Source organism: Pan troglodytes, chromosome 20, assembly GCF_028858775.2.
Source record: "Pan troglodytes isolate AG18354 chromosome 20, NHGRI_mPanTro3-v2.0_pri, whole genome shotgun sequence".
Taxonomy (NCBI): domain Eukaryota; kingdom Metazoa; phylum Chordata; class Mammalia; order Primates; family Hominidae; genus Pan; species Pan troglodytes.
The window spans coordinates 10,749,550-10,890,013 of record NC_072418.2 but is presented as its reverse complement, the minus strand read 5'-3'; the positions used below and the strand labels follow the sequence as shown (position 1 = coordinate 10,890,013).

General features: G+C 50.5%; 4 protein-coding genes across 25 annotated transcripts in view; all 4 read right to left on the bottom strand.

The window, feature by feature from the left end:
- Window positions 1-40,497, bottom strand: part of HNRNPM (heterogeneous nuclear ribonucleoprotein M) — a 44,146-nt gene extending 3,649 nt beyond the window's left edge. Inside the window, exons 1-14 of one of the 14 annotated variants that reach the window (XM_009434557.5) lie at window positions 40,265-40,421; window positions 30,133-30,302; window positions 23,120-23,172; window positions 22,200-22,207; window positions 22,020-22,113; window positions 20,340-20,378; window positions 20,187-20,222; window positions 19,321-19,474; window positions 18,140-18,189; window positions 16,885-16,945; window positions 14,276-14,377; window positions 11,637-11,681; window positions 11,102-11,179; window positions 2,292-2,345 (exon numbers count right to left, since the gene is read on the bottom strand). In XM_009434557.5, the coding sequence (XP_009432832.1) occupies window positions 2,292-2,345; window positions 11,102-11,179; window positions 11,637-11,681; window positions 14,276-14,377; window positions 16,885-16,945; window positions 18,140-18,189; window positions 19,321-19,474; window positions 20,187-20,222; window positions 20,340-20,378; window positions 22,020-22,113; window positions 22,200-22,207; window positions 23,120-23,172; window positions 30,133-30,302; window positions 40,265-40,377 (1,057 nt within the window). In that variant the 5' untranslated portion in view covers window positions 40,378-40,421. Of the gene's footprint in view, window positions 1-2,291; window positions 2,346-11,101; window positions 11,180-11,636; window positions 11,682-14,275; window positions 14,378-16,884; window positions 16,946-18,139; window positions 18,190-19,320; window positions 19,475-20,186; window positions 20,379-22,019; window positions 22,169-22,199; window positions 23,173-30,132; window positions 30,303-40,264 lie in introns of those variants that run through there. The other 13 variants (XM_063800496.1, XM_063800490.1, XM_063800498.1 and 10 more) reach the window with 13 other exon arrangements.
- Window positions 40,498-46,335: 5,838 nt separating this feature from the next.
- MARCHF2 (membrane associated ring-CH-type finger 2) lies at window positions 46,336-72,534 on the bottom strand. Of its 8 annotated transcripts, none has more exons than XM_024351761.3 (6): window positions 72,402-72,517; window positions 67,058-67,328; window positions 64,218-64,445; window positions 58,493-58,688; window positions 54,471-54,680; window positions 46,336-46,949 (listed from the first exon to the last, which is right to left on the bottom strand). In XM_024351761.3, the coding sequence occupies exons 3-6, from the start codon at window positions 64,391-64,393 to the stop codon at window positions 46,791-46,793; spliced, it is 741 nt and encodes a 246-aa protein (XP_024207529.1). In that variant the 5' UTR covers window positions 64,394-64,445; window positions 67,058-67,328; window positions 72,402-72,517; the 3' UTR covers window positions 46,336-46,790. The 8 variants fall into 8 exon arrangements, with proteins under 8 accessions (XP_024207529.1, XP_054529051.1, XP_024207524.1 ...); XM_054673076.2 differs by having other exon boundaries at window positions 67,058-67,123; XM_054673075.2 differs by having other exon boundaries at window positions 46,649-46,979; window positions 67,058-67,123; window positions 72,402-72,518.
- Window positions 72,535-81,365: 8,831 nt separating this feature from the next.
- RAB11B (RAB11B, member RAS oncogene family) lies at window positions 81,366-95,631 on the bottom strand. Its single transcript, XM_001147785.8, has 5 exons — window positions 95,330-95,631; window positions 85,754-85,949; window positions 83,538-83,731; window positions 83,252-83,332; window positions 81,366-82,384 (listed from the first exon to the last, which is right to left on the bottom strand). The coding sequence occupies exons 1-5, from the start codon at window positions 95,367-95,369 to the stop codon at window positions 82,239-82,241; spliced, it is 657 nt and encodes a 218-aa protein (XP_001147785.2). The 5' UTR covers window positions 95,370-95,631; the 3' UTR covers window positions 81,366-82,238.
- A 15,768-nt stretch (window positions 95,632-111,399) lies between these two features.
- On the bottom strand, window positions 111,400-121,831 carry ANGPTL4 (angiopoietin like 4). 2 transcript variants are annotated; one of them, XM_016934929.4, is made up of 7 exons: window positions 121,202-121,831; window positions 119,761-119,871; window positions 119,505-119,622; window positions 116,481-116,594; window positions 114,632-114,727; window positions 114,261-114,542; window positions 111,400-112,068 (listed from the first exon to the last, which is right to left on the bottom strand). In XM_016934929.4, exons 1-7 carry the CDS (start codon window positions 121,517-121,519, stop codon window positions 111,887-111,889), a joined length of 1,221 nt encoding a protein of 406 aa, XP_016790418.1. In that variant the 5' UTR covers window positions 121,520-121,831; the 3' UTR covers window positions 111,400-111,886. The 2 variants fall into 2 exon arrangements, with proteins under 2 accessions (XP_016790418.1, XP_016790419.1); XM_016934930.4 differs by lacking the exon at window positions 116,481-116,594 and having other exon boundaries at window positions 121,202-121,686.
- Between the last annotated feature and the right edge of the window lie 18,633 nt (window positions 121,832-140,464).

Genomic DNA, 140,464 nt, shown 5'->3' with positions numbered 1-140,464 from the left:
CTCAAATGTTGACGACAGCTACAGCTAGGTGGTGGGCACATGGGGGCCTCCCAGCATTCTCTCTGCTCTATGCCACAGCTGAGATTTCCATAACACAACTTCTAAAGAACACCCCTGTATGTGTGTCTGTGAGGTGCTAGTGTCTGTGACAAGCTTTGTGAACCATGGATGTCAATTCCTGAGACATCTGAGGTTTCTCCATCAGCAGACACTGAGAAATGCTCCAGGGGGAGGCATGGACACCCCCCACTCAGGGGGCCACCCAGGGTAATGAACAGAAGTTACGTGGAGACAAGTTGGAGTCACTCCCACCTTCCCCTCCCAGCCTGTCCCTCTAGGATGCTCTGCTGGGGGCCACTCTGGCTGCATTTCCTTAGTGCTCCCAGGGCACAGAGAAAGGATTTTCGGCCACACCATCAAGCAGAGGTCAAAAAAACACACACCGAGAGATCCTCTGTGTACAAATGCACACAGTTGGCCACTTTTGGGGACCCTATTGTCAGGGAAACCAAATGACTTGCTGGCTTTGGAAAGAAGATGTTGATGGCACTGCAGAGTGGGCTCTGGTAGCGGCTGGGGGTCAGTCAGCAGAATGAAGGGACGCCCCCACCTGTGGTGCTTGCAACTCTGGAAAGCAGGGTCTGGCTCCGTCAGCAAGGCCACCCCTTTGCACATGCCGAGTTTGGGGCTCCTCCCAGAAACCCTGTCGCTTGCCTCTGAGAGTGGCCATCAGCCCAGAGCCAGCCTGTGACCGACCCAAACAGCCTAGTCAAAGATACCAATTCAAGAGGAAACTGGGCAGTTTCTCTAACTGGCTCTGTAACTGGCCACACCGCGCCTGCTTCTCTAGCTGCACAGCACACAGTGAGCGGCCAAAGCAGGCCCGACTCTAAGAATGTGTGACTTTCAGAGGGGAGACGTCTCAGAACTTCCCCACAGTATAAGGAACCTAGCGAGAATGGGCACTTTGCCCAAAGGCATCAGAAATGAGGTGGGACGGCTGGGTGTGGTGGCTCATGCCTGTAATCCCAGTACTTTGGGAGGCCAAGGCGGGCGGAACAAGGTCAGGAGTTCTCGACCAGCCTTGGCCAACATGGTGAAACCCCATCTCTACTAAAATTGCAAAAATTAGCTGGGTGTGGTGGCATGCGCCCGTAGTCCCAGCTACTTGGGAGGCTGAGGCAGGAGAATCGCTTGAACCCAGGAGACGGAGGTCACAGTGAGCCGAGATCGTGCCACTGCACTCTAGCCTGGGCGACAGAGTGAGACTCCGTCTCTCAAAAAAAAAAAAAAAAGAAAAAAAAGAAAAAAAAGAAAAAAAGAAAAAAAGAAATGGGAGGAAATGGTGCCAGCATGGAGCTCCAGAGCCAGCCCAACACAGAAGTCAGGAGGTGAGATGCCAAGATACTCAGAGGGAAAATCAGGCTGAAAAAGTACATTTGGGCCAGGTGTAGTGGCTCACATCTGTCATCCCAGCACTCTGGAGGTATGCAGGTCACTTGAGGCCAGGAGTTTGAGATAAGCCTGGGTAACATGTCAAAATGCCATCTCTACAAAAAAAATCAAAAAATTAGCCAAACCAGGTGGCACACGCCTGTAGTCCCAGCTACTTGGAAGGCTAAAGTGGGAGAATCACTTAGGCCTGGGAAGTCGAGGCCGCAGTGAGCAGAGACTGCACCACGGCACTCCAGCCTGGGAGACAGAGCGAGACTGTCTCCAAAAATGCTCAAAAAGTACATTTTGTTCTCAGTATCCATAAAGCTGTGTATGAATGAAAGATTCAGAACAAAATGTTTCCGGCAGTCATCACTGGGTGATGGGGCTTCAGACCATACTTTCTTCATATTTTCCTAATGAGTACATTTATCTATTTTACAAGCATTTATTACATGTTGGGTGGTGTGCTTTCAGTCTTATCATCAAGTCTAAGGAAAATATATTTACTTTTAGGAATTTATAACGTGGAAAACAAAACCCCCAAATGAGAGGTACTCTAACAATGAGGATGGCCGGCCTGTGCACAGCACGTGCGGAAGCACTCTTTCACATGCATTCACTCTCCACAGAATCCCTGAGGCAGGTACTATTACACCCCCATTTTACAAATGAGTGCTATGAGAAACAGAGAGGTTCAGTGACTTGCCAAATGTCACACAGCTAGAAAAAGGCAGAGCTGCTCCCACCCCAGGCAGTCTGTGTCAGAACCCGCACTTCTCACCACTAAGCTCTACAGTCCCCAGCGATAACAGCCTGTTCTAAAAAAATAAAACATCAAACTAAGCGGTTCCTACCTCCTCCCTGCTTTGCAATGATCTCTCCTCTCTTCAGTGCATTACTTAGGATTTCTAAGGAAATCAGGAAGAAAAAAAAATTAGCCAAATTTCTCTATGGCAATAGAAATGTGCTCATTACAGATTCCAGAGTAGAAATACTACTAATAAAAATGACAAGATAAAGGGAAAGGGGTTTGAGAAACACACGCACAGACAAGATCATTTTACAGAGAACTAGGAGAGTCCTTGATGCTGGGTCACGACGCCAAGACCCCACGTAGCTCCAGAGTCTGAGGCCCAGCGTGCGGGGTCACCTGCGAATGCGCCCAGCAGAGATAGGAGTCATATGCATTCATGAACTGAGAGCCAGAGCAAGAAGGGGGCCATCGGGTCTCACTCAGCGGCAGTTTTCTAAAGCTGGTCCAGGCTCTCAGGACTGAGGCTTCCTTGCCTCACCTGAGCTGAAAAGTAAGCCCCCACCCCCACCCCAGCCAACTTCTTGTTCAGAAGACCGCCCAGCATCACCCACTTGGAGCCCACATTTATCCACCCAGAGGCACCTCTCATTATCATAGAGCAAATTAAAGCTGCAGCTCCACGGACAACCTCAACGCTAACAAATGAGCTCTGCGCGGAAATCCTTGAGCATGCCAGCCCTGCCTGAAATGAGCTGGGTGTGCTGTGACTAGGCAACAGATAAGGTTTCAGGAAAATACCTAAATGCACCCCCCACCAAGTATCCCAAACACAATGCTGCTGCTCACTTGCCCACGGTGCACCCACACCTCTTTAAGGTTTGCCTGATGCTATCATAGCATTACCTTTCCAAGCTTCTGGTCCGTCTTTTGCTATGTAGAAGACACTTGTACCCACCCGCTCTGGTCTCAAAGTATATGCTCAGCAACTTGGACATTAGCCATGAGGCACATTTCGCTTTATGACCATGGCCACAAAGTCATTAAAACCTGTCCCCTGGCCGTGCAGTGGCTCATGCCTGTAATCCCAGCACTTTGGGAGGCCAAGGCGGGTGGATCACCTGAGGTCAGGATCAGCCTGGCCAACATGGTGAGACCCTGTCTCTACTAAAAATACAAAAATTAGCCAGGTATGATGGCAGGTGCCTGTAATCCCAGTTACTCAGGAGGCTGAGGCGGGAGAATCGCTTGAACCCCGGAGGCAGAGGTTGCAGTGAGCCGAGATTGTGCCACTGCACCCCAGCCTGGGCAACAGAGTGAGACTCTGTCTCTAAGAAAAAAAAAAACCACCAAACAACAACAACAAAAGCACCTGCACCCCACACAGCTGCTTCTTATATCCCAACTAACTGCTGTGGGACAAGGTGGGAAAGTTCACCAAGAGACACAGACTTCAGACTACCAGCAGGTACAGCTCATTCTCCCGGGACGCCTGCGATCCTGCCCGGCATGCCTGAGCCGAGGCTGGCTTTCCAGCACCTAGACCAAGCTTGTCCAACACGTCTTACTTTGCTTTGTTCTGTTTTAGGCTTTTTGGCAGCCTGAAACCATGGTTTTTAAGTTTCTGTCTCTAGTAATAAGTGGAAAAGAGGGATAAGGGGCTTTACTGACCCAAACAGAAACCAACTGAGAACCCATGACTATATTCTCCCGTGCACACCCCTGAACTAGATCAAGCTTCCAACTAACACACCTGCAAGACAGCTGCAAAAGCTTTCAACCAACATGCCACTGATTTGCAGAGAATGGCGGAATTCTCCCATCGGCATTCACAGGCCTCCCCACAGACCACAGCTGGAGCCTGTTCTGCCCATGCTCCTCCCCTGCCTCACAGAGACCTGCACCCGCCGCCGCCAGCCGCTCTATCTGCGCACACCTGCTGCCTGTGCCAAGCCCGCTGAGCCCCCTAGCAGAGCCGATGCCCTGAGCAGCGTCTGGCAACCCACGTCTCCACCAGCGTCCTCACTAGGCCACTTGGATGCACAGACCTCTGGCGATGTCCCAAGCCACCCTTAGTATCGCCTCAGCTACACCTCATCCTTGAAGGTCAAAGACCACAGGCCTATCCAAATTTTTGAAGCAGCAAGTACAGCTGTTTGCACAAAGGAGTGCAAAGATCTACTGCCTAGGCACAGGAAGGGGCACCGAGTAGGAAAGCACTATGGAAAGGAGCACCACAATGGTTCACCACTCATGGCAAAGGACACGGGAAAGAGGTCAAGAATTGAATCTTGAAAAACCAACCCAACCACTCTGAGAACCTGATGAGATCACCTTACTCATGTAGGTCTGATCACAGCGGCAGCAGGGAATTCTGGGACAGAGATCGCACAGTCCCAATCAGAAAGAAGGTGTAACCGCAGCGGGAGAGGTGGCGCCCTGCCGGTCAGGACAGGAACAGTTTCCTGTGGCCACATGAAGTGACCTCAAAGGCAAGAAGCCCACATCCACCTCTCTGTGCCACTCATGGGCCACTCCAGAAAGTGGAATTAGGCGAGAGGTGCCGCAAAGTGGCAAGAAGCTGAAGGCTCTTAGCAAGAAAAAGTTCCTACAGAAGTAAAGATGCCTATTTTTTTTTTAAATTTTGAGACAGAGTCTCACTCTGTCGCCCAGGCTAGAGTGCAGTGGTGTCATCTCGGCTCACTGCAACCTCTACCTCCCAGGTTCAAGCAATTCTGCCTCAGCCTCCTGAATAGCTGGGATTGCAGCATGCACCACCATGCCCGGCTAAATTTTTTGTGTTTGTAGTAGAGACGGGGTTTCACCATGTTGGCCAGGCTGGTCTCAAACTCCTAACCTTGTGATCTACCTGCCCAGCCACATGCCATCTATTCTTGCCATAGCTATCCACAAATTAGTATTTGCAGGCCAATGACAGTAAGTTTTATTTTTATTTTATTTTATTTTTTGAGATGGAGTCTCACTCTGTCACCCAGGCTGGAGTGCAGTGGTGTGACCTCGGCTCACTGCAACCTCCGCCTCCCAGGTTCAAGCAATTCTCTGCCTCAGCCTCCCAAGTAGCTGGGATTACAGGCACCCGCCACCATGCCCGGCTAATTTTTGTATTTTTAGTAGAGACGGGGTTTCACCACATTGGCCAGGCTGGTCTTGAACTCCTAACCTCGTGATTCACCAGCCTTGGCCTCCCAAAGTGCTGGGAATACAGGCATGAGCCACCGCGCCCGGCCAGTAAGTTTTAAAATATTTCTTTGGCCGGGTGCGGTGGCTCATGCCTGTAATCCCAGCACTTTGGGAGGCCGAGGCGTGTGAATCACGAGGTCCCGAGTTCAAGACCAGCCTGGCCAAGATGGTGAAACCCCATCTCTACAAAAATACAAAAAATTAGCCGGACATGGTGGCACGCGCCTGTAATCCCAGCTACTCTGGAGGCTGAGGCAGAGAACAGCTTAAACCTGGAGGGGCAGAGCTTGCAGTGAGCCAAGATTGCGCCACTGCGCTCCAGCCTGGGCAATAGAGCGAGACTCTGTTGCAAAAAAAAAAAAATTTTTTTTTTTAAAAATACACCGCTGGCCAGGCATAGTGGCTGTTGCCTATAACCCCAGCACCTTGGGAGGCCAAGGCGGGAGGATCACTTGAGCCCAGGAATTTGTGATAAGCCTGGGCAACATACAGAGACTCTGTCTCTACAAAAAAATTAATTAGCTGGGCATGGTGGCATGTGCCTGTGTTCCTAGCCACTCAGAGGCAAAGGTAGGAGGATTGCTTCAGCCTGCTACAGTGAGATCATACCCACTGCACTCCAGCCCAGATGACAGAGCGAGACTGTCTTAAAAAAGAATCTTGCCCCTCTGATGAGCTGAAGGATGAATCTGATGACCACCTTTCTAGGGCCTTCATAAATTTGAAGAATACAGCTAATATAAAATGGACACCAACAGACCTGGCGTGATGGCTCACACCTGTAATCCTAGCACTTTGGGAGGCAGAGGCAGGTGGATCACTTGAGGTCAGGACTCAAGACCAGCCTGGCCAACACAGTGAAACCCTATCTCATTAAAAATACAAGAAAATTAGCTGGGTGTGGTGGCGCGCCCCTGCAGTGCCAGCTACTCAAGAGGCTGAAGCAGGAGAACCACTTGAAACCGGGAGGTGGAGGCCGCAGTGAGCTGAGATCGCACCACTGCACTCCAGCCTGGGCAACAAAGCGAGACTCTGTCTTGAAAAAAAAAAAAAAAGAAAGAAAGAAAAAAGAGGAGGAAATTGCTCTGCCGCCTAACCAAAACTGAAAAAATAATCTCTGCATACAGATAGGCCTAAATACTCAAGACCTTCCAACTTTAGAAAACCTCTCTAGTCGGTCTAGATGCCTCTTTCAAAGGCATCAGCAAGTGCACAACTCACTCCATCCTGATAACTGGACTGGACACCACAGCACCCTGGGGTAAGGAACTCCTGCCCCAATTAGCAGGGCTTTGAAACACGCTCCAGGCCTAGGGAGTCAGAGGGCCATCAAACACTCTCCAGGCCTAGGGGGCCAGAAAGTCAAGTGCACGCAGCAGTTTCCATTCCCACAGCCTGCACAACCTTATGCCAATTTTTTAAAAAGCCATCTGAAAAGACTTAAAGACAAATAATGCTACTGATATAGCAATAAAACACTAAAAGACCCAAATTTTTTACCTAGGTCTAAAACAACATCTTTTTTAAAAGCTTAAAAAAACCCAGCTGACTCTAAGAGAGCAGGGACATCAGGTAAACCCTGGCAGCCTGCACCCCAGAGGGCAGACCCCAGCCACTGAGGCCCACAGGGCCTTCTTACTCATTCCTCTGCCAAGAGGCTCTCCAAAGCTTCGAGATATCCCCATCTCCTTCCTGGCAAAGTCTCTTTCAAGTCCTCCACCCATGCCACGCTCCATCTCTGTGGAAAAATCACCCTAGGCCTTTCCAGGAATACCACGGTGTCTGAGACATCAAAAACAAAACAAAATGTATACACACGACAGCCACCACCAAGTCAGCATGTTTAACTCTTCTGCAGGAAACCATTATTCATTCTTTATTCCCTAAAAAACAAAGTCACTGCAACTGAATCCCTGAACAACCTACCTAACATTAGTCCATCAAGGACCAACGAACAACTTCCATTACAGCCACACAAACCACACATACTGGGTACACCAAGCATTCGCTACCACAGTAACCAAGAGGTCCCCTGCAGTGCAGCTAAATCAAACGTAGGCTGCAGAAGGTACCACCTACTGGGCACTCAACACATGCCCTACCCCAAAGGCTTTGTGTATAATTCCATCAACTCTTCACAACCATGCCACGCACGCCTGTTACCCTCCACCACCACTACCACTTTACAAAGAAATTGAGGCTCACACAATTTAGTAACTTGACCAAGGTCACATGCTGGTGAGAGGTGAGGCAAAGGCTGGGACTCAAATCCAGTGCAAAAGCCCATCCTCTAATACAGAAGCCTGTGGCCTAACACAGAAATGCGTGTGCACGGCGAGACGTATGTCTGCACAGAAAGACCTCTCTGCTGACAACTGCAGTGGCTGCATCTACATAATGGGGTTTGGGTCACAACTTTCTCATATTTTGTAAGGTTCTTTTTTTTTTTTTTTTTTTTTTGAGACAGGGTTTCACTCTGTCCACCCAAGCTCCCAAGCTGGAATGCAGTGGCGTGATCATGCTTCACTGCAGCCTCCACCTCCTGGGCTCAAGTCATCCTCCCACCTGAGTTTCCCAGGCAGCTAGCACAGGTGTACGGCATCATGCCCGGCTAATTTTATTTTTTGTAGAGAGGAGGTCTCACTATGTTGCCCTGACTGGTCTTGAACTCCTGAGCTCAAGTGATCCTCCTGCCTCAGCCTCCCAAAGTGTTAGGATAACAGGTGTGAGCCACTACACCCAGCCTTACAATGTCTTTTAAAACAAAGGTCCTAGCTTCTGCCGGGAAAGGCCCACCACAGTGGTCACTTGCTTGAGAAGCCTTTCGTGATTCCTACTGCTGGCCACTTCTTTCCTTGTGCATCCATCTCATGCAGGCTGAAATGGGGATCACACTTTTCATGCTGTGAGGTCCTTGAAGAATCTCTCCCTCCCATGCTGAGAAGGCCTTGAAGAATCTAGTTATTAATCATCTCACTCCTTAGAAATGTCAGGTAAGACAGGTGCGATGTAATGAACACCTTGCATTATACAGCCAGAGACCCTATCTTTCAATAAAATAAGCAATTCCATTAAAGATGTGGCAGCAGCAGCACATTATGAATTAACAAGGACTGGCTGCCAATGGTGGGCTTAACATTCCTAGTTTGAATTAACCCAAGTGACCTCATGGTTCCGCTCCTCATGGGTGCTATCTGCTGGATAGCAGAGCCCAGGAGTCGGTGGCGGTGGGAGGGTGGGGGGGACGGCGGCAGGGACAGAACCCTGCAGCCCCGCAGCGGCATCCTCATGGAGTTCTGCTGCTCTCCTTCCATCCTGCCACCTGTCTGCAAGAAGGCAGCACCCCACTCCAGACAAGCATGCCACAGGCTGGCATCAGCATGTTGGAAAGGACCTCACAACTCATCTTACTGGCTGTCAACAGGGCCCCAGAGCTCAGGGAGCACCATGAACTCCAATTTACACCCACAAAGGGTAGCATTTTCACTGTCAAACACTGCCTCACTACAGTCAGTTTTTGACATTTAACAATCTCTTTTTTTTAACATTAATCTCAATGCGCTGGGATTACAGGTGTGAGCCACCGCGCCTGGCCGACATTTAACGATCTTTTGATTTACATTTTTATAGTCACTCTATCAAGATTTGACTCATGCTGAGTGTGGGTCCTGGGAACCTGCATGACCAGCAGTCTGATGGGAGCACCCATGACCATAATGGCTACACTCTAGTCATGAATTAACATTTCATTAAACCCAAACGTCTGCTTCAATTCTTCCTCCAGTGTGATGTACAGTTTCCTTGCAGTGCCCAAGGGCTCTAGAGCTCATCCCACCCAAACCAAAGAATGCTGGTCAAGTGGGAAGGAGTCCCTGTTCTCAGCTGTAGAGGGTGTGGGGAGCACTCCGAGTGCCGTATCTCAGAACATCTAAGAACAGTCTAGGAAAACACACTCCATTTGTGGTCCTCCAGAGAATCAGCACTTGGAATCCTTCGCCACCGCGTACCCCAGGCTCTGAATCCTGACTGCGAGATTACACCTGCCAGTTCACCACCGACTGTGTCACACAGCTCAGCACAGCTCCCAGGCCAACCCATCCTGATTTCCATCTACTTCTAAACTGCATCACTCTACTCCTCACAGCAACAACTCAAATTCCCTAATGACTAATCTGTTCTTTAAAAAAAAAAAAAAGAGAGAGATGGGGTTTCGCAGTGTTGCCTAGGCTGATCTTGAACTCCTGAGCTCAAGCAATCCTCTTACCCCAGCCTCCCAAAGCAGACCTTTGTTGCTTTATTACTAATGGTGACAACTTTCCTACATCCTTTTACCAGCTTCTAGAACAAGGCACCCATGAAGAAGGCAACACACATCATGCCCCACTGCTCCCTGTGCACCGGAAGAAGGGCCTGATCATCAGGGACAGCCGCCTTTCAAGCCTGACAATGATGTGTGTCCTTGTACCATTTTCACATCCTTTGTTATGGCAGACCCGCAAAGGAAGGTTTATACCTAAATCCCTAATGACTTCTCATTCCAAGAAAGTTTCTGTGTAAAAAAGCAGCAGCTTTCCTGCGGTGAAGGAGAAGGTCAAAGAGTCACCAACACATAGAGGATTTCAAAAAGGAAAATTTCCAATTTCTCATGCACACTCTACAGCCCTGCTGGTGCCCTGGGCCAAGTGCTGTGCTGGAGGCACTTCTAAAAGGCAGGATTCCCACATGATGAAGTGCCAGGCTCTGGAGCAAGACAGCCTGGGTTCACATGCAGGCACCACTGTTTACCAGTCACTTGACCTAGGCATGTCACTCTCTGTGCCTCAGTTTCAGATGAAACAAGGATAGCAGTATGTACATATCATGTGGTTCTCACAAAGACTAAATGAAATACTACATTGTTATTATATTATTATATTTCTGCTAAAAAGTTGGGGGCAGGTGCCGAGCACGGTGGCTCACGCCTGTAAACCCAGCACTTTGGGAGGCTGAGGCAGGCGGATCACATGAAGTCAGGAGTTCGAGGCCAGCCTGCCCAACATGGTGAAACTCCGACTCTACTAAACATATAAAAATTAGCCAGGCATGGTGGCGCACACCTGTAATCCCAGCTACTCAGGAGGCTGGAGCAGGAGAATCACTTGAACCTGGGAGGCGGAGGTTGCAGTGAGCCAAGATCGCACCATTGCACTCCAGCCTGGGTGACAGAGTGAGACCCTGTCTCAAAAAAAAAAAAAAAAAAAAAGTTGGTGGAGGATTTGAATTATACCAAACCAGAATTTGCATTATGTAAATGCTAAATTAAAAGAGCCTGTGATTTTTATTAACGCCTCTATAGACAACTTGTAGCTGGGGCAGATGACCAAGAACTACCCTTTGCAGCACTCCCAGAGACAAACTTGATTACAAACTTTAAAGAATCCCTCATACTCGGAGACCATAACCACGAACGTGTACATGCTTTTTAACACTGTACTCGAAAATTACTGCAAAGCTTGGGAACACAGGACATCTCAAAAGACTAGCGACCAAGTGAAGTAAGTCTACTATTATGTCTAGTTTTTGAAATATTTAAGGCAATTCAAAAGACATTTGATTCGGTTGAAAAGCAGAAGTGAGAAACCACTTATTCAGTGGATCTGCAGCCTAAAAGTCACCTGAGAGGCAACAGCCGGCAAAGGGTGAGTGAAAGCAGGAAGAAAACACGATGCTTACCATTTATCCTGCCCATGTTCATCCCAGATCCAAATCGACCCATGTTTTCCATACCACCACCAAAGGGCCCCTCCATTCCTGCAAGAGAGGTTCACATTTCAGCATCATCCAACAAGACTGCTTAGACTAAGCAGGGAAAGAAAAATTCTATCACATGTTTCAACTGGGGTATCTTCTGCCAAGAACTTACCAAGTTTAAAGGCTTTTGAAAAACAAAAAAATGCTAGCACCCTTGTTTAAAAATCACCCATCTTCAAAAAGCTGGTCTGATCCAACCCCCTCAATGAATAGACAAGCAAAAAGAGGCATAGAGATGGAGTGGTCTGCCCAAGGTCACAGAGCTAGTTAGTGAGACAGCCAGAACCAAAAGCCAAGACACCCGCTGGAAGGATGGACAGGCAGGAGGAAGTCATTTCTAGACTCAAACTGAAACCAAAGAGAATTTCATGCAGGGTTTAAACAAGAAAGAAAAGAGGAAAGAGAGAAATCTATGCCTAAAAGTGATTATGCTTGTACTTCATTTTAAATTTCTTACCTCCCATTTTATTTATTCCAAATCCTATGCCTTCCATTCCCATTCCTTAAAAAGAAAAAGTCAATGCAAACTAAAATTATGTCAAAGCAGTAAATAACGTTTGAACTTAAAAAGCATAATTCCAAACCAGCAAATGAACTCAAAAGAAAATCCCTGATGACAAGTATATTTTATATATTTTAATCAGCAAGAAAAAAAGCCCTTACCATTTCAACTGTCAAATATCATATAGCTTTTTTTTTTTTTTTTTTAAACACAGTATTGCTCTGTCACCCAGGCTGGAATGCAATGGCACAATCTTGGCTCACTGCAACCTCCACCTCCCGGGTTCAAGCAATTCTCCTGCCTCAGCCTCCCGACTAGCTGAGATTACAGGCGCCTGCTACCACGCCTGGCTAAACTTTTTCTGAGGGATCTACATACTTTAATGACCCAGTCGGGCAGGGTTTTTGTGTTTTTTTGTTTTTGAGATAGGGTCTCCTTCTGTCACTGGGGCTGGAATGCAGTGGCATGGTCACAGCTCCCTGCAGCCTCAACATCCCAGGCTCAAGTGATCCTCTTGCCTCAGCCTCCCAAGTAGCTGGGACTACAGGTGTACGCCACCACACCTGGCTAATTTTTTTTATATTTTGTAGAGATGGAGTCTCACTATGTCGCCTAGACTAGTCTCAAACCCTTGGCCTCCAAATTGCTGGGACTACAGGCATAAGCCACCACACCAGGCCTCAAGTTAGGCAGTATTAAACATGAAATAGAATTATAAGACACATTCTATGGAACATAAACTTTTTAGAAAATTTTAGGGAACAGAAGTAGATTTTTTTAAAAAATCCCTGTTAAGGGTGGGCGTGGTGACTCACACCTGTAATCCCAGCACTTCAGGAAGCCGAGGCGGGTGGATCACCTGAGGTCAGGAGTTCCAGCCCGGCCTGACCAACATGGTGAAACCCTGTCTCTACTAAATACAAAAAATTAGCTGGGTGTGGTGGCACATGCCTGTAATCCCAGCTACTTGGGAGGCTGAGGCAGGAGAATCGCTTGAACCCAGGAGGCAGAGATTGAGTGCAGTAAGCTGAGATTGAGCCATTGCACTCCAGCCTGGGCAACAAGAGCAAAATCCGTCTCAATCAATCAATCAATCAATCCCTGTTAAAGGTAAAATCTTCAAAACAAAAACCAGTTCCTAAAAACACCAAGACTTCCTCCCCAACCCCCAGTCTTTCTGTTTAGATGTCAGACATGGGGTGTGTGTGTTTTGGGTCGGGGGAAACGTTAACAGCCATTTGAAGTTGTGGCCCAGAATTTAAGTCAGCCCCAGGGTGACTCTGGAAGAGAGTCTAGGGATATGCAACACTGACAATGGTGGGATAGAGGGGCTTCCATATTCCAATTTCAAAGGATTCCAACAAAGACCAAAGTCTGAGGTCATAAAAATGACATATTCCTTAAAAGAATCAAAATACATCATTACACAGAAATGAAAATGCTAAACAGCAAAGCCTGAGTTTATTCTACACATCAAAGCTTTCATGCAGGTTTGTTTTTTTGTTTTTTGTTTTTTTTGTTTTTTTGGAGACGGACTCTCACTCTGTTGCCAGGCTGAAGTGCAGTCATGTGATCTCAGCTCACTGCAACCTCCACCTCCCGGGTTCAAGTGATCTCCTGCCTCAGCCTCCTGAGTAGCTGGGATTACAGGCACACGCCACCACGCCTGGCTAATTTTTGTATTTTTAGTAGAGATGGAGTTTTGCCACGTGGGCCAAGCTGGTCTCAAATTCCCGACCTCGGGTGATCTGCCTGCCTCGGCCTCCCAAAGTGCTGGGATCCCTGCCTTCTTAAAGACAACACTGTCCACCATGCTTCCTGTGACGGCCACGTTGTCACAGAGTGAGGCCCTCTCCATCTTTTTTTTCTGTCACCCAGGCTGGAGTGCAATGGCGCAATCTCGGCTCACTGCAACCTCCGCCTCCCGGGTTCAAGCAATTCTCCTGCCTCAGCCTCTTGAGTAACTGGGATTACAGGCGTGCGCCACCACGCCCGGCTAATTGTTGTATTTTTAGTAGAGATGGGGTTTCACCATGTTGGCCAGGATGGTCTCAAACTCCTGACCTTGCGATCCGCCTACCTCGGCCTCCCAAAGTGCTGGGATTACAGGCGTGAGCCACCGTGCCTGGCCTCTCCACCTTTTTTGCATCTATCAATGCCCCTAGCTCTCTAGCAGCAGCTGTGCAAACACCAGGAGGGCCCAAAGGGGTCTTGGTAAGACACTTTTCAGGGCACTGCGGCAATGCTATGGTCCCGTGGTCAGGAGACCTGCAGCCTGTCAGTAACTGACAGTGTGACCTTGAGCAAGATCAACTCTCTGGCTTGCCTCCTCTTACCAAATGGCACAACGATTTCAGCTTAGAAGGTTGTTGTGAGGTTACAATGAAAAAGCATAATGACTTTTTAAAAAATGACTCAACTTGATAAAAATACAAAATACTGCCTTTATTCAAAATGAGGCAGAGATGAATAAGGAGGGAATTTTGTCCCAGTTAAATATTTATTCCATTTAAACTACTCAAAGTCCAGTTGCCCCAATAATTAATAATTTTCACTTCCCCAAACCACCAAGCAAGGTGCACTGTCATTCTCACCTGCGGGACCTATGTTTCCCATTCCGATGCCTTTATTCAGGTGATTGGCATCAATGGGTTGCCCTCCTGGTCCTAACCCCATGCCAATACCACCAAGGCCATCTGGAAAGAAAAGAGAAAGAAGCTTAGTTTTCCCCTATTTAGCAAACCTTGACCCTCAAAGGAAAAGAGTGTTTAGTGAGTTGCAGCTATCCACTTCAGCCTACCCACCACCCCCACCCACCAGTGACCCCAGGGCCCAATGCAAAATTCAACATCGGCACACTTGGAAACAGAGCCTTGTTCTGGCGTTTGGGATATGTGTGTATACAACAAAGGCGGCTGAAAACCAACACGGGAAAGTTAACAACCCCCACACTAAGATTCTTGAGAGCCTATTTGTTTCACTAACCCATGGACTAAGAACTGTCTGATCAAAAAAGGTGACTCAAGACATCAGGTGGCAAGCAGCACAAATGTGCCCAATCCCTAGTAGCCCGAAGGATGTTTCTCATGAAAAAACACATTACAAACCAGCCAATCAACATCCTGGGTGTACACTACTCTCTGAATCTGGGTGGTTTTAGTAACAATGAAGCTAATGTATGTATTCAAAGAACCTATCTTCCTTCCCCCAAAGCTTCCTAACCCACAACTGGATACCCAGCCCACACTCAACTCCATGCCCTACCAACACAGACAGTGACACAGAAATACAGGCTGGTCTCTGGAAACAGCCAAAAGAGCTGACACTTGCAATATTTGGGGTAACCACCATCTGAGGCTTAAACTACAACCAGGTAAGGTTTTAAAAATCGTAACAAGGGCAGGTGCAGTGGCTCACGCCTGAAATCCCAGCACTTTGGGAGGCCAAGACGGGTGGATCACCTGAGGTCAGGAGTTCGAGACCATCCTGGCCAACATGGCAAAACCCCATCTCTACTAAAAAAAAAACAAAAATTAGCCTGGCATGGTGGCACATGCCTGTAATCGCTGCTACTTGGGAGGCTGACAGAAGAATCACTAGAACCCAGGAAATGGAGGTTGCAGCGAGCCGAGACCGCACCACTGCACTCCAGCCTGGGCGACAGAGCGAGACTCCATCAAAAAGAAAGAAGAAAGAAAAAGGAAGAAAGGAAGAAAGGAAGGAAAGAAAGCAAACAAAGTTCATTTAAAAAGTAAATAAAACCTGCCACCACTTCCCAGGCGTTTCATCTGATGAACATTCCATCTTTAATTGCATAGCAACAGCAGCAAGAGATCGCCACGGTGACTTACTCCCCCAAAGCACTGAAGGCTTTGAAGTCAAGCCTCCGAAATGGCCGGGAGACCAAGAGCCATGGATAACAGGCTCCCTGGAGCAGTGTGCTCCTCCTCCTGCTCCAGCACAAGAGTCAACAAGAGCCATCGCCATGGTCCAGGGTGACCACTGCTCAGGTGAGCACACTGACAATTTATTTGGGAAATGAGTATGTTATGTCCAGGAAATGCAATCCTTCTCTAACTAATGTTGCCTTTCAACAGATGAGCCTTCTCATGAAGCCACAGATTTCCCTTCAAGATACATCTGTCATGCTGCCATAATGCTACGCTGCAAAGGTGCTCTGGCCTGGGCTCCCATCCAACTCAGTGAGTAGGGCCCTGAGCTTGAGCTGCTGCTCCAGACCAGGCCCCCTCAACCCACCTGGTGGAGGTCACCTCAGCACAGCACACACAGGCCTCTCACCCTCACCCATCTTCCTTCTCCAGGAGAGCTTTACCTGCGCCAGTGATTCCCGAGTCGTCCCACCGCTGTATGCACTGAGGTTCTTGCTTCCAGCCTCTGGCTTATCTATGACTCTGCACTAATATTTGCCACTTCTACCTATGTGGTGGCCCATCAACTAGCCTTCCCTGTCACGAGACAGATTTTCACCTGGGTGTCAAATAGCTGATCCCTTTCCCCTCTGCATACAAATTATTTGTTGAAGACACTTCACATACCATAAAACTCAAAGTATTCGGTGGTTTTTAGTATATTCAGAGATATGCAACTATCACTACCATTTAATTCCAGAACATTTTCATCACCCAAAAAAGAAATCCAAGTTTATTAGCAGTCCCGTCCCTACTTACTCCTTCCCGGCCTCAGGCAACCACTAATCTACTTTCTGCCTTTATGCATTTATCTATGCGGAGCATTTCCTGTAGATGAAATCGAGGTTCATCCACACTGCAGCATGTGTCTTTCATCCTGCTGCAAACATCTGCGTGCGAATTTCTGTGCAGATGTCTAGTGTGCACTGCTAGCCCACATGGGACTAACCAGTATCTTCTGAATTAGAGTGCAGCCTGGTTTTCATTCCCTTCACAGGTTCTGATTCTTCCTTCCCCAGGACACTTTCAAAATGCCTAACCACATCCTCTACATCCTGGTATTACAATCCTAGGATTACCATGAGGTAATCCTAACCATATCCTCAAGTTGTGAATCTCTGCTCATTTCTCACCCTGAAAAATCTATAGAAAAGAACTGGCCAAGAGAACTGAGGGCTAACCTGGCACAGGTTCAAGTGAAACCATATGGTAATTTTCTGTTTATTAGTATAACTCCAATTCAAACTCTCAGCCCTAATCACTGAAACACTTACGGGGAAGTTGTTGTGGACGCTCAGGAGGGAAGAAATCTCCTTTTGGTAAGGCCCTCTCATCCTGAAAGAGAAAGAAAACGAATAAATCTCAGTATCCAGTGCAGCAGTGTTTGCAACAGCAAAAGACTGAAATGGCCCCCCATCAAGAGAGGACCAGCTAAACACATTATCCACGCCATGGAGTAATATGCAAGGGTAGAAAGGCATGCAGAGCGTGCTTCCTATTTTATGTCAAGGGGAAGGATCAAAAGACACATGGATATTATTGTGGGGGATGATGGGGACCTGGGCAAGAAGTCCAAGTAGGACTCACACTATCTTCACACTACCTTTTCATGCTTTTTGACTTTTGAGTCACGTGAATCTATCATCTATTCAAAAAACTTACCTACTCTATTTAGAGTAATGAAAAAATTGCTTTATAGTTTATCTTTTTCCTGAATTTGAGTCCCAACTAGACTGCCCTCAGCATGTTCCAGTCATGCCTGTAGTAATTATCATCTTTGGCACAGTTACGGCAGAGCAAATGTTTATTAAGATTGAAATGCTCCAACAGACCTTTAAAAGCTGTCTGAATCAATGATTTAATTATGTTCACAACAGATTTGATGCTAACCAAACATTATACTGTAATACTTTGAAAAACTGGAACCCCACATATATAACCATTCTTTGAAACGGATCACTTGCTCAACCAGGATACCCAGGTGACTTCCTGAATGCACCATGAACAGTCAACTGTGCAAAAGGAAAAATATCTAATGCAGTCAAGAGCTGCCATGAGCAAAATGTTTTTTTTTCTTTTTTTTTCTTGAGATGGAGTCTCACTCTGTTGCCCAGGCTGGAGTGCAGTGGCACGATCTCGGCTCACTGCAGCCTCTGCCTCCCACGTTCAAGTGATTCTCCTGCCTCAGCCTCCCGAGTAGCTGGACTACAGGCGCATGCCACCACGCCCGGCTAATTTTTGTATTTTTAGTAGAGACGGAGGAGTTCCACCACGTTGGTCAGGCTGGTGTCGAACTGCTGACCTCATGATCCGCCTGCCTCAGACTCCCAAAGTGCTGGGATTACAGGCGTGAACCACCATGCCCGACCAGCAAAATGTTATTTCTCTCACAATTTTGCTCAACATACTGCACCCTATTTAACTTAGACTAATCCACAAATATTTCATAGTGGCTATATGTACACTCTTATTAATTCCATGTTTTTGCTAGACTTGAGTATATCACAGAGAAAGATCCTACTGACTTACCATCTTGACGTGCATTGGTCTATCAAATAGCAGCTGGCCATTGAACATAGCTGGTATTACAATTAAGGCTATTTCTTGCAATTCTAAAAATGTGCACAAGAGAAATACAAAAAGAAAGAAAAATACTCCAACTGCTACCAGTCCCTCTAAGTGATGAATTTATGAGCAATTTCAATTCTTCATTATACTTTCAACAATAAACATAAAAGGAACAATAAATAAAGCTGGCGGGGAGGACAAGACAACTTCCGCTTATTCCTTAGGTGTGAAGCTTCATTCGTAACCTTACAATTTCACCAAACCATCCTCTTAAGCAGTGGCATCAAGGTTCTCTGAATGTGACCAATGGGCCAGGCATCTACCACTATCTAAACTGAAGGACCATGTTTTCCGGGTAAGACATGCAGTGACGGTCTTGTCTGAGTTGTATGAATGTGCTCCTGTGGGGTACTCTCCACGGGATTAAAAACTCTAGGCTAAGCCTAGGGTCAAGGAGAAGTGGCCTCTTCCAAAATGATGTCTACTCACTGGAAAGAGTGAGGTCCTATAAGGATGTATTACACATGAAACAACAACCCCACTTTCTCTCTAGTAGCACATTCTTTGGGCTTCCTCCTTCAAACCTAGACTCTTCTGAAAAGAAACCAGTAGAAAGACTCATGGGCACATGCCCATGTTGTAACCATCCCCTCTATCCACACTGTATTGAATCAATTCCACCCCCAGAGAACCTTTTTTTTTGAGACTGAGTCTCACTCTATCACCCAGGCTGGTGGTGTGCAGTGGCGCAATCTCGGCTCACTGCAACCTCCACCTCCCGGGTTCAAGCGATTCTTGTGCCTCAGCCTCCCGAGTAGCTGGGATTACAGGCACCCACCACTGCGCCCAGCTAATTTTTGTATTTTTTAGTAGAGCAGGGGTTTCACCATGTTGGCCAGGCTGGTCTCGAACTGACCTCAAGTGATCCGCCCGCCTTGGCCTCCCGAAGTGCTGGGATTACAGGCGTGAGCCACCGTGACCGGTCCGGCCCAGAGAACCTCTTAATTCCACAGTAATGCACTCCCCCTAGTCATATAAAAAACATGAATACACACAGTCACCTCTTCCTCACACAAACCTACATTACTAACACAGCAATTTAGGTCAAACTGTTCATAAGTTGAATTCCTGCAGAAGGATACATATAGCTTGCACAGCTTCAATGGACTGTTCAAAAGTAACAGTGCCTATTCCACGACTTTTTCCATCTTTATCTTCAAGAATGTCTGCTCGGACCACCACACCAGCCATACTAAATACTTCCTTCAGTTTCTTCCAGCCAACTTTATAATCCAGCTAATCGAGAGAGAACGGGGTAAAAACCTCAATGTAAACATCTTAAGAAACAACATTTTTACTACATGAATGATACATGCTTTGGTTGGAAAAAAGTATTAGGAAATAATGTCACAAAAACTAATCAACTGCAATGGAAATTTTAAGATAGGATTATAAAGCCTGGCCTTCACTGTAAATAAACTGTACCTATAGTAAATATATTGTCTCTTTTCTCAGAAACTTAAGTCACCTCATACTTCAAATTAATACTCATTTTCTGAACATTTTTAAAAAATTGTTTCCCTGATAAGCTTTACCACACCCCACCCCACCCAACCTATTCTAAAAATATTTCCCCTTGCAGATGGCGGAGGTATTATCATTCACCCCAGACACAACAAGAAGAAGGTGTCAGTGCACTTCTGCTCGTACAGTCTTACTCTGCACCAAAACTGCATAAAATAAACCAACGGAGAATGCAGACTCGGTTACTGCTTGTGGAAACACCTGCAAAACTCAGGAATCACAGCCCCAATGAGACCACGGTCAAGCCTGTGACTTAGGAATGCAGACAAAGCCCACCTATAAGGCTGATTTTTAAAGAAATCAAGAACAAAACCCTTCTTTACATTTTTCTTCTCAAATGTGAGAATTACTTTTATAACATATTGACAAGGTCATTTCATAAAGTTCTCATTTTCTACTTTAGACGATGGTTCTGTTTACTTACATTTGCTACAAATACTGTGCTTCCAAGTCTTCCAGCCTGTAATGCATGGATAATCTCATTTGGGATGTTGGGATTATTTAGGATACTGGGTGGGATAGTAATCATTCCTGGGCCACCTGGTCCCATACCCATCCCACCAGTCGTAGCCATCACCTTTTGCATTGCTCTCCTGGCATGTTCACCATCAGGATCCTAAAACAAGCACAAAAGCTGTTACGTTTAACTGACCCAGTGACAACGCAAACCATGCTTGCACAGTAAATGATATTCTCAAGACTTAGAAACTGAAAGGTTGTTTGGAAAGCATCTCTCAAATCTATTAACAAGAAAGTCAAATGAACTCAACTACCAGCTTAGAAGAGTCCAGCTAAAGGAATAGGAAAGGAAGAAAAGGCATGAAGTGTAGCACTAAAAACACAGCTCTCAATTGCACTAAGTAAAAAAGAAAAGCAGGGTAGGGAGGGAAACGTGATTAGCTGATATAATGTAGAACCGCCAGACTGAAATTAGAGCTTCATGGGCTTGGTATAGCTGAATCTTACTAATTCATCACTGGGGTTTTGTAATTTCTGCAAACCCCGTCAATGGCTTCCAGAAGTTTGAGAAACAGTTCTAGACCACACAAGCGCCCCCATCCTTCAAGTCCTTCAGGTGTTGGAGGCGTGTGTGTGAGGGCTGCACAGTGAAACAACATCTGGGAAGGTCTGTGAAGCTCTGTACTGACTCTCTTCTTCAACTCTCTGTCCTGTCAATTACCACCATCAGCACTAAAAAAGACATCATAACACATGAGAGACCTTAGACCCTACCACGCTTCACTCTGAATCTACTCATCTTCCTCCCCAAGAGAAGAGGTGAAAAGAAGTTAAGAGGGATGTTTTTTTGAGACAGAGCTTTGCTCTTATTGCCCAGGCTGGAGTTCAATGGCGCGATCTCGGCTCACTGCAACCTCCGCCTCCTGGGTTCCAGCGATTCTCCTGCCTCAGCCTCCCGAGTAGATGGATTACAGGCACCCCCCACTATGCCCAGCTAATTTTTTGTATTTTTAGTAGAGACAGGGTTTCACCATGTTGGTCAAGCTGGTCTTGAACTCATGACCTCAGATGATCCACCCACCTCAGCCTCCCAAAGTGCTGGGGATTTCAAGCGTGAGCCACTGCGCCCAGCCAAGAGGGATTTAATCAACAAAAAAACCTTCCTCAAGGAATATATTTGATTCAGATGAGATGTGAAAGCAGGTTTGAGGATTAACAAACTCACTTTATTTTTTATTTTTTAGACAGGGTCTCACTGTTGCCCGGGCTGGAGTGCAATGGTGCAATCTCAGCTCACTGCAACCTCCACATCCTGGGCTCAAATGATCCTCCTGCCTCAGCCTTCCAAGTAGCTAGGACTACAGGCATGCGCCACCATGCCTGACTAATTTTTGTACCTTTTGTAGAGAGGGGGTTTCACCATGTCGCTCAGACTGGAACAAACTCACTTTTAAAAAAAAGAAAAAAGATGGGCCAAGAAGAAGGTTCAGATGGAGTAAAACTTAATGGCACAAACCCACGGGCTCACGGTTTGAGAGTCCCTGAGACAACAAGGCCTCAGACAAATCACAGATATTAGAAGGTGGTCAGCAGCCACTCAGGATCTGCTTGGCCACCACCCCAAAGTCCTTGCAGGGAATGGCTGCTGTAGGCTATGACTGACACTCTTCATTAGAAACAACAGGCTGGCACTTGCTTTGTAAAATGCCGTCTGGGACCATGACCGTCTTTCCCTAATTCCAAAGTGGGATCACTCAACAATTACACACAGTATCCGCAGTGTTAAGCAAGAGCTTACTTCTTTGACTTTCAGTGGTCTTCCACTCAGACTATGCTTGTTTAGGACTTCTGCAGCTTTTTTCATGCTCTCTTCCATCTTGAATTCAACAACACTATAGTCAAAAGGAAACGAGTCGAGTGAAACCAGTCCTACAAGTTAGAAGGCTCAAATACCAATAAGTAACTAGACGATACTTACGCACATCCCTTTGGAGGAAGCCAGAGACCAGTCAGAAGAGCAAGGAAGGGGAAAAAGAAAAGAAAAAAATAGTAAATACCAATGACAGTTATAAACAAACTAAAAATATGATTTATGTCACAAAGTTAGTCTTTTAAAATGAACCCTTCTAAGGGGAAGCTGACAGAAGTGCCTCGCCTCGCCTTCCTTGTTAAAAGCTGGGCTCCTTAATATCTCCTCCTACGCGTTACCAGCATTGCACTAGAGCTGCTGACGTTTAATAAGCAGACCTAAATTCAGGGTCTCCAAGAAATCACACCAACTTTAGATCTGCTTCCCTCTGTACTCAATCGAGTCCTTACCATATTCCTCCTAAATCCATCCCTTCCGTAAGTTAAGCTCATCCTTTTGATTATTCTAAGCCATTCTATTGCACGACAGAAAATAGTTTATGTTCTCTTTAAACTAGGCCAATTTTGAACATTCAGGTTTTTAATATTTGGTTTACAATTTACTGGCACAAAGGCAACTTTTCGGAATCTTTGGTTCACACAACTTTCAAATTCAGCAAACAACCAAGAGTAACATTTTCTAGACAAGAACACACGTTTTACATTAATTATACCACCGCTAAAATTCCATGCATAATTCACACACAGCCAATTCCTCTGTTAACAAAGAGACAATGCTGCTATTGGTCCCCAGTTATCCAAATTGGGCATCCAAACAGAATACCAAAAAGCTCTTTGGCCAGCCATTTGGAAAAGCGGGACTCCCATTTGCAAATCCCCTCCCACCCCACTCAAATGTTTGGCAAAATCAAACATAGCTACTGTAACATGAGCACTCACTGCCTTCCTGATTTCATTCGATTCCACGCCACCATACAGTTACATTTTTCATGTAGTAAATCCACAGAAGAAATTCTCTCAGACACTTACCCTTGACTTTCCTTCAGCGTCCATTAAGAGCTCCACGTATGTTACCTCACCAACTACAAATCAGTTTCCAGACGACACATAAACCAAGGGAGAAAAGCCAAGAAAACAATGGGAATTTAGAACAATCATCAGCAACCTTGTATGGAGCCTCTGCCTTATAAGAAAGCCCAGAAACACTCCATATTCTCTAAACCACCGAACTAGGCATTACAGGTGTGCAGTAAAAGTAGGTGAAAACACGTTAACAATATGTCCTTGATTTTCCTCCCACCACAAACAAGCTATTCCACAGATTTCCGTATCAATTTCCCTGTCTGGAAGACTCATTCATGACTAGAGGCAATCCAAATCTATAGGAAAGAAGTCTGCGTGATTTACTTTTCTGGGGAAGGGAGGAAGTTTTACACATACGCTCTCATTGGTGGCAAGCAGGTGAAATGCATACAAATTGCGATGCCATCGGGCTGAGCTCACATGCTATAAATACAAGGACGCACGTATGCGAAGGTATAAGCTCACAGGCACACATGGCCGCAGGGCCAGCTTCACAGGTGAGCAACCCGTGCAATTGTACAGAGCCCCGCACTCAGGGGCCCTGAGCTTGGTTTAATGCTGTTATCGCTGCCATGGCATTCTTAAGTGTTTTTTTTTAACAAGAGGCCCCTTGTTTTCGTTTTGTGTTGGGCCCCACAAATTCTATAGCTGGTCCTGCACACAGCACTAGGCTCCACATCTGTAGAGGCAGAATGTTTGAATATAATAAGATCACAAAACCAGAGCAGCATCTGGATTCTCTTCAGTGAATTAGGCTTCATTCTTGCTGCTTTCTAAACCTCCCCATTTAAAGGACACAAATAAATTCAAATTTAGGGCTCAGATTTTGTATCTAAACAGTTAAACAGACTCACATGATTCTAATCTACACAAAAGGGAAAAAACCAAAGCATTTCAAAAGTTTCTGCAGATTTTCCTCAAGGTTTGGATTGCCAATTCATGACCACCATGACCAGATGTTAGAATCCATCAAGACAACCACCAAAATGGCTGCTGAACTTGAAGATGGCACACAGAAAACAAATGTAAAGTGTTACCCTGGAGAAAACTATCTCTAACCAGACTCTCCGAAGTCAAAACATGGGCTTTTGTTGTCCTCTGGATCGGTTTGGTTTAGCAGTACAAGGGTAAAAATAACCCGCTTAACGGCCTCAACAAGTCCTGCCTATTCCAACTCTTTTGTTTAAAGGACATTAAAATTATGAGGCTATAGGAAGAAAAATTTTTAATGAAAAACAAGGTAAAATTATTTTACAAAAAATTTGAAGATCTGAAGGACATATTTATTAATGGCTCTGCACACTGGTTGAAGGCAAGAAAGCCAAGTGTCCAAAGTTTACATCTAGAGCCTCACCCTCTTTGTCCTCTCCTGAAATGTTTCAGAACTAAACTGACACTTTGCACAAAACAGGAGAATCATCAGTGCAAAGAAATGAAGAACGGAAATATGAGGGATCAGCACAATTTACTTTTAGAGTATGTACTCCTGTGGGGCAAACTGAAAAATGATCACAGCCAAGGGACAGTTGTACAAAGCGGCTTTATTTAATCCTTAAAAAGTAAAGCTGTTCCAAAAATGCAGCCGCCCTGAGGCCATGTTAAAAAGCCATTTGTTTCAAGAGCAGCAGCCATTCAAGGACCACCAACCCTTGTCTCCACTTTGATGAAAATGCCACAGTGTCAAAATAGTGACTGAAGAGGCCCCAAGTTGATTTCCTACCAGCTATGACTACCACCTAATAACCTTTAAAAAATAAAAGACTCACAATAATTAATTCAAAACAGCTGCAACCATGTTGCCAAAATTCAAATCCCAGTTGCATGGGAAGTTTCTAGTCTGTGTCCATAAGACGCTTGGATCAAAAAGCTGTAATTGCAACCCAGAAACCAAGCAAATCCAAACCAAACTTTTTCCCATGGCCATAACCACTTTAACAAAAAGAGAGGTTTAGAAATTAGGACTTTTTCCACGTAACAGTCTAGTCTAGAAATAGCACACCTGACTCAATCCTTTGTATTAAAAATTTGCTTAAAACGTTCTCCCTCTTTTTACCTCAAATGGTATCATCATTTAGCAGTCACCCGGGGGTCCAGCATGAGTAGTGCTGTCCCTGAGATCATCAGTAATGCCCATCCTCCTCACAAACTCATAAAATTCCAACCTCTACCCTGAGAGACCATCCATTAAGTGTTAAGGGATCTGCAATAGCTGCTAATTCATACTTTCCTATAGGAAAATGGAGCCTTTAAAAGACCACCTCCCTTTTGGTTCTACAATAGCAAAGCAAAGATTTATTTCCTGTAGTCAGTACAACTATCGACAAGAATGTGAGGGCAAAATCTGTCAAGTAAACAGTCTGGTCACATTCCATGAAGTGAAGTTTAACGAGCAAACCATCCAGAGCAGATCACACAGTCAGGACTCAGGGGTAGAGGTGACAGCTTGGCAGTAGCAGCAGTCTTACAGAAACGGCACTCGCAGTTATTAATAAAAAATACGGTTGCTCCTCCCCCTGTGTAAACATGGATGGAATTCACGGAATCCCAAGAGTAGGCTGCTAAGACAAATTCTACTGCAGCTTAAAACATCAAAATATTGAAAAAACTAAGACATTAAAAAATCTAACACCAACTGTTATCTACCTCTATTTAAAATGCTCTAAGAAATCATTTTTGACCAACATTTAAGTGAATTATTAAAAAGACTGCCTTATTCTTAAAACACATCAGGAGGATAAGCAGATGAGCAACCCAAAAAGAACTCAGGCAGTCCCTTGGAGCTATTGTGACCTCACTCTCCTGCACAGACCTTTAGCAAAGTGAGTATTTGTTTTTGTGTTCCCATTTACCGCTCAAGTCTGAAAAAGAAAAAAAGAGGGAATACAGTGCCGAAGCTTCACTGAAGAGAATTCGCATGTGATAAGGCCTATATATTTTTTTTTTAACAGGAGTTGGGGGAACTTGAAAGTCAGGCATGTTGTCAAACATTCTTCATCTCATAACGGTCAATTCTCAGGCTGCCACTCTATTGGGGGAGGGGAGTGCACAGAACACATGCACACTCTTTAATATAAAGGCACCTTGAAACATGGCAAAATAATTATTCTACACACCTACTTGGCTTATGGACATGTTAGGAAATGACTGAGCCCACGCTCCTCAATTGCGTGGCAATAACAGAACGTTACTGCTTCCCTAACACCAGAGACCACACAGGGTAAGCCAGACAGGCTGCACTGCTGGGGCTCAACCTAAGTATTCATACATATGAACGCTTTAGCATAACAGGCCTTTCTAAAATGCAGGCTGCGGCCAGGCCTGTAATCCTAGCACTTTGGAAGGCCAAGGCAGGCAGATTACCTGAGGTCAGGAGTTCAAGACCAGCCTGGCCAACATGGTGAAAGCCCGTCTCTTACTAAAAATACAAAAATTAACTGGGCGTGGTGGTGGGTGCCTAATCCCGGCTACTTGGGAGGCTGGGGCAAGAGAATCACTTGAACCCAGGGGGCAGAGGTTGCAGATCACACCACTTCATTCCAGCCTGGGCAAAAGAGCAAGACTCCATCTCAAAAACAAAATAAATAAAATACAGGCTGCATTTCCAACAGAGGAAAATAGGAAGGAGCAAGTAGACTGGGTAGGAGTATTATTTAAATTGAAAATACAGTTCTGCCTAATAGACCCACAATGCAAATTATCTCCAGGAGCCAAGATGGAGGTTTTCTACTGGACTACACTTGCCCTCTGGGCCTTAGTTTTCTGTCAGCTGCAATTTGAAATTTACTTAAAGTGGTGTATTATACTAACAGAAGGATTAAATGCTTAAAAGAAATCTTTGCTTACACAAGTTGAACTGACTGCTGCTAAACTTGGGATCGACTGAGGGTAAACTACATCCCTGACCTTCCTTTCTTCCTCAACCTGGGCTCTATTTACTCACTGCAGGTGCAGCTCAGTCCTGCTCTGGTGGCACTGCCCCACCTGGGTGCTGCCGGCTGCCTGGTGAGGTCAAGAGAAGCAGCCCAGCAAGGAGCTTCCTCCACTCACACAGGACTTGGTCTCAAACAAATGTAGCACGACACTAAGTTTAAAAGCCTAAGATCGCCTTTTCTCACAGAAATCTTTATTTTTTCCACCCAGTCCTTATGGTCAATCACTTTTAAGATGTGTATCCCTTTACCTGTCAGGATACAACCTGGGGAGCTGTGGCCTGTTAAGTCACTTTCAAAGGCATAAATGACCAGTTTACTTCCTATGTGGATTTTTAATAGGAAATGCAAGAATGATGCTAAATGCTAAAATTAAAGCTGGAGAATATGCAGCTGGTATGAAAGATGGGGAAGAGGATCAAGAGTGAGGGAGGAGCATGTGAGACAATCTCCCCCAGGAGTATCCTTAGAAAAAAAGCTCCCCTCTTGGGCCTCTCAAAGCTAGCTACTTTAGTTCTGAGAGTCTGCAATTAGATAGTGCTACAATGACAGAAAATTTCAGTTGAGGACAACTAATTCCAGTTCTTGTTCTACTCATTTCCTGAAACAAGGCGAAGATTCATCAGACCTTAAAACACAGACTGATAAAGAGTGCTTAGGTTACAACAGCCCAGATCTCTGTGTTTTGGAATTGAGACTAATACTTTTAGGGTTGTAAGTGCCTCTATCTGCCAGTTCTTCCTGTGTATAAAGTCTTCAAAACACTTAAAACTTATGCGCAACAAATTTCAAGTAAATATTTCAGATTTAAACCACTTAAACATTTTTTGTATACCAAAACGGGAATAAAAACATCTTTTTGAAAGCACGTAATAAGAAGAGTATTTCTTAAGAAGTCATATGTATGTAAACACAGTAAATTTCTTTAGACCTCACATACTGAATATAAGCATTATCATAAAAAGATTACCTTTCTGAGTCACTTTACCCACAATCCTATACCGCTAATAATTTAATTAAACAGCAAAGTAATTAATTTAACCAGTACAGGGGAGCTCTAAACAAGAACATTTTAAGGCTCATTAAAAATAACTGATTTACTGCACACCTGTAATTCTAAATTACACCACCAAAAATACACTGAGAGGGCTGAGCCCAGGCATTCGTAGCAGTATGCCAGGGGAATATGAGAACCAGTTTGGAAGTATCCCAATCAACCACCAGGCTGGCTCCACACTTAAGAGTGCAAAATAGTGAATTGAGGTGAACTGCTTCTACATCCAGAAACACCATGGCTGCTGCTGCTACTACCAGCTTTAAGGTTTCCCAAACCGAATTACTGAATGGTAAAGCAGTAAAAATGTCACCTACTTTATCCAGCATGTCCCAAAACTGGTTCACACACTCCTAAAAATGAAAAAATAATTTGGCCTGCAATCTCTTACAAAATTCTAACAATTGCATTTTCAAAGCCACATTCCTGGTTCTTGGAACTACTATACCTTATTATCAATGGAAATAGCAATTCAGCGGTTCAACCAAATCACGAGAACACAAATTTGGAGGTTATTCCAAAAGCTAATTCGAATGAGGCCCAACTGTACTGTACAGAAATTCTAAGCTTCTATTGAAGCAGCAGTCCCAAAAACCAAGAACACTGCATCTGGGATGCAGCATGACACACCCTCAGACAAAAAGAAGAAACTGCACTCTTGCCCTAGGAGCATTGGCAGGAATGATTTGGCTGATCAAGGCAGGCACATCAATCTCACACCAAAACGTTTTTCCATCTGTGTTATCTGGAGAAATACCACGTGGGAGCAGCACGCGTGACTGTACGGAGAGGTTCACAGTGCCTAGTGCTTCTTGCATGTCATGGTCAAAATAAGGGATGGGACAATGATGGCAGTGCCATTCATAATTTCAAAATCCAATGCAGGGAGCACCAGTACACATACCAAAATGGCCTATCCACGGGGCATCTCTGTCACTGAAATGTTAAATCATTTGACAAATCAAGCTCACATCTCTTTTCATAATGAATGCTCCAGAAAACCAATACCTTTCAGTCATGCAAAGACTCCATGAAGGGTAGTTTGAGTCTAGGTCCGGGTGGGGGGAGGGCGCCTCAAGGCAATATACAAATTGTTCTCTACCACGGTGTTGTCTAACCCAGGGCTGAGCAGTCTCTTTAGTCCTAAGTGCCACCAGCAGGGCCAAGAATCAGGAAAGAAAGGAAGACGATAGCAGCACAGGAGGGAAGAAGGAGAGAGAGAGGACACCACAGTGTGCACGGGGGTGAGGATCACAGAGGCAGGCCTCCTCGGGCCTCCTGGTGGCAGCAGAGCTTGGCTGCTTCCCCTGCCCTCGGCCGGAAGGTGGACACCTAGGCTAAGACAATCCACATCCTAAGGCACCGCGTTACAAAGCAGATACCTTATTTTGAGCTCTCCAATGGCCAGTCTACTCTATTTTTTCCCAGAGGGGAAAAAGCCTAAAAGTTAAAATACAAGCTAATGTTTTATAGTTTGGAATCTGAGAAGCATAAGGTCCAGCTACCACATTTTGATCCCAGGAAGACATCCACAAAATTTTAAACAAGCTATCTTCCTGTGAAACTTAAAAAGCTTAAAAAAAAAAAAAAAAAAGAAAAAGAAAAAAAGGAAAGAAAGGAAAAATCTCTCCCACCTAATGTGCAAAATTCAAAAAATTTCAACACGAAAAGGCTCCCCGGAAGCCTAATCGAAGCCTTATTAACCATACTAAGCCAGTAAAATCAACTGTAGGCCAAAGGACCATACAAACCATCCTGTTTGACAAACAGGGGTATGACCACAAAACAAAACAAAACAAAAAAAAACACAAAACAAAAAAAAAAACTGAGGTGGGGTAAGGGGGCTTCACTCTTAAGCCTGGAAAGAACATGCTCTACCCAGAGCCGCTTCCACTGACCAAAAATAACCAAGGAATTAGCCACAGAAAAGATGACACACCAACCTTCTCACCCTACTCAATCACCAGTACCATTACCTTTTTCTTTAACCAGGTCTTTAAGTGACTGCCATTTCACATCAAAAGGTATGTTTGTAATGAAGGCTCTGTATCTTTTAGTTGGATTGGCATATGGCTCAAAGCGATTGCCTCCTCTTTTTATGTTTTTCTCCTTCCTCTTCTCATTCTGAGCAGGTCGTTCTCCTTCACTGAATTCGAGAGAGAGAAAAAAAGGTAAAGGGTTTATATGTCAGCACAATGTGAAAGACAATTATTTGATTTGCCAGGTTTACAATTCCACACAAAGTTACGTATGACACAAGACTAGTATTGGTCAGATGCGGTGGCTCACACCTGTAATCCTAGCACTTTGGGAAGCCAAGAAGGGGGGATCATTTGAGGCCAGGAGTTCAAGACTAGCCTGGGCAACATAGCAAGATCCTGTCACAACAACAAAAAAATATATATAAAACTTAGCCAGGTGTGGTGGTGCACTTGCAGTCCTAGCTAGTAGGGAGGGTGAGATGGGAGGATCACTTAAACTCAGGAGTTCGAGGCTCCAGCAAACTATGATCACCCTACTGCACTCCAGCCTAGGGTGACAGAGCGAGACCCTGTCTCAAAAAAAGCAAAGACAAGACTAATGTTGGTTTTGAATTAAGACATTCAAACTCAAGGCTCCACAGAGCAGAAAGCATTCCCAAGGAAAGGTACACCTTCCTGGGCTCACAAAATACTCCTACAGACAGTAACAGAGACAATGGTGAGGCCAACTCCCTGACCAAGGTGTGTTAATTCCAAGATAGAAACAGGAGAAGAGAAGGATGACTTCTAAGACTTCATGGAATGGAAATATGAGGTAGTACACATAGGCCCATCCAATTTTAGCTTCACAAATAAGTGTCTTTCATAGTGTTAAAAAAAAAAAGGGGGGGGGGGGCATAAAATGATGCAGCCGCCATGGAAAAGTTAGGTAGTCACTCAAAATTAAACACAGAATTACTATGACCCAGCAATTCCACTGCTAGGTATATACCCAAAAGACTTAAAAGCAGGGACTCATACACATATGCCAACGTTCATAGCAGCACTATTCACACAAGCCAAAAGGTAGAAACAACCAAGTGTCTACCAATAGATGAATGGAATAAACAAAACATGGACTATCCCTGCAATGGGATATTATTCAGCCACAAAAAGGAAGGAAATCCTGACAAAGGCTACAACATGCATGAACCTTGAGGGCATTATGCTCAGTGAAATAAGCCAGTCACTGAAGGCCAAATATTGTATGATTCCACTTATCAAATACCTATAATAAGCAAATCCATACACAGAAAGTAGAACAGAGGTTACCTGGGCCTAGGGGGAGGTAGAAATGGGAAGTTATTAAATACTGAGCATAGAATTTCATGTGGGATGAGAATAAAAGTTCCAGGAATGTGCAGATTGCTGCAAAACACCATACTTCACTGCACACTTAAGATGGTTAAAATGGTCTATTTTATGTATATTTTAACCACTTTTTAAAAATCCAGAAAGGTGGAAAAGAAACCACTCCCTACACAACCCTACTACTTTGAAGCTGGGAAACTTGAGTTTGAGCAACCCTGGGAGGTGGAAGACAGCATGCAGACAATCCCACCTTTGGCAAAGAAGGATGGCTGCTTTTCTGGCACGGCCTTCCCATTGCACTCTTTACCTTTGTGTGCTAGGTGCCACCACACTGTTAACACTAACCATCTCTAGGTAGCAGCCATCAGGCTTGGAAGCCCGGGCACTGGCTGACAGGGCGCTTTCCTCAGCTGCCAGCTCAAGCGCAACCCCTCTGACTACAGGGAGGCACAGATTAGAGCTGATCAGGAACAAGTGAGGAGCCAGAAGCCACCTCAAGTTTCTTAAGCAACTGAGCCTTGCACCTTCTGCTTCCCCAGCCCTGTGTGTCCCGCCAGTGAGAATCCAGTGACTCCCAGACCACGGGCTCTACTACAGAATTTGTGATCCATGACAAAACTGGAAGAAAAAAAAAAAAACAAAAAGCCAAGACTACAGTATTCATGATTTATAAAAGTATCTTTAACTGAAGAGCCGATCTTTATTCTGGGATGCAACTTTCTTCCGTGGAAGAAACACCAGATAGTAGCTGGAGAAGCTACTATTTTAAAATGTTATTTAGTTGAGGCCAGGTGTGGTGACTCCCATCTGTAATCCCAGCACTTTGGGAGGCTGAGGCAGGTGTATCACTTGAGGTCAGGAGTTCAAGACCAGCCTGGCCAACATGCTGAAACTCCATCTCTACTAAAAATACAAAAATTAGCTGGGCGTGGTGGCACATGCCTGTAATCCCACCTCTCAGGAGACTGAGGCAGGAGAATCGCTTGAACCCGGGGGGCGGAGGTTGCAGTGATCTGAGACCGCACCATTGCACTCCAGCCTGAGTGACATGAGACTCTGTCTCAAAACAAACAAACGAAAGTATTCACTTGAGACCAGGTATGGTGGCTCACACCTATAATCCCAGCACTTTGGGAGGTCAAGGCAGGAGAATCTTACTTAAACCCAAGAGTTCGACAAATAAGACCCTGTCTTTATTTTCAAAAATAATAATAATTATCTGAGTGTGGTGTCGTGCACCTGTAGTCCCAGCTACTCAGGAGGCTGAGCTGGGAGGATGGCTCCAGTCCAGGAGGTCAAGATTGCAGTGAACTATGATTGCACCACTGCACTCCAGCCTGGTTGACAAAGCAAGACCCTGTCTCAAAAATAGTAACATATTTACTTGGAAAAATTTTAAAGTCAGCAACTTTGTGTAGTCCCCAAACACAAGAGTGCCAAGTGGTATCCCAGCAGAGGTATCACTGGTGTGAGCTACACCCAAATCAACACAAGGTAAAACCAAGGAAAGCAGCTTCCTCTGTGATCTCAACTATACCAATACACAATCAACAGGCTTCCCTTCCCACGGGCTGGCAGATAAGGTGATGTTATGGCGGCTCCAATCCCTAGATGCCTAGAACGCAATCTACCTGAGTCCACAAGACTAGCTTCACACCACAAAGCAGGTCCCACAGGAGACCTACAACTGTTACCCAGGCCACTTGTCTACTCCAAAAGAAAGTCCTTCACCAAAGTCTGCCAAACAAAATCTATCTGCCAAATCATCTCCTACTCTTTCCTGGAAAATGACGACAACTGTGTTAGAAAAACTCATAAAACATAAGAGAATCTACACATCATGGTCCACCAGAGGATTCACAGATGGAAATGAATTTTAATATTGTTACTTTTGAAGTCCCAAATACTTTAAGATTTACAATAAAAAACATTCTGACACAGAGTCCATGATGAATTATTTCCAGTCTTTCACCAGACTGCTTAAGCTCACCTACAAACTACAAAATGTATAAATAAATAATTACAGCCAAAGCAGGTAACAAAGTGTCTAACCTATATTCCACAGGTGCATACCATGGCTACGAATAAAGTACCCAATCTAACCACAGAAGCTGAGCATTTGGTTTGGGGTTAATCCACATCACATGACTCACCATTGAGAAAGCGGCTCTCACCATGCTTAATGGGCACAGCACCTCTGCAAACAAATCCTTCCCTGGCTAATCATTCCCTCTGAGAGGTTTCCTCAGTAAAGAGATTAGAACTATCTCTTGTCATTTCCAACTTTTAAAAAATTGACCTTTTTGGAAATCTACCACCACCAACTAATTCTTGACAGACTTGTAGAGAATGACCCTCAAAGAAATATCATTCGAGACACATATTCAAGCAGACTGGCCATGGTGGCTCATGCCTGTAGTCCCAGCAGTTTGGGAGGCTGAGGTGAGCTGAGTGCTTGAATCCAGGAGTCTTGAGACCAGCCTGGGTAACATGGCAAAACCATGTCCCTACAAAAAAAATACAAAAAATTAGCCAGGTATGTTGGTGCACGACTGCGGTCCCAGCTATGCAGAAAGAAGACAGTCTGGCTCCAGGAGGTTAAGGGTACAGTGAGCCATGATTGCACCACTACACTCCAGCCGGGGTAACAGCGGGAGACCCTGTCTCGGCAAGGGAAGGGGAAGGGGAAGGGGAGGGACATATTCAAGTTTAGATGATGTGATAGTATAAAAGTGATGTCCTGAAAAGCTCTTTTTTTAACATGTCCTATCCTATTTTGTCACTATCTTCAGGACAAAATTAGGGGAAGATTCTTCTCTAGTCCATGTATATGTATACGTACATATAAAAACTTAACTCTGCAAGTCTTTTTAACTTTTGGCTGGGCGCGGTGGCTCACACCTGTAATCCCAACACCTTGGGAGGCCGAGACGGGCAGATCACCTGAGGTCAGGAGTTCAAGACCAGCCTGGCCAACATGGTGGAAACCTGTCTCTACTAAACATACAAAAATTAGGCCAGGCACGGTGGCTCACGTCTGTAATCCCAGCACTTTGGGAGGCTGAGGCAGGTGGATTATCTTAGGTCAGGAGTTTGAGACCAGCCTGGCCAACATGGCGAAACCCCGTCTCTACTAAAAATACAAAAATTAGCTAGGCGTGTTGGCAGGCGCCTGTAATCCCAGCTACTCGGGAGGCTGAGGCAGGAAAATTGCTTGAACACAGGAGGCGGGGGTTGCAGTGAGCCGAGATTATGCCATTGCACTCCAGCCTGGGCGACAAGAGTGAAACTCCGTCTCAAAAACAAAACAAAACAAAACCAAAAATTAGCCGGGCATGGTGGCGGGTGCCTGTAATCCCAGCTACTCGCTACTTGGGAGGCTGAGGCAGGAGAACCACTTGAACAGGAGGCGGAGGTTGCAGTGAAGTGAGATAGCGCCACTGCACTCCAGCCTGGGCAACAAGAGCAAAACTCCATCTCAAAAAATAATAATAATAATAATAATTAAATTGAATTAAAAATACGATTAATGCCTGTAATCCCAGCACTTTGGGAGGCCAAGGTGGGCGGATCACTTGAGCTCAGGAGTTCAAGAACAGCCTGGGCAACATGGTATAACCCCATCTCTACAAAATATTAGCTAGGCATGGTACCATGTGCCTGTGGTCCTATTTACTCAGAAGGCTGAGGTGGAAGGATAGCTTGAGCCCAGGAGCTGGAGTAGCAGTGAGTAGAGATCGTACACTGCACCCCAGCCTGAGGGACAAGAGTGAAACTCCATCTCAAAAAACAAAAAAAACAAAAAAACCCTAATAAAAAGATTGAGTGCCTAATCTGCAAAAGACCACCACCAAATAGTGACTGCCTACCCTCTCTTAAGGTCTCCATGCTGTTCCCATGCGTAAAACTCACTACTTTTGGAGTTTCTAATCAAGGAAAGGGTGCAGTTTGAAATGGCAATCCCAATACCCTGAAATTGTGATCACATCTCCTGAGGGACAAGGACCCCTCTGCCCGTGTGAGAACCATCCCTTATATAAAGTGATTCTTCACAGAAATCCCTTAAGTCCTGCGCTGCTCTAATGCATGTAAGGTGTGGAGAGCACTATTCACAGCACCATTCCAGCTCCAAGGTCACCACTGAACTACCCACATGACTCAAGCTCTTTCTGTCTCTAGCGCTTTACCAGCAAAACCAGGGCAACCTGTATGCATGGTAGCTCAGAGGGACACTGTGACAATCAACAAAGAATGGCAAAACAAAAAGCAGCTCATCTAGGGAAGCAGTACTGCATGTGGCTAAGAGCTGGGGTCACCATGTCGTCACTAGGCCTCGGTCCTATGGAGGCTACTACCTACATGCTTACAGCTTTAAAAGAGACTCTTAGCACACAGTGAGGCAATGATGTATTTTTCTACCAATAATTTTATTGAGAAGGGTAGAGAGGGGGACTGATTCACTCCTAGCCTTCTACTGTTCAGGCTTTAAAACTAGCAAACCAGAGCCAAGGCTGAGAAAACCTAGGCATTATAATCATTACAGACTAGCAAAGGGACAATTTAGCTTTCAACCCTATGACTGCAAAATATGGTAATGGGGAAGTCCATTGGAGAACCCCCCCTCCCAAAAAAACAAGCAAGCTAATCTTTGCAGGCTAGTAGCTCTTTCCCTAACCAGAATAAAATCAAAGAGCTGAGTGAAAGCAAAGGCCTGGCAGCATGCATTCAAATAATCCAAAACCCTGTCTTCTAATCTTGAGCTCACAATCTGACGTGTCTCCAAAATCCTTTTTACTGAATAAACAATCACTCTTTAAAGTACAGCAAACACTCGAATGCACTGTATAGAGAAAGTGATTTAAATAAAACAATTCAAACGGCTGTTTACTGAGTGGTTACCAAGGTAGTATCATGAAAGCAGCAAGCTGCCTGGGAGTCAGGAGGGCCTCCCCTGGAGTCTTTAGGTCAAGTTCCTGAACCTGGGTTTAAGTGTTTAAAACGAAAGTTTTCTTCATTGTCAAATGGAGTCAACTCTAACAGTACCTCCTCAGGAATCTACCCTAAATATATATTTTTATTTTTATAAATAACCAATCCATCTGTTTCTTATTCACCCACAAAATTACTCAGGAAGGGGCCGGGTGTGGTAGCTCACGCCTATAATCCCAGCACTTTGGGAGGCCAAGACGGGCGGATAACGACGTCAGGAGATCGAGACCATCCTGGCTAACAGAGTGAAACCCCATCTCTACTAAAAAAATATTAAAAAAATTAGCCAGGCATGGTGGCAGGCGCCTGTAGTCCCAGCTACTCGTGAGGCTGAGGCAGGAGAATGGCGTGAACCCGGGAAGCGGAGCTTGCAGTGAGCTGAGATCGCGCCACTGCACTCCAGCCTGGGCGACAGAGCGAGACTCCATCTCAAAAAAAAAAAAATTACTCAGGAAGGGGAGCAGGTTAAGTCATTTATTTTATATATGATACATTTAAAAAAATTTTAAAAACCTATACATTCCCCTAAAATGAACTTTTTTTCCCCTGACTATACCCTAACTCTGAATCTTGGCTGACTTTAATTGGAACAGACTTCTCATCAAAATTAAGCAAATCCTATTCTCACACCCAGGAGAGAAGTAACTGCAAAACAAGATTTCCAACCTGGGTTCCCAGATCAAGCTTGCTAGCTCACTGCATTTGTGGTCTACTGCACACTCCACTCCTGGTAGAGAAAGAATTCCAAAGAACCAAGTTTCTATTTTCCTCCTGTCTCTCAAAGGCTTTCAAGATAAAAATCCAAATTCACTGCCCATCAGCTGGCTGCCAGTGCTCCAACCTTAAAACTCTATAGCAACTTCAGTGTTCTTGTTTGTTTGTGTTTTAAGAAGGAGTATCGCTCTGTCGCCCAGGCTGGAGTGCAGTGGCCCAATCTCGGCTCATTGCAAGCTCTGCCTCCCAGGTTCACGCCATTCTCCTGCCTCAGCCTCCCCAGTGGCTGAGACTACAGGAGCCCGGCACCACGCCTGGCTAATTTTTTGTATTTTTAGTAGAGACGGGGTTTCACCGTGTTAGCCAGGATGGTCTCGATCTCCTGACCTCGTGATCCGCCCGCCTCGGCCTCCCAAAGTGCTGAGATTACAGGCGTGAGCCGCCGGGCCCAGCCTGTTTTGTTTTGTTTTGTTTTTTTGGTAGAGACAGGGTTTCACCATGTTGCCCAGGCTGGTCTTGAACTCCTGAGCTCAAATAGTCCTCTCACCTCAGCCTCCCAAAGTGCTGGGATTACAGGTGTGAGCCACTACACCCAGCACAACTTCAGTTCTCGATAAAGCATACACTGAAATCTCTGCTCTTTGGATACTCTCTTCTCTGCCTCTCCCCAACCATCTTCTTCTCCTCCACTTCCACACGTCTTCCTGTCATGGAGGAACAGGTCCCTGCCCCCAGCAGGTGGCGGAGGTCACCTCCTCCATTCTTTCTACCAAGCAACTCCACTAACTTCTATCACAGCATAATTACCTTACAACAAATATGTTAATGGCCTCTCCACTCTGCATGGAGTGCAGAAGTATAGGCTTCTAAAGAGATTTCCTTAAGACTTGTAATGAAAAAAAAAAAAAAGTTTTCCACAGGCCCTATCAAAAATATCCAAGTGTTGCCAGCTTCCTAAACTATCCTCTATGAAGCTAGTACTAGACTTTGAGACTTTGAGCCTCTTTCTCACAACGGCTATTTTATTCTACAATTTTCAGGTTCCAACAGTCCACATGTATTTGTAAAATGACTCAGTCACAAAATGACTATTTGAAAATGGACAGGGGAAAATGGAAAATTTGAGAAATGCACCCCAGATGCTATAATCTATTAATTTACCCTATCATCTAGCAAGGTTCTACCAGCACTCCTTCCTGCATACGGTAAATAAATTTATCTTAAAGCCCTCCAAATACCACCCTCAGAAATCCTACCAGCTTCCGTAGATGCTGAAAAAGTCAAAATTAACACATTCCTTCCCAGAGTTTTCAATAGTAAAATGCTGAGAATAGAGGAAGTTTTTCTCATTTCTAAGGGCCAGTAACCATGGTATTTTATTTCTCCCTACTTAAGGAGGGAAAGAATCTGGAATTTTCTCCGGATTTATTATCTACCAATATAGCTAGCACTTAGGGAACGTTCTTAACCTAAGCGCTCAACTAGGCAGGGCGCAGTAGCTCAAGCCTGTAATTTCAGCACTTTGGAAGGCCTAGGCAGGAGGATGGCTTGAACCCAGGAGTTTCAGACCAGCCTGGGCAACACCCGGAGACCTCCTCTCTTCAAAAAATTAGCTGGGCATGGTGGTGCCGCGCCTGTGATCCCAGATACTCAGGAGGCTGAGATGGAAGGATCGATTGAGCCCAGGAGTTCGAGGATGCAGTGATCTGTGATCGTGCCACTGCATCCCAGCTTGGGTAACAGAGCGAGACCCTGTCTCAAAGAAAAAAATTAAATATATAAGTGCTCAACCGCATTCACTTTTAATCTCCATAAACTAGGCTTCACACATTACAATATGAGGAAGGCAAAATCACAGACAGAAAGGAAACAAAACGGAGGGAGTTAGTATTTAATAGCTACACTTTCTGTTTCCGATGATGAAAAAGTTCTGGACATGAAGCAGTGACGGTTACAGCACACTGAGTCAGTGTACTCAATGCCACTGAATTATACGCTTAAAAAATGGTTAAAATGGCAAAGTCTACGTTATGTCTATTTTACCACAATGAAATAAATGTCTGGGAAATTCAATGTGTACCCAGGCTTCCCCTTCCTTCCCGGCCGCTGATCTTGGAGCCAAAACCTCTCTGTCTCTCTCAAGGGTCTGTAATCAGAATGAATGAGTTTCACCGGGGCACAAGTCGATGCTTCCTCCTTTAAAGAAACTTTTAAAAGCCAAGGAGTCAGAGAGCCCCGAGCAGGACTCGAAAAGCTGATGAAGTCTGGAAATAAATGAACCCGCCTCCTGACAGAACAGCTTCCCCGAAACACGGGAAAAAGGGGATTCCTCCCCCGACTTCGTATCTGCCTGCTTCCGAGGGTGAACGCTGAGCAGCAGATCCCATTTCTCCACTAATACCTGCGGCGCACCCGGGGAGGAGGAGCGGGAAGCGGCGAGGGACTTGAGCCAGGGCCAGAGCGTGGGGCGAGGGGCGGTTCCGAGGGAGGCACTTCCCGCGGAGCGCGGTCGGCGCGCGGGGACTAAGGGGCGGGGCAGGAGGGGAGCCCCCCGACCCGGCCTCGCGGCCCTTCCTGACGCTTCCCTCGCTCGGTTACCGTTGACTCGGGCTGACTGCGCGCGAGGCCCCGGGCGCGCACCCCCTCTCCTCCCCCCACGTTACGGATCGGAAAACAGACCCCGGGAGGAGAGGGGACGGGGGGTTGAAACCCGGCCCCCGAGGTCACCCTCCCAGGGAGCGGTCGGGTAGGCCTCGGAGGCTCTCCGGTCCGGGCCCGCGCCATCAACCCCCATGCGCAGCAGCTGGGCCTGAGGCCTCGACGACGGGGTTGGCCCCGGCCTGGAGGGACTGAGGGTGCCGAGGCTCGAGGCCCGGGGTAGGGGACGATTCTGGAGGCTCCCCCGGCTCCCCGCTCACGGCCCTGGACGCCGCTACCCTGGGCAGGCGGTACGGGAACAGCCGGGGCCGAGGCCGCGCCGGGGCTAGGCCGCCAACAGACCTAACGGAGCCGCCGCCCGCGTCGGCCGCGGAGAGGAACCCTTACCCGTGGCAAAGGACCGTGGGATACTCACCCCTTAGGGCCCGGAGCCCCGTTGCCGCTCGGCACGCCGGGCGCGCCGCTCTCTTCCTCCATTTTGATCTCCGTCGCCGCCACCTCCGCCGCCGCTTCGACCCCTGCCGCCATTTTCTCCGCGTCTGGGCTTTGTGTGAGCGAACGGGCTGCACCGCGCTGCGCCTGCGCGCCCACGTGACCCGACACAACCAGTAACACCTGCGCGCGCCGCTGCCGGCTGCCTCCTTTGCCCCACTCGCCCCGGGCCACGCCCCCGCCGCGCGCAGGCGCAGACCGGCAGCTGTTGATCGCTTCTCTCGAGATACACTCGCCTTAGGCACCTACTGGCTGTTCCCGCCGCGCGTCCTCTGAGTCCGATAGAGGAGGCATCTCCCCACCCCACCCCACACAAACACCTAGACCTAGTCACTCTCAGCTTTCTGTAACCAGAGCTGGAGCAGAGGGGAAGCAATGATCCTGTCTAGAGATTCCTGCAAGTTTTAGATCAAGCTTGTTCAACCCGCGGTCCGGCACACGATTCGTAAACTTTCTTAAAACATTGTGTCTTTTTGTGTGATTTTTTTCTTTTTGTAACGCAATTGCGCGGTTCTCCAGCGCGAACTTTGTAGGCAACAACGGAACGGCATGGAATAATATCAGAGTATTATCCGTAATTCGCATTATAATTGCAAACAGTTCGGCCAGAAGAAACGGAAAACTGTTAAAATTCACTAATAATGGGGCCAGGCGCGGTGGCTCACTCCTGTAATCCCAGCACTTTGGGTATGGGAGGCCGAGGAGGCGGATCACCTGAGGTCAGGAGTTCGAGACCAGACTGGCCAACATGGTGAAACCGCGTCTCTACTAAAAATAAAAAAATTGGCTGGACGTGGTGGCGGGCGCCTGTAATCCCAGCTACTCGGGAGGCTGAAGCAGGAGAATCGCTTGAACCCGGGAGCCGGAGGTTGCAGTGAGCCGAGATCACGCCACTGCACCGCAGCCTGGGAGATAGACTGAGACTCCATCTCAAAAAACAAAAAGATAACTATTGAGTACCGGGCTTAATACCTGGGTGATGAAATAATCTGTACAACAAACCTCCATGACAAGTGTTTACCTATTTAACAAACCTTCACATTTACCCCCAAACCTAAAAGTTAAAAACAAAATTTTAAAAAAAATTAATGGCTGGGCGCGGCAGCTCACGCCTGTAATCCTACCACTTTGAGAGGCCAAGGTGGGTGGATCACGAGGTCAAGAGAACAGACCATCCTGGCCAACATGATGAAACCCTGTCTCTACTAAAAATACAAAAATTAGCCGGGTGTGGTGGCAGGCGCCCATAATCCCAGCTACTGGGGAGCCTGAGGCAGGAGAATCGCTTCAACCCAGGAGGAGGAGGTTGCAGTGAGCCAAGATCGGGCCACTGCACTCCAGCCTGGTCACAGAGTGAGACCCCATCTCAAAAAAATTAAAAATAATAATAAAGAGCGAGAGGACTCTGTTGCAATGTTGCATAAAGTGAACTGTGACAGAATTCAGGGTGTATTCTGTACTAGGCATAATGCTGTATGGTCTTATTTTTGTGTGCATTCGTGGCTTCAGTTTTATGGTGCTGTGCAGCCTCCAATGTGCCATTTTCCAAGTGCAGACAGTCGAATTGGCACCATCAGATGTTACGTGTGCTTGTGGCAACTTGGGCAGTAAGATGCAGCGATTATCTTTTTGAGACGGAGTTTCGCTCTTGTTGCCCAGACTGGAGTGCAATGGCGCCATCTCGGCTCACTGCAACCTCCGCCTCCTGGGTTCAAGCGATTCTCCTGTCTCAGCCTCCCGAGTAGCTGGGATTACAGGTGCATGCCACCACGCCCGGCTAACTTTTGTATTTTTAGTAGAGACAAGGTTTCATCATATTGGTCAGGCTGGTCTCGAACTCCTGACCTCGTGATCCGCCTGCCTCAGCCTCCCAAAGTGCTGGGATTGTAGGCGTAAACCACTGCACCTGGCCTTCAATGCAGCGATTATCAATAATATATTTTTTTCTTTTTTTGGAGACAGTCTTGTTCTGTCACAGAGGCTGGAGTGCAGTGGCACCATCTCAGCTCACTGCAACCTCCGCCTCCTGGTTTCAAGCGATTCTTCTACATCAGCCTTCCAAGTATCTGGGATTACAGGCGCACGCCACGACGCCTGGCTAAGTTTTGTATTTTTTAGTAGAGATGGGGTTTTGCCATGCTGGCCAAACTAGTCTCAAACTCCTGACCTCAGGTGATCTGCCCACCTCAGCCTCCCAAAGTGCTGGGATTACAGTTGTGAGTCACCGTGCCCAGCCTATCAATAATATTTCAATCTACCTTTGTAAATGATAGCTCACTGCAACCTTGAACTCCTGAGCTCAAGCGATCCTCCCCTGCTTAGCCTGTCAAGTAGCTGGGACTGTAGGTGCACGCCACTGCACTTGGCTAATTTTTTATTTTTATTTTTTGGTACAGATAGGGTCTTGCCGTTTTTCCCAGAATGGTCTCGAACTCCTGAGCTCAAGGGATCCTACAGCCTTGGCCTCCCACAGTGCTGGGATTATAAGCGTGAGCCACTGTGCTGGTCCTTAGAGGATTATTAAAGACAGGTTAACACCAAACTAAAACTCTTCTCTATGAAAGTATTGGAATAGATTTGCAAAGAAAACACTTTTCCTTCTCTCTCTCTCTGTTTCTTTCTCTTTTTGTAGAGACAGGGTCTCGCTATGTTGGCCAGGCTGGTCTCTAACTCCCAGCCTTCAAGCAATCCTCCTGCCTTGGCCTCCTAAAGTGCTGGGATTTCAGGCATGACTCACCCCACCTCGTCTCTCTCTTCCTCATGGCATGTCCTGAGGCATCTGTACATCAACTCCTGGGGCACCACACGCCAAAGTTGGCCTGAGGAAAGATGGGTGTCAGGCTGTGTAGGGAGTTCAGCTGCAGGGGCAAGGAAGGCCCCCCCAAGGGGCAGGAGAGCTCATGCGCACAGGTGTGATGCTCCGTTTTTGCAGACCACTGGTGCGTCAGTCACCCCATGCCTAGGAGGCCCTGCCCATCTCTCCAGCCACCTGCCCCTCAATCACACTGCTCCAGCCCTGGGGTTCCTCCCTGCTGCTCTTCCTACAGGCTAAGCAGTTTCCAGCCTCTGGGCCTTTGTGCTTAGCTGTTTCCTCCACTCCCATGGCCACACAGGCTTCTCCTTGCCCTTCCAGTCCAGGCAGAAAGTTTTTCTTCCTTTGTGAGTGAGCTACATACCAGGCAGATATTCATATGGAAAACAGACCTTGAGCAATCAGCTCCTCCACTCTGAGGCTCAGTTTGCTTAACTGAAAATATGGATAATAAGAAATGCAATGCACCAGGCTGGGCGCGGTGGCTCACGCCTGTAATCCTAGCAGTTTGAGAGGCTGAGTCAGGTGGATCATTTGAGGTCAGGAGTTCAATACCAGCCTGGCCAATATGGCGAAACCCCATCTGTACTAAAAATACAGAAATTAGCCAGGCATGATGGTTAGCGCCTGTAGTCCCAGCTACTCAGGAGGCTGAGACAGGAGAATTGCTTGAACTTGGGAGGCGGAGGTTGCAGTGAGCAGAGATAGCGCCACTGCGCTCTAGCTTGGGCAACAGGGCGAGACTCCGTCTAAAAAAAAAAGAAAGAAAGAAAGAAAGAAAGGCACCAGAACTCACCTTTCAGGGTTGCCCTGAGCTTTAAAAGCAGACAGATGCCAAGAGCCTTTAAATATAAAAGAATTGGCAGGCAGAAAGCGCTCAAGAAGTAGGTGTTGTTATTAGATTAACTGCACTCTGGGCCAGGCTCGGTGGCTCACGCCTGTAATCCCAGCACTTTAGGGGGCCGAGGTAGGTGAATCACCTGAGGTCAGGAGTTCGAGACCAGCCTGGTCAACATGACAAGACTTCACCTCTACTAAAAATACAAAACTTAGCTGCCTGTGGTCCCAGCTACTTGGGAGGCTGAGGCAAGAGAGAATCGCTTGAACCCGGGAGGCAGAGGTTGCAGTAAGCCAAGATCACCAAGATCACACCACTGCACTCCAACCTGGGTGATGCAGTAAGACTCTGTTTCAAAAAAAAAACACGTATTCTGCATCTTTCCTGAGTCTTCCTCCAAAAGGAGTCCTGGTGTCACCCCGGCTCCACTTCCTACAGCTCTGAGACCTTAGATTAAGGCTTCCCTGCCCTGGGCCTCAGTCTTCTCACCTGTAAAATGTAGGTAATAACCATTTCTTCCCTAACAAGTGACAGTCAAAGGAGGGAAAGACTCAGAACTATGCCTAATCTATAGTCACCCTAAGTCAGTGTGGATATTGTCACCATTTTTAAAAAATTGTTTGTTTGCTTTAGAGACAGGGTCTTGCCCTGTTGCCCAGAATAGACAGCAGAAGTATAATTATAGCTCACTGCAGCCTGGAACTCCTGGATTCAAGGGATCCTCCCACCTCAGCCTCCTGAGTAACTGTGACCACAGGTGCATGCCACCATGCCCAGCTAATATATATATATATTTATATATTTATTTATTTATTTATTTAGTAAAGACAGGGTCTCACTATGTTGCCAAGGCTGGTCTCAAACTCCTAGGCTCAACTGATCCTCCTGCCGAAGCCTCCCAAAATGCTGGGATTACAGGCATCAGCCACCAGGCCTGGCCCATGCTGGACTCTCTACACTTAACTAAAAACTAACAGTGGCTAGGTGCAGTGGTGCATGCCTGTTGTCCCAGCTGCTGGGGAGGCTGAGACAGGATTGCCTGAGCCCAGGAGGTCGAGGCTGGAGTGAGCTGTGTGATTGTGCCTCTGCACTCCAATCTGGGTGACAGAGCAAGACCCCATCTCAAAAAAAGAAAAACAGAGGCCAGCATGGTCTGTGGACTGGCAGATGCAAAGTAAGAGGAAATTGTTCTTATGTCTATTTTATTTTTCTATTTTTTATTTTTTGAGACAGTTTCACGATGTCACCCAGTCTGAAATGCAGTGGTGCAACTGATCTCAGCTAACTGCAACCTCTGTCTCCCAGGTTCAAGCGATTCTCCAGTCTCAGCCTCCAGAGTAGCTGGGATTCCAGGCACCTGCCATCACACCCCACTAATTTTTTTTTTTTTTTTAGTAGAGATGGGGTTTCACCATGTTGGCCAGGCTGGTCTCGAACTCCTGAACTCAGGTGATCCACCCATCTTGGCCTCTCAAAGTGTGATTACAGGAATGAGTCACCATGCCCAGCCCTTATGTATATTTTAAAAATCATTTTTATAACCCTGCTACCTGATTTTTACTTGAAGACTGAGCCTTTGCTTCTTCCCATGAGCTTCAGAACAGATCCCTCAAAACAAGCCAGTGGTTTTTATCGTTTTTTATTTTATTTTATTTTTTTTGAGACAGAGTCTCGCTGTCTCACCCAGGCTAGAGTGCAATGGTGCGATCTTGGCTCACTGCAACCCCTGCCTCCCGGGTTCAAGCGATTCTCCTGCCTCAGCCTCCCGAGTAGCTGGGACTACAGGTATCTGCCACCACGCCTGGCTCATTTTGTATTTTTAGTAGAGACGAGATTTAACCATATTGGCTAGGCTGGTCTCGAACTCCTGACCTTGTGATCCGCCCACCTCAGCCTCCCAAAGTGCTGGAATTCCATGCGTGAGCCACTGTGCCTGGCCAACCAGTGTTTTTTGTTGTTGTTGTTTTGTTTTGTTTTGTTTTGGAGATGGAGTCTCTCTCTGTCGCCAGGTTGGAGTGCAGTGACGCCATCTCAGCTCACTGCAACCTCCACCTCCCAGGTGCAAGCGATTCTCCTGCATCAGCTTCCTGTGTAGCACCCGGGATTACCGGCGCGCACCACCATGCCCAAGTAATTTTTATATTTTTAGTAGAGACAGGGTTTCACCATGTTAGCCAGGATGGTCTCGATCTCTTGACCTTGTGATCCACCCACCTCAGCCTCCCAAAGTGCTGGGATTACAGGAGTGAGTCACTACACCTGGCTGGCCGCCAGTGTTATTTTTTTACCTCCATGTGGTCCCTCCCTGGGAGGCCTCCTTTGAGAAACATAACTGACAAGTCCATTTTGTCCAGCCAGGGCTCCTTTTATTCATTCAGGGGTGGGTTTTTGAAACGCAGTGCAACTTTTATATAAAGTCGAGGGTGCCAGGAAAGTGGGCCTGCCGGGTGCAGAGAAGCGCAAGAAGCTTGCTGGAATGTTCCAGCTTTAAGGGCGCCCTTGATACACCGGCCACAGCTGCTGGCCCAGAAGGTGCCATGTGGACCTCAGAATGAGATCAGGGTGCCTGCTCCGTCCAGAGCTCAGGACCATGTCCACCTGTCCTCCATATGCAAAAAAAAAAAAAAAAACCCTGAAAATATCTTCACACAGGATCACAGACTAGGCTCCGCGTGGTGTCTCTTGGCCTAAGAAGCGTTCAGGCCGTGCGGGAAGTGTTGAAGTGGAAGTCCTTCCACAGGACAGGGTATCGCCAGCTACCTCTGGCCTCTCTGCTGCAGGGACCGGAGAGCCCAGCATTCATACTGGTGTCTCCTCCGCCACCTTCTTCAGGAGTCCAGCCGCCAGTGGAGAATGCTGGGGGCCCTCGGGGCTGTCCGCCTCCCGGATCTTCAGGCGAACTTTCTGGTTGGTCTTTCTCCACTCGGAGTACAGCTGGCAGTGGTAGCGGAAGGAGACCTGTGGGGCAGCCCTGCAGTGAGCGGAGGCCTCCACCCACAAGGGAGGAAAACAAGTCGCCGTGGTGGCACCTGCGTTGGCCCAAACCATGGCTGGGGCTCATGCTTCCAGAAGCAGAGCTGGCTTATGAACATTCCTCCCACCAAGTGCACACACACAGACCCATTCACACTCCTGGTGACACCCACCAGCTTTCAGAGTCCTGCAAAGACAAGATACACCCCACACACACCAGCAGGAAGCAAACGGGAGCTCCTTTCCTGCCTCTCAGTGGGAAAGGAGTGAAACAGCCTCTTGGAAGGCATTAAATGTCAATCAATCAGGCCGGGCGCGGTGGCTCACACCTGTAATCCCAGTAGTTTGGGAGCCCGGGCACGGGGGAAGATCACTTGAGCTCAGGAGTTCAAGATCAACCTGGGCAACATGGAGAAACCCTGTCTCTACCAAAAACCCCGTCTCTACTAAAAATACAAAAATTAGCCTGGCGTGGTGGCACGGGCCTGTAGTCCCAGCTACTTGGGAGGCTGAGGCAGGAGAATCGCCTGAGCCTGGGAGATATGGGCTGCAGTGAGCCGATATCACGCCACTGCACTCCAGCCTGGGCGACAGAGTGAGACCCTGTCTCAAAAAAATTTTTTTTAATGTAAATCAGTCACATAATTGCCAAAACGTGCAACCAAAACGTGCAAACGAAAAAAAAGTTAAAAAAAAAAAAGTCACTCAATAGGTGAATGAGGCCAGGCGTGGTGGCTCACGCCTGTAATCCCAGCACTTTGGGAGGCCGAGGCAGGTGGATCATGAGGTCAGGAGATCGAGACCATCCTGGCTAACACGGTGAAATGCCGTCTCTACTAAAAATACAAAAAATTAGCCGGGCGTGGTGGTGGGCACCTGTAATCCCAGCTACTCGGGATGCTGAGGCAGGAGAATGGTGTGAACCTGGGAGGCAGAGCTTGCGGTGAGCCGAGATCGCACCACGGCACTCCAGCCTGGGCGACAGAGCGAGACTCCGTCTCAAAAAAAAAAAAAAAAAAAATAGGTGAATGAATAAATAAACAGTGGTGCTTCCAGATAATGAGATCTTATTCAGTGCTAAAATGAAATGAAGCTGGGTAAGGTGGCTCATGCCTGTAATCCCAGCACTTTAGGAGGTCGAGGCGGGGGGACCCCTTGAGCTCTGGAGTTGGAGGCCAGCCTAGGCAACATAGCAAGACCTTGTCTCTACCAAATATTTAAAAATTAGCCAGGTATGGTGGCCCAGGCCCGTGGTACCAGCTACTTAGGAGGCTGGGGTAGGAGAATCATTTGAGCCCTGGAGGTTGACGCTGCAGCAAGCTGTGCTCACGCCACTGCAATCCAACAGAGTGAGATCCTGTCTCAAAAAAAAAAAAAAATGCTGGGCACAGTGGCTCAAACCTGTAATCCCAGCACTTTGGGAGGCCAAGGTGGGTGGATCACCTGAGGTCCAGAGTTTGAGACCAGCCTGACCAACATGGAGAAATCCTGTCTCTATTAAAAATACAAAATTAGCCAGGCATGGTGGCAGGTGCCTGTAATTCCAGCTACTCAGGAGGCTGAGGCAAGAGAATCGCTTGAACCTGCGGGGGAGGGGTGCGGAGGCTGCAGTAAGCCGAGATCGCACCACTTCACTACAGCCTGGGTGAAAGAGCGAGACTCTGCCTCAAAAAAAAAAAAAAAAAAAAAAGCCTTTAAACCACGAAAATAACCTTAAATGCATATCACTAAATGAAATAAACCAACCTGAAGATGCTGCATACTGAATGACTCCAACTATAGGACATTCTGGAAAAGGCTAAACCATGGAGACAGTAAAAAGATCAGCAGTGGATAGGCGTTGGGGAAAAGGAGGGTGGCATGAATAGAGAGAGCACAGAGGACTTTTAGGGCAACGAAACTACTCTGTCTGATATTATAATGGTGAATATGGCCGGGTGCAGTGGCTCACGCCTGTAATCCTAGCCCTTTGGGAGGCCAAGGTGGGCAGATCACGAGGTCAAGAGATCGAGACCATCCTGGCCAACATGGTGAAACCCCATCTCCAATAAGAATACAAAAATTAGCTGGGCGTGGTGGCACAGGCCTGTAGTCCCAGCTACTCGGGAGGCTGAGGCAGGAGAATCGCTTGAACCCGGGAGGCGGAAGTTGCAGTGAGCCAAGATCGCACCACTGCACTCCAGCCTGGCACACAGTGAGACTCTGTCTCAAAAAAATAAAAAAAATAGTGAATACATGTCATTATACATTCATCAAAACTTATAAATGTCCAACAGCAAGAGTCAACTCCCAGCCTGGGCAACATGGCAAAACCCCGTCTCCACCAAAAAAATACAAAAATTAGCCAGGCGTGGTGCACACATCTGTAATACTAGCTACTCAGGAAGCTGAGGTGGGAGGATCAATTGAGCCTGGGAGGTTGAGGCTGCAGTGAGCCATGATCACGCCACACTGCACTGCAGCCTGGGTGACAAAGAACAATCCTATCCCCTCCCCGCCACACACACACACACACACACACACACACACACACACACACAAAAAGGCCAGGTGCAGTGGCTCACACCTGTAATCCCAGCACTTTGGGAAGCCAAGGTTTGAGCCCAGGAGTTTGAGCCCAGGAGTTTAAGACCAGCTACAACAACATAGCAAAACACTGTCTCTACAAAAAATACAAAAACTAGCCAGGTGTGGTAGTGGGCACCTGTGGTCCTAGTTACTTGGGAGGGCCGAGGTGGGAGGATCGCTTGAGCCCAGGAGGTAGAGGTTGCAGTGAGCGGAGATCGCACCACTGCACTCCAGTCTGAGAGACAGGGCGAGATACCATCTCAAAACAAACAAACAAAAGAAGTGAATCCTAATGTGAACTATGGCTTTAAAGGGATAATGAAGGTTCACTGATTGTAATAAATGCACTGCTTGGGTAAACAATGTTAATAGTGGGGGAGGCTGTGCAAGTTGTGCGCGTATGGAGCAGGGTGATATACAGGAACTCTTTGTACTTTCTGCTAAATTTTGCTGTGAACCTAAAATTGCTCTAAAAATTAGTCTATAAAAAATTTTTTAAATGGCCCAGCGCGGTGGCTCACACCTGTAATCCCAGCACTTTAGGAGGCAGATGCGGGCAGATCACGAGGTCAAGAAATCAAGACCATCCTGGCCAACATGGTGAAACCCTGTCTCTACTAAAAATTAAAAAAATTATCTGGGCATGGTGGCGCACACCTGTAGTCCCAGCTACTCGGGAGGCTGAGGCAGGAGAATTGCTTGAACCTGAGAGGCAGAGGTTGCAGTGAGCCAAGATCGCATCACTACACTCTAGCCTGGTGACAGAGCGAGACTCTGTCTCAAAAAAAAAAAAAAATTAAAAAATAAATGTTGCTTAGCGCAATGGCTCACGCCTATAATCCCAGCATTTTGGAAGGCCAAGGTGGGCAGATCACCTGAGTCCAGGAGTTCGAGACCAGCCTGGCCAACATGGTGAAAACTCGTCTCTACTAAAAATACAAAAATTAGCCAGACATGGTGGCAGATGCCTTAATCCCAGCTACTCGGGAGGCTGAGGCATGAGGACTGCTTGAACCCGGGAGGCGGAAGTTGCAGTAAACCGAGATCGCACCATTGCACTCCGGCCTGGGCGACACAGTGAGACTCCGGCTAAATAAATAAATAAATAAAGGTCAGTGGTTCACATCCTTTGACCAAGCAAGTTCCCAAGAAACATTTGCATGGACAGTGCCCAAAGCACTGTTCATAATGGAAAAAAAAAGAAGTAGAAATGAAACCACACACACATTGGAAAAAATCCCAGTGCCTGTCAAAAGTGATTTGTTAAATAAATATGGTCCACCCATACAATGAATGTCTGCCGGGTGGCTGCCTCCTTGTGTGTGTGGGTTTTTTTTTTAAAAGAACACCAGCAAAATGAAAACAAGCAGATGCTAAAACAGTAGCTATGATTTCATCCTATTTACATATTTTAAAATATGCTGGTAGGGGCAGGGCGCGATGGCTCATGCCTGTAATCTCAGCACTTTGGAAGGCCAAGGTGGGTGGATACCTGAGGTCAAGAGTTCGAGATCAGCCTGGCCAACATGGCGAAACCCCGTCTCTACTAAAAATATAAAAATTGGCTGGGTGTGGTGGCACATGCCTGTAATCCTAGCTACTCAGGAGGCTGAGACAGGAGAATCGCTTGAGCCCAGGAGGCGGAGATGGCAACATTGTGCCACTGCACTCTAGCCTGGGTGACAGAGCAAGACCCTGTCTCAAAAAAAAAAAAAAAAAAAAAAAAAGAAATGCTGGTAGGTTCATTGAAAAATACTTTGTGAGGCAGGGACTCCCCTACAGCTGGACAATAGTGGTTATGTGTGAGGGGTGAGATTTGGGGGAGCCTTTGCCTCTAAGCAAGGGTTCTGCTGCCTACCAGAGGCCTAGAACAATACCTCACACCCCCATCATTCTGTCTGTCTCTGTCTGTCTCTCATTCAGGCTTTTTTTCTTTTTTTTTTTTTTGTTGAGACAGAGTCTTATTCTGTCACTCAGGCACCCAGGCTGGAGTGCAGTGGCACGATCTTGGCTCACTGTAACTTCCACCTCCCGAATTCAAGTGATTCTTGTGCCTCAGCCTCCCGAGTAGCTAGGATTACTGGCATGTGCCACCACACCTGGCTAATTTTTCTTTTCTTTTCTTTTTTTTGAGACGGAGTCTTGCTCTGTTGCCCAGGTTGGAGTGCAATGGTGCAATCTCAGCTCACTGCAACATCTGCCTCCCAGGTTCAATCGATTCTCCTGCCTCAGCCTCTTGAGTAGCTGGGATTACAGGCATGTGCCACCACACACAGCTAATTTTGTATTTTTAGTAGAGACACTGTTTCACCATGTTAGTCAGGCTGGTCTTGAACTCCTGACCTCGTGATCCACCCGCCTCAGCCTCCCAAAGTGCTGGGATTACAGGCGTGAGCCACCATGCCTGGCCAATTTTTTGTATTTTTAGTAGAAACGGGGTTTCACCATGTTTCTCAGGCTGGTCTTGAACTCCTGACCTCAAGTGATATGCCCCCCTCAGCCTCCCAAAGTGCTGGGATTACAGGCATGAGCCACTGCACCCAGCCTTTTTTTTTCCTTTTTCTTTTATTAATATTATTATTTTCTTCGAGACAAGGTCAGGCTCTATCACCCAGGTAAAGTTCAGTGGTGCAATCTCGGCTCACTGCAACCTCTGCCTCCAGTGCTCAAGCGATCCTCCACCTCACCCTCCGGAGTAGCTGAGACTGCAGGCACACACCACCACGGCCGACAAACTTTTGTATTTTTTCTAGAGATGGGGTTTTGCCACTTTGCCCAGGCTGGTCTCAAACTCGTAAGCTCAAGCAATCTGCCTGCTTCAGCCTCCTAAAGTGCTGGGATTACAGGCATGAGTCACCATGCCCAGCCCCTATTATTATTTTTTGCGATGGGGTCTCACCATCTTGCCCAGGCTGATCTTGAACTCATGGGCTATGGTGATCCTCCTGCTGCAGCCTCCCAAAATACTGGGATTACAGGCAGAAGCACTGCACCCAGGCTTTTTATCTTTTTTTGATATTGGGTCTTGCTTTGTCACCCAGGGTGGAGTATAGTAGTGTGATCACAGCTCACTGCAGCCTCAAACTCTTGGGCTCAAGTGATCCTCCTGACTCAGCCTCCCAGGTAGCTGGGACTACAGGCATGTGCCACCATGCCCAGCTAATTTTTTTAAATTTTTTGTAGCCACGGGGTCTTTCTATGTTGCCCAGGCTGGTCTTGAACTCCTGGCCTCAAGGGATTTTCCCACCTCGGCCTCCTAAAGTATTGGGATTACAGGTGTGAGCCACCATGCCCAGCTAATTATTTTCCTTTTGTAGAGATGGGGTCTCCCTAAGTTGCCCTGCTAGTCTCAAACTCCTAATCTCAAGAGATCTTCCCACCTTGGCCTCCAGAGTAGCTGAGAGTGTAAGTGCACACCACCACTAATTTTTAAATTTTTTATAGAGATGGGCATCTTGCTTTGTTGCCCCGTCCTGGTCTTGAACCTTCTTGCTTCAAGCAATCTTCCTGCCTCAGCTTCCCAGTGTGCTAGGACTGCAGATGTTACAACCACTGGGCCTGGCCTCACTCAGTGTTTTCATCTCAGTTCCTCTCTCTCTTCCCCTTCAATTTCTTTTTCTTTTCTTTTCTTTCTTTCTTTTTCTTTTTTTAAAGACAGAATCTCACTCTGTCGCCCAGGCTGGAGTACAGTAGCAGGATCTCGGCTCATTGCAACCTCTGGCTTCTGGGTTTCAGCGATGCTCCTGCCTCAACTTCCCTAGCAGCTGGGATGACAGGCACATGCCACCATACCAGGTTAATTTTTTGTATTTTTAGTAGAGATGGGGTTTCACCATGTTGTCCAGGCTGGTCTCAAACGCCTGACCTCAAGGAATCCGCCTGCCTCAGCCTCCCAAAGTATGGGGATTACAGGCATGAGCCACCGCACCTGGCTTTCCTCTTTCAATTTATTTTTGTTTTTATTTTTATTGAGACAGAGTTTTGCTCTTGTCGCCCAGGCTGGAGTGCAGTGGCGCAATATCGGCTCTCTGCAACCTCTGCCTCCCAGGTTCACGTGATTCTCCTGCCTCAGCCTCCCGAGTAGCTGGGATTACAGGCACCCACCACCACGCACAGCTAAATTTTTGTATTTTTAGTAGAGACAAGGTTTCACCATGTTGGCCAGGCTGGTCTTGAACTCCTGGGCTCAGGTGATCCACCTGCCTTGGCCTCCCAAAGTGCTGGGATTAAAGGAGTAAGCCACTGTGCCTGGGTTTTCCCTTTCAATTTCTTTCTTTTTTCTTTTTTCCTTTTTTTTTTTTTTTTTTTGAGATGGAGTTTCGCTCTTCTTACACAGGCTAGAGTGCAATGGCATGATCTCGGCTTACTGCAACCTCCGCCTCCCGAGTTCAAGCAATTCTCCTGCCTCAGCCTCCCAAGTAGCTGGGATTAGAAGCATGTGCCACCACACCTGGTTAATTTGTATTTTTAGTAGAGATGGGGTTTCTTCATGCTGGTTAGGCTGGTCTTGAACTCCCCACCTCAGGTGATCCACCCACCTTGGACTCCCAAAGTGCTGGGATTACAGGCGTGAGCCACCATGCCCAGCCTCAATTTCTTAATCAATATATATTTCCCCACTATCTTGTTCTCCCCCGATCTCTCTCTCAGGCTTTTGCTCCTCTCTGCCCCACTCCTAATCTTGGGGGTTCATGGATGGGGGTTCCTGCACTCAGGTCAAGGTTCACACCTGGCTCAGGGATTCCCTAGACCTTTGTCACATTTGGAATCTCAAGCTCCTGGAGAGGCAGGGTGACCTCAGAAGCTCTCTTCCACCCACAGCCATAGACAGAGGCAGCCAGGGAGCCCCGTGCCCCACAAGCCAGGGGCCAAATCCTTGGCCCTGCTGCTCCCAGCGGCAGAGCTCGAGACGCATGCTGCACAACCACAGCCACTCACCAGCGTCCAGAGGACATAGATGGTGAAGAGGGCGATGGTGAGGGCAATGAGACCCACGGCCTCCAGCTGGCTGTGGAGCCGGAGGTGGTCCTGGGCCCCGCGCAGGCACAACCAGCCTGAGATGGCGGCCAGCGGCGTGATGAACAGGAAACACACCATGTCGCAGCACAGTGTCCGCTTCTCCGTCCGCGGCCCCGGGTCCTTCAGCCACTGCAGGGGAGAGGATAGGGGGCAGAGGAGAGGGGGCAGAGAAGGGGCTACTGAGGGGGAGGGGTCAGGACCTCCAGGCCTAGGCCTCCCTCTGTCCTTTCCTTCTTTCTTTTTTTTTTTTTTTGAGACAGATTCTCACTCTGTTGCCCAGGATGGAGTGCAATGGTGTGATCTCGGCTCACTGCAACCTCGACCTTCTGGGTTTAAGCAATTCTCCTGTCTCAGCCGCCGGAGTAGCTGGGATTACAGGCAAGCGCCACCATGCACAGCTAATTTTGTATGTATATATATTTTTTGAGACAGTCTCGCTCTGTCAGCCAGGCTGGAGTGCCGTGGCACGATCTCGGCTCACTGCAACCTCAACATCCCAGGTTCAAGCGATTCTCCCACCTCAGCCTCCTGAGTAGCTGGGATTATAGGCAAGCGCCACCATGCCCTGCTAATTTTGTATTTTTAGTAGAGATGGGGTTTCACCATGTTTGTCAGGCTGGTCTCGAACTTGTGACCTTAAGTGATCTGCCCACCTCGGCCTTCCAAAGTTCTGGGATTACAGGTGTGAGCCACCACGCCTGGCCCTTTCCTTCTTTCAAACATTTATTGAGCCCGTGAGGAGCCAGGCCCTGCCAGGTGCTGGGCACATTTACCCCCATTTTGCAGATGGGGAAACTGAGGCACAGAGGAATTAACTCAAGTGAGCAAACTCACACAGCTACATAGTCCACAAAGCTGGGGTTCCAACCTGGGAAGTCTTGCTCCAGGGCTGAAGCGTCTTTGGCTACTAATCTACTACGCTTGGCCTTCCCCAGATGACAGGCCAAAAGAAATGGGCTTAAAAAAAAAAAAAAAAAAAAAAGCCCTGGTGCGGTGGTTCACGTCTGTAATCCTAGCACTTTGGCAGGCCAAAGTGGGTGGATCACTTGAGGCCAGGAGGTCGAGACCAGCCTGGCTAACATGGAGAAACCCTGCCTCTACTAAAAATACAAAATTAGCTGGGCGTGGTAGCACGCACCTATAATCCCAGCTACTTAGGAGGCTGAGGCAGGAGAATTGCTTGAACCCGGGAGGTGGAGGTTGCAGTGAGCCAAGATCGTGCCACTGCACTCCAGCCTGGGCGACAGAGTAAGACTCTGTCTCAGAATAATAATAATAATAATAATAATAATAATAATAATAATAATAATTTATTTTATTTCTTTGATTTTTTTGTAGAGACAGGGTCTTGCTATGTTGCCCAGGCTGGTCTTGAACTCCTGGCCTCAAGTGATCTTCCCACCTTGGCTTCCCAAAGTGCTGGGATTACAGGCATGAGCTACCACACCCAGCCAAGAAATGGGCTTAATTCATGAAATTCTGGTGGATGAGACAGAAAGGGCCCCTGCCCTCCCATGCTGGCAGTGGAGGTATGAAATGGGTGAACGGTCACATGGGGCAAGGCCTTGCCAAGGAGGTGACATTGAAGAGAACGGAATGAACAGAAGGAACCACGTGAAGAATGGGGGAGATGGGGCTCTAGGCTGCAGGGGCGGCAGATGCAAAGGCCCTGGGATAGGGGGAGGCAGCCTAGACAAGATGTGTGGGGAGGGGGCTGTGTGGCTGTAGCACGGAGACCAAAGTGGGTGTGGGAGGGTGTGTGAAGGGGCTGGACCTCCCTCCCACTTTTCTCCCTACACTCTGGCTCCCAGGTGGGCCAGGGGCTTTTCCAAGGTTTTTGTTTTTTGTTTTTTGAGACGGAGTTTTGCTCTTGTTGCCCAGGCTGGAGTGCTGTGGTGCAATCTTGGCTCACTGCAACCTCCGCCTCCCGGGTTCAAGCTGGGATTACAGGCCTCCGCCACCATGCCCAGCTAATTTTTGTATTTTTAGTAGAGATGGTGTTTTACCACATTGGCCAGGCTGGTCTCGAACTCCTGAACTCAGGTGATCCACCCACCTCTGCCTCCCAAAGTGCTGGGATTGTGAGCCACCACGTCCAGCCTTGGGTTTTTTTGTTTTTTTTTTTTTTTTTGAGATAGAGTCTCAAATCTGTTGCCCAGGCTGGAGTGCAGTGGCGCTATCTCAACTCACTGCAAACTCCGCCTCCCAGCTTTAAGTGATTCTCCTGCCTCAGCCTCCCAAGTAGCTGGGATTACAGGCATGCGCCACCACACCCAGCTTTTTTCTCATTGTTTGAGACAGAGTTTTGCTCTGTCACCCAGGCTGGAGTGCAGTGGCTTAGTCTCAGCTCACTGCAACCTCCGCCTCCCGGGTTCAAGCAATTCTCCTGCCTCAGCCTCCCTAGGGTTCAAGCCAGTCTCCTGCCCCAGCCTCCCTAGTGGATGGGATTATAGGCACCCACCACCATACCTGGCTAATTTTTTTTTTTGAGATGGAGTCTCACTCTGTCGCCCAGGCTGGAGTGCAGTGGCCTGATCTCAGCTCACTGCAAGCTCCGCCTCCTGGGTTCAGGCCATTCTCCTGCCTCAGCCTCCCGAGTAGCTGGGACTATAGGCACCTGCAACCACGCCCGGCTAATTGTTTGTATTTTTAGTAGAGATGGGGTTTCACCATGTTAGCCAGGAAGGTCTTGATCTCCTGACCTCGTGATCCGCCCGCCTCGGCCTCCCCAAGTGCTGGGATTACAGGCATGAGCCACCGTGCCCAGCCCACACCTGGCTAATTTTGTATAGCTAGTAGAGACAGGGTTTTGCCATGTTGGCCAGGCTGGTCTTTAACTCCTGACCTCAGGTGATCCATGCATCTTGGCCTCCCAAAGTGCTAGGATTACAGGCGTGAGCCACCGCGTCTGGACTTTTTTTTTTTTTTTTTTTTTTTTTGTATTTTTAGTAGAGACGGGGTTTCACCATGTTGGCCAGGCTGGTCTCGAACTCCTGACCTCAAGTGATCTGCCCGCCTCGGCCTCCCGAAGTGCTGGGATTACAGGCATGAGCCACTGCGCCCGGCAGCTTGTTCCTTTTCATCTCTCAGGCCTCAGCTGGGGGGTTCACCTCCTTTTGAGGCCTTGCCTGACACCCCAAGTTGCCCCACCCCCTGTGACATGTTTTTCCCTTACTGCACTATTGCTCCCAGAAACCAGCTGCTTTGTTGATTTTTTTTTTTTTTTCTGTAATCTCATATCAGAAGCGATGCTTCGAAGTCCAGATTAAAGTTACTGGACTTTAATCTCCATGAGTGCCCAGCCCTACGTGTCTTGTTGGTGGCTGGGTCCCCAGTGCCTAACAGAGTGCTGGGCATGCTGGAGGTGCCCAGGAAATCTCTGCTAATGAAAGACACAGGCTGGGAGCGGTGGCTTATGCCTGTAATCCCAGCACTTTGGGAGGCTGAGGTGGGCAGATCACTTGAGGTCAGGAGTTCGAGACCAGCCTGGCCAACATGGTGAAACCCCATCTCTACTAAAAATACAGAAAATTAGCTGGGCATGGTGGCGCACGCCTGTCATCCCAGCTACTTGGGAGGCTGAAGCAGAAGAATCGCTTGAACCTGGGAGGCAGAGGTTGCAGTGAGCCGAGATCGCACCACTGCACTCCAGCCTGGAAAAGAGTTAGACTCTGTCTCAAAAAGAAGAAGAAGGAGAAGGAAGAAGAAGAGAGAAGAAGAAGAAAGACTGAATGAAAACAGGGAGAGGTTAATGGGTCTGGGAGCTCTTAAACCCTAGGCCTGGTTTCTGACACACCATCAGCAGACCCACCTGGTGGACAGGGGCGGTAGGGAGTTCAGCCCTAGGAGGACCACCAGATTGCCCGGGGCAGCTCCTGCCTTTGGCCCCCATGTCTGCCCTCTCCCCACTGCCCACCGCAGTCTCAGACTCTTAAGGGTACCTCTGTGAGGGGTCGAGGCCGTTTCTCCACTGCAAACTCCGTGTGGCACAGCTCGCAGTAGCTGGTGTTAGATGAGGAAAGCCACTTCTCCAGACAGCTCTTGTGCACGGCACCCAGCGTGCCGGTGCAGCCACACGGGGACAGCAAGCACTCCCCGTTCGCTCCCTCATGGCAGATCCGGCAGAAGGGACCGTCACTGGACACAGAGATAGGACCCATGAGCAATGATTGGGCTTTCTGTCTATACCTGCTTCACTACCCACTGGATCACAAGCTCACCCTTACCCCATGCTGCCACTTGGTGAACTCCTACTCATCCTTCAATGCCCAGCTCTAAATGTCCTTCCCTTTGGGAAGGAGATGCAGGGAAGGTAACCTTGCGAAGCCTTCCCAGACTCCCACAGGTGGAGCGATGTGTTTCCTTCCCAGGGACCCTGCAGCACCCTCTCAGACCCAAGATGGGCATCTGTTATGCCCGCCCCCCATGTCCTCTCCAAATTTCCCTAAAATACCCACCCTGATTGTCCTGCACAACTTCCCCATCCTCAACTCTTTTTTTTTTTTTTTTTGAGACAGAGTCTCGCTCTGTCACCCAGGCTGGAGTGCAGTGGTGCGATCTCGGCTCACTGCAAGCTCTGCCTCCCAGGTTCACGCCATTCTCCCACCTCAGCCTCCTGAGTAGCTGGAACTACAGGCACCTGCCACCACGCCCGGCTAATTGTGTTTTCGTATTTTTAGTAGAGACAGGGTTTCACCATGTTAGCCAGGATGGTCTCGATCTCCTGATATTGTGATCCGCCTGCCTCAGGCTCCCAAAGTGCTGGGATTACAGGCGTGAGCCACCGCACCCGGCCCCCAACCCTCGACTCTTAATCCTCAAAGACCAGCTGGGTGAGGTGGCTCATTCCTGTAATCCCAGTACTTTGGGAGGCCGAGGCAGGAGGATCATGAGGTCAGGATTTCAAGACCAGCCTGGCCAACATGGTGAAACCCCGTCTCTACTAAAAATACAAAAATTAGCTGGGCGTGGTGGTAGGTGCCTGTAATCCCAGCTACTGGGGAGGCTGAGGCAGGAGTATCACTTCAGCCTGGAAGGCAGAGGTTACAGTGAGCCGAGATTACACCACTGCACTCCAGCCTGGGTGACAGAGTGAGGCTCCTTCTCAAAAACAAAAAAAAATCCTCAAGGACTAGGGCAGAGCAGACAACACTCCTCATGACCTCAGGCCTCATACTGGACCAGTCAGAACACCAGGCCGGGAGCAGTAGCTCATGCTTGTAATTCTAGCACTTTGGAAGGCTGAAGCGGGAGGATCACTTGAGCCGAGGAGTTCAAGGCCAGTGTGGGCAACCTAGTGAGATCTCATCTCTATAAAAAAAAAATTTTATTTTATTTTTTTGAGATGGAGTCTCGCTCTGTCATCAGGCTGGAGTGCAGTGGTGTGATATCAGCTCACTGCAACCTCCGCCTCCCAGGTTCAAGCGATTCTCCTGCCTCAGCCTCCCGAGTAGCTGAGACAACAGGCACACGCCACCATGACCAGCTAATTTTTTTTTTTTCTGTATTTTAGTAGAGACGGGGTTTCACCGTGTTAGCCAGGATGGTCTCAATCTCCTGACCTCGTGATCTGCCCGCCTCAGCCTCCCAAAGTGCTGGGATTACAGGCGTGAGCCACCACGCCCGGTCCCAAAATTTTTTTTAAAGACTTAATCTTGGCGTGGTGGTACATGTTGTGGTCCCAGCTACTTAGGAGGCTGAGGCAGGAGGATCACATGTGCCCAGGAGTTCAAAGCTCCAATGACCCATAATTGTACCACTGTACTCCAGCTTGGACAACAGAGTGAGACCATTTGAAAAAAAGAAAAAGAAAATAGAACAGCACGCACCCCTGCTCATGCAACCAACTCAGGCTTGTATGATACCATCAGTGTCACCGATAATCTATTCCTAAAATTCTTTGTTTCCCCGTAAACTCCAGAACTGTCGGCCACAAGGCTGACAGAAGCCTGGAGCTCCTGCAGCTGCCTAGTCTCTGTGTGGAGCCTGTGAATGATGCCAGCACAGAGGAGAGCAGAGCCAAGAGACAGGGAAAGGTAGATTCTTTTTTTTTCTTTTTTTTGAGACAGTCTTGCTCTGTCACCCAGGCTGGAGTGCAGTGGCGCGATCTCGGCTCACTGCAAGCTCGACCTCCCAGGTTCATGCCATTCTCCTGCCTCAGCCTCCAGAGTAGCTAGGACTACAGGCGCCGGCCACCACGCCCGGCTAATTTTTTGTATTTTTTGTAGAGACGGGGTTTCACCGTGTTAGCCAGGATGGTCTCGATCTCCTGACCTCGTGATCCACCCGCCTCGGCCTCCCAAAGTGCTGGGATTACAGGCATGAGCCACTGCGCAAGGCCTGGGAAAGGTAGATTCTTAAGGACATCTTTGCGGGCCCCTGGATCTAATCACACCTGAAGCCCGTGCTACCTGAGAAACCTGTGCGTCCAGAGAGAAGTGCTCACCTGCTCCTCTGCCCTTGTGAGGGGGAAATAGAAATAAAAAGCATCTGCAGAAAGCTGCCTCGGAAAAGTCTCCAGCCCTGGCCCAGTCTCTGGGGATGCCGGGTCCTTCCCAGGGCAGCTCAGGAGGCAGGGGGCGTGGCCCAGAGGCCAAACAGCCATGAGTCACTGTTTCCCAAACATTTCTGGCCAGAAGGCAGACTGTGAGGTCGCACAAAGAAGAGCTATTTTCCAGACAACGCCAATTTCCTCTCAGAGAGACTGTATTTTTTTTTCTTTCTTTCTTTTTTTTTTTTTGAGTCACCCAGGCTGGAGTGCAGTGGTGCAATCACAGCTCACTGCAGCCTCGGACTCCCTAGCTCGAGCAATCCTCCTGCCTCAGTCTCCCGAGTAGCTGGGACTACAGGTGGCACCACGCCACACAGCTAATATTTTTTAACTTTTTCTAGAGAGGGGGGGTCTCACTATGTTGACCAGGCTGGTCTTGAGCTTCTGGGCTCAAGCCATCCTTCAGCCTTGGACTTCCAAAGTGCTGGGACTACAGGCATGAGCGACCACGCCGGCCTGGAAATGACTGTTTTCTATCCTTTTCTCAGATTCTCATGCTGCGGGGTGGAGTTGCGTGGCTTTAAAAAGAGCCCAACAGGCTGCTCATGGCTGCTTTCTCAACAGTCCTGTCCCTGGACTGCTATTTCCTCCTGCAATGGCAAAAGGGCATGCCTGCCTGCCTCCTTTCTGAACCCATACCCCGATCCCACCCTCCCGCAAGTACACACACAAACAAAGTTAACAAAAAAGGAACCCCTTGTCCGGAAACCAACCCAGGGAAACAGAAGTGACGAGAATCTTGAGGAAGAATCACGTCAGTTTGGAGCTTGTTCTGGGAAACTCTGAAAAAGTTTGGGAGAGCAAATTCAGAGAAGAGGCCAGGCACAGTGGTTCATGCCTGTAATCCCAACACTTTGGGAGGCCGAGGTGGGTGGGTCATCTGAGGTCAGGAGACCAGCCTGACTAACATGGTGAAACCCCGTCTCTACTAAAAAAATACAAAACTTAGTCGGGCATGGTCGGGGCGGGGGGGCTGTAATCCTAGCTACTTGGGAGGCTGAGGCAGGAGAATCGCTTGAACCCAAGAGGCAGAGGTTGCAGTGAGCTGAGATCATGCCACTGCACTCCAGCATGGGTGACAAAATGAGACTCTGTCTCCAAAACAACAAAACAAAACAAAAAAACAAATTCAGAGAAGAGAGGAAAAAAAAAGCCTTAATATTTGTTGAGCACGGCCGGGCGCGGTGGCTCACGCCTGTAATCCCAGCACTTTGGGAGGCAGAGGCGGGCGGATCATGAGGTCAGGAGATCCAGACCATCCTGGCTAACACAGTGAAACCCCGCCTCTACTAAAAATACAAAAAATTAGCCGGGCGTGGTGGCGGGCGCCTGTAGTCTCAGCTACTCGGGAGGCTGAGGCAGGAGAATGGCGTGAACCCGGGAGGCGGAGCTTGCAGTGAGCCGAGATCGCGCCACTGCACTCCAGCCTGGGCAACAGAGCGAGACTCCGTCTCAAAAAAAAAAAAAAAAAAAAAAATTTGTTGAGCACTTACTATGTACCAGGCACTATTCTTTTTTTTTTTTTTTTTGGTAGAGACAGGTTCTCCCTGTGTTGCCTAGGCTGGTCTCAAACTCCTGAGCTCAAGCGATCCACCCGCCTCGGCCTCCCAGAATGCTGGGATTACAGGCGGGAGCCACCGTGCCTGGCCATCAGGTGCTATTTTTGCTTCCATCTTACATATGAGAAAACGGAGGCCAGGAGGAGTGAACTCATTTCTGCAAACTTGCAGTCAGGAGTCCATGCAGCTGGGACTGGGACCCAGGAAGTCTGACTCCAGGGCAGAGTACCCTAGGCTGCTGTGCTGTGTGCACTGCCCGCCTCAGATGCTGCGCTAGGGAAATGGGCTTTACTCATGAAATTTTGGCAGGGAAATAATGCAAAAGATACAGATTAGAAGGAAATGGGGGCCAGGTGCAGTGGCTCACCATGTCTACTAAAAATACAAAAAGTAGCCAGGTGCAGTGGCTCACTCCTGTAATCCCAGCTACACAGGAGACTGAGGCAGGAGAATCCCTTGAGCCCAGGAGGCGGAGGTTGCAGTGATCCGAGACTGTGCCACTGCACTCCAGCTGGGCGACACAGCGAGACTCTGCCTGCCTCAAAAAAAAAAAAAAAAAAAAAAGGGGCCAGGCACGGTGGCTCACGCCTGTAATCCCAACACTTTGGGAGGCTGAGGTAGGTGGATTATGAGGTCAAGACATCAAGATCAGCCTGGCCAACATGGTGAAACCCCATCTCTACCAAAAATACAAAAATTAGCTGGGTGTGGTGGCGCGTGCCTGTAGAACCAGGTACTAAGGAGGCTGAGGCAGGAGAATCGCTTGAATCCGGGAAGCAGAGGTTGCAGTGAGCCGAGATCACGCCACTGTACTCCAGCCTGAGTGACAAAACAAGACTCTCTAAAATAAAAAAAAATAAAAAATAAAAAATTTAAAAAGAGGCTGGGCACGGTGGCTCCCACTTGTAATCCCAGCACTTTGGGAGGCCAAGACGGGCAGATCACCTGAGGTCAGGAGTTTGAGACCAGCCTGGCCAACATGGCGAAACCCCGTCTCTGCTAGAAGTACAAAAACTAGCCAGGTGTGGTGACAGGTGCCTGTAATCCCAGCTACTCGGGTGGCTAAGGCAGGAAAATCACTTAAACCTGGGAGGCGGAGGTTTCAGTGAGCTGAGACTGCGCCACTGCACTCCAGCCTGGGCAACAAAATGAGACTCTGTTTCCAAAAAAAGAGAGAGATACAGTGGTGAAGTAATTTGTCCCAGGTCACTCTGGGAGAGACAGAGGTGTCCACTCAGGGTCAGGGCCCAGGCACTGAGCCCACAGCCTGCACTCCTGACCGCCCCCTATACTGCCTCCCAAAAGTGTGTTACTTGACAACATTTGACCTTCAGATTTCACATAATAATCTGGAATTTCAGCTTTTCCTAAAGAATCAGACCCGGCCAAAGCTAGGCCTCTGTTTCCACAAGGCGATAACTGTTTTTGTCTCTTTCTCTATTTACCCACTTGGCCCTCTGTCAACGGTTGGACTTCTAACCCCAGGCTGGGAGAAACTCACTGCGCCCAGAGAGAAGAGGCAACAAAGGCCAGGATATCCACGCAGTCACCACTCACCTCGGTGTGTCCAAGGCACGGATGACGGTGGAGAGGAGCCGGCCATCCCTTGAAGTCACCTGTGCCACATACTGGGGCGGTCCAAGGCCCGTAGCCTCCACGACCTTGGAGAAGGCAGGGCTGCCGGAGCAGTCACACAGGGAGCCGGGGAGGTGGCAGCAGTCACCCGTCGTCATGGCCACCGGGAGCCCTGTATCCTCAGGGCCTGAGGCCCATGGTTCCAGGAGCCTGGGAACAGGCCAGTGCAGAGGTTAGGGGCAAGGTTAATGCGCCTGACGGACTAAGATTTGAGTCCCCTCTTGTCAAGGCTGTAGGGACCACTAAACCATTTACATCTCTGAGCCTCAGTTTGCACGATCTGTAAAATGGGCCTCTGTAGGGGCAGTGAGGATTCAAGGAGATGATGCATGTAACTCAGCACAAGGCTGGTATACAGCAGGAGCTTGGGTTGTATTATTTCTCACTCTCCTAAGAAAAGCTATGCTTCCCTGGCCAGGTGCGGTGGCTGACGCCTGTAATCCCAGTACTTTGGGAGGCTGAGGCGGGTGGATCACGAGGTCAAGAGATCGAGACCATCCTGGCCAACATGGTGGAACACTGTCTCTACTAAAAATACAAAAAAAAAAGAAAGAAAAAAGTAAAAAAAAAAAAAAGAAAAGCTAGGTTTCCCATTCTGGCTAACACAGTGAAACCCCGTCTCTACTAAAAATACAAAAAACTAGCCAGGCATGGTGGCACGCGCCTGTAGTCCCAGCTACTTGGGAGGCTGAGGCGGGACAATCGCTTGAACCCAGGAGGGGGAAGTTACAGTGAGCCGAGATCACGCCACTGCACTCCAGCCTGGGCAACAGAGCAAGACTCTGTCTCAAAAAAAAAAAAAAAAAACAGGAAAGCTAGGCCTGGTCAGGTGTGGTGGCTCATGTCTATAATCCTAGTGCTTTGGAAGCCAAGGTAGGAGGAGTGTTTGAGCCCCAGGAGTTTGAGACCAGCCTAGGCAACACATCAAGACTCTATCTTTACAAAAAATGAGAAAATTAGGCCAGGAGCAGTGGCTCACACCTGTAATCCCAGCACTTTGGATTCAAGACAATCCGCCTGCCTCCGATTGCCTCAGCTCAGGAGTTTGAGACCAGCCTGGGCAACATGGTGAAACCCTGGCTCTACTAAAGAAAACCAAAAATATTAGCCAGGCGTGGTAGCACAAGCCTATAGTCCCAGCCACTTGTGAGGCTGAGGTGGGAGGATGACTTGAGCCCAGGAGTTTGAGGCTGCAGTGAGCTATGACGGTGCCCACAGCACTCCTGCCTGTGCCACAGAGTGAGAACCTGTCTCTAAAAAAGAGAAGACAAGAAAAGCTAGGCCTGCTCTTACCCTCAAAGCCTCCAGGGCCAGGACCACCTTTCAACTAATATCACCTTTCCAGATAAGGTATCAGAACCAGTTCTTTTTTTTTTTTTTTTTTTGAGACAGAGTTTCGCTGTGTTGCCCAGGCTGGAGTGCAGTGGCACGATCTCAGCTCACTGCAACCTCCACCTCCTGGGTTCAAGCGATTCTCCTGCCTCAGCCCCCCAAGTAGCCGGGACTACAGGCGTGCACCACCATGCCTGGCTAATTTTTGTATTTTTATTTATATTTATTTATTTATTTTTTGAGATGGAGTTTCACTCTTGTCGCCCAGGCTGGAGTGCAATGGCATGATCTCGGCTCACTGCAACCTCCACCTTACAGGTTCAAGCGATTCTCCTGCCTCAGCCTCCCGAGTAGCTGGGATTACAGGGGCCCACCACCACACTCAGCTAATTATTTATTTATTTATTTATTTATTTATTTTTTGAGACGGAGTCTCGCTCTGTCACCCAGGCTGGAGTGCAGTGGCGCGATCTCAGCTCACTGCAAGCTCCACCTCCTGGGTTCACACCATTCTCCTACCTCAGCCTCCCGAGTAGCTGGGACTACAGGTGCCCGCCAACACACCTGGCTAATTTTTTGAATTTTTAGTACAGACGGGGTTTCATCATGTTAGCCAGGATGGTCTCCATCTCCTGACCTTGTGATCCACCTGCCTCAGCCTCCCAAAGTGCTAGGATTACAGGCGTGAGCCACTGCGCCCGGCAATTATTTTTATTTTTATTGTATTTTATTTATTTATTTTTTGAGATGGAGTCTGGCTCTGTTGCCCAGGCTGGAGTGCAATGGCGCGATCTTGGCTCACTGCAACCTCCGCCTCCCGGGCTCAAATGATTCTCCTACCTCAGCCTGCTGAGTAGCTGAGACTACAGGCACGCGCCACCATGCCCAGCTAATTTTTGTATTTTTAGTAGAGATGGGGTTTCACCATTTTGGCCAGGATGGTTTTGATCTCTTGACCTTGTGATCCTCCTGCCTTGGCCTCCCAGAGTGCTGGGATTACAGGCATGAGCCACCACGCCCGGCTGATTTTTGTATTTTTAGTAGAGATGGGGTTTCACCATGTTGGCCAGGATGGTCTCAAACTCCTGACCTCAGGTGATCCATCTGCCTCGGACTCCCAAAGTGCTGGGATTACAGGTGTGAGCCACTGCACCCGGCCTGGCAGAGAATTTCATTGAAGAAACAAGGGCCCTTTCTGGAGACCTCCTTGAAGCCAATACAGGTGCCCTGGAGCCAAGGATCTCTGTTCCCAGCTTGTCCAACCCCCAAGAGCTACAATGTCCAGAGCCCCTGCAGCCCCTAAAGTGTTCAGAAAGTCCAAGCAAGAGAGGCAATCAAGTACTCAGCGAAGTATTCCCACCCCCGCCCCAAGTCAGCTTGTAAACTGCCAATCAAAATCCGAGCCCCGGGCCAGGGGAAGTTGTTCATACCTGTAATCCCAGCGCTTTGGGAGGTCCAAGCAGGAGGATCACTTGAGGCCAGGAGTTTGAGACGAGCTAGGGCAACATAGAGAGACCCTATCTCTCTGAAGGTTTTTTTGAATTAGCCAGGCATGGTGCTGAAAGCCTGTAGTCCCAGCTACTTGGGAGGCTGAGGAGGGAGCCTCAACCTCTTGAGCCCAGGAGTTCAAGGCTGTAGTGAGCTATGATCACACTACTGCACTCCAGCCTGGGTAACAGAGCAAGACCCAGTCTCCAGTCTCTAAAACAAAACAAAGCAAGCAAGCAAACAAACAAACAAAAAAACAAATCTGAGCTCCAAAGCGGGGAGGTGAAGGAACAGGGGAGCAATTACTAACTCTTGCGCTAGGACAGTTCACTGCTGGATAAATGCCCTCTAAACAGCTCAGCCAGCAGCCTTCCTGGCCTCACATGTTCTTCTGAGCACATAGTCAGGCCTCTGCAGGCCAGATAAGCAAGTATTGCCCAAAGGCAGGGACCCAAGAGGAAGACTGCAGGCCTGAGATAACACCCACAGGGCAGTGGCCGGGCCTGACACAGGGTGCCTGCTGCTCTCCCTCCCAAGTCCCTGCAACCAGAACCTTAAGCTCAGAGGCCAAAGGGGAAGCGGCTGGGCTCTTTACGGGAAGGCAGGCAGAGGTGAGTCCTTTCCTCCAGCCCAGCCCTTCTGAGGATAGGTCTTTACATTTCTTTTTTTTTAAGACAGGGTCTTGGCCGGGCGTGGTGACTCACGCATGTAATCCCAGCACTTTGGGAGGCTGAGGTGGGCAGATCACCTGAGGTCAGGAGTTCAAGATGAGCCTGACCACATGGAGAAACCCCGTGTCTACTAAAAATACAAAAAAATTAGCCAGGCGTGTTGGCGCATGCCTGTAATCCCAGCTACTCGGGAGGCTGAGACAGGAGAATCGCTTGAACCTGGGAGGCAGAGGCTGCAGTGAGCCGAGATCGCACCATTGCACTCCAGCCTGGGCAACAAGAGTGAAATTGTTTCTCAAAAAAAAAAAAAAAAAAAAAGACAGGGTATTGGCCGGGCGTAGTGGCTCATGCCTGTAATCCCAGCACTTTGGGAGGCCGAGGCGGGTGGATCACCTGAAGTCAGGAGTTCGAGACCAGCGTGGCCAACATGGCAAAACCCCATCTCTACTAGAAGCACAAAAATTACTTGGGCATAGCGGTGGGCAACTGTAATCCCAGCTACTTGGGAGGCTGAGGCAGGAGAATCGCTTAAACCTGAGAGACGGAGTTTGCAGTGAGCTGAGATCACGCCACTGCACTCCAGCCTGGGTGACAGCGAGACTTCATCCCCCCGCCCAAAAAAAAAGACAGGGTCTCACTCTGTTACCCAGGCTGAAATGCAGTGGTGTGATCTCAGCTTACTGCAACCTCAGGCTCCTGGGTTCAAGCAATTCTCCTGCTTCAGCCTCTCGAGTAGCTGTGACTACAGCTGTGTGTCACCACACCCAGCTCATTTTTGTATTTTTAGTAGAGACAGGGTTTCACCATGTTGGCCAGGCTGGTCTCCAACTGCTGATCTCAAGTGATCTGCCCGCCTCGGCCTCCCAAAGTGCTGGGATTACAGGCTTGAGCCACCACCCCTGGCCTGGTCTTTACATTTCTGCAAATAACTGGATATTACAGGAACTATCCCAGCTCCTGCATATGGTGTTCTAATATTTCTTCTATCAGGGAGAAAAAAAAAAAAAACCACAGGTAAATCTCTTAATGCAAGGCCAGCAAACCACCAAAATTATACTAGCAGCTTCTATCTATTAAGAACCAGACACTATGCCAAGCAATCTCCATACATAGTCATCATCTCACTGAACTCGAAACAGTTGTTATAAGTGTCTCCTTCAAAGGTCACCTTCCTGGAGAAGCCTTCTTGACAATGCTGTCTGGGGCCCGGTGCATTGGCTCATGCCTGTAATCCCAACACTTTGGGGGCTGAGGTGGGAGGATCGCTTGAGCCCAGGAGTTTGAGAGAAGCCTGGGCAACATACCAAGACCCCGTCTCTACAAAAAATACAAAAATGAGCCGGGTGTGGTGATGTGCGCCTGTAATCCCAGCTACTCAGGAGGCTGAGGTGGGAGAATCGCTTGCACCCAGGTTGAGGCTGCAGTGAGCCATGATCACACAACTGCACTCCAGCCTGGGCCACAGAGCAAGACCCTGTCTCAATCAATCAATGAAGTGCCAATGGGGTCCACTTGATTCCACTCGTGGCATGTGTCCCTGTCTGAAACATTCTACTTATTCATCTACGTATTTAGCCACGTCTGTTGTCCTACCCTGCAGTGAATTCTGTAAAAAAGAGACCCTGTCAGATTGCCTCCCGCTGTCCCCAGCACCTGGCCCTCTGTCTAGCCCAGAGCTGCTGCATTTCTGGTTGCTGCTGCAGTCATTTTTTTTTTTTTTTTTTTTTTTTTTTTTTGAGACAGAGTCTCGCTCTGTCGCCCAGGCTGGAGTACAGTGGCCGATCTCAGCTCACTGCAACCTCCACCTCCTGGGTTCAAGGGATTCTCCTGCCTCAGCCTCCCGAGTAGCTGGGATTACAGGCACCCACCACCATACCCGGCTAATTTTTGTATTTTTAGTAGAGACAGGGTTTCACCATGTTGGCCAGGCCAGTCTCGAACTCCTGACCTCGTGATCTGCCCACCTCAGCCTCCTAAAGTGCTGGGATTACAGGCATGAGCCACTGTGCCTGGCCATGTTGTAGTCATTTCTCAATCCTCACTCCGTTTAAGCACAGCGTGAGAGAGCCACATCTCTCGACCCTCCGATCCTGGTCGGCCAGCCCCTGTGGTGGGCATCAGAGATATTTAGAGGCTAGAGGTCCACTCAAACCACAGAGGCCCAGGCCTGGAAGAGGCCAAACTTGAGGCTGGACACAAAGAGAGGGTGACTGCAAGTCGGACTCAGCTCTGAGGCTGCTGAAATGGGAGAGTGATCCGATGGCTCCAGCAAACTTGGCCCAATGCCCAGGAGATTTATTTCTCTTCTTTCTTTTGTCTGTTTTTTTTTTTTTTTTTTTTTTTTTGAGATGGAGTTTCACTCTTGTTGCCCAGGGTGGAGAGCAATGGCACCACCTCGGCTCTCTGCAACCTCCACCTCCCAGGTTCAAGCGATTCTCCTGCCTCAACCGCCAGAGTAGCTGGGATTACTGGTGCCCTCCACCCACGGCTGGCTAATTATTTGTATTTTTAGTAGAAACGGGGTTTCACCATGTTGGCCAGGATGGTCTCAAACTCCTTATCTCAGGTGATCCGCCCGCCTTGGCTTCCCAAAGTGCTGGGATTACAGGCATGAGTCACCGCGCCTGGCCTATTTCTTTTCTTTCTTTTGTCTGTTTTTTTTTCTTTCTTTTGACCCAAAAGGCTGGAGGGCAGTGTAGTAATCACAGCTCACTGAAGCTTCCACCACCCCCACGTTCAGGTGATCCTCCCACCTCAGCCTCCTGAGTAGCTCTGCACACCACCACATCCAGCTAATTTTTGTATTTTTTTGTAGAAATGGTGTTTTGCCAAGTTGCCCAGGCTGGTCCTGAACTCCTGGCCTAGTGATCTGCCCGCCTTGGCCTCTCAAACTGTTGGGATTACAGGCATGAGCCACCACGCCCAGCCTGGAGATAGATCTCATTGAGTCTTCACAACAAACCAATAATTACACCCTATGATGGGGAAAGAGGCTGAAGCTCAGAGAGAGGCACCTACTTTCCCAAGGTCATACAGCTAGGAAGGGGTGGTGCCAGAATTTGAATTTAAAACAGTCCAGAGAGTGGTTCTGGACCTCAAGAGACCTGGTTTCTTTAACTCCTGGCCCTCCTGGCTATGCCACCGATGCTGGGTGTCCTGGTTCAAGTCACTTTGCTTCTCTGGGCCTCATTCTAATGATGGAGCTGGTGGACTCTGTCCATGGAGGGGTCTCCTGAGAAGGAGCCTCCAGGCTGAATTCATCCAGTAAAGCTCACCCTTAGCTAGGCTTGTTTAGGGTGGCGCTGAGGCCCCCCAGTCTTTTCCATACCTGCCCAGGCTCCTTTTCCTGAAGGTAGGAAACAGAGGGCAGAGGAATCAGAGGGCCCTAAAACTCCCTACATTGTGGTCTCAGGCAGCTGTTTTACTCTCTCAGCCTCAGTATTCTCATCTCTAAAACGAGTGTTATAGGCCGGGCGCAGTGGCTCACGCCTGTAATCCCAGCACTTTGCGCACTTTGGGAGTTCAAGGAAGGTGGATCACTTGAGGCCAGGAGTTCGAGACCAGCCTGGTCAACATGGTGAAACCCCGTTTCTGCTAAAAAGACAAAAATTGGCCAGGCACGGTGGCGGGGGCCTGTAATCCCAGCTACTTGACCAGGGTGAGGTAGGAATTGCTTGAATCTGGGAGGCAGAGGTTGCAATGAGCTGAGATCGTGCCACTGCATTCCAGCCTGGGCAAGAGAGAGAGACTCTGTCTAAAAAAAAAAAAAGACGGGGAGTCATAATGATATGTAGTTCATAAATTAGTAAAAAATTAAGAAGTTAATAACTATTAGCTCTTATTATAATTACTGTCGTCAGCTTACAGAGTTGTTGATGAGAGGTCACACAGTCAACCCCGGCACACACAGTAAAAAGCTCTATTAATATTTTTTAGGGTAAATGTGGAGGTTGTTATTGCATTCATTCCTCCCTGCATGAGAAGCAAGGTTCCAATCCCAGCTCTACTCCTTATGTGCTGTGTGGCCCTGGGCAAGACACTTAACCTCTTTGAGCCTGGACTCTCTCAACTGTATAACAGGGGACATTTCTACTGCTTCCACCTACTCAGTATGGTTTCAAAAGAACTGAATGAGCTCAACATGCCCATTTGACTACCCCGTTTTGAGCACCCACATAGCACAGGGCATCCTGTTTCAGCATCTTTGTGCAAAGTGGCTGGGTCATTATATTATAACTTACTATTTTGCAGGCAGAGCCGCTCTGAGAAGGAGGTTGGGGAAGGGCATTGGCCACTTAGCAGTTGCCTACTGTGTGTCAGGCGTTTTCTGCACCAGCCACCTCCTGAATCCTCCCAGACGCCCCATCAGGTTGGCAATGGGATGACCCAGTTTCACAGGTGGGGAAACCGAGGCTCGGAGAGGCGCCTATGTGTGCCGGACCCCGGAGACCTCCCACCGGCCTTGACACGGGAACTGAGGTCCCCGCGTCCCCGAGAAGGCTGTGGCCAAGGAATCGAGCCCAGCCGTCCCGCCCGGGTGCCGAGCTCCGGCCTCGAACCCGGGGCCGGCCCGCGGACTGGCGTCCTCCGGCCCTACCTGCAGGCCCGTGCCTACCTGATCCGCGGCCGGGCCGGGCGGCCGCACAAGCCCCTCGGTTCGCCTCGGCCCCGGTCCCGGCCCGGCCCGGCCCGTCGGCGCCACTAGCTCCGCTCCGGCCGGCACCTGCGTCCGGGCACCGCCCGCCGAGCCGACAGCGCCGCGGACCAATAGCGACCGCCTCTCGTCTGCATTCGCCAATCGCCTTGCACGTCCCGCCCTAAGAGGCGGGGCCGGAGGCCACAGGGACGACTTGGGCCGCACAGGCCCCGCTGCGCCGCAGCTGCTGGCTCCGCCCCTACCGCGTCTTGGCTCCGCCCCCAGCTCCGGCTCCGCCCCAGCACTGGCCCCGCCCCAGCCCCGCCCCAGGCACGAGGGGTGCTGCTGCGCCACCTGCAGACGGCCAGCGTCCTCTAATAAATAAAACCTCTGCAGAATTCAACTTTTTTTTTTTTGAGACTGGCCGGGTGCAGTGGCTCACGCCTGTAATCGGAGCACTTTGGGAGGCCGAGACGGAAGGATCGCTTGAGGCCAGATGTTGGGGACCAGCCTGGGCAACATGGTGAGATCCCGTCTCTACAAAAAATTTAAAAGGATGGGCGCGGTGGCTCACGCCTGTAATCCTAGCACTTTGGGAAGCCGAGGCGGGCGGATCACGAGGTCAGGAGATCGAGACCATCCTGGCTAACACGGTGAAACCCCGTCTCTACTAAAAATACAAAAAAATTAGCCGGGCGTGGTGGCGGGCGCCTGTAGTCCCAGCTACTCGGGAGGCTGAGGCAGAGGAATGGCGTGAACCCGGGAGGCAGAGCTTGCAGTGAGCTGACATCGCGCCACTGCACTCCAGCCTGGGCGACAGAGCGAGACTCTGTCTCAAATAAATAAATAAATAATAAAATAAAATAAAAGTTAGCCAAGCGTGGTGGCCCAGGCCTGTAGTCCCAGCTGCTCTGGAGGCTGAGGCAAGAGGATCACTTGAGCCCAGGAGTTCGAGGCCAGTCTGGGCAACATAGTAAACTCACCCACCCCCATCTCTAAGACAGATCAATTTTTTAAAAAAATACTGCCCTATATGTTCACTTAGTATAAGCACACTTTTGCACATAATCACAGTATAACCTTCAAAATCAGAAAATTAATGTTCATCTAATATTATCATGTAATTCCCAGAGCCCATTCAAAGGCCAGGTGCAGTGACTCATGCCTGTAATCCCAGCACTTGGATCATTTGAGGTCAGGAGTTCGAGACCAGCCCGGCCAACATGGTGAAACCCTGTCTGTACTAAAAATACAAATAATTAGCTGGGTTTTGTTGTGGGTACCTGTAATTCCAGCTACTCAGGAGGCTGAGGCAGGAGAATTGCTTGAATCTGCAAGGTGGAGGTTGCCGTGAGCGGAGATCTTGCCACTGCACTCTAACCTGGGCAACACAGCCAGACTCTGTCTCAAAAAAAAGAAAAAAAAAGTTTCCAATAAAGTCCTTTAAAAATCCAAAGTCCAGGCCAGGCACAGTGAGTCATGTCTGCAATCCCAGCTCTTTGGGAGCCCAAGGCAGGAAGGTCTCTTGGGTCTAGGAGTCTGAGATCAGTCTGGGCAGCACAGTGAGACCCCATCTCTACAAAATAAAATAAAAATATTAGCCAGTTGTGGTGGCATCCTCCTGTGGTCCCAGCTACTTGGGAGGCTGAAGTGAGAGGATCAATTGAGCCCAGGAGTTCTGGGCTGCAGTGAGCCATTACCTCGCCACTGCATTCCAGCCTGGGCAACAGAGCAAGATCCTGTGTCAAAAAACAAAAAATCCCAAATCCATCCCAGGATCCAGCATTGTATTTTGTTGTTAACGACTCTAATTTAGTCTCTCTTTCTGGAACATTTTATCAATCTTACCTTCTCTCCATGACATCAATATTTTTCAAAAATTCCAGGCTAGTAATTTTGCAGGAAGTCCTTCCATTGCTATTTGTCTAATACTTTCTCATGATTTTGCATTTGTGGCAGGAAACAGACGTGACATTGTGTTTTCAGGATGCATACAATGCTGATTTTGTCCACTATCGATTGTGCTAACTTGGTTCAAATGGTGTCTGCCAGTTTCTCCAGTGTGAGTTAGTATGTTACACTGTGGTGTTTTGTTGTTGTTGTTGTTGTTATTTTTTAATATTTTATTTAATTTTAATTTTTTTTTTTTTTAATTTTTTGAGACAGAGTCTCACTCTGTCACCCAGGCTGGAGTGCAATGGTGGTCTCAGCTCACTGCAACCTCTGCCTCCCAGGTTCAAGGGATTCTTCTGTCTCACCTCCCGGGTAGCTGGGATTACAGGCCCGCACCACCACGCCCAGCTAATTTTTGTGTTTTTAGTAGAGGCAGGTTTCACTATGTTGGTCAGGCTGGTCTTAAACGCCTGACTTCAAGTGATCTGCCCACTTCCGCCTCCCAAAGTGCTGGGATTACAGGCAGGAGCCACCACGCCCGACCAATTTTTTTTTTCTTTTTTTCTTTTTGGCGATGGAGTCTCATTCTGTGGCCCAGACTGGAGTGCAGTGGCGCCCTCTCGGCTCACTGCAACCTCCGCCACCGGTTCAAGTGATTTTCCTGCCTCAGCCTCCTGAGTAGTTGTGATTACAGGCCCGCACCACCACGTCCAGCTAATTTGTGTATTTTTAGTAGAGATGGGGTTTCGCCATGTTGGGCAGGCTAGTCTTAAATTCCTAACCTCAGGCATGAGCCACGGCACCTGACTTTACACTTTGTTAATAAGTGCTTTCTGGGGAGATACTTCGAAAGTAATTAAATAGCCTGTTCCTCAACACATGCCGTTTCCAAGAGCTTAATATCAATTGATGACCCTTGCCTGAGTCAGTTATTACCATAATGGCAACCAAATGGTGATTTTCTTTTTTGAGACGGAGCGTTGCTCTGTCTCCCAGGCTGGAGTGCAGTGGCGCGATCTCGGCTCACTGTAAGCTCCGCCTCCGGGATTCACGCCATTCTCCTGCCTCAGCCCCCCGAGTAGCTGGGACTACAGGCGCCCACCACCACGCCCGGCTAATTTTTTGTATTTTTTTTTTTAGTAGAGATGGGATTTCACCGTGTTAGCCAGGATGGTCTCGATCTCCTGACCTGGTGATCCGCCCTCCTTGGCCTCCCAAAGTGCTGGGATAACAGGCGTGAGCCGCCGCGCCCGGCCCCAAATGGTGATTTTCTAATTCCATCTTGGAGCATTTCCTTACTAACTGGCTCAACAAACTCTTCCAGGCTGACTTGTCTTGTCTTTTGCCTGCCCCAGGCCTGGACTCAACCATTTTTCCGAAGAGCCCTGGTTCATTTTAGTGGCGAATGATATTTTATTTATTTATTTATTTATTTATTTAGAGACGGAGTCTCGCTCTGTCGCCCAGCTGGAGTGCAGTGGCGTGATCTCGGCTCACTGCAACCTCCGCCTGCCGGGTTCACGCTATTCGCCTGCCTCAGCCTCCCGAGTAGCTGGGACTACAGGCGCCCGCCGCCCCACCCGGCTGATTTTTTGTATTTTTTAGTAGAGACGGGGTTTCACCATGTTAGCCAGGATGGTCTCGATCTCCTGACCTCGTGATCTACCCGCCTCGGCCTCCCAACGTGCTGGGATTACAGGCCTCAGCCACCGCGCACAGCCAATTTTTTATTTTATTTTATTTTGAGATGGAGTCTCCCTCTATTGCCCAGGCTAGAGTGCAGTGGTGCAATCTTGGCTTACTGCAACCTCTGTCTCCTGGGTTCAAGTGATTCTCCTGCCTCCACCTCCTAAGTAGCTGGGAATACAGGTGCACGCCACCATGCCCAGCTAGTTTTTTTGTATTTTTAGTAGAGACGGAGTTTCACCGTATTGGCCAGGCTGGTCTCAAACTCCTGACCTCGTGATCCACCTGCCTAGTCCTCCCAAAGTGCTGGGATTAAAGACGTGAGCCACTGTGCCTGGCCTTAATTTTTAAAGAATAAATAGAGACGGGGCTTGCTATGAGGCCCAAGCTAGTTTTGAGCTCCTGGGCTCAAACGATCCTCCTGCCTCGGCCTCACAAAGTGGTAGGATTACAGGCGTGAGCCACTGTGCCTGGCAGATAATTTCATTTATTTATTTATTTATTTATTTATTTATTTTTGAGATGGAGTTTCACTCTATTGCCCAGGCTGGAGTGCAATGGAACAATCTTGGCTCACTGCAACTTCCGCCCCCAGGTTCAAGCAATTCTCCTGCTTCAGCCTCCCGAGTAGCTGGATTACAGTCACTTGCCACCATGCCCATCTAGAATTTGCATTTTTAGTAGAGACAGGGTTTCATCATGTTGGCCAGGATGGTGTCAAATTCCTGATCCTAGCACTTTGGGAGGCTGAGGTGGGTGGATTACTTGAGGTCAGGAGTTCAAGACCAGCCTAACCAATATGGTGAAACCCCATCTATAATAAATATACAAAAATTAGCCGGGCATGGTGGTGTGTACCTGTAGTCCCAGCTACTCAGGAGGCTGAGACAGGAGAATTGCTTGAACCTGGGAGGCAGAGGTTGCAGTGAGCCGAGATTGTGCCACTGCACTCCAGCCTGGGTGACAGAGCCATTCTGTCTCGAATAAATAAATAAATAAATAAATACACAAAAAAGAAAACAAAAAAAAGAAGGCTGGGCACGGTGTCTTACACCTGTAATCCTAGCACTTTGGGAGGCCAAAGCAGGTTTATCACATGAGGCCAGTAGTTCGAGACCAGCCTGGCCAATGTGGTGAAATCCCATCTCTACTAAAAACACAAAAATTAGCTGGGCATATGCCTGTAATCCCAGCTACCTGGGAGGCTGAGGCATGAGGATCACTTAAACCCAGGAGGTGGAGGTTGCAGTGAGCCGAGACAGAATGAGACTGACTCAAAAAAAAAAAAAAAAGACCCGTCTCAAAGAAAAAAAAAGTAACCTGGCTGGGCGGTGCAGTGGCTCACGCCTGTAATCTCAGCATTTTGGGAGGCCGAGGCGGGCGGATCACGAGGTCAAGAGATGGAGATCATCCTGGCCAACATGGTGAAACCCCGTCTCTACTAAAAATACAAAAATTTAGCCTGGCATGGTGGTGTGCACCTGTAGTCCTAGCTACTGGGGAAGCTGAGGCAGGAGAATCGCTTGAACCTGGGAGGCAGAGGTTGCAGTGAGCCGAGATCTCACCACTGCACTCCAGCCTGGCGACAGAGTGAGACTCCATCTCAAAAAAAAGGAAAAAAAAAGTATTCCAGAAATAAGAGAAGGAATACAATTTGCATATCACCATTTTGTAGCCGCTAATGGATTATGAAGCTTGGTAATGCTCATTAGCAGCTGCTAATGCCACAAAAGAGGGAAACATTAATGTAATGTGTCTTCTAATGTATGTACACGACACTAGTTAGGCAGCGCTCAATCCAGTCCTGACTCTAATCAAACCTTTAGGTGGTTTTTTTTTTTTTTTTTTTTTTTGAGACAGGGTCTCACTCAGTTGCCCATGCTGGAGTGCAGTGGTACTATCTCTGCTCACTCCAACCTCCACCTCCCAGGTTCAAGTGATCCTCCTGCTCCAGCCCCTGGAGTAGCTGGGATTACAGGCACCTGCCACCATGCCTAGCTAATTTTTGTGTTTTTATTAGAGATGGGGTTTTGCCATGTTGGCCAGGCTGGTCTCGAACTCCTGACCTCAAATGATCTGCCTGCATCGGCATCCCAAAGTGCTGGGGTTACAGGCATGAGCCACTGCACCCACCCCATAAAACATTTTTTAAAAGTTGGTATACTTCTTCCCAGTCTCCATTCATTCATTCATTCATTCACTGTGACAGTGTCTCCCTCTGTTGCCCATGCTGGAGTGCAGTGGTGTGATCACAGCTCACTGCATCCTCTACCTCCCTGACTCAATTGATCTTCCCATCTCCTCCTCCTAAGTAGGTGCGTGCCACCATGCCTGGCTAATTTTTGTATTTTTTGTAGAAACGTGGTTTCATCATGTTGCCCAGGCTGGTCTCACATTCCTGGGCTCATGCAATCTGCCTGCCTTGGTCTCCCGAAGTGCTGTAATTACAGACGTGAGCCATGCCCTCAGCGTTTCTTTATTATTTTTTTAGAGACTGGGTCTTGCTGTGTTGCCCAGGTTGGACTGTAACTCCTGGGTTCAAGTGATCCTTCTCTCTCTTTTTTCATTGGCAGTTTCTATTTGAAATCCTCCTGTTGCCCGGGCACGGTGGCTCACGCCTGTAATCCCAGGACTTTGGGAGCCCAAGGTGGGCGGATCACAAAGTCAGGAGATAGAAACCATCCTGGCTAACACGGTGAAACCCCATCTCTACCAAAACAAAAAAAAACAAAAAAAAAAATCAGCCGGGTGTGGTGGCATGTGCCTGTAATCCCAACTACTTAGGAGGCTGAAGCAGGAGAATTGCTTAAACTCAGGAGGCGAGGGGGAGGTTGCAGTGAGCCGAGATCAAGCCACTGCACTCCAGCCTGGGCGACAGAGCGAGACTCCATCTCAAAAAAAAGAAAAAAAAAAAAAAAAGAAAAGAAAAAAGAAATTCTCCTGTCTCAGACCCAGAGTAGCTGGGACTACAGGTCACACCACTGTGCCCGGCTGTCTTCCTGGCCTTTTATCTGGGCATTTTATCCACTTCTTAGAGTTTTCTGGCTCATAGCTGGTACTCAATAAATGCTCAGAGAAGCCTCATAACTTAGCGGTTACACACAGTTCTGGGTTTGAAACCTGTCTGCATCTTACTAATTGTGAGACCTTAGGGGAATCACTTAACCTCTGTAAAAGGGGCCAGTATATTATGCCCACCTCGTTGGGTTGTTGCAAATAACAAATAATGATGTGTGAAAGATTTAACACGGCCCCTAAGAAAAGTAAACGTAGAATTGCCATACAGGCCAGGCATGGTGGCTGAAGCCTGTAATCCCAACATCTTGACAGGCTGAGGTGGGTGGATTTCTTGGGCCCAGGAGTTCGAGACCAGCCTGGGCAACACAGTGAGACCCCTGCCTCTACAAAAAATACAAAAATTAGCCAGGCGTTGTGGCGTGTGCCTGTGGTTCCAGCTACTTGGGAGGCTGCGGTGGGAGGATGGCTTGAGCCTGGGAGTTGGAGGTTGTAGTGAGATCATGCCACTGCACTCCAGCCTGGGTGACAGAGCAAGACCCTGATTTAAAAAAAAAAAAAAAGTTTTTTTTTGAGACGGAGTCTCGCTATGTCGCCCAGGCTGGAGTGCAGTGGCACAATCTCTGCTCACTGCAAGCTCCGCCTCCCGGGTTCACGCCATTCTCCCGCCTCAGCCTCCCGAGTAGCTGGAACTACAGGCGCCCACTACCATGCCTGGCTAATTTTTTTTTGTATTTTTGGTAGAGACGGGGTTTCACCATGTTAGTCAGGATGGTCTCAATCTCCTGACCTCGTGATCCACCCACCTTGGCCTCCCAAAGTGCTGGGATTACAGGCGTGAGCCACCGCGCCTGGCCAAAAAAAGTTAAGTTTTATGTGTATGTTACCATAATAATAAAAGATTTAAGAACAGAGTCTGGCAGAGTGAGCAGGACGTGCTTATTAAATCACTGAAATCAGAGTAATTAAACTGGCATTGCTGGCTTCTGACTCTTAAAGGGACACAGAGTATGTCAGTCAGTCCCCATCTCAGGCCTAGCAGATAGTGGCGGCTCTAGAAATATTTGTTGATCTTTTGACTGCTTGAAATTCAAGGTGCTAAGGCCAGTCATGGTAGCTCACGCCTGTAATCCCAGCACTTTGGGAGGTCGAGGCGGGTAGATCATCTGAGGTCAGGAGTTCGAGACCAGCCTGGGCAACATGGCAAAACTCTGTCTCTACTAAAAATACAAAAATAAGCTGGGTGTGGTCACATTGCCTGTAATCCCAGCTACTCCAGAGGCTGAGGCAGGAGAATCCCTTGAACCTGGGAGGTGGAGGTTGCAGTGAGCCAAGATCACGCTACTGCACTCCAGCCTGGGTGACAGAGCAAGGCTCTGTCTCAAAACAAACAAAAAACTCAAGGTGCTTTCTTGCTTAGCACCCAATGCCTCTGTCCACCACATGACCTGCCCTGCCCAAACCCAGGGGAATCCATGTCCCAGGGGTCTCTGTGAATGGGCCTTGGAGCCCAAGGTGCCCAGGTGCCTCCAATTCTGCCAGTTAGCTCTGTGCCAGGCTGCTCCCTGGGCCTGGAGCACACACCTTGGCTCATTTCAACTCCTGTGTCTACACAGCTCCCAGCGACCTGGAGCTCTTCTGGGAAAAGGTGTCTGCGATCCCCTATCCCTCCAGGCAGGGCAGCCAGTCTAGAATCAAGAGGGAATGGTGCTGTCCTCTCTCATGGGTCCCCAGGGTCTTCAGGGTGTGGGTGGCCTCTTCAGCTAGAGGCTGGAGCTTTTGGACAGCTGCTGGCAGCTCACACTGGTCCCAAGGTCACTGCAGGGGTGAGGTGGAGGGAGACGCTGGATCCTGGGAAGAGGAACTCCATGCCACACATTTTGCTGTCCCTGGCATTTCCCCACTGGGCCCTCCTCCGGTGTCAGTTTAGGGTGGAGACAGCTGGCATCACCAACATCCACTGGGCAAGTCACCCTCGTCAGGACCCCACGGGAGGGGAGGCCCTGGCAGGAGACAAAGTGATGAACCCTGGCCACTGCCCTTGGCTCCCATCCCCATCAGGGGACGCCCGCAGGCCTGGGGTCCTAGGACCCAGGAGTTTAAAGTCAAGGACAAGCGGCAGCCTTCCCTCCCTCCCTGCCACAGGGGCAGCTTGACCAGGGCCCACCCCAACTGCACTGGCCGACTTCCACGCTGCCCTTGGCAGGTGCCGGGGTCCTCTCGCTTCCTGTGGGGTGGGCTGGGGAGACGGGGGGTCTGGCCTGCATTGGGGAACGTGCAGCGAGAGGGGCCTCAGCCCAGGAGCTGGCGCCTGGCGGAAAAGAAAGAAGACAGAGGCGCAGCGGCAGGTTTCTGTACAGGAAGTCAGATTATACATTTCAGTAACGGGTGGGGTGACGGGGACGGGGCAACAGCGCAGGGGCCACAGGGAGAAGAAGAGATCGAGAGCTGGGGTTTGGCGTAAATCTTACAAAGTGTATAAAGAATCTGTGTTTCTCTACATTAACAAAAACCAAAGGCTACAAGAGCGGTTGTATATACAAAACACGGAGATATTGCTTCACTTGCAAACAGGTTCCAGACCAGATGGGGAGACTAGACAGAGGAGGGGGACAGGGAGGGCCGAGAGGGCGCGTTGCGTGCAGGAGAGGGGAAGGGAGGGGGGGGGGGGGACGGGCTTCTCCCTGCATCGATCAACAGGCAGAGGTGGGAGGCCTGTGCGAGCTGCTGTGCGCGGAGGAGCGGGTGGGCGCTGAGAGCCCGGGGGGTCCGCCTGCCCCGGCCCCCGCTGCCTGGTTCTTCGGGCTTTGGCCCAGAGCACGGTTCTGGGTGGGGACGACGGGCTGGCTGGGCCACCCGGTCACAGAGGGAGGGAGGCAATCGCTCCCTAGAGTCGGCCAAGGAAAAGGGGAGAAGGCGGCGCCGTCCGCCCATCCTCCTCGCCTCTAGCCAGCCCCGTCCATCCTGCCGCCCTCCCCACCCCGCCAAGACGCTGTGGGGACCCGAGTTTCATGGCTGCAGCAAACCGGGGCTTCTAGCTTTTCCCCGGGCAGGACGGGGTAGCACTGGCTCCTGTCCTTCCTGGGCCCCGGCCCGGCCGTGCAGAGCTCACTGGGAGGGCTGGAACGAGCCGGCCACAGAGGGACAGCAGGGAGGGGCCGGAGGACACCTTGGCGGGGGCGGGCGGAGGACGTGCACGCACGCTGGGCGGAGGCGCAGGGGTCACAGGTTCTGGCAGCACTGCAGCTTGTTGGGCTTCTGTCCGTCCGTGGTGGGCGGCACGCTGATGTCCACCACGTTGTTCCCCGGGGACTCGTCGTGGGCAGCGCGGTCTGCGATCTGTTTCTGTGACACGATGCGGTAGATCTCTGCAAAGGGGGTACAGGGGGACGTGGGGTGAGCCAGCATGTGCCCTGCCTGCCGAGGGGAACCCCTCCCTGCAGGACTCCAGAGCCCCTCTCCAGACCCCCACAGTGCCCCCATCACATCAGGGGTAACAAGGACAGGGGCTGCGCACCCAGCCAGGGCAGGACCCACATCTAGTCACAGCCAGCCCCAGCCTCTCGCTCCCTAAGATCAGAAGCACCCTCCTCCCTCAGAGGTAAACTCCCAGAAGCCAAAAGGCTCCAGGTCCCTGAGGCTACCCGCCTCCCCGCAGCGCCAAGAGTTAAGGCAGGGCCCATCCCCAGGAACTGGGGCCAGGGGGTCTCTGTGTCCCCAGTGCCAGCAAGGGCTAGACCTGGTCTGACCCTGTGAAGTGTCCAGGTGGACCGGCAGGTTTAACAAGCAAAGGTTAGGGGTGGTGGTGGAAAAAAATCAAACAGGCCAGGTGCAGTGGCTCACGCCTGTAATCCCAGCACTTTGGGAGGCTGAGGCAGGAGGATCACTTGAGCCCAGGAGTTCGAGATCAACCTGGCCAACATTGTGAAATCCTGTCTCTACTAAAAATTACAAAAATTAGCGGGTGTGGTGGCAGGCACCTGTAATCCCAGCTACTCGAGAGGCTGAGGCAGGAGAATTGCCTGAACCTGGAAGGCAGAGGTTGCAGTAAGCTGAGATCAAGCCACCGCACTCCAGCCTGGGCAAAGAGCAAAACTCCATCCTGCCCCGACAAAAAAAAGAAAAAAAACAAAAAGAAAAAAACAAGCAAACGAACAAAACAAGCGAAGGTTCAGAGGCCGTGTTCCACCCTGCCTGGCTGGTGCCCTACCCACACCCATCTGGTCCCCGGCCACCTGTGAGGATGTTCTTGAATGCTTCCTCTACGTTAGTGGAATCCAAGGCTGAGGTCTCGATGAAAGACAAGTTGTTCTTTTCTGGAACAAAGAATACTGCCTAGGTGAGTGGGGAGGCAGGGTGACAGGCTCCCACATGCTCTCAGGGACCCCGCCCACCCACCTGGCCCATCCCAAGGCCACTCCTCAGGGAAGGGAAGCCAGGGCTGTGGCCGGGGCCCCAACACTGTGAGGGGCCTCCTGCCTTCCAGACACCTCTCTGATGCCTGCGTCTCCGTCTGCTCACCTGCGAAGGCGCGGGCCTCGTCAGTGGGCACAGCCCGCAGGTGGCGCAGGTCACTCTTGTTGCCCACCAGCATGATGACGATGTTGCTGTCTGCGTGGTCCCGCAGCTCCTTCAGCCAGCGCTCCACGTTTTCATAGGTCAGGTGCTTGGCGATGTCGTACACCAGCAGGGCGCCCACTGCACCACGGTAGTACCTGCGGGGTCAGGGGCCCATGAGCCTCTCTGGAGGACGACCATGGGCAGCGGCGCCTCACGGGTAACAGCACACATGACGCCCAGGGTGGGTCGTCCAGGGCCGAGCCAAGGGGCAGTCATTGTGGCCTCAAGGGAAGGGTGTGTGTCTGGAGGCCCCAGCGCTGCTCCCTGGATCCAGCTCTGAAATGTGGGGGTCTGAGGAGGGAGTTTGGGAGCTGGAAATAGAAGATACCGTGAGGTCATCAAAAAAAGGGAAGAAGGGGCTGGGCATGGTGGCTCATGCCTGTAATCCCAGCACTTTGGGAGGCTGAGGCGGGTGGATCACTTGAGGCTGGGAGTTTCAGACCAGCCTGGGCAACATGGCGATACCCCATCTCTACTAGAAAAACACAAAAATTGGCTGGGGGTGGTGGCTCATGCCTGTAATCCCAGCACTTTGGGAAGCCGAGGCAGGTGGATCACGAGGTCAGGAATTCAAGATCAGCCTGGCCAAGATGGTGAAACCCCATCTCTACTAAAAATACAAAAATTAGCCAGGTGTGGTGGCAGGCGCCTGTAATCCCAGCTACTCGGGAGGATAAGGCAGGAGAATTGCTTGAACCTTGGGGGGCGGGGACGGAGGTTGCAGTGAGCCGAGATTGTGACACTGCACTTCAGTCTGGATGACAGAGTGAGACTCTATCTCAAAAAAATAAATAAATAGGCCGGGCATGGTCGCTCACGCCTGTAATCCCAGCACTTTGGGAGGCCAAGGCGGGCAGATCATGAGGTCAGGAGATCGAGACCATCCTGGCTAATGCGGTGAAACCCCATCTCTACTAAAAATACAAAAAATTGGCCAGGCGAGGTGGTGGGCGCCTGTAGTCCCAGCTGCTCGGGAGGCTGAGGCAGGAGAATGGCATGAACCTGGGAGGCAGAGCTTGCAGTGAGCTGAGACTGCGCCACTGCACTCCAGCCTGGGCGACAGAGTGAGACTCTGTCTCAAAAACTAAAAATAAAAAATTAATTAATTAATTAATTAAATTAGCCAGGCATGGTGGCACAGGCCTGTAGCCCCAGCTACTCAGGAGGCTGAGGCAGGAGAATCGCTTGAGCCTGGGAGGTCAAGGGGGCAGTGAGCTGCAATTGTGGCACTGCACTCCAGCCTGGGCAACAGAGCAAGACCCTGTCTCCAAAAAAGAGGAGGCGACAGCCAGGCACGGTGGCTCACGCCACCTGTAATCTCAGTACTTTGGGAAGCCGAAAGGGTGGATCACCTGAGGTCGGGAGTTTGAGACCAGCCTGACCAATGTGGAGAAACCCCATCTCTACTAAAAATACAAAATTAGCCTGGTATGGCGGCATGTGCCTATAATCCCAGCTACTTGGGAGGCTGAGGCAGGAGAATCGCTTGAACCCAGGAGGCGGAGGTTGCAGTGAGCCGAGATCGTGCCATCGCACTCCAGCCTGGGCGACAAGAGTGAAACTCCATCTCAAAAAAAAAAAAAAACAAGAGGAGGTGACAGAGAGACAGATGTACCTGAGGGATGAAGGAGATGGGAGGGAGCCCAGAGGATCTCAAGACGGTGGTGGGAATGGCCGGGGGGCTTGGGAGGGGTCCAGAAAAAGGCAGCTGAGTGGGTCCTGATGGCTGGCAAGCCTTTGCAGGGAATGGAGGCCAGGCCCAGGTGGGAGGACAGGAGGCGTGTGGGATCAGGTGTGGGCACCAGTGAGGAGGGAAGCTGAGGGAGGAGGAAGGCTGGGATGCTGGCTGGGTAGGGGCAGCGGCAAGGCGGAGTGGCCTGAGCCAGGTCCTCACTGCACTTGGTACCCAGAGATACCCTGGTGTGGCCAAGGCTGGGCGCTGGTCAGCCTGAGGGTCCCACGGCGCATGGCTAAAGTGTTCTTCCAGCCTCACTCCCTGCTCTTGGGAGCACACTCTCCCCTTCTCCTGCCCAACTCCTACACATCCTTCCAAGCCCACGCGCTGCAAGCCCACGCCCCCGAATCTCAGCGTCCCTGCCCAGGCTGCCGACACGCACGCGGAGGTGATGGCGCGGTAGCGCTCCTGGCCAGCGGTGTCCCAGATCTGCGCCTTGATGGTCTTGCCGTCCACCTGGATGCTGCGGGTGGCGAACTCCACGCCGATGGTGCTCTTGCTCTCCAGGTTGAACTCGTTGCGGGTGAAGCGCGACAGCAGGTTGCTCTTGCCCACGCCTGAGTCCCCGATGAGCACCACTGGGCGGGAAGGCGAGGTTCTGTGAATCCCCACACTCCACCCACGACTGCCCCCACAACCTTCCCGCCGGTTCCCTGGGTGCTGCACCAACGCGGCTGCCAACGGTGTGGAGGAGTCGGGAGATGCCTGGAGCCCAGAGCCTGCAGGCACTGTGCTAAGTGGTGCAGAAGTGAAGGCAGGCTCCTGCCTTCCAGAAACAGCCACTGCGGATAGCACAACACCTGCCCGTGTCTGGTCCTCAGAGCAGGGCTGTCCCAGCTGGGGCAAGGGGACCCAGGCAGCCAGGCAGGCAGAGCAGCTCGAGATCCATCAACCCTGAGCCTCCACCTGCAGCCTGGTGGCTGGGCAGCCAGACACGGCTTGAGAAGGCTCCTGAGCGGGGTGACCTTGGGCAAGTCACTTCACCTCTGGACTACTTTTTCCAAATGTGTGAACAGGAAGGCAGTCACAGGAGGAGGAAGTAAGAGCAGGCATGGCCAGGCACGGTGGCTCCCGCCTGTAATCTCAATGCTTTGAGAGGCCGAGCCGGGCGGATCACTTGAGGTCGGGAGTTCGAGACCAGCCTGGCCAACATGGCGAAATCCCGTCTCTATAAAAAATACAAAAATTACCCGGGCACGGTGGCTCACACCTGTAATCCCAGCACTTTGGGAGGCCGAGGCGGGTGGATCACGAGGTCAGGAGATCGAGACCATCCTGGCTAACATGGTGAAACCCCATCTCCACTAAAAATACAATAAAATTAGCTGGGTGTGGTAGCGGGCGCCTGTAGCCCCAGCTACTTGGGAGGCTGAGGCAGGAGAATGGCGTGAATCCGGGAGGCGGAGCTTGCAGTGAGCCGAGATCACGCCACCGTACTCCAGCCTGGGTGACAGAGCGAGACTCCATCTCAAAAAAAAAATAATAATAATAATAATTAGCCAGGCGTGGTGGCTACTGTAGCCCCAGCTACTCAGGAGGCTGAGGCAGGAGAATCGCTTGAGCCCAGGAGGTGGAGGCTGCAGTGAGCTGAGATCGAATCACTGCACTCCAGCCTGGGCAACAGAGATTCTGTCTCCCCCCACGAAAAGAGCAGGCATCGCACAGGAAGGGACACGAGTAGGCAGCTGTCACGGTTGTTGTGGTTTCTGGTCAGGGCGTGGGAAGGGTCACTGCTCCAGGTATGTAAGTGACAGGACACGAGGAGCTACTCCCACCTCAACCCCCACCTCTCCTGGTGCAGCAAACCCACATCCAGCTTCGGCACAGATGGCTGAGTGGGGAACAGGAATGTGCCCTGAGGACGCAGCCTGGAGGAAAGAGCCTGCAGCCACCTCCCACCACCCCTGTCCCCAGGGTCAGGTCCCCTGCTGAGCTGCAGGGAGCTCCAGCCAAGGCTAAGTCCTCATTCAAGGGGCAGTCCATGTGGCAGTCCACGTGTGTGCACAGCTCCTCACAAGGCTCCAACACAGGTATGCATTGTCCCAGGAGGGGGGTGCACAGCACAGCAGCTTGCCAAGATGCAAACCCTGGCCCAGAAAGGAGTCAGCGCAGCGTGGACAGAACAGAGATGAGGGTTTGTGGGCAACAGCACCCAGGGATGGGGGCCTGAGCCCAGTCGACACGGGGTGTGCAGCAGGCCTGTCTCATGCTGGCCAAGGAGCATCAGGAACACATTCCCTGAGCAGAGCAGGTGCCTGCTGGTCAGGCCAGGGGTGAGCTGCCTTGTAAACTGTTTCCTGTCCCAGCCATGGAAGCACTGTCCCTATGGGCCCAGCCGCCCCAGGCTCTGGGGTGGGGTCTGGGTGAGCTGTTCCCAGACCCAGAACATACCATGTGGGGAAGATCAGTGTGTGTGTGTGCACTTGAATACAGCCAACCAGACGCCCCTGCCAGAAGCCCCGTGGACCCCCAAGTGTGGGCCTTGGGCCCCGGCACCTGAGGGTGGGTTGGCTCAGTGGCTTGGTCATCCCTGGTCCCAGGGAGTTAGGGGGCATCCACTGAGGATGAGGCTTCCTTGTCCGGGAAGAGATGGGTATGGCTGTTCCTCCTGAGCTCGGGGAGGTGCTGGCAGCCAGGCTGAGCCCTGGCTGACCCAGAGGTCCGCTGGCCCCACCCGGGACCCCTGCTACATTGAGGGAGCAGGCCCTGGAGCCCACCAGGCAGCCCTCCTCTGCCCTTCCCCTGGCCACACTGTGGGGCTGTACCTACACGTTTGGAATTTTCCCTCTAGAAAACATTCTCTCCTGACCCAACTTCCTGCCTCGGGCACTGGAAGGTATCATCTACACTCACTCACTCCACCTCCTGTCCCCCAGTCCTAGAACTCAAACCAAGCATGCTTTCGCCCCCACAGTCAGCGTCAGCCTCAGCTACCCCCACTCCCCCGGGCCTGTGCAGCAGGCACCCAGCCAGCTCTCCCTCCTTCCCTGCCTGCAGGGGCTCCACACCCCGACTCCTCTCCTCACAGTCACTCCCACTCAGTCTCCCACTCTACCTTCGAACCTCAGGGAGCCTCAGGACAGGCATCTCTGTCCACACCCAGTCCCCAGGTGACCCCATCCAGGCTCATGGCTGTAAATACCAGCCATGGGCTGGTAACTCCTATATTACCTCTCTCCCTAGAAGCCCAGACTGGCGTGCCCATTGTCTCCTTCATGTCTCCTCAGGGGCCCCAGGCCCCTCATACCCAGAAGAGCAGAGCCAAGCTCCCGATCACTCCCTAAGCCTGCTCACCCACCGCTCACCTACCCTCCTTATCTTGGTTAACTTTGGCTTGGTCCTACCAGGCACTCACGCCAGAAACCTGGAGTCATTCTCGACTCCTTCCTTTCTCTCGCATCTCAGAATCAATCCTTCAGCACATCCGAAACAGATCCAAGAGAAGGGAGGACGAGGGGTGCACCCCCCCATGTATCCCTGGGCGATTCCATTCCAGACTCTCAGACCCTGGAAGGTATTGTCTGTGCGGTCCCTGTGTTCACGCTCATCACCAACCAAAACGCTGTCCTCCTGCAGCAGCCACCAGAGGGCGCCAGTGAGTGCTGAGCCAGGGCACCTCCCTCCCTCCTCTGCAGACAACCCTCCGTGACCCCCACCTTCCGCAGGGGAAAAGCCACAGTCCTCCCCGCTGCCCACAGGGCCCTCCCCTCCTCCCTCCCGCCCCCTGGCTCACTCTGCTCCAGCCACACAGGCCTCCATGCTGTTCCCCCAACACGCCAGGTGCGATTCTGCCTCAGGGCCTTTGCACGGGTTGCTCCTGCTGCCAGAAACGCTCTTCTCCAGGCACACACCTGGCTCCCTCCCTCATCCCCTTCGTGTGGCCCCTTAAATGCCACTTGGCCAAGAAGGCCCTCCCTGCTATGCTACTAAAACTCTACTCTCCGAATTACCCTGCTCCCGGACCCAGCTCTTCCTCTGTCACTCTTGTCACTCTCTTACCTGTCAGGTGGCATTTATCTTTTGCCAGTCTGCCCCAAGGGCAGGAATCAGGTCCTGGCACAGTGCTTGGCACACAATAAACACCCAAGAAAATGTCTGTCAAGTGAACAAACAAAATGCCAAAAAGGCTGGCAGAGCCTCCCACGCATGCCGCCTGCCCCATACCTAGAGGATGCCAGGTCACCACCCTTGGGCCACAGGTGAGGAGGGCAGGATCAGGCAGCCCCTACAACCCCACCTGGTACCCGCTCTGGTTGGCTGCTTGGAAGCCAAGAATCACAAGAACAAGGAGAATATTCGATGAGCTTGTGCTAACAAAGCTCTTGATGTGCGTTACTTCGCAGAAGCCTCGTGTAGCCCATTTTTACAGATGAGGAAACTGAGGCTTGGATGGGGAACGGGGTGCGGGGCAGAGCAGGACCCTGAAGCTATGCATGTTTGTGGGCTCGCCCTCACCTCCCAACAGTGTTCCCCAAGTGACTTGTCTGGAGCCACCGCCTGGGAAGTGAGCCAGGCAGGATTTGAACCCAGGTCTTCTGCATTCACAGTCCAAGTTCTTCCTTCGCAACTCACTGCCACACTCACTGTCCTACCCCAAACCCCAGCACGTGGCTCGGGAGTCGTGGTTCTGCCTTATGGGGTGGGCATTGAGGCTCTGGGCACCCCAGCTCCCACCGCATAGGGCAGCCTGTCCCCCTGGGGCGGCCAGCAAACTCCTACTCATCCTTCAAGACCCCTCGGCTCAGACCTCTCCTCTCCCCAAAGACCACTGCTTGGCCTGGCGTGCAAGACCTAAGACAACGGGGCTGGCATTCTCTCACGTCACCATGGGTGCCCCGCACAGGGCTACCAAGTGGACTTCAGAGAAAGACAGGAAGATGGCCGGGTACAGTGGCTCATGCCTGTAATCCTGTAATCCCAGCACTTGGGGAGGCCGAGGCAAGCGGATCATTTGAGGTCAGGAGTTTGAGACCAACCTGACTAACATGGTGAAACCCCGTCTCTATGAAAAATACAAAAATTAGCCGGGTGTGGTGGTGGAGGCTGAGGCAAGAGAATCATCTGAACCTGGGAGGCGGAGGTTGCAGTGAGCCGGGATCGTGCCACTGCACTCCAAGCTGGGCGACACAGCGAGACTCCATCTCAAAAAAAAAAAAAAAAAAAGAAAGATGGAAAGAGGTGGAGTGAATGTAGGCGTGTGGCCCAGCACCTCCCAACCAAGCCAGTAGGGATGAGAATCGGCTCCCAGGCCACTGGGGGCCAAGATGGACTCACTGTGAGGGCCCCCATCTACACCACCAACCTTAACCTCCTTTCCACGGCAGCTACGGGAGCCTGGCCAAGGCCAGGCAGGTCTGCTCAGTTCTCACGTCCTCAGGAAATAAGACAGGAAACTCGGGCCCTGCCCAGGCATTCCGACACCTTCACACCATTCCAGCCTTGCCCCAGCTGTACAGCCTTAGCGGCTCCTCAGCCCCATCAGTTTGTTTGTTTTTGTTTGTTTGTATTGAGATGGAATCTCCCTCGCCCAGGCTGGAGTGCACTGACACAATCTCAGCTCACTGTAATCTCCGCCTCCTGAGTTCAAGAGATCCTCCTGCCTCAGCCTCCCGAGTAGCCGGGATTATAGGCGTGCACCACGATGCCCAGATAATTTTTGTATTTTTAGTAGAGGTGGGGTTTTGCCATGTTGGCCAGGCTGTCTCAAACTCCTGACTTCAAGTGATTCACCCACCTCGGCCTTCCAAAGTACTAGGATTCCAGGCGTGAGCCATGGCACCCAGCCCCATCAGTTTTGCCCTCAAGCACCTTGGCCAGGCTGGGTCCCCAGTGCTTTGCAGGCCTCAGCTGTCCACATTCTCAGGGCTGCCCCAGGGACAGATGTAAATATTATCATTCTCCCTGAACAGCTGGGGACACTCAACCCAGAGTGACCAAGTCAGAGCAAAGGCCAAATGGCCACTGAACAGATCAATGACAGGCCAGGTGCAGTGGCTCACGCCTGTAATCCCAGCACTTTGGGAGGCCAAGGCGGGTGGATCACTTGAGCTCAGGAGTTCGAGACCAGCCTGTCAACATGGCGAAACCCCGTCTCTACTAAAAATACAAAAAATAGGTGGGCATGGTGGTAGGCACCTGTAATCCCAGCTACTCAGGAGGCTGAGGCAGGAGAATCATTTGAACCCAGGAGGCGGAGGTTGCAGTGAGCTGACACTAAGCCACTGCACTCCAGTCTGGGTGACAAAACAGGTGAATGGCAAAGAAGCTGAGCTGCCCAGCCAGTCCCTGGCACTGGGTGCCCGATGCAGAGAGGTGGCCAGCGGGGCAGCGGCGGGCTGGTCCAGGATGCAGGCTGGGAATGAAAACTTCATTGTCTAGGACACAAGCAATCTGTTGTCTTGGGGAAATAAAGAGCCCTTGAGGACACAGCTCCGAGCATTTCCACAGAAGTTGGTGGCTTCACTGGCTGGGAAGCGACCCCCCTACCCCAGACACGCCACTTGGCTGACAGAGCAGGCAAGCCCGGTTGGCAAAAACAAAGAACTGGCACCTCTGAGAAGTCCTAGGTGCCCTGGCCTGCCCCATGACAGTGTGGTGGCCCTGGGGGCCCAGACCGTAATGCTCAGGCAGACTGAGAGACCCTTCAGGGGAATGGTGCCCCCATTCCGGCAGAGCCTGGTGGAGCCAAGCAGTGCCCCATCCCTCCCCTGGAAGCTGGTCCTAAGCATCCTAGGCCCCAGGGACCGGCACTGGGGGCCACTCTTGTCTCAGCTCTTCTATGGGGAGGAGTACAGAGCCAGGGCACTGGAGGGACCCCCATTCTAAATGGGGAAGATGGTATGTTTGGGTCCCCAAACAGCAACTGGAACAGCAGGCCCACTGTGAGGTCTGCCCAGGCTTGAGGGCTGGGAGCTGCCTCAGGAGCCTCAGCACAGAAAGGGAAGCACCAGGCAGGCCTGTTCCCTGGGGACAGGGGCCACCTTGTCCTTGGGCAGGGGAGGGGTGGACAAGACCCAGAGGACAGGGCCTGGGGCAGCTGCGGCCCGTTTCCCCCACGACCCATGTCCTCCAGGGCCAGGTGAGCCCTGATTGGCCAGGGCCTCCAGGGTAGGGGAAGGCCTCTGAGAGGACCTCAGTGGCCCTTGGGGACACAGCTGCAACCATGGAGTACCAAGTCCATCAGAAAAGAAATCTGGGGTCCCATGGCAATTAGTGGCAGGCTATGAAAATGGCCCATGGCTAAAGGAGAAAATGTTAGGAGGATAAATGTGAGGCTCTATAATTAGGTACAAATCAACAGTGTCATTCCTGGGGGAAGGAAAGAACATTCACGGAGGAAAACAAATGGCACACGGGGCATCACCCGGGGGATCTGCTGGCCTCGGCCGCTGAAGTCAAGGGAGCCAGTGCATGATGTGGCCACCAAAAAAAAAAAAAAAAAAAATGCAGAGGCCAGGCACGGTGGCTCATGCCTGTAATCCCAGCACTTTGGGAGGCCGAGACAGGTGGATCACCTGAGGTCAGGAGTTCAAGATCAGCTGGCCAACATGGTGAAACCCTGTATCTACTAAAATACAAAAATTAGCCGGGTGTGGTGGGTGCTTGTAATCCCAGCTACTTGGGAGGCTGAGGCAGGAGAATCGTTTGAACCCGGGAGGCGGAGGCTGCAGTGAGCCGAGATTGCGCCACTGCACTCCAGGCTGGGTGACTAGAGTAAAATTCTGTCTCAAAAAAAAAAAAAAAAGAAAAGAAAAAGGAAAAGAAAAATATTGAAAGAGAACAGAGGAGGTCCTCTGATGAGCACAGCTGTGAAGGTGAGGCGGCAGATGACCAGTTTGGGAAACGCTGAACTTGTGGGTTAGATTTTTGCTACCAACTAGCTTGAGAAGGTCAGCAGGGCACCTGCTAGACTCAGTAAAAGGAGGCCAGTGTGAGGAGGGCAGCAGGGCAGGCACCGCCCCCCGCCCCCCACACCGCCTGCCCGCCAAATGCCAGATGCCGCAGAAGCTAGATCAGTGTTTCCAGGAAGCAGTCTCTGCAGACGAGTCCCGGGAACCACACAGCCTCTCCATTGCTCCTGACCCAGTAACTGTTCTGCTGGGAACGCACTTCAAGGAAATAATCCAAAGGGCAAAACCATGACTTGAGCAAACACTCGGAGCTGGGTCATTTAACACAGCAAAAGGGCGAAAATAACAAGCAGGGGATAACCACAGAAACCTGGATGGGGCATGTGGGGAGCAACACCCCTGCCCTGGCAGTGCCACGTCTGGGTGGGTGCCCAGCCAGGACCTGGGAGCAGCTGCCTCACGGTGGGCTGAGTGGAGACGGCACCCGATCAGCAGGACCCAAAGTTTAGTCCCCCTGTCTCCAGATGGCCCCTTAGAATCCCAGTCTCCAAAACCCTTCCAAAGCTTCCTCCTGCCACGAGGGGCGAGACCTTGGGCCGGGCACCTGCTGACCACAGAGCCTCACCCACCAGTGACATTATCAACCTGTGTGCAGCTGCCAGAGCCCTCAGTGCCACAGGACGACTCTAGGCCCTTGCAGAGGCACTTCCTCTCCCTCTCCTCGGAAGGCTTTCGCCACACGGACAGCCCAGGTGGGGAGACCTCTGCCCCATTCCCCACAATCAGAAGACGCTGGATGAGACCAGACACAAGGCCCAGCTAGGCCTGGTGCAAGCCACAGAGCACACTCGGAGGAACGGCTCAGCGAGGTGAGGATACCAACAGCTGATGTGCGACGCAGGCCCTCATAGAGCAGGCCGCAGGGTGAAGGCACCTTGGATCCAGGGGTTAGCCCTCAAGGGCTGCCATTGTCAGCCAGGGAGCCCAGCAACCAGGGCAGACCACTAGGCCAAAGTGTAGCTGGGCACAGAAGGCTCAGCTGAGAAACAAGGGACTCCGGCTTCCTCCAGCTGTCCCTAAACGGGCAATGGCTGCCTGATCTACCTAGGCCTTATGTGATGCTCCTAGAGCCCCCTCAGTCCCTCGGGCGGGGAAGACCCTCCAGCAGGCTGGCTGGGGCCCCGGCCATCAGTGCGCACGTGTTGGAAGAAGTTGGTCCAACAACCCCAAGTCCCAGATGCTGGCCACAAGCCCCCTAAGACACGCTTCCTGAGTGGGTGGCCTGGGCTCAATCGGGTTCCAACACTTATAAACTGTGTCTTTGTCACTCTGGGCCTCAGTTTCCCAACGTGTAAAAAGAGAGGCTGGTTAGTATCAACCTCAAAGGGCTGCAGTGAGGATTTTAGTTAATTCGGGTAAAGTGCTCAGAAAGTGCAAGTACTCGCTTAGCGCTGTTGAGAGTTCTGAGTGAAGAGACGGAATTCTTGCTGCACACACGGGTGCCTTTCCACTCAATCCCAGCTTTGCACCCCAATCCAAGGCTCCCACCACCACACACCTCACCCCCAGGCCCTCATGTCGGCCCAGCCCCCATTGCCTGCCCCGCCTCTCCCGGGCCCCACCCCCAAACACGCTGCCCCAATCAGGACAAGCCTCGTGAGAGCCCCGCCTCCATTTGCCCAGGCCCAACCCACCTATTGGTCACGCCCATCACGCCTTAGCCCCGCCCCTAAAAACCCCGCCCCCATCCCGAATCGCGCTTTCAGCCCAGCCCGGCCCGCCAAATCTTGGGAAGGCTCCACCCCCTGCGGAGGCCCCGCCCTAACAGCCTCTCCCACCGCTCCGGGCCCCACCCCCTCTAGGCTCCGGCCCCGCCTCGGCGCGTCCTAGGTCCCCCAGGTCTCTCCGGGCCTCCGGCTCCGTATAGCCGCGCATCCTAGCCCGAAGCTGATGCTGCCCGGTCGGCTCCGGCCTTCCCGGCTGCCTGACCCGCCGGGCCCCAAGCCCCGGGCTCCGGCCTGGGCCCAGCGGCCTGGAGCGCGGCCTTGGCCCGTCTGCCCGCCGCCTCGCCGCCACGACCTCGCCCGTCTGTGCCCCACCGGCCGCACCTTTGAATAGGTAGTCGTACTCGTCGTCCCGGGTCCCCATTGTCCTGGCGCTTCCGGCGGGATCGGCGACTCCGCAGCCCCACCACAAACACCCGACGGGGGCGGAGCCGGCCCCGCGCAGAGCGGCGGTTGAATGGCCTATCAGCGGCGAGTGGAGTAGCGACGGGCACCCAGCGGAGCCAATCAGAGATGGAAGTAGTGCTCTGAGGGTGGGCGCCGCTTGGTATCCACCCTCCTCGCCCTCGGTGTCCTGGAGAAAGGCGGAAGGAATGCGGACCTTTTTGAAGTGACGGACGCGCCAGCCTATCAGGGGCGAGCTCAAGAGGGCGGGGCGGAAGACTGCAGGAATGAAATGGATTGACAGACCAACTAACTAATGAGAGGCTTGATTGAGAACCTACCCGACTATCAGAGGACCTGTCCGGGAAGAGAAATGGGGCTACGTCCAGGTAATGCTACGATGCTTAACGTCCCGATGACGTCATAGGTCAGCGCGCGCCGCCCTGGTCGCCCCCCAAGCCCATAAATGACCATTTCCGGGGACCTCAGCGCTGGGTCCCCTTTCTTGGTTGCAGTCTCCATCTCTATATTGGGACTCATTGGGTTATCCTTCTGTGCCTCAGTTTCCTCCTCTGTAAACTGAAGAAACCCGTCTCATGGAATCTTTTGAAAATAACCAGATCAGCCAGGCGCGGTGGCTCACGCCTGTAATTCCAGGACTTTGGGAGGCCGAGGCTGGCGGATCACGAGGTCAGGAGTTCGAGACCAGCCTGACCAACATGGTGAAACCCCGTTTCTACTAAAAATACAAAAATTAGCCGGGCGTGGTCGCTGGTGCCTGTAAACCCAGCTACTCAGGAGGTTGAGGCAGGAGAATCGCTTGAACCCGGGAGGTGGAGGTTGCAGTGAGCCGAGATTGCACCAAGTGTGAATCAACCGTCCACTTTCTGCTATTCTTTGTTAAATAAATACTTTTAAATCCTTACTGGACACCAATGCTCTCCAACAGGACCTCCTACCACTACCGCTCTTTTGTCCTATATTTTACCACATAGGTAAAATATAAAAATAGGTAATATAGAAAATAAAATACATACTGCTGTATTGTCAGGTAGTGATAGGATTTACCACTACCTGACAATACAGTATGTGTTTGTTTTATATATTTAGGGTGTACAGCGTGTGTTTTGATACACATGTACCCAGTGAAATAATAATTACGACAGTTTTTTTTTTTTTTTGAGACGGAGTTTTGCTGTTGTCGCCCAGGCTGAAGTGCAATGGTGCGATCTCGGCGCACTGCAGCCTCTGCCTCCCGGGTTCAAGCGATTCTCATGCCTCAGCCTCCCGAATAGCTGGGATTACAGGCATGCACCACCATGCTTGGCTAATTTTTTTGTATTTTTAGTAGAGACGGGGTTTCTCCATGTTGGTCAGGCTGATCTCGAACTCCTGACCTCAGGTGATTCGCCCACCTTGGCCTCCCAAAGTGCTGGGATTACAGGCATTTTCACCACGCGTGGCCAATTATGAGAGTTAAGCAATTAACCTATCCATTGCCTTCCATAATTAACTGTGTGTGTAGTGAGAGTATCTAAAATGTACTTTCTTGGCAAATTTTCAATATACTATGCAAAATTATTAACACAAAGTATACATTACTTTTTGTTTGTTTGTTTTGGCTGGCTGCGGTGGCTTATGCCTAAAAACATGCCCTTTGAGGAGGCTGAGGTGGGAGGATCACTTGAGGCCAGGAGCTAGAGACCAGCCTAGGCAACATGTCAAAACCCAGTCTCTCAAAAAAAAAAAAAAAATCAAGGAAGGTCTAACAGGCAAAAAAAAAAGAAAGAAAGAAAAAAAGAAGAAAAAAAAAGAGAAAAGGAAAAAAAAGAAAAGAACAACAACAAAAATTAGCCAGATGTGGTGCATCATGCCAGGGTCCCAGATACTTGGGAGGCCAAGGCGGGAGGATCATTCGAGCCTGGGAAATCGAGGCTGCAGTGAGCCATGATCACCCCACTGCACTCCAGCTTGGGCAACAGAGCAAGACCCTGTCTCAAAAAAAAAAAAAAAAAAAAAAAAGCCTTGCTTTCCTGACCCATTGATCTGGTTGTTTTTTGTCCTCTGTCAGCAACATATCAGCCTGATGACGTCAGGGACTGTATCTGTCCCCATCGTTGCTGTAAGTTCCCCACTGCTGAATAAATACGTTTATTTATTCAGTGGTGAATAATCTAAGCCTAGAGTCAATGTACTAGTTATTAGAGCAGATGCCATTATCGCCTCTTGGATCTCATTCCCAGGGTGTTCATTGGGCATCTGTCAAAAAAACAAAATTACAACACATTTAGTTTAAAGATCTTAATTGATTTTATTTGCAATTCTACAATCGGGCCACACTTCATTTCACAAAATGAAACTAGTTTTCCCATGAGCTGAGCAGGTAGGTTGGTTTTACAGGCAGAAAAAGGGCCAAGTAAAGCACAAACAGAAAATAAAACGTGGAGGTCGGGTGTGGTGGCTCATGCCTGTAATCCCAGCACTTTGGAGGCCGAGGCAGGCAGATCACCTGAGGTCAGGAGTTCGAGACCAGCTTGACCAACATGATAATGATGATGAAACCCTATCTCTACTAACAATACAAAAACATTAGCCGGGCGCGGTGGCAGGTGCCTGTAATCCCAGCTACTCAGGAGGTTGAGGCAGGAGAATCACTTGAACCAGGGAGGTGGAGGTTGCAGTGAGCCAAGATCACACCATTGCACTCCAGGCTGGGCGAGCAGAGCAAAACTCCGACTCAAAAAAAAAAAAAGAAAAAAAGAAAAGAAAACTTGGATTGGTCATTTTAAAGTTTCCTTTTGGAGTCTGAGTCTTGCTCTGTCACCCAGGCTGGAGTGCAGTGGTGCGATCATAGCTCACTGCAACCTCAACTTCCTGGGATCAAGCAATCTTCCCACCTCAGCCTCCTGAGGAGCTAGGATCACAGGTGTGTGCCACCATGCCCAGCTATTTTTTTTTTTCAGAGACAGGGTCTTGCCATGTTGGCCAGGCTGGATTTGAACTCCTGAACTCAAGCAATCCTCCTGCCTTGGCCTCCCAAAGTGCTGGGATTACAGGCATGAGCCACCACCGCACTCAGCCCAAAGTTACTTTTCTTGTAAAGGTTAAAGCAGAGAGGACGTCCTTATCATGATGGCTAAAACTGACCTGGTGGGAGACTTGGCTATCCTATCTCTCTCTCTCCTGATTTTGTAGAAGGTCAGATAAACAACTTAGTTTCTTTTTGATCATGTAAGACTTTAGCGTGAGTGACTCCATTTTGGTTTAGTTTGTTGGGCCTGGTGTAGGAAGTCAGTCCAAAGTAATAGCCTCCTATAAGTTTTGTATAACACATCCTGCGTCCAGATTGGTGGGTTCTTGGTCTCGCTGACTCCAAGAATGAAGCCACAGACCCTCTGGTGAGTGTTACGGTTCTGAAAGATGGTGTGTCCAGAGTTTGTTCCTTCTGATATTCAGACATGTCTAGAGTTTCTTGCTTCTGGTGGGCTTTTGGTCTCGCTGACTTCAGGAGTGAAACTGCAGACCTTTGCGGTGAGTGTTACAGCTCATAAAGGCAGTGCGGACCCAAAGAGTGAGCAGCAGCAAGATTTACTGGGAAGAGTAAAAGAACAAAGTTTCCACAGCATGGATGGGGACCCAAGCATGTTGCCGCTGCTGGCTCGGGTGGCCTGCTTTTATTCCCTTATTTGGCCCCACCTACATCCTGCTGATTGGTCCATTTTACAGAGAGCTGATTGGTCCACTTTACAGAGTGCCGATTGGTCCGTTTTACAGAGTGCTGATTGGTCCATTTTGACAGAGTGCTGATTGGTGCATTTACAAACCTTTAGCTAGACACAGAGTGCTGATTGGTGCATTTACAATCCTTTAGCTAGACAGGAAAGTTCTCTAAGTCCCCTACGCGATTAGTTAGACACAGAGCGCTGATGGGTTCATTTACAAACCTTTAGCTAGACACAGAGCGCTGATTGGTGCATTTACAATCCTTTAGTTAGACAGAAAAGTTCTCCAAGTCCCTACTCAACCAAGAAGCCCAGCTGGCTTCACCTCTCAATCCCCCCCTAAACAGGACACCCCAACTGCTGTTGGGAATTTGGCCGATGACCACTCTAGCTACTTCCTGCTGGAAGAAGGGGCCCTGCAGTTGTAGTGTCCTCCAGAGGGGAACTCTTTAGGTCAGTGGAAGGGCCAGTGGGTCGGTCCAGGGGTCCTCAATAGAAGTTGTTAGTTGAACTCATTTGGGGTTCCATTTGTAAGACCATCTGTAGCTTGATGGCCTTGATTCTAGAAAAAACAAATTTGACAAGAAGGTTAAAAATGCAGGGCCCAAAGGTGAGTAAGAGCAAGATGGCTGCCACAGGACCTAGGGGAGAAGTCATGTTGCCCAACTCCAGAGGTTGGTATTAGAGTTTGAAAGGCATTGTCTGATTTCAGAAGCCTTTTCCTGTAAACGCCAGGTGGCATCTCGTGCTATCCCTGACTGTTTAGTGTAAAAACAACACTCTTCCCCTAAGAACGTGCAGAGTCCTCCTTTCTCAGCAGTGAGGAGGTCTAGGCCTCAGTGGTTTTGGAGAGTTGCTGCTGCCAAAGAGTATATTTGGGATTGTAGTGTAAGGATAGATTTTGTTATTTCTTACAAACTGTCTGAGAAATCCTTTGGAGGTGTATGGTAGTAGAATAATGAAGTGAATAAACTGGCTATTCCGGTTCCTGTAGCAGTAGCCATTCCTAACCCTATAAGTAGGGATATTAGTTGTATGGCCCTGCGCTGATAGACTTGAGCTTTGAGGGGCACAGATAGGGTCTGATTTCCATAAGATTAGAAGTTAGGATAATACATGTTACACTGTTAACTTTTTTAGCAAACTTTACTTTTGTTGAAAACCTTGTAAGTTTGGGATTTCAATTATTCTTTGTTATTAGTAAGACCTTGTTCAGTCCATATTAACTTAGAATTGGTATAGATGGCTGCTTGCTGATTCTGTAAGTACTTTAAGATTTGGCTGAGTGGAAACAACTTGCATGTTTGAGCAGACCAATTATTAGGCAATTTTCCTAACTCTGCATCTACGAGAGTTTCCTTATCACTTACTGAATACCCATTGTGTCTTTTTCCCTTAATCGCCTGGGAGGAACCATCTATCATCCTGTCCTGAAGGGAGTTCCTCCTAGATCTGGTCAGACCCTTGTATGGTAATTAATTAAGATTTAGATCTCCTGTTAGGAAACCTGCTGGGTTAAGGATTTTTGATAGGAAGGCTACGGGTTGTCAGTGGCTTCAGTGCTTTCCGGTTATGCCCTTGTTTACACTGACAACAAGGTGGTATTGGAGTGTTATAGGGTTACAGAGAAGACCTTCAATTATCAATTATAGGTTTTAAATTTACCCTAGGGTACACTTTTTTTTTTTTTTTACTACTTCTATCTCCTTTTCTCTTTGACTTCTTCTTTGTCTCTGTTTCTTCCTCTCTCTGTCTCCTTCTCTTTGTCTCTCTGTTTCTTCCTCTCTTCTCTCTTTCTCTGACTTCCTGTCTCTTTCTCTCTTTCCTTTCTGCTGGTCTTTCCCTGCCTCTGCTAGCCGCTTATGCTGCTGTTCTCCCCTCTTCTTCCCATTTTTGATGGCTTCGGCTGTGTAAGACTGCCATCTCCTTGGGTTTTTGCACTGTGTGCAATAACTCCATGATTTCCTTGTGGTATTTAATGGGGGTTCCCCCAGAGGTTAGAAACTCCCTTTCTTTCCATATTGCAGCATGGGCATGTAGGATTAGGTAAGCATACTTGCTATATGTATACACATTTATTCTTTTTCCCTTTCCCAGTTCTAAGGCTTGGGTAAGTGCCACTAGTTCTCCTAACTGGGCGCTGGTCCCTGGGGGAAGAGGCTTACTTTCAAGTACAATTACATCACTAACTATGGCATAACCTGCCCTTCATATCCCATTCTTCACAAATGAACTTCCATCAGTATATAGGTTAAGGTCAGGATTAGCTAAGGGGACTTCTAAGAGATCCTCTTGGGCAGCATAATTCTGGGCTATAATTTGTTGGCAGTCATGCTCAATTGGTTCCTCATCCTCTGGGAGAAAAGTGGCAGGGTTGAGGGCCACACATGTGCATATTTGAAGCACCAGCCCCTCAAGGAATAGTGCCTGGTATCTAAGTAGGCGATTGTCTGATAGCCATAAAACTTTCTTTAGCGCCTAGGTTGCCATTTACATCATGAGTAGTCCAGACAGTGAGATCCTTTCCTTGTATTATTTTGATAGCCTCTGACACTAAGACAGCCACCACTGCAACTACCCATAAGCAGTGAGGCCAGCCATTTGCTACTACATCAATTTCCTTACTTAGGTATGCCACTGGTTGTGGGGTTATCCCATGAGTCTGAGTAAGGACTCCAAGAGCTATCCCTGCTCTCTCTGTGACGTTTTGTCCTGTGGGAAGGCTTAAAGCTGGAGCTTGTACTAGGGCCTGCTTTAAGGTTTTGAAGGCTGTTTCTGCCCCTGGTTCCCATTCTACTAGATGAGTATTTGCCCTCTGGGTCTCCTTGATTAGAGTATAGAGGGGCCTGGCTATCTCGCTGTATCTGGGGATCCACAATTGGCAAAAGCTGGTGATTCCAAGGATCCCCTGCAACTGTTAAATGTCTTAGGGTGAGGATAAGCCAGTATAGGCTGTATTTGTTCCTTGCTGAGGGCCCTGATTCCTCTGGCTAAGATTAGGCCTAGATATTTTACCTGCTATAGGCAAAGCTGGGCCTTCGACCGAGATGCCTTGTACCCTTGATTAGCTGGAAAGTTCAAGAGATCTAGAGTAGCCTGCTGGCATGAGGCTTCTGAACTAGTAGCCAAAAGTAAATCATCCACATACTGAAGGACCAGAGCACCTGGATTTGAGAAGTGACCTAGATCTTGGGCCAGTGCCTGACCAAACAGATGAGGGCTATCCCTAAACCCTTGGGGCAAGACCGTCCACGTAAGTTGGGACATGTGGTCTGTGGGATCCTCAAAGGCAAAGAGAAACTGAGATTCAGAGCGCAGGGGAATACAGAAGAAGGCATCCTTGAGGTCCAGAACAGTGAACCATTCTGCTTCCTCTGGTATTTGAGAGAGCAGGGTATAGGGGTTGGATACAACTGGATATAGAAAAATTACTGCCTCATCGATGAGTCTAAGATCTTGCACTAGTCTCAATTGACCATTTGGTTTTGCACTCCTAGAATCGGGGTGTTGCAGGGACTGCTGCATTTCCTTACTAAGCCTTGAGCTTTTAAATGTTTAACAATATCCTGTAATCCTTTATGAGCTTCAGGCTTTAAGGAATATTGCCTTTGATAAGGAAAAGTGCTGGGATCTTTTACCCTGATTTGGACTGGGCGGGCATTTTTTGCCCTTCCAAATTGTCCTTCCAATGCCCAGACTTCAGGCTTGATTTCATCCTCAAGTAGAGGACAACAAATGGGAAACTTGTTCCCCATATTCATGTAGAGAATAGCTCCAGCTTTGGCTAATATATCCCTCCCTAATAAGGGTGTGGGACTTTCAGGCATAACAAGAAAGGCATGTGAAAAGAGCAAAGTCTCCCAATTACAACTGAGGAGGTGGGAGAAATACCTGGTTACAGGCTGTCCCAGGATTCCTTGGATGGTAACGGACCTTGAGGACAGCTGTCCAGGACAGGAAATTAACACTGAGAAAGCCGCACCAGTGTCCAGGAGGAAGTCAATTTCCTGGCCGTCAATGGTTAAACTTACCTGGGGCTCAGTGAGAGTGATGACATGAGCTGACACTTGCCCCAGGCACCCTCAGTCCTGTTGTTGGATCATCTGGTTGGGGGCTTCTGTCCCAGAGAAGCTTTGTCCTCTGGGGCAGTGTGCCTTCCAGTGATTGCCTTGGCATAGGGGACATGGACGAGGGGGCAGCTTGTTTCTCATTGGACAATCTTTTTTAAAGTGTCCTTGCAAACCACACTGATAATAAGCCATACTGGATGATTGGCCTGCTCCATTTTCTGTCCTCTCTGAACCACCAAGGTTTGTTCGTCTGAGGGCCACGACTAAGTCTGCGGTCTTTCTCTGATCTTGCTTTTCCTTTTGGGCCTGTTCCTCTTGGTCCCTGTTATAGAACAGTGAGGTTGCCAGGTTTAATAATGCCTCCAGATTTTGTTCAGGGCACAGGGCTCACTTTTGGAGCTTTCTCCTGATATCTGTGGCTGATTGGGTAATAAACTTATCTTTTAGGATCAATTGACCCTTGAGTGATTCGGGTGACAGGGTAGTATATTTTCTTAAGGCCTTCTGTAGCCGCTCGAGGAAGGCAGAAGGATTTTCTTCCTTTCCCTGAGTTATGGTAGACATCAGTGAATAATTCATGGGCTTCTTCCTAATTATCCTTAGTCCTTCTAGAACATAGGTCAACAGATGTTTATGACTCCAGTCCCCATGATCTGAATTGAAGTCCCAGTGGGGATCCACACTGGGGACGGCTTGCTGACCAGTAGGGAATTTGTCCCTTTCTTCAGCTGTCATTCTATCATTTACTTAACTAAGATACCAGGTACCTCCAAAGTCTTGGGCTGCAGCTAAAGCTGCATTATTTTCATTAAAGGCCAGGGTTTGATCTAACAATAGCATGACATCTCTCCAAGTGAGATTGAAGATTTGCCCTAGACCCTGTAGGACATCTATGTACCTATCAGGATCATCTGAAAACTTCCCCAGGTCTGCCTTGATCTGCTTTAAATCAGAGAGGAAGAAGTGGACATGTACCCATATTAGGCCAAATTCCCCTCCCGCTACAGTTTGAAGGGGACATAACCAACAGCCCAGGGGAGTTTTGTGATCCTTTGGAGATTTCTTTGCTTATTTCCTTCTGGGCAGGGGAGATTAGAGGAGGCTTGTCATTAATACGAAGGGGAGCTGTAGGGAGGCTAGGATATGGGGGTAAGCTGAAAGGTCCTCCTGTGGGATGTAAATTGCAACCTTTGCATAGTTGTGTATTCTCCTTTAATGAAAGGAAAGCTTGGACATAACTATTTCACTCCATTTGCCTTTCTCTTACAGAAAAGGTCAAGCTGCAGGATAGTATTGTAATTTGTACTTCCCTCAGGTGGCCATTTTTCCCCATCAGAGAGAGAATATTGGGGCCAGGCCACAGTGCAGAAAAAAATGAGCTGCCTCTTTTTCAGGGTTTGCAGGTCAGATTGGTCCCAATGGCCTAGGATGCATTTCAAGGGTGAGCCTGTTGATGCCTGTTTCCCATCTGAAAGACAAAACTGCCCACGATTTTGGTGTGTTTTTCTTCTCCCCCTGCCCAAGAACCCATAATGGTCACTAGACCCTGCTGATCGGAATAGTTGTGCTCACCAATGCAGCAGCAGAAACAGTAGCTTTACTCCCAGACCACAAGGAGAACCAAGGAAGGTCGGATTTAGTGGCCCTTATCAACGCATTCTCAAAAACCTGCACCCTTGCCTGTCCTCCTAGACCACAAAGAGGACCGAGAAAAATTGGATTTAGTGGCCCTTACCAATGCATTCTCGAAAACCTGTTAGAGTCCTAAGCATTCTCCTTTTAGTATTGGGACCTTACCAATGTCCTACAATGATGTTATGCCCCAAAAATGAAGTGGAGGGCCATACCATGAGGGAGGGAAGGGATCTCCAGGGTTGGAAGAGTGACACCTTTTGTCCTCACTTATATGAATAGGAAGGATACAATTTCTGAGGCTCCCCATATCCTAGCTTCAGGAATAGCTTTTATTAGTCCTGCTTGTCTGAGGAGGGATCCTAAAATTCCAGATAGCCCCCCTACAACAGGGCTTTGGGCAAAAATTATGTCTTTCTGATTAGTGAGCCCAGGTGCCTAAAGAAGGTAACAGAGTCCTGAAGTTTATACTAGAAGTCATTCTTATAGGAGAAACTAGAAAAGCACCAGAGACAGGGAGTGGTTTTTAGAGGTGGGACTAGCCTCGGAGATGAGAGGCGAGAGGAAGTTTGTCTGACAGGCATTAGGACCCAGGAGGCAAGGGTCAGGACAGATAGGATAGATGGGCGAGTCTCGCTTGGGCGACATGACTTTGAGAGTTCCGCTCATGGCCACAGGATCAGCCAACTTGTTGTCAAGACCCCAGAGCTGAATGGCTTTCCTGTCAACCCTCGACTCAGCCCAGAAGTACAGGAAAAGCGGAAGCTGGTTCCAGGCAAACTAATGCTCCCAACTCCAAAAAGTCGGGGTTTGTTAGAGAGCCCCTTCCCAGAAAGCCTGACACCAATGTCTTTAGTCCAGCACCTGCGCTAGTCACTTTTAACTGGCCAACAGGTGCCCGGTATTTAGCCCCCAAATTCTAAGGAAAAATAGGACAGAATAGCAAGCGAAAGGGGTCTGATGGTACTCACCGCTTGGTGATAGGCGATAGTCTCACCGCTTGGTGATAGGTGATAGTCCCTTCATGGTCGCCAAAATGTGTCCAGTATTGGTGGGTTCTTGGTCTCACTGACTTCAAGAATGAAGCTGTGGACCCTCACGGTGAGTGTTACAGTTCTTAAAAAATGGTGTGTCTGGAGTTTGTTCCTTCTGATGTTTGGATGTGTCTGGAGTTTATTCCTTCTGGTAGGTTCGTGGTCTCGCTGACTTCAGGAGTGAAGCTGCAGATCTTTGCGGTGAGTGTTACAGCTCATAAAGATGGTGCAGACCCAAAGAGTGAGCAGCAGCAAGATTTATTGTGAAGAGTGAAAGAACAGAGCTTCTACAGCATGGAAGGGAACCTGAGTGGGTTGCTGCTGCTGGCTCGGGTGGCCTTTTATTCCCTTATTTGGCCCCACCCACATCCTGCTGATTGGTCCATTTTACAGAGAGCTGATTGGCCCATTTTACAGAGTGCTGGTTGTTCCGTTTTAGAGTGCTGATTTGTCCATTTTGACAGAGTGCTGATTGGGGCATTTACAAAACTTTAGCTAGACACAAAGTGCTGATTGGTGCATTTACAATCCTTTAGCTAGACAGAAAATTCTCCAAGTCCCCTACCGGATTAGCTAGACACAGAGCGCTGATTGGTGCATTTACAAACCTTTAGCTAGACACAGAGCGCTGATTGGTGCATTTACAATCCTTTAGCTAGACACAGAGTGCTGATTGGTACGTTTACAATCCTTTAGCTAGACAGAAAAGTTCAAGTCCCCACCCGACCCAGAAGCCTAGCTGGCTTCACCTCTCAATCCCATAAACAAATTTGACTCCTTCCCCATATCCACTCCCTGTCTTGTGTCTCCATCCTTCCTTCCCTCCCTCCCATCAAACCCAGAGGTCATGGACTTCTGTCTCATCTTCTCTCTGCCTCCCTCCCTCTATAATCCTCAGTTGCCTTATTCTGTCTCTCCCTCTGAAATTTCTCTTGATTCTTTTTTTTTTTTTTTTTTTTTGAGGCAGGGTCTCACTCTGTTGCCCAGGCTGGAGTGCAGTGGCATGATCTCGGCTCACTGCACCCTCTGCCTCCCGAGTCCAAGCAATTCTCTGCCTTAGCCTCTCAAGTAGCTGGGATTACAGGCACCCACCACCACGCCTGGCTAATTTTTTTGTATTTTTAGTAGAGATGGGGTTTCACTATCTTGGCCAGGCTGGTCTTGAACTCCTAACCTCATGATCCACCCGCCTTGGCCTCCCAAAGTGCTGGGATTATAGGCATGAGCCACTGCACCTGGACTTTTAAAAAATTTATCGTAGAGATGAGGTCTTGCTGTGTTGCATAGGCTGGTCTCAAACTCCAAGGTCCTCCAGCCTCAGCCTCCCAAAGAGCTGGGATTACAGTCGCGAGGCACTGGACCCAGCCTGTGGTGAATATTAATGCCTTATTAATTCTTTACCACCCCCTCCCCACACCATGAGGCCAGGAAGGGATGGTGGCATGGAGGGGTGGGGTGTCAAAACCATCCCCATTTTCCAAATGCAGGAACTGGGGCCAGTGAGCTTGTGGCCCAGGAGAGGGATGTGATTTACAGCTGCAGCTCTGGAGTTTAATGGGTCCAGGTTCACATCCCAGCTTCCTGGCCCCTTGTTAGTTTCCTGCCATGGGGTTTTTCTTTTCTTTCTTTTTTTCTTTCTTTTTTGAGACAGAGTCTCGCTCTGTCACCCAGGCTGGAGTGCAGTGGTGCAATCTCAGCCCACTGCAACCTCCGCCTCCCAGGTTCAAGCGATTCTCCTGCCTCAGCCTCCCAAATAGCTGGGACTACAGGCATGTGCCACCACGCCTGGCTTATTTTTTGTATTTTTAGTAGAGACGGGGTTTCACCGTGTCAGCCAGGATGGTCTTGATCTCCTGACCTTGTGATCTACCCACCTCAGCCTCCCAGAGTGCGGGGAGTGTAGGAGTGCGCCACCACACCCAGCTGGTGGTTTTTTTTTTTTTTTTCTGTTGTTCCCCAGGTTGGAGGGGCAGGAAATGCTTTGAGGTCAAGGTGGCTGCAGGAAAAAGGATGACATTGAAGAGATGAGCCCATCGTTGGCAGAGCCTGGAAATGAAGAGGGTATGGCTAGAGGAACCCCCTCTCCTGCAGACTGGACTCACCACCAGCTCCAGTGACAGTGGGCTCAGAGGAGATCCTCTAAGCCTGCTCAGTACAGGACACAGGCAAACAAGGAACCTGCAGAGGGCAGCCTCTAGCCTCCCTGGCCTGGCAGCTGTAGGACCTACCTCTACAAAGCTAAAAAGTTTGTCACCTATACCCAGCCACAGCCCCAGGGAAACAGCCGTGTCCCCAGCACCTGCCAGGAAGGGTCAAGACCAGGAAATCACAGATATTTTTTCTTCTAGCACAAGAACCCCCACCACCTCCCCAAGAGACATCTATAAGGAATATTTGGAGGGAGATACTGGGGCAAAAATAAATTAACAGGCCGGGCGCAGTGGCTCACGCCTGTAATCCCACCAGTTTCGGAGGCCGAGGCGGGCAGATCACTTGAGGTCAGGAGTTTGAGACCAGCCTGGCCAAACCCATCTATACTAAAAAATACAAAAATTAGCTGGGTGCAGTGGGAGGCGCCTGTAATCCCAGCTACTCGGGAGGCCGAGGCAGGAGAATCGCTTGAACCCGGGAGGTGGAGGTTGCAGTAAGCTGAGATTGCACTACCGCGCTCCAGCCTGGGTGACAGAGTGAGACTCTTGTCTCAAAAAAATGAAAAAAAAAAAAAAAAAAAAGATTAACAGCAGCTGGGGTTCAGAAAATGGACAGATGTGGTTTTACTCAAATACATGTCCTAGATGTAGGGTATCCAATTATTAACGATTTTTATTTTATTTCATATTTATTTATTTATTTTTTAGACAGACTCTCACTCTGTTGCCTGGGCTAGAGTGCAGTGGCGCTGTATCCGGAATTGGGGGGTTCTTGGTCTCACTGACTTCGAGAATGAAGCTGCAGACCCTCACGGTGAGTGTTCCAGCTCTTAAGGTGGCACGTCTGGAGTTTGTTTCTTCTGATGTTCAGATGTGTTCAGAGTTTCTTCCTTCTGGTGGGTTCGTGGTCTTGCTGGCTCAGGAGTGAAGCTGCAGACCTTCGCAGTGAGTGTTACAGCTCATAAAAGCAGTGTGGACCCAAAGAGTGAGCAGTACAAGATTTATTGCAAAGAGTGAAAGAACAAAGCTTCCACAGCGTGGAAGGGGTCCCAAGCGGGTTGCCACTGCTGGCTCGGGCAGCCTGCTTTTATTCTCTTATCTGGCCCCACCCACATCCTGCTGATTGGTAGAGCCCAGTGGTCTGTTTTGACAGGGCGCTGATTGGTGCGTTTACAATTCCTGAGCTAGACACAAAGGTTCTCCACGTCCCCACCAGATTAACTAGATACAGAGTGTCAACACAAAGGTTCTCCAAGGCCCCACCAGAGTAGCTAGATACAGAGTGTCGATTGGTGCATTCACAAACCCTGAGCTAGACACAGGGTGCTGATTGGTGTGTTTACAAACCTTGAGCTAGATACAGAGTGCCGACTGGTGTATTTACAATCCCTGAGCTAGCCATAAAGGTTCTCCAAGGCCCCACCAGAGTAGCTAGATACAGAGTATCCATTGGTGCATTCACAAACCCTGAGCTAGACCTAGGGTGATGATTGGTGTATTTACAATCCCTGAGCTAGACGTAAAGGTTCTCCACGTCCCCACCAGACTCAGGAGGCCAGCTGGCTTCACCCAGTGGATCCCGCACTGGGGCTGCAGGTGGAGCTGCCTGCCAGTCCCACGCCGTGCGCCCGCACTCCTCAGCCCTTGGGTGGTCGATGGGACTGGGAGCCGCGGAGCAGGGGGCAGTGCTCGTCAGGGAGGCGCCGGCCGCACAGGAGCCCATGGAGGGGGTGGGAGGCTCAGGCATGGCAGGCTGCAGGTCCCGATCCCTGCCCCGTGGGAAGGCAGCTAAGGCCTGGTGAGAAATCGAGCGCAGCGCCGGTGGGCTGGCACTGCTGGGGGACCCAGTACACCCTCCGCAGCCGCTGGCTGGCACGGGTGCTAAGCTCCTCATTGCCCGGGGCCGGCAGGGCCGGACGGCTGCTCTGAGTGCGGGGCCCGCCAAGCCCACGCCGACCCGGAACTCCAGCTGGCCCGCAAGCACGGCGCGCAGCCCCGGTTCCCGCTCGCGCCTCTCCCTCCACACTTCCCTGCAAGCTGAGGGAGCTGGCTCCGGCCTTGGCCAGCCCAGAAAGGGGCTCCCACAGTGCAGCAGTGGGCTGAAGGGCTCCTCAAGTGCCGCCAAAGTGGGAGCCCAGGCAGAGGAGTCGAGGAGAGTGAGCGAGGGCTGTGAGGACTGCCAGCATGCTGTCACCTCTCAGCGCCATCTCGGCTCACTGCAACCTCCACCTCCTGGCTTCAAGCAATTCTCCGGCCTCAGCCTCCCGAGTAGCTGGGATTATAGGTGCGCAGCACTACGCCCAGCTAATTTTTGTATTTTTAGTAGAAATGAGGTTTCACCACATTGGCCAGGCCAGACCAGCCTGGACAATAGAGTGAGATCTCACTATATAGAGCAATACAGCGGGATCACCCGACCTTGGGTGATCCGCTCTTGTTGGCCTCCCAAAGTGCTAGTATTACAAGTGTGAGCCAATGCGCCCAGCCCTATTCTTTTTTTTTTTTTTTTTTTTTTTTTGAGATCAAGTCTTGCTCTGTCACCCAGGCTGGAGTGCAGTGGCATGATCTCTGCTCACTGCAACCTCTGCCTCCCGAGTTCAAGTGATTCTCCTGCCTCAGCCTCCTGAGTAGCCGGGATTACAGGCACCCGCCACCACACCCGGCTAATTTTTGTATTTTTAGTAGAGACGGGGTTTCACCAAGTTGGTCAGGCGGGTCTGGAACTCGTAATGTCAGGTGATCCACCTGCCTCGGCCTCCTAAAGTGCTGGGATTACAGGCGTAAGCCACCGCGCCCTCATCTTTTTTTTTTTTTTAACAAAACACAGATGTAGAATTAGAGCCTTCAGGGGTGGGTGCAGTGGTGCTCACACCTTTAATCCCAGCACTTTGTGAAGCCAAGGCAGGAGGATCCCTTGAGTCTCGGTGTTTGAGACCAGTCTAGACAATAGAGTGAGACCCTACCTCTACGAAAAAAAATTCTTTTTGTTTTGAGATGGAGTCTTGCTCTGTTGCCCAGGCTGGAGTGCAGTGGCGCAATCTCGGCTTATTTGCAGCCTCTGCCTCCTTGGCTGAAGTGATTCTTCTGCGTCAGCCTCCAGAGTAGCTGGGACTACAGACATGCACCACCACGCTCGGCTAAATTTTGTATTTTTTGTAGAGATGGGGGTTCCACCATGTTGGCCAGGCTGGTCTCAAACTCCTGACCTCAAGTGATCTGCTTGTCTCGGCCTCACAAATGGCTGGGATTACAGGCACGAGACACCGTGCCTGGCCCTGGGAACATGTTTACATGGACTTTGTTCACTTTTTAAAACGAACTGAGGGTAACTTACTAGATCTGTGAACTAAAGAAAGAGAAAAAAAAAGAAAGAAAGAAAACAAACAAGAACCAAGAACAAAGTGTTCTGAGGTTGCTTTTATTCCAAGAACTCTGTGAGCTCCGCCCAGATACCATTGGCGCCTGCTTGTGTCCCCAGGGGAACCTACACACAACAGCACCAGCACCATGAGGGCGCTCTCGACCCACACGAGCCCTGGTCCCCCTGTCAGTCAATGTGACTGAGTCCGCCATTGAGGCCAGTCTGGCCAGCCCCAAGTGGTCCCTCTGAGTCCCCAACTCCCTGGCCAGCAAGGAGTGAAGCTCCATGCCCCTCGGTCCACGCCTCCAGAGTCTGAGCATATCCTGCAGCCTCGATCTCAGGAGGCAACGCATGCAGCCCCCCTGTACTCAGAAAGGGGGCTTCTCCAGTCGTGGTCGTCTTCGCCATCCACAAGTTTCCAGATGGCCCCTCCTTGGAGCCCCTGCCCAGGCAGGGAATGGCCACATCCTCGGGCAGAGCCAAGAGTCACCGTCTTTCGTGGGCCTGGGACCAGGCCCAGCGAGGACGCTAGGAGGCTGCCTCTGCTGCCATGGGCTGGATCAACATGGTGGTGGCCTGCAGCGGGTAGTAGCGGCCCCGCCAGGTCTTCCAGAAGATTCCCTTCTTAAGCTTCTGCCGCTGCTGTGGGATGGAGCGGAAGTACTGGCCGTTGAGGTTGGAATGGCTGCAGGTGCCAAACCACCAGCCTCCTGCCGGGGTCAGGGGAGAGGGAACATGGTCAGGTCTTTGAGCCACCAATGGGGCTGAAAGGAGACAGGGATAGGGTTGAGGATGAGGCAGGTTGGGGACCAGGCTGGGCTTTGGACTTGACTTTTTTTTTTTTGAGATTGAGTCTTACTCTGTCACCCAGGCTGGAGTGCAGTGGTGCGATCTCAGCTCACTGCAACCTCCGTCTCTCAGGTTTAAGTGATTCTCCTCCCTCAGCCTCCCGAGTAGCTGGGATTACAGGCGCCTGCCACCACACCTGGCTAATTTTTGGTCTTTTTTTTTGAGACTGAGTCTCACTCTATCTCCCAGGCTGGAGTGCAGTGGCACAATCTCGGCTCACTGCACCTCTGCCTCCCAGGTTCAAGGGATTCTCGTGCCTCAGCCTCCTGAGTAGCCGGGATTACAGGCACCCACCACCACGCCTGGCTAGTTTTTGTATTTTTAGTAGCGAGGGGGTTTCACCATGTTGGCCAGGTTGGTCTCAAACTCCTTACCTCATGTGATCCACCCGCCTCAGCCTCCCAAAGTGCTGGGATTACAGGTATGACCCACTGCGCCTGGCCTAATTTTTGTATTTTTAGTAGAGACAGGGTTTCACCCTGTTGGCCAGGCTAGTTTTGAACTCCTGACCTCACGTGATCCACCCACCTCGGCCTCCCAAAGTGCTGGGATTACAGGTGTGAGCCCCCACACCCGGCCTTATTTTTAAGTTTAAAAAAAATTTTTTTTGAGACAGGGCCTGGCTCCATTGCCCAGGCTGGAATGCAGTGGTGTGGTGATGGCTCAATGCAGCGTCAACCTTATGGGCTCAAGTGATTCTTGTACCTGGGCCTCCCAAGTAGCTGGGACCACAGGTGTGAGCCACCATGCCTGCATTTTTTCTTTTTCTTTTGAGGCAGGGGTCTCACTCTGTCACCCAGGCTTGAGTGCAGTGGCGCAGTCTCAGCTCACTGCAGCCTTATCTCCTAGGCTCAAGAGATCCTCCCAACTCAGCCTCCCAAGTAGATGGGAACACAGGCAGGCACCACCATGCCCAGCTAGTTTTTTGTATTTTTAATTGAGACAGGATTTCGCCCTGTTGCTCAGATTGGTCTCCTGGGCTCAAGTGATCCACTCGCTTCAGCCTCCCAAAGTGCTGGGATTGCAAGTGTGAGCCACCGTGCCTAATTTTTTTTTTTTTTTTTGAGAATTGCTTGAACCCGGGAGGTGGAGGTTGCAGTGAGCCGAGATCGCACCACTGCACTCCAGCTTAGGCAACAGAGTGAGACCCTGTTTCAAAAAAAAAAAAAAAGAATCCTGTGGAGCACCATTATAAAGATGTTTGTGGCCGGGTATTGTGGCTCACGCCTGTAATCCCAACACTTTGGGAGGCCGAGGTGGGCAGATCACTTGAGGTCAGGAGTTCAAGACCACCCTGGCCAACCTGGTGAAACCCCGTCTCTACTAAAAATACAAAACAATTATCTGTGTGTGGTGGCAGGAACCTGTAATCCCAGCTACTCAGGAGGCTGAGGCAGGAGAATCACTTGAACCCAGGAGGCGGAGGCTGCAGTGAGCCAAGATCACGTCACTTGCACTCCAGCCTGGGAGACACAGCGGGACTCTGTCTCAAAAAATAAATAAGTAGGCCGGGCGCGGTGGCTCACGCCTGTAATCCCAGCACTTTGGGAGGCTGAGGCAGGCAGATCACGAGGTCAGGAGATCGAGACCATCCTGGCTAACACGGTGAAACCCCATCTCTACTAAAAATACAAAAAAATTAGCCAGGCGTGGTGGCGGGCACCTATAGTCCCAGCTACTCGGGAGGCTGAGGCAGGAGAATGGTGTGAACTCAGGAGGCGGAGCTTGCAGTGAGCCAAGATCGTGCCACAAAGCACTCCAGCCTGGGTGACAAAGTGAGACTCCGTCTCAAAAAATAAATAAATAAATAAATAAATAAATAAATAAATAAACAAACACATAAGTAAATAAAAGTAAAGACAGTCAAGACCCTTTTCAGGATGGGAAAACTGAGGCCAGATAGGCTAAGTTAGTGGCCCAATCACACACACGGCATGTAAGGAAGAGGTGGGGGCAGGAAACAGATGCAATGTGGGGTTGAAGGCAGGACAGAGCAGCAGAAAGATAAGGAGGGAAGCTGCTGGCTGGGTGTGGCATGGCAGGGCCTGCTCACCAGAGAGGCTCTTGGCGCAGTTCTTGTCTCTGCGGAGGTCGTGATCCTGGTCCCAAGTGGAGAAGGGTACGGAGAGGCCGCTGGGTGGGATGGTGGTGGCGCCCAGCTGGCCGGCCACGGGTGCAGTGAGCTGCAGGCTGTAGGCCGTGTCCTCGCCACCCAGGTGCACGGAGAACTGCAGCGACTCGGCGTTGCCATCCCAGTCCCGCAGCTGCACGGCCAGGCGGCTGTTGCGGTCCCCCGTGATGCTATGCACCTTCTCCAGACCCAGCCAGAACTCGCCTGGAGTGGGAGAGGCCACTCCGTGAGGCAGGGCCACTTCTGAGGGTCCCTCTTCCTCCCCTGCCTCTGTCCCCACTAGAAACACCTACCGTGGGGATCCCCGAACCCCGCCTTGTAGGCTTCCCAGGGCCGATTGAAGTCCACTGAGCCATCGTGGCGCCTCTGAATTACTGTCCAGCCTCCATCTGCCCAGAAAGGTACAAGGTCACCAGAAGTCCCTCTTCACAGACGACCCCACTCCCTCATCTGGCTGCCAAGCACCAAACCCCCTCCAAACCCAGGAAGACAGCAGCTCCCTCACTCATCCCTGGAGGACTCGAGGAGGGTGGGTCAGAGGGAGGAATATTATGGGCTGGCCTTGGGAAGATCTTTGTCCCAAGAACCCAGCAGGGACTGAGTGTGGGAGGGAGTAGGCAGTGGAAATCTGCAAAGCCTCTCTGGGCCAGCTGAACTGGGTCTTCCTCTGCAGTTCTCAACCACAAAACCCCGTGTTGTAACCTCTTGTAATGGAAAGGACTTCTCAGTGGAAAAAAAAGCTTTCTTTTTTTTTTTTTTTTCTTTAGAGATGGAGTCTCACTCTGTTGCCCAGGCTGGATTGCAGTGCCGCAATCTCAGCTCACTGCAACCTCTGCCTTTGGGGCTTAAGCGATTCTTGTGCTTCAGCCCCACAAGCAGCTGGAATCACAGGCACCTGCCACCATGCCCGGCTAATGTTTATGTTGGTAGAGATAGGGTTTCACCATGTTGGCCAGGCTGGTCTTGAACTTCTGACCTCAAGTGATTTGCCCGCCTTGGCCTCCCAAAGTGCTGGCATTTCAGGTGTAAGCCACCGTGCTCAGCCTTTGTTTTTTTTTAGAAACGAGGTTTTGTTGTGTTGCCCAGGTTGGAGTGCGGTGGCTATTCACAGGTGTGATCACGGCTCACGGCAGCCTTTAACTCCTGGGCTGAAGTGACCCTCCTGCCTTGGCCTCCCGAGTAGCTGGGACTACAGGCGTGTGCCACCATGCCCAGCAAGGGCTGAATTTTATTTTATTTTATTTTATTTTCTCTCTTTTTTATTTTTTTGATGGGGGGACGGAGTCTCGCTCTGTCGCCCAGGCTGGAGTGCGGTGGCGTCATCTCAGCTCACTGCAATCTCCGCCTCCCAGGTTCAAGAGATTCTCCTGCCTCAGCCACCTGAGTAGCTGGGATTACAGGTGCACACCACCATGCCCGGCTAATTTTTGTATTTTTAGTAGAGACGGGGTTTCACCATGTTGGTCAGGCTGGTCTCGAACTCCTGACCTCGTGATCTGCCTGCCTCAACCTCCCAAAGTGCTGGGATTACAGGTGTGAGCCACTGCACTTGGCCTTTTTTTTTACTTTTACAAAATTTTTTGTAAAGATGAGCTCTCACTATGTTGTCCAGGCTGGTCTCGAACTTCTGGACTCAAGTGATCCTCACGATAGGCCTCCCAAAGTGTCGGGATTACAGGTGTGAGCCACTACACCCAGACAAGGGCTGCATTTTAAAGAAAAGAGGCCAGGAGCAGTGGCTAATGTCTATAATCCCAGCATTTTGGGAGGCCAAAGTCGGCAAATCATTTGAGGTCAGGAGTTTGAGACCAGCCAGACCAACATGGTGAAACCCAGTCTCTACTAAAAATACAAAAATTAGCTGGGTGTGGTTGCTCGCACCTGTAGTCTCAGCTACTGGGGAGGCTGACGCTAGAGAATTGCTTGAACCCGGGAGGCGGAGGTTTCAGTGAGCTGAGATCGTGGCATTGCACTCCAGCTCCAAGAGCAAAACTCCATCTCAAAAAAAAAAAAAAAAAAGACCAGCTTGGGCAACATAGCAAGACCCTGCCTTTAATTTTTTTGTTTTGTTTTGTTTTCAATTTAAAGAAAGACAACAGGGCCTATGGGGAGAGGGGCCCCTGGTGGACTAACACACCCTACCTGAGGTCATCTTGCAGTTCACCAAAAATGGCGGAGACCCCTGAGGCTGGATTTCAAATAGTCCACTCTGCCTCTCCCCAACCTGGAACAGCTCCTGGCAATCCCTGGGCAGCCCTGAAGGGAGATAAAGTGGAGAGGTGAAACAGGAGGGCAGCCCCTGGTGGGGGGGGGGTCTCAGGAGCCAGGCATATCTGGGGGCTTAACAGTGGATGACCAGGGAAGTAAAAGGCAAATCTTATCTCATGACCACCTCTCTGCCATCTGCCTAACCTCTTCCATGGCTCCCTATGTCCTTCCTCAGCATGGTCCACAAGGCACCTGGAGGACCAGCCCCCGTGCCCATCCTCCTCCTGCCATGCTGTACCCACACCCTCTCTGGCACACAGGCTTTCTTCCCACCCTTGTACCACACACCGTCCTGCCACAGGGATTTTGCACATGCTGTTCCCCCTGCCTGGGACTGTCTTTTTTTGTTTTGTTTTTTGATACGGAGTCTCGCTCTGTCGCCAGGCTGGAGTGCAGTGGCGCAATCTTGGCTCACTGCAACCTCCGCCTCCCAGGTTCAAGCAATTCTGCCGCAGCCTCCGGAGCAGCTGGGACTACAGGCATGTGCCACCACACCCAACTAGTTTTTGCATTATTAGTAGAGACGGGGGTTTCACCATGTTGGCCAGACTGGTCTCGATCTCCTGACCTCGTGATCCGCCAGCCTTGGCCTCCCAAAGTGCTGGGATTACAGGTGTGAACCACTGCGCCTGGCGGGACTCTCTTTCCTCACTTCTCTCTCTGGGTCCCAGCTTCTGGAAGGACACCTTGCCTTGCCTCACCCCCAGACCAGGCCAGACCACCCCAAATGGGAATTGAGCAAGGACTTCCCACTCCTGGACACTGGGGCCATCTAGTGGTCTCTCCTCTGACTCAATGGAGGCTCCATGAGCTGGGGACAAGGAGCAGCTCTGCCCACAGCCTGGCACCAGCATCCACGCAGGCCCCAGCACATAGCAGCTGCTCAATAAAGACTTGATGAATGGGCCGGGCGCAGTGGTTCATGCCTGTAATCCAGCACTTTGGGAGGCGGGCGGATCGGTCAGGAGTTTGAGACCAGCCTGGTCAACATGGCCAAACCCCATCTCTAGTAAAACATACAAAGATTAGCTGGGTGTGATGGTGGACGCCAGTAATCCCAGCTCCTTAGGAGGCAGAGGCAGGAGAATCGCTTGAACCCGGGAGGCAGAGGTTGCAGTGAGCTGAGATTGAGCCATTGCACTCCAACCTGGGTGACAGAGTGAGACTCTGTCTCAAAAAAAAAAAAAAAAAAAAAGACTTGATAAATGAATAAAAATTAGCTGGGCGTGGTGGCAGTAGGCGCCTATAATCCCATCTACTTGAGAGGCTGAGGCAGGAGAATCACTTGAACCCAGTGGGAGGCAGAGGTTGCAGTGAGCTGAGATTGCGCCACTGCACTCCAGCCTGGGCAACAGAGCGAGACTCCGTCTCAAAAAGCAAACAAAAAAGTCTTGATAAATGAATGAATGAATGAATGAGGCAGCAGGTCCAGAACAGGAAGAACTGTGCTGAGCAGAAACATCTCAGAGGCTCTGCCTGGGGTCCCAGCTCCTAGAGGGAGAGGAGGCAGGGTTGAGGAAAGAAAGAGGGAGGGAGGAGGGGAGGATGGCGTTGAGCACTTCTGGAGGCTCAGACGCTCCAGACTGGGAGGAACCGCCCCCAGCCCAGCCGGAAAAGTAGGGGAAAGGTCGAAATGAGTCTGCACGGTGGGGGTGGGGGCGGGCCCAGAGTGACCAGGAAGACGCTTTCCGGCCCCTCAGGCATCTCCCCTTTCCCCTACTTTCCTCCCATCCAGTAAGGATGGGCACGCGGCCAAACCACCAGTGTGGCTTCCATGAATGCCAGCTGTTCGCCTTCCCAGCTCTGAACTTTCTCCTACTTGGCGGGCCTGAGCCAAGAGTCTGGGAGTCCCGAACCCACAGAACCCCTGCCCCCTTCCACCGCATTTCCCAGCCAGGACTTGTGCCTTCCCCCGTCACCCTCCAGAAGCCCCTCATCCTGGGATGGTGGCTTTGGGAGGGTGGACAGGACCCTGACCACGCTGAGATGCCAGCCTGGCGGGGTTGGGGGCGGGCAGAATGGAGGTGGAAAGGAGCGGGAGCTTGGGGAGGAGAGAACCCTCAGGTCTACAGTGCTGGAAGCCTGCCACTGACCCTAGGGTGTGAGAGGGGGATCCAAACTTTCACCCAGTTGGCTGTGGACAGCCACAAATGCAGGGAAGGATGAGGACCACAGAGAAACCGTGTGGGGCCGTGAACTTAGAGAATCGCGAGTCTGCATCGGACACACGTGGACATGCTGTGGTTCGAGATGAACGGAGATTTGGGAATAAAGCACCTACAACTTGTGGTGGCAGCAAAAGCCCACTTTCTGCAGCGGGGAGGGGGCCGGCGGGGGCGGGGAGGGAGGAGGAGAACAAGAGAGGGAGGAGGAAGAGGGGTCAGGGACCTGGAGCATTGGATTTGTAAGATACAAGAGTGTTTCTGGTCTGGGAGCTGGGGGTTCCCAGCCCTAATTCCCACATACCCCAAGACATTGTGGAGGGCCCAAATCTACAAACACTCCTACCTGGCACCCCCTCCTCCATGACACCCTCCCCTAGAAGGTTCTAACCTTCAGGATGGCAACCCGAACCCCATTTCTACCTTCTCCAGCACCCCTGCAGCTCAAGTCCCTCAAGATCTCTCTTTCTCCACCTCTGTTCCAATCAGTGACCAGCAGGGCTTCAGGGACAGCCCACTGGCTTGCAGAGGAGAAGGGTTGGGTGGCCTGGCTGGGCCAGATCAGGGCTGAGGAAGGAGGTGCTCCCATCAGCTTTGACCCAGAGACTGGTGAGCCCTCAGGGACTCCAGGCCAGGACATCTTCTCCTTAAGGTGGACCTGACAAGGAGAGGACCAGCAATGGCAAGTGGTGGGGTAGGGGTGGCCACCGGAGAGCATCGAGGGGCAGACACTCACGGTGCAGGCGGCTGACATTGTGAGCCGGGTCAACTGGCTGGGCCATCTCGGGCAGCCTCTTTCTTCGGGCAGGCTTGGCCACCTCATGGTCTAGGTGCTTGTGGTCCAGGAGGCCAAACTAGGATGGGACGGGAGGAGGGTGTCAGGTCCTGCCTGGCCCCACGTCCCCAACCACAGGTCCAGTTCTCACCACCTCCCTCCCAACCTGGGGTCCCAGCTATCAGAGGGACCTTTTCTCCCTTGATCCTAGGGTTACCTGGCTTTGCAGATGCTGAATTCGCAGGTGCTGCTTCTCCAGGTGCCGCTGCTGCTGGGCCACCTTGTGGAAGAGTTGCTGGATCCTGCTGTTCTGAGCCTTGAGTTGTGTCTGGGGAGGGGTGAAAACCTTGGTGAGGACCCAGCTTGCCTTCCCCAACCTCTTAATTCATCCACTCATCCATCCTTCCAAATCTCCATCCGCTGAGGCCAGGCAAGGGAGTCTTTCTTTTTTCTTTTTTTTTCCCAATGACGGGGTCTCGTTCTCTCGCCCAGGCTGGAGTGCAGTGGTGCTGTCACAGCTCACTGCAGCCTCCAACTCCTGGGGTCAAGCGATCCTCCTGTTTTCAGCCTCCTGTGTAGCTGGGACTACAGTCATGCAGCTCTATGCCTGGCTTATTTTTTATTTTTTCAGACAGAGTCTCGCTCTGTCACCCAGGTTGGAGTGCAGTGGCGCAATCTTGGCTCACTGCAACCTCTGCCTCCCAGACTCAAGTGATTCTTGTGTCTCAGCCTCCCAAGTAGCTGCCACCACACCTGGCTAATTTTTGTATTTGTATTTTATTTTATTTATTATTATTATTATTTTGAGATGGAGTCGAGCTCTGTCGCCCAGGCTGGAGTGCAATGGCATGATCCCGGCTCACTGCAACCTCCGCCTCCCGGGTTCAAGAGGTTCTCCTGCCTCAGCCTCCCCAGTAGCTGGGATTACAGGCGCCCGCCACCACACCCAGCTAATTTTTGTATTTTTAGTAGAGACGGGGTTTCACTGTGTTGGTCAGGCTGGTCTTGAACTCCTGACCTCAGGTGATCCACCGGCCTCGCCCTCCCAAAGTGCTGGGACTACAAGCGTGAGCCACCGCACCTGGCCTTATTTTTATTTTATCGCTATTATTTTTTTGAGGAGTCTCACTCTGTTGCCCAGGCTGGAGAGCAGTGCTGCGATCTCGGCTCACTGCAACCTCTGCCTCCCGGGTTCAAGAGATTCTCCTGCCTCAGCCTCCCAAGTAGCTGGGATTACAGGCATGCACACCATGCCAGGCTAATTTTTTGTATTTTTAATAGAGACGAGGTTTCTCCATGTTGGCCAGGCTAGTCTCGACAGCAGGTGGAGGCTCCGTGAGCCACTGCGCCCGGTCATTTTTTAATTTTATATTTATTTTATTTTATTGTATTCAGTGTGTGTGTGTGTGTGTGTGTGTGTGTGTGTGTGTGTGTGTAGAAGAGACGGGGGTCTCGCTATTTTGCTTTAGGTGGTCTTGAACTCCTGGCCTTGAGCGAACCTCCCTCCTCGGCTCCCTAAGGGGGAGCCCATCCCTTGACGCAGGGGAGCCCAGGGAGTCACAGTTGCGCACCCCACCCCCACCCCCCACTCCTGTCCATACCCTTCCAAGCCAGGAGAGCCACTAGGGGCGCGGAGAACCAGCCCTGGGGACACGTACCTGCAGGCTGTGAAGGACCTCAGGGTCCACCCGGCTCTCAGGGGCTAACGGGAGGTCGGTGGACCCCTCGGTTCCCTGACAGGCGGACCCGCACGCGCTCAGGCGCCGCTCCAGCGCGCTCAGCTGACTGCGGGTGCGCTCCGCGTGTTCGCGCAGCCCCTGGCCGAGCTGCAGGAGTCCGTGCGCCAGGACATTCATCTCGTCCCAGGACGCAAAGCGCGGCGACTTGGACTGCACGGGGCCGCCCTGAGCGCTCAGTAGCACGGCGGTGGCGGCGCAGAGCATCAGGGCTGCCCCGGCCGTCGGAGCACCGCTCATCCTCTTAGGTAGCCTGGGAGCGGGGATTCGGGGACTCTCGGAGACTTTGGGGTTCCAGGTGCGAGGACTGGAGATGCGGAGGACCGGGGGTAAGACCCGCTTGGTTGCAGAAGCCGCTGGAAAGAATCGGATTACAGTCGTGTGAGGATCCGCTCAGCTCGGCTTCTCCCCGCCGCGCCCGAGGACGGTTTTTATAAGTTGGGTGCGGAGTGGGCGGAGGAGTCTTGGAGGCGGGGTGCGGGGAGTGCTGGGGGCAGGGCCTGTGGCCGGGGGTGGGGTCCTGTCCTCCGGAGGCCTGGTAGTCTGCGGGCTGGGGGATGCCCTGGGGATGCCAAACTGTGGCTCTCCCGCCCCCGCTCCAGGCTCAGGCAGGCCTTCCTCTACGAACCGTGGGAGACGTGACTCTTCTTTCCCCCACGGTGCCCGCCTCTAGTGTGGAATTCCAAGCCCCCTATTCCGCCCCCGCCTTACCCAGTGGCGGAGAGGGCGCACGCCTGAGGTCAAGACTTCCAGACCAGCCCGGCCAACATCGTGAAACCCAGTCTCTACTAAAAATACAAAAAAAAATTAGCCGGGCTTGGTAGTGCGCGCCTGTAGTCCCAGCTACTCGGGAGGCTGAGGCAGGAGAATCGCTTGAACCCGGGAGGTGGAGGTTGCAGTGCGCCGAGATGGCGCCATTGCGCTCCAGCCTGGGCGACAGAGCCAGAGTACGTCTCAAAATGAAAGAAAAGAAAAGAAAAGAGAGAGAAAGAAGGAAAGAAGGAAGGAAGGACGGAAAAAGAGAGAGAGGTAGGGAGGGAAGAAGGAGAGAGAGAGAGAAAAGAGAGAGAGAAAGGAAAGAGAGAAAGAGAGGAAGGAAGGAAGGAGGGAAAGAAAGGAAGCAGGAAAGAAAGGAAGGAAAAGAAAAAGAGCTGAGTTCAGCGGAGCCCGGAACTCACCAAAAGTCCTTGCCTTGCGGAGGCTTCGTGTGACCTCCATCCCAAGACCAGGAGAGACTTTTCTGGGCTCGCATGTTCCTTCCCGTGAAAGGGTTCGTCATCGCAGCTGTGTTTATGAGATTCTTTGACTTCCATTTCTCTCCTGAGCCCGAAATTATGAGTGCCTTAGCGGCAGGACTTGGATCAGGGCCTCACCCCCATAGCCTACCCTCTACCGCCAGGGTCTTTAATGTCCTGAGCTTTGCCTATAATAAAGCAGGAACTTAGAGAACAGAAAGAGGAGACACAAGGAAGGGAGGAACCAGGGTGGTCGCCCATGACTGTGGTCGCAGCTACTTGGGAGCCTGAGGTGGGAGGCTCACTTGAGCCCAGGAGGTAGAGGCTGCAGTGAGCCACAATGGTGCCACTGCACTCCAGCCTGGGCAACAGAGTGAGATCCTGTCTCTAAAAAAGAAATAAAATAAAAGTCTGTGGCCGGGCGCGGTGGCTCACGCCTGTAATCCCAGCACTTTGGGAGGCCGGGGGGCGGGGGGTGGGGGAGCGGATCACCTGAGGTCAGGGGTTCGAGACCAGCCTGGCCAACATGGTGAAACCTCGTCTCTACTAAAAATAAAAAATTAGCCGGGTGTGGTGGCACGTGCCTACAGCTACTCGGGAGACAGTGTCAGGAGAATCGCTTGAACTCAGGAGACGGAGGTTGCAGTGAGCTGAGATTGCACCACAGCACTCCAGCCTCGGTGACAGAGTGAGACTGTGTGTCAAAAAAAAAAAAAAAGTTTCAGACATGGAAGACCTTCCTCTTTCTCTCCCTCATTCATTCATTCACTCACGCACTGAACGAAGGTGCTGCTGCCCTCTAAGCCCAGCCCCTTTATGTTTGAAGTTCCCAGGCAGGTGCAGATACCCCAACATTCTGAGCCTGGGGTAGGGATAGAGTTGGGACAAAGGAAGTACTGAGTGAGGCTAAAGGGCTGGACCACATTCATTCCACAGGGCTAAGTATTCATTCAAACTTGCACCGATTTCCTCTGCCTCTTCCCTACCCATTCCCCTATACCCTGTCAGGAAGGGGAGGCTGGCACAGAAAACCAGCCTGCCAGGAAGAACTCGGGGCAGGTTGGCTCAGAGCACTGGCAAGGAGAAGGGCATTGACTCAGCAGGGCTCCAAGCCAGCTCATTCTCTGGAATCTGAAACTGCACACCCAAGGGCTGACGTGCAGGCTGCCACTCATACACTTGGCCCCGTCAGCTGGGCCAGATGCCAGGACAGCAAATCCCTCCCAGCAGCAGTGGACAGGAAAGGGAGGGAGGAAAACCCCAGTGAGGAGTAGGTTCAGATGGTCACCGTCTGGCCTGTCCACCCCCAAGCCCCCAGCCTCTCTCTGAGTAGGGGCACAGCTATCCCAGGCTATCCCAGAATGCAAGCTCCTCCTCTTCCCCACCTTCTTAAACTGAGAGAACTGATCAGTTACTTCCCCAACCTGATGACCTTTTCATGATCTGATTTTCAGGGACTTCTTTGGAGCCATGTGTCCCACAGCACAAAACACATCACAGACCCAGGGTCTTAAGGGCCCCTGCTGTGAGCAATCTACAAAAGAGTCTATACTGTAGCCTCAAGTTGGCTCTAGATTTTATTCTAAAAACTGCTCTTTATTATTTATTTATTTATTTATTTATTTTTTGAGATGGAGTCTCGCTCTGTCGCCCACGCTGGAGTGCAGTGGCGCAATCTCGGCTCACTGCAAGCTCCACCTCCCGGGTTAGTGCCATTCTCCTGCCTCAGCCTCCCGAGTAGCTGGAACTACAGGCGCCTGCCACCATGCCCAGCTAATTTTTTGTATTTTTAATAGAGACAGGGTTTCACCGTGTTAGCCAGGATGGCCTCGATCTCCTGACCTCGTGATCCGCCCGCTTCGGCCTCCCAAAGTGCTGGGATTACAGGTGTGAGCCACTGTGCCTGGCCTAGCCTTTTTTTTTTTTTTTTTTTTTTTTTTTTGAGACAGAGGCTCACTCTGTCACCCAGGCTGGAGTGCAGTGGTGCAATCTCGACTCACTGCAACCTCTGCCTTCCAGGATCAAGTGATTCTCGTGCTTCAGCCTCCCGAGTAGCTGGGACTACAGGTGCCCACCACCACGCCCGCTAATTTTTTGTATTCTAGTAGAGGGGGTGGGGTTTCGCCATGTTGCCCAGGCTGGTCTCAAACTCCTAAGCTTAGGCTATCCACCACCTCAGCCTCCCAAAGTGCTAGGGTTACAGGCATGAGCCACCACACCCAGCCCTGTTTTATGTATTTTTTTTTTTTTTTGAGATGGGTCTCACTCACCCAGGCTGGAGTGCAGTGTCACAGTCACAGCTCACTGCAACCTCAACCTCCCAGGCTCAAGTGATCCTCCCACCTCAGCCTCCCAAGCAGCTGGGACTATAGGCATGTGCCACCAGACCTGCCTAATTTCTGTAGATTTTGTAGAGACAGGATTTTTGCCGTGTTGCCCAGGCTGGTCTCGAACTCCTGAGCTCAAGGGATTCCCTCGCCTCGGCCTCCCAAAGTGCTGGGATGACAGGTGTGAGTCACTGTGCCTGGCCAAAAACTGACCTTTAGAATGTGGCCTCTTACCCAGCAAAGACAAAGTCATCCTGATCAATTGTTCCTGGAGCACCTACTATATGCCAGGCACTGTGCTGGGGCGATCACGGTGGGCAAGACCGGGTCTCCAATCCCAACGCGTGGGCTACTTTGGCCAACATAGTTAAAAATTGTTAAAATGACCAATTTTATATTATGTATATATTTTTTTTCTTTTTCTTTTTTTTCTTTTTCTTTTTTTTTTTTTTTGAGACAGAGTCTTGCTCTGTCGCCAAGGCTGGAGTGCAGTGGTGCAATCTCTGCTCACTGCAACTTCCGCCTCCTGGGTTCAAATGATTCTCCTGCCTCAGCCTCCTGAGTAGCTGGGATTACAGGTACCCACCACCACGCCTGGCTAATTTTTGTATTTTAGTAGAGACGGGGTTTCGCCATGTCCAGGCTGGTCTCTAACTCCTGACCTCAGGTGATCCGCCCACCTCAGCCTCCCAAAGTGCTGGGATTACAGGTATGAGCCCCCGCGCCCAGCCTGTTATGTGTATTTCACTACAAATGTAAATGCCATTAAGCTAGGCAAGGTGGCTCATGCTTGTAATCCCAGTACTTTGGGAGGCCAAGGTGGGAGGACTGCTTGAGCCCAGGAGTTCAAGATTGGGTAACATGGCAAGACCCTGTCTGTACAAAAAATTTAAAAAATTAGCTGGGGCCAGGCTGGGCACGGTGGCTCACGCCTGTAATACCAGCACTTTGGGAGTCCAAGGTGGGCAGATCATGAGGTCAGAAGTTCGAGACCAGCCTGACCAACATGGTGAAACCCGGTCTCTACTAAAAATGTAAAAATTAGCCAGGCGTGGAGGCGCGCGCCTGTAATCCCAGTTACTCGGGAGGCTGGGGCAGGAGAATCGCTTGAACCCGGGAGGCAGAGGGTGCAGTAAGCAGAGATTGCGCCACTGCACTCCAACCTGGGCGACAGGGCGAGACTCTGTCTCAAAAAAAAAAAAAAAAATTAGCTGGGGCCCGGCACGGTGGCTCACACCTGTAATCCTAGCACTTTGGGAGGCTGAGGTGGGTGGATCACTTGAGTCTGGGAGTTCGAGACCAGCCTGGCCAGCATGGTGAAACCCCATCTCTACTAAAAATACAAAAATTAGCAGGCATGGTGGTGTGTGGCTGTAATCTCAGCTATTTGTGAGGCTGAGGTAGGAGACTTGCTTGAACCCAGGAGGTGGAGGCTGCAGTGAGCGGAGATCGTACCACTGCACTCCAGCCTGGGTGACAGAGCAAGACTCTGTCTCAAAAAAAAAAAAAAAAAGCTAGGTGCGGTGGCACGTTCCTGTAGTACGAGCTACTTGGGAGGCTGAGGTGGGAGGATCATTTCAACCTGGGAAGTCGAGGCTCAAAGCTACAGTGAGCCGAGATTGCACCCCTGCACTCTAGCCTAGGGGACAGATCAAGACCCTGTATCCAAAAAATAAATAAATAAACACACATAGAGACATAAAATATAAATATATATAATACACACAGAGACACATACATATGCAATACACATAAAGATATATATATACATATGTGGAGAGAGCCACACTTACATACAGAGAGATACATATATATAACATACACAAACAGGCTGGGCAGGGTGTCTCACACCTGTAATCCTGACACTTTGGGAGACTGAAGTGGCAGGATTGCTTGAAATCAGGGATTTCAGACCAGCCTGGGTAACAAAGTGAGACCCCGTCCCTCCAAAAAATAAAAGATTAGGGCTGGGCGCGGCGGCTCACGCCTGTAATCCCAGCACTTTGGGAGGCCGAGGCAGGCGGATCACCTGAGGTCAGGAGTTCAAGACCAGCCTGGCTGACATGGTGAAACCCCATTTCTACTGAAAATACAAAAAAAAAAATCAGCCGGGCATGGTGGCATCTGTAATCCCAGCTACTTGGGAGGCTGAGGCAGGAGAATCGCTTGAACCCGGGAGGCAGAGGTTGCAGTGAGCCAAGATTGTGCCATTGTATTCCAGCCTGGGTGACAAGAGCGAAACTCCATCTCAAAATAAATAAATAAATATAAAAATAAAAAAATAAATAAAATAAAAAATTAGCCAGGTGTGGTGGTGCCTACCCGTACTCCCACACCTACTCAAGGAGGCTGACGCAAGAGGACAACTTAAGCTCAGGAGGTGGAGGCTGCAGTCTGCTATGATCGTACCATTGCACTCCCATTTGGGCATCAGAGTGAGACTCTGTCCCAAAAAAAAAAAAAAAAAAAAAAAAAGAGGTCTGGCACGGTGGCTCAGGCCTGTAAACTCAGCTCCTCGGGAGGCTGAGGGAGGAGAATCGCTTGAACGTGGAAGGCAGAGGTGGCAGTGAGCTGAGACTGCGCCACTGAACTCCAGCCTGGGTGACAGAGCAAGACTCCATCTCAAAAAAGAAAAAAGGCCGGGCGCGGTGGCTCACGCCTGTAATCCCAGCACTTTGGGAGGCCGAGGCGGGTGGATCACGAGGTCAGGAGATCGAGACCATCCTGGCTAACATGGTGAAACCCCGTCTCTACTAAAAATACAAAAAATTAGCCGGGCGTGGTGGCGGGCACCTGTAGTCCCAGCTACTCAGGAGGCTGAGGCAGGAGAATGGCGGGAACCTGGGAGGTGGAGCTTGCAGTGAGCCGAGATGAGGCCACTGCACTCCAGCCTGGGCAACAGAGCGAGACTCTGTCTCAAAAAACAAAACAAAACAAAACAAAAACAAGAAACAAAACAACAACACACAGACACACGTATACGTAATACATAAGTGCGTAAGTGCATAGATAGATAAAATACACTCACATAGAGACGTATTCATATATATTTATATAATACACTCATGCAGGGTGAGATAATACACGCTTTTTTGTACATCTTCTTTTTCTGACCCACTTAAGGATATATTGCACACATAACGTGTGCCTTTTGCCCTTTACTAAGAAAAAAAAAGTGTTTATATAACCGTGGTACAGCTAGTAATTTCAGGAAATTTGACCCTGACATAGTACTGTTATCTAATCTATGGTCCATATTCCAGTTTCATCAATTGTGTCAAGCATGACCTGAACAGCTGTGGTTTGTGTTTCTGTTTGTTTTCCTTTGTTTTGGAGACAGGGTCTCACTCTGTCATTCAGGCTGGAGTGCAGTGGTGCGATTATAGCTCACTGCAGCCTCCAACTCCTGGGCTCAAGTGATCCTCCTGCCTCAGCCTTCTAAGCAGCTGGGACTACAGGCACATGCCACCACACCAGGCTAATTTTGGTATTTTTTGGTAGAGACAGGGTTTAGTTACATTGCCCAGGCTGGTCTCAAACTTGAACTCCTGAACTCAGGCGATCCTCCCACCCCGGCATCCCAAAGAGCTGGGATTACAGGCATGAGCCACTGTGCCTGGCCACAGCTGTTTTTTGTTTTGTTTTGTTTTGTTTAAAAAAACTGAGTCTCCCTCTTTTGCCCAGGCTGGAACGCAGTGGCATGATCTCAGCTCACCACAACCTCAGCCTCCTGGGTTCAAGCAATTCTCCTGCCTCAGCCTCCTGAGTAGCTGGGAATACAGGCACATGCCACCATGCCCAGCTAATTTTTGTATTTTTAGTAGAGATGGGGTTTCACTATGTTGGTCAGGCCGGTCTCGAACTCTGACCTCATGATCCGCCCGGATACACTATAATGTGCTAGGATTACAGGCGTAAGCCACCGCGCCCGGCCTCACAGCCATGTTTTTTATGAGCAGGACCCTATCCAGAATCATCCACTGCATTTCATTGTCATATCCTGTTGGTCCTTTTTTTTTTTTTTTTTTTAATCTGAGACAGGGTTGTTGTTATGTTGCCGAGGCTGGTCTCAAATCTGGGCTCAAGCAATCTTCCTGCCTCAGCCTACTGAGTAACTGGGAATACAGGTGCATTCGCTATACCAGTCAGGGCACTGGCATTTTTTGAGACACGGTCTCGCTTTGTCACCAAGGCTGGAGTGCAGCAGTGAGATCACAGCTCACTGCAGCCTCAACCTCCTGGGCTCAAGTGATCCTCCCACCTCAGCCTCCTGAGTAGCTGGGACAACAGGCATAAGCCACTATGCCTGGCCAAACACTGATATTTTCGAGATGTACGCACCGGTTATTTGTAGCACGTCCTCCATTTTGCATTTGTCTGATGCTGATGTTTCTTCCCCATAAGGTGCCTGTTATGTATTTTTGGCAGTGATGTTGTGTCCTTCTCAGTGTATGATATCAGGAGGCACATGATATCTGTTTGCTCATTGGCACCATGAATGGTGCTAAGATTTAACTACATAAGTTGAATCCTAGATGGTCAATGCTGTAATGGGGTAAGCACACAGGCCTAGAAGAGTATAGAAAAGATGTCAATCCCATTAGGTAAGGATTCCTGGAGCAGGGGTCCTAAGACTGAGAGATGCTTGACAGAGTCCTAGACAAAGTGTACAGGAAATAGATGACTCAGGTTCAAGGAAGAGCATGAAAAATTCTCTCTGGCTTGAGACATGCAGGATTCTTCTCAGACAAGCCCACAAGGTTGTTAGGACTATGTAATGGCACATCGTGTCCAGTGACTGGCCTCTACTGCCCCCAGCAACTAACCACAGTCTTCCTGCCACACTGTACTCACATCCAGGTCACCAAGAAAGATCAGCCCAAGAGCAGGATCTCAAACACTCAGGGCAGAAAGGATGACTCAGAATCTGGGCTGATGCTCAGAAGGGAACGGGGTTGCCTTTCCACCCTCCCCTATTAGCTTTTCCCCATAATTCCTTCCAGTCTGGGAACTTGCACATTGCAGGGCAGACAGCTGTGAAGTCACTAAGGAAATAATAACTGTAGCAGCGTACATTTATTTAGCGCTACCTTTACACCATCAGACACTTGTGTAATCCATTTTATCTCAACCTCAAGTCGGTCCCTGAAAGGAGATAAATTGAGCTTCTGAGACCTTTAGGAATTTGGACACAGTCACGCAGCTCGGAAGGGTCAAGATTTGAACCTAGGCCAGGCGTGGTGGCTCATGTCTGTAATTCCAACAATTTGGGAGGCTGAGGTGGGCAGATTACCAGAGATCAGGAGTTTGAGACCAGCCAGGTCAACCTGGTGAAAACTTCTCTCTACTAAAAATACGAAATATTAGCTGGGCATGGTGGTGAGTGCTACCTCCCAGCTACTTGGGAGGCGGAGACAGGAGAATCGCTCTAACCTAGGAGGCAGAGGCTGCAGTGAGCCAAGATCGCACAACTGCACTCCAGCCTGGGTGACAGAGCCAGACTCCATCTCAAAAAAAGAGAAAAAAATATATTTGAACCTAGTTCTCTTTAGTTCCAAACCATTGAATCTGTATCTCTGTCTTTTAAGACGGTGGCGGGGGAGGGCACGTGGGGTGGTGGTGGGATGTCTTGCTGTGTTGCCAAGGCTGGATTGGAACTCCTGGGCCCAAGAAATCCTCCCATCTCAGCCTGCTCACTAGCTGGAATTACCGGTGCACAAAACTGTGACCTCTTTTATTTTATTTTAAATTTAATTTTATTGTTGTTTTGTTTTTGAGACGGAGTCTCACTCTGTCACCCAGGCTGGAGTGCAGTGGCACTATCTCGGCTCCCTGCAAGCTCCACCTCCTGGGTTCACGCCATTCGCCTGCCTCAGCCTCCTGAGTAGCTGGGATTACAGGCGCCCGCCACCAGGCCCAGCTAATTTTTTTGTATTTTTAGTAGAGATGGGGTTTCACCGTGTTAGCCAGGATGGTCTTGATCTCCTGACCTCATGATCCGCCCGCCTCGGCCTCCCAAAGTGCTGGGATTACAGGCGTGAGCCACCGCGCCCGGCCTGTTTTTTAAAGCTTGTCATTGTTTTGTAATTTACTATTTATTTATTTATTTATTTATTTGAGACAGCGTCTTGTTCTGTCACCCAGGCTGGAGTGCAGTGGGGCGATCTTGACTTACTACTACCTATGCCTCCCGGCTTCAAGGGGTTCTTATGCCTCAGCCTCCTGAGTAGCTGGGATTACAGCTGCTGGCCACCATGCCCGGCTAATTTTTGTATTTCTAGCAGAGACAGGGTTTCACCATGTTGATCTTGAACTCCTGATCTCCAGTGATCCACCCGCCTCGGCCTTCCAAAGTGTTGGGATTACAGGCGTGAGCCATCGCGCCCAGCCTATTTTTATTTTTGGGAAATTATTTTTACAACAATAAGAAAAAGCTAGGGTATACATGACATAGGAAGTCAGGTCAGATGATAGTTGCAATTCTAGCTGGTTAACAACTTTCCTTAAAAGGTGTTCAGTAGGGGTCGGGTGGCGGCGCCGCAGCCATGGAGGGAGGCGGCGGCGGCGGCGGCTCGGGTGGCTGCGCTGGGAGGCGGCGATGAGAGGCTCGCACGCCTCCAGCCCGGCCCCGGCCCCCCGGGACGGAGAGCCGAGCAGCCCCGGCTCTGGGCTACGGACTATGGGCGAATAGCTCTGACCACCCGGCGAAGCATGCCGCCTGCCTTGGCCTCCCAAAGTGCCGAGATTGCAGCCTCTGCCCGGCCGCCACCCCGTCTGGGAAGTGAGGAGCGTCTCTGCCTGGCCGCCCATCATCTGGGACGTGAGGAGCCCCTCTGCCTGCCTACCCAGTCTGGAAAGTGAGGAGCGTCTCTGCCCGGCCGCCATCCCATCTAGGAAGTGAGGAGCGCCTCTTCCCGGCCACCATCCCATCTAGGAAGTGAGGAGCGTCTCTGCCCAGCCGCCCATCGTCTGAGATGTGGGGAGCGCCTCTGCCCCGCCGCCCCGTCTGGGAAGTGAGGAGCGCCTCTACCCGGCCGCGACCCCGTCTGGGAGGTGAGGAGCGTCTCTGCCCAGCCGCCCCGTCTGAGAAGTGAGGAGACCCTCCGCCTGGCAACCACCCCATATGAGAAGTGAGGAGCCCCTCCGCCCGGCAGCCACCCCGTCTGGGAAGTGAGGAGCGTCTCTGCCTGGCAGCCACCCCATCCAGGAGGGAGGTGGGGGTCAGCCCCCACCAGGCCAGCCGCCCCGTCCGGGAGGGAGGTGGGGGGTCAGCCCCCCGCCCGGCCAGCCGCCCCGTCCGGGAGGGAGGTGGGGGGGGTCAGCCCCCCACCCGGCCAGCCGCCCCGTCCGGGAGGGAGGTGGGGGGGTCAGCCCCCTGCCTGGCCAGCCACCCCGTCCGGGAGGGAGGTGGGGGGGGGGTCAGCCCCCTGCCCGGCCAGTCGCCCCGTCTGGGAGGTGAGGGGCGCCTCTGCCTGGCCGCCCCTACTGGGAAGTGAGGAGCCCCTCTGCCCAGCCAGCCGCCCCGTCCGGGAAGGAGGTGGGGGGTTTCAGCCCCCCGCCCAGCCAGCCACCCCGTCTGGGAGGGAGGTGGGGGGGTCAGCCCCCTGCCAGGCCAGCCGCCCCGTCCGGGAGGTGAGGGGCGCCTCTGCCCGGCCGCCCCTACTGGGAAGTGAGGAGCCCCTCTGCCCGGCCAGCCGCCCCATCCGGGAGGGAGGTGGGGGGGTCAGCCCCCCGCCCGGCCAGCCGCCCCGTCCGGGAGGTGAGGGGCGCCTCTGCCCGGCCGCCCCTACTGGGAAGTGAGGAGCCCCTCTGCCCGGCCAGCCGCCCCGTCCGGGAAGGAGGTGGGGGGGTCAGCCCCCCGCCCGGCCAGCCGCCCCATCCGGGAGGGAGGTGGGGGGGTCAGCCCCCCGCCCGGACGGCCGCCCCATCCGGGAGGTGAGGGGCGCCTCTGCCCGGCCGCCCCTACTGGGAAGTGAGGAGCCCCTCTGCCCGGCCAGCCGCCCCGTCCCGGAGGGAGGTGGGGGCGTCAGCCCCCCGCCAGGCCAACCGCCCTGACCGGGAGGGAGGTGGGGGGGTCAGCCCCCCCACCCGGCCAGCCTCCCTGTCTGGGAGGTGAGGGGCGCCTCTGCCCGGCCGCCCCTACTGGGAAGTGAGGAGCCCCTCTGCCCGGCCAGCCGCCCCGTCCGGGAGGGAGGTGGGGGGGTCAGCCCCCCTGCCCGGCCAGCTGCCCCGTCCGGGAGGTGAGGGGCGCCTCTGCCCGGCCGTCCCTACTGGGAAGTGAGGAGCCCCTCTGCCCGGCCAGCCGCCCGGTCCGGGAAGGAGGTCGGGGGGTCAGCCCCCCGCCAGGCCAGCTGCCCCATCCGGGAGGGAGGTGGGGGGGTCAGCCCCCCGCCTGGCCAGCCGCCCCATCCGGGAGGTGAGGGGCGCCTCTGCCCGGCCGCCCCTACTGGGAAGTGAGGAGCCCCTCTGCCTGGCCAGCCGCCCCGTCTGGGAGGGAGGTGGGGGGGTCAGCCCCCCGCCCGGCCAGCCGCCCGGTCCGGGAGATGAGGGGCGCCTCTGCCCGGCCGCCCCTACTGGGAAGTGAGGAGCCCCTCTGCCCGGCCACCGCCCCGTCTGGGAGGTGTACCTGGCAGCTCATTGGGAATGGGCCATGATGACAATGGCGGTTTTGTGGAATAGAAGCGGGGGAAAGGCGGGGAAGGGATTGAGAGATCGGATGGTTGCCATGTCTGTGTAGAGGGAGGTAGACACGGGAGACTTTTCATTTTGTTCTGTACTAGGAAAAATTCTTCTGCCTTGTGATCCTGTTGATCGGTGACCTTACCCCCAACTCTGTGCTCTCTGAAACATGTGCTGTGTCCACTCAGGGTTAAATGGATTAAGGGTGGTGCAAGATGTGCTTTGTTATACAGATGCTTGAAGGCAGCATGCTCGTTAAGAGTCATCACCACTCCCTAATCTCAAATACCCAGGGACACAAACACTACGGTAGGCCGCAGGGTCCTCTGCATAGGAAAACCAGAGACCTTTGTTCACTTGTTTATCTGCTGACCCTCCCTCCACTATTGTCCTATGACCCTGCCAAATCCCCCTCTGTGAGAAACACCCAAGAATGATCAATAAAAATAAATAAATTAATAAAAAAAAAAAAAAAGAAAAAGCTAGAGATAGATTCCCCCACTCCCCCCTCCCGAAAATTCCTTCTCTATGTATACCCGGTTTGACAACCGCGGCCCCGGGGGGTTTACCCTAGATAGCAGCGCCCTCTGGTGGTGAACTCGAGAGCAGCTGTTCTGGCCGCTCAGACGCGCTCCTTTCCCGCTGATCCCAGGCGCCTGAGAGGAAGTTCAAGGCCTCCTGGAGGCTGCCCGCCCGCTGTGGGCGGCTAGTGAAGACTGAGTAAATCAAGGGGGAAGTGGAGATGATGACGACGATGATGATTTTAGAGACAGAGTCTCGCTCTGTCGCCCAGGCTGGAGTACAGTGGCGCGATCTCGGCTCACTGCAACCTACACCTCCGGGTTCAAGGGATTCTCCTGCCTTGGCCTCCCAAGTAGCTGGGACTACAGGCACACGCCACCACACCCGACTAACTTTTGTATTTGTAGCAGAGATGAGGTTTCACCATGTTGGCCAGGCTGGTCTCGAACTCCTGACTTAAAGTGATCCACCCGCCTCAGCCTCCCAAATTGCTGGGATTATAGGCGTGAGCCACTGCACCCCGGTTGAGACAGTCTTGCTCTTGGCCCAGGCTGCAGTGCAGTGGCGTGCTCATAGCTTACTGTAGCCTCAAATTCCTGGGGTCAATCAATTCTGCCATCTCAGCATCCTGAGTAGCTGGGACTACGGGAACATGCTACCATGCCCAGCTAATTTTTAAAACTTTCTGCTGGGTGCAGTGGCTCATGCCTGTAATCCCAGCACTTTGGGAGGTCGAGGCGGGTGGATCACGAGGTCAGCAGATGGAGACCATCCTGGCTAATGCGGTGAAACCCCATCTCTACTAAAAATACAAAAAATTAGCCAGGCATGGTGGCAGGTGCCTGTAATCCCAGCTATTAGGGAGGCTGAGGCAGGGGAATTGCTTGAACCCTGGAGGCGGAGCTTGCAGTGAGCCGAGATTGCGCCACTGCACTCCAGCCTGGGCGACAGAGCGAGACTCTGTCTCAAAAATAAATAAATAAATAAATAAATAAATTTTCTAGAGACAGGGTCTTGCTTTGTTGCCCAGGCTGGTCTCAAACTCTTGGCCTCAAGTAATTCTCCTGGCTTAGCCTCTCGAGGCACTGGGATTACAGGCATGCACACCACAACTGGCCAATGCTGTGTTTTGAAGCTCCTGACTGGGGCCAGTTAGCTCTCATGTCAGGGGTGTCAATGTTCTGAGACAGGCCGGGCACAATGGCTCACGCCTGTAATCCCAGCATTTTGGGAGGCAGAGGTGGGCGGATCACCTGAGGTCAGGAATTTGAGACCAGCCTCGCCAACATGGTGAAACCCTGTCTCTACTAAAAATACAAAAAATTAGCTGGGCTGATAGCAGATGCCTGTAATCCCAGCTACTGGAGAGACTGAGGCTGAAGAATTGCTTGAATTCGGGAGGCGGAGCTTGCAGTGAGCTGAGATCGCGCCACTGTACTCCAGCCTTGGCGACAGAGCGAGACTGTCTCAAAAAAAAAAAAAAAAAAAACAACTGTTCAGAGACAGGCGCAGTCTCTCTGGGCAGTTAAGCATTCCAGATGGGGGCAGGGGTGCCTTGGAGTTTCCAGGAGGCCCCTAAAATGGCAAAGGAGCTGAAAGTGGCTCCCAAGGGGTTCAATGTATTCTGGAGTGCCCGGGAACCTCCTCCCTCTCTCTTTTCTTTTCTGACTCAAGCCTCAGCCTGGGACAGGGTGGGAGAGAGAAGGGTCACATTTTCTACCATGAACACCCAGGGTATTAGGAATATGGGGGAGGAGGGAAGTTGTTTAAGAGGTGTAAGAGCGTCTTCCTCACCCACGCAAGCAAAATTCCTTTTCTTTCTTTCTTTCTCTTTCCTTCTATCTTTCTTTCTCTTTCTTTCTTTCTTTTCTATTTCCGTCCCTCCCTCTCTCTGTCTCTTTCTTTCTTTTCTCCCCTCTTTCTCTCTTTCTTCCTTCCATCCTTCCCTCCCTCCCTCCTTTCTTCCTTTCTTTTCTTTCCTTCTTTTTCTTTCTTTCTCTTTCCCTCCCTCCCTCTCTTTCTTTTTCTTTCTTCTTTTCCCCCCTTTCTCTCTTCCTTCCTTCCTTCCCTCCCTCCCTTTCTTTCTTTCTTTGTCTCTCTTTTCTTTCTTTCTTTTTTTTTTGACAGAGTCTCGCTCTGTCACCCAGGCTGGAGTGCAGTGGCGCGATCTTTGCTCACTGAAACCTCTGCCCCAGCCTCCTGAGTAGCTGGGATTACAGGTGCACAGCACCATGCCCAGATACATTTTTTAGTTTTAGTACAGATGGGGTTTCGCCATGTTGGCCAGGCTGGTCTCCAACGCCTGACCTCAGGTGATCCGCCCACCTCACCCTCCCAAATTGCTGGGCGTGCAGGCATGAGCCACCGTGCCCGGCCCCTTTTCTTTCTTATACCTCTCCCCACTGGCTAGCTAGGCAGGAATACTCCAGAAATTCTTGGTCTGCAGGGAGCTTGAAATCACCTTTCAATCTTTCCATTCAGTGAAAATTTATTGAGTGTCTACTGTGTGCTGAGCACCTGTGGTGGGATTCTGAGTAGCTGGGATTACAGGCGCCCACCACCACAGGCTGGAGTGCAATACTGCACTCTCAGCCCATTGCAACCTCTGCCTCCTGAGTTCAAGTGATTCTCCTGCCTCAGCCTCCTGAAGAGCTGGGATTACAGGCGCATGCCACAATGCCCAGCTAAATTTTTGTTTTTTTTTTTTTTGAGACGGAGTCTCACTCTGTCACCCAGGCTGGAGTGCAGTGGTGCGATCTTGGCTCACTGCAAGCTCCGCCTCCCGGGTTCACGCCATTCTCCTGCCTCAGCCTCCTGAGTAGCTGGGACTACAGGCACCTGCCACCACGCCCGTCTAATTTTTTGTATTTTTAGTAGAGACGGGGTTTCACCGTGTTAGCCAGGATGGTTTCAATCTCCTGACCTCGTGATCCGTCTGCCTTGGCCTCCCAAAGTGCTGGGATTACAGGCGTGAGCCACCGCGCCTGGCCAATTTTTGTATTTTCAGTAGAGATGAGGGTTTCAACATATTGGTCAGGCTGGTCTCGAACTCCTGAACTCAAGTGATCCGCCTGCCTCAGCCTCACAACATTCTGGGATTACAGGCATGAGCCACCACTCTGGCCGCAATTTCCCATCTCCTTTTCTCTCTCTCTGTCTCTCTCTCTCACACACACACACACACACACACACACCCCTCTGCTTCCATCATAACACCTTCTATAACTCTGACCCTCCTACCTTTCTCTTCTTTTTTATTTTGAGACAGAGTCTCTGTCTTTCAGGCTGAAGTGCAGTGGTGTGATCTTGGCTCACTGCAATCTCTGCTTCCTGGGTTCAAGAGAAGTGATTCTCATGCCTCAGCCTCTGGAGTAGCTGGGACTACAGGCATGCACCACCATGCCTGGCTAAATTTTTTGTGTGTTTTTAGTAGAGGAAGGGTTTCACCATGTTAGCCAGGCTGGTCTCGAACTCCTGGCTTCAAGTGATCTGTCCGCCTCAGCCTCCTAAAGTGCTGGGATTACAGGCGTGAGCCACTGTGCCAGCCATAATGACTTTATGTTATGAGACAGGGTCTCACTCTGTTGCCCAGGCTGCAGTGCAGTGGCTCAATCATGGCTCACTGCAACTTCGACCTCCTGGACTCAAGTGATCCTCCCACCACAGCCTCCTGGGTAGCTGGGATGCATCCCACCATGCCCAGCTAATCATTTTTATTTTTTGCAGAGATGGAGTTTTAACGTGTTGCCCAGACTGGTATCGAACTCCTGGGCTCAAGCGATCCTCCTGCCTCAGCTTCCCAATGTGCTGGGATTACCGGAATGTGTCACTGCACCTGGCCAATAATCAGGTTTTTATCTTGCCTTTCTTCTCTAAAAGTGTCACCGGAAAACCAGATAGTACATAAGAAGAAGTTTCTTGCATAAAAAAAAAAAAAAGAATTCAACTAACAAATAAGGACGAAATGGCCGGGCGCGGTGGCTCATGCCTGTAATCCCAGCAATTTGGGAGGCTGAGGAGGGCGGATCACGAGGTCAGGAGTTCAAGACCAGCCTGGCCAACATGGTGAAACCCCGTCTCTACTAAAAATACAAAAATTAGCTAGGCGTGGTGGCACAAGCCTGTAATCCTAGCTACTAGGGAGGCTGAGGAAGGAGAATCACTTGAACCTGGGAGGCAGAGGTTGCAGTAAGCTGAGATTGTGCCACTGCACTCCAGCCTGGGTGACAGAGTGAGATTCCATCTCATAAAAAAAAATTAAATAAGTAAATAAATAAGGAAGAAATACAAGAGATATGACATCACTATTTTGTAATCTCTAAGGAGTTAATTCTCAATGGCTACTGGACTCAGGAAAGGAGGCACAGCCAAACATTACAAGCCTCCTTGTGAAAGAACAGAACACCATCCATAGTCATGTCAAAGTAATCAAAGCTGAGTCTGACCCCAGTTCTAGAAGCAACTGCCAATTTGCAGGGAATACCAAGGACAGAAGAACATCCTGAACTAACTACACGATGAGTGTAGGATCAGCAACATTTAGACCATAGGAAACACTTCAGGACAAGCAGCCAATTGTGCGATCCTTTTTTCCTTCCTTCCTTCCTTCCTTCCTTCCTTCCCTTCCTCCCTTCCTCCCTTTCTCTCTTTCTCTCTTTCTCTCTTTCTTTCTTTTCTTTCTTTCTTTCACAGGGCCTCACTCTGTTTCCCAGGCTGGAGTGCAGTGATGTGATCACAGCTCACTGCAGCCTTGATCACCTGGGCTTGAGCGATCCTCCCACCTCAGCCTCCCCAGTAGCTGGGACTACAGGTGCATGCCACCATACCCAGCTAATTTTTGTAGTTTTTGTAGAGATGGGGGGTCTCACTATATTGCCCAGGATAATCTCGAACTCCTGGGCTCAACCGTTCCTGCTGCCTCGGCCTCCCAAAGTGCTGGGATTACAGGTGTGAGGCACCATGCCCAGGCATGCAATGCTTCTATTGTAAGGGAAAGAGAGGGATGGAGAGGAACCTGTGAATTAAAAGAGGCTTAGGCCAGGCGCAGTGGCTCACACCTGTAATCCCAGCACTTTGGGAGGCCCAGGCGGGCGGATCACCTGAGATCGGGAGTTCCAGACCAGCCTGGCCAACATGGAGAAACTCTGTCTCTACTAAAAATACAAAAATTAGCCGGACGTGGTGGCGCATGCCTGTAATCCCAGCTACTCAGGAGGCTGAGGCAGGAGAATCGCTTGAATCTAAGAGGCAGAGGTTGCAGTGAGCCAAGATTGCGCCACTGGACTCCAGCCTGGGCAACAAGAGTGAAACTCCATCTCAAAAAAATAAAATTAAAAATAAATAAATAAATAAACAGGCTTAGGCCGGGCGCGGTGGCTCGTGCCAGTAATCCCAACACTATGGGAGGCTGAGGCTGGTCGATCACAAGGTCAGGAGATCGAGACCATCCTGACCAACATGGTGAAACCCCATCTCTACTAAAATACAAAAAATTAGCTGGGCATGGTGGCTTGTGCCTGTAGTCCCAGCTGCTCTGGAGGCTGAGGCAGGGGAATCGGTTGAACCTGGGAGATGGAGGTTGCAGTGAGCCAAGATCACGCCACTGCACTCTAACCTGGTAACACAGCAAGACTCCGTCTCAAAAAAAAAAAAAAAAAAAAAAAAAAAAAAAACGGGCAGGGGGAGCTTAAAAGACATATCATTTTCTTTTTGAATGGGCAAGACTAAACTCCAGTGTCTACAGATTCACATTTGGATAATAAAACTATACATGTGCAGTGGCGCTCACCTGTCTCCCAGCTACTCAGGAGCCTGAGGATCATTTGAGCCCAGGAGTTCCAGGCTGCAGTGAGCATTGATTGCACCACTGCACTCCAGCCTGAACAATACAGTGAGACTCTGTCTTGAAATAAATAAATAAGCAAACAAACAAACAGAAACCTACACAGGGCCGGGCGTGTTGCCTCATGCCTGTAATCCCAGCACTTTGGGAGGCTGAGGCAGGTGGATCACCTGAAGCCAGGAGCTCAAGACCAGCATGGTCAACATGGTGAAACCCCATCTCTATTAAAAATACAAAAAATCTGGTCATGGTAGCGGGCACCTGTAATCTCAACTACTCAGGAGGCTGAGGCGGGAGAATCGTTTGAACCCAGGAGACTGCAGTGAGCTGAGATCATGCCACTGCACTCCAGCCTGGGCAACAGAGCGAGATTCTGTCTCAAAAATAAATAAATAAACAAACAAACAAATAAAAGTCACACAACAGTGGTTACTTAGGGAGTGAGGGGCAGCTGTGACTAGGACATAGTCCATGGAGGCGCTTCTGGGGTAGCTGGCAAGTGCAGTTGGTTGGCCTGGGTGGAGGCGACGATGACCTTCATCTCAGCACTGGGTTTCTGAAACTTAGCACTCTTGACATT

Bases quoted from the DNA above. Each gene is read 5' to 3' on its own strand.
- MARCHF2 (XM_024351756.3), bottom strand. From the start codon at position 64,393: ATGACGACGGGTGACTGCTGCCACCTCCCCGGCTCCCTGTGTGACTGC. The intron at 54,681-58,492 runs GTACCCTTAAGA...TCTCCCCTGCAG, and splicing joins GGCCTCGACCCCTCACAGAG to TGGCTGAAGGACCCGGGGCC. The intron at 46,980-54,470 runs GTGAGTGGCTGT...TTGTGGGTGGAG, and splicing joins TCTATGTCCTCTGGACGCTG to GCCTCCGCTCACTGCAGGGC.
- RAB11B (XM_001147785.8), bottom strand. From the start codon at position 95,369: ATGGGGACCCGGGACGACGAGTACGACTACCTATTCAAAG. The intron at 85,950-95,329 runs GTGCGGCCGGTG...CTTCCCGCCCAG, and splicing joins GTACGACTACCTATTCAAAG to TGGTGCTCATCGGGGACTCA. The intron at 83,732-85,753 runs GTGCGTGTCGGC...CTGACCCCGCAG, and splicing joins TACCGCGCCATCACCTCCGC to GTACTACCGTGGTGCAGTGG.
- ANGPTL4 (XM_016934929.4), bottom strand. From the start codon at position 121,519: ATGAGCGGTGCTCCGACGGCCGGGGCAGCCCTGATGCTCTGCGCCGCC. The intron at 119,872-121,201 runs GTACGTGTCCCC...ACCCCTCCCCAG, and splicing joins AGGTCCTTCACAGCCTGCAG to ACACAACTCAAGGCTCAGAA. The intron at 112,069-114,260 runs GTGAGCAGGCCC...TGACCCCGGCAG, and splicing joins CTGCGCCAAGAGCCTCTCTG to GAGGCTGGTGGTTTGGCACC.